The sequence below is a fragment of the Scatophagus argus genome, chromosome 4 (genome assembly GCF_020382885.2).
Source record: "Scatophagus argus isolate fScaArg1 chromosome 4, fScaArg1.pri, whole genome shotgun sequence".
Taxonomy (NCBI): domain Eukaryota; kingdom Metazoa; phylum Chordata; class Actinopteri; family Scatophagidae; genus Scatophagus; species Scatophagus argus.
The window spans coordinates 1,932,982-2,047,016 of NC_058496.1; the positions used below are offsets into that span (position 1 = coordinate 1,932,982).

Sequence of the window (114,035 nt, forward strand, 5' to 3'; positions counted from 1 at the left end):
CTTGCTTTATCATCTCAGTGTTCTTTTAAGAGATTTATTACGTTTATTCTGGAATTATATTCTGTTTTCATAATGCTACTGAACTGGAATATTGTTTTGCGGTTTTATTTGTGGCCATTAAAGTATATTAAATCCTGAACTGGGCTTGTCGTTTTCATTGTGTTGGTAACTTGTTTGTTCAGAGGTCTGTTGGTTGGTTAACACAGTGCTTCTTTTATTGTGTATATTTAATATTTCTTTCTTCCAACCAGCACTGCTTTGTCACAGGAGAGTTCAGCAGCCTACTTTTTATTCTATAAGTTTAATCCTGTATTCACAAATATTACTGATGCAAACAGATATGTGCAGCTCCAGAAAACATGAATAACTTGGAGTGATAACGCGCCCCCGTCCTGTGTTTGAAACTCAGACGACTGTTGTTTACATGTGAATCACAGATTTGGTCTTGAGAGCCTGCCAGGATGCTTTCATGGTTTAGGGTTATGCTTTGGTGACCTGAAGGGAAAGTGCTTAAATTATTTAGATTACCAAAAACACAACCTGAGGCAGGCTGTTTGGAAAAAGGTTGCAGGCACAGAGGTGTGCGTTCTCAATTTCACATTCGTTTCAGGAAGGCGGCATATTTCTTCTCAGTTTCATCAGACGCAGATTGATATCAACACGTCATCACAGATGAGTTTGGGTCCCCCCAGCCATGAGGCTCAGAGTGGGCCATTTCCTGTTCAATTTGGTCCGAGAGCCCGAATAGCTGTGACTGAGCAGACAGCTTGATGTTTGAAACCAACACAATGCCTCCGGGTCCTAATTCTAGTGTGGCGGCTTGTTTCTCATGTTGAGAGGAATTTCTGACACATCGAAGTGGTTATGGGGGCAGAACTGCACGGCAGTAACGCTGAGATAAATCGTTCTGGGGCTGGCTTTCCAATATTTTAAGTTAATTTATTGGTGGGGATTTAAGCAAACAGCAGCGGCTTGGTGAGAGCCCCTCCTGCATACACTCAGTCCTGCTCCTGTTCCGGGCTTTTCTGAGCTTGGTCTACCGGTTGGTAACTCACAGTAAGGTACAGGACTTTGTGAATGGTTACCAGGGGACAGATGAGGAGTAACCAATGAGCTAATGATCAGGAACGATTTGATAGTCCACGACTCGTTAATAAGAGCTTTCCTAAGGATCCCTAATAAAGGATGAGTTACTACAGAACAGATCGGGACATGTTAGTGAATCATTAAGGAATGATCAGTTCATCTGACTGACCCAATTACATCTAATGACAACCTTCATGAACCTTCATGAACCTCATAATCGTGTCGTGGTTATGATCAGAATCAGAATTCCTTTATTTATCCCCGAAGGGAAATTCTTTCCGATGGTCACATGTCAGTCTGAGTTTTGTCTCGTCCTCGTCTGCTTGTCGGGCACATGTGGCTGAGTCTTACCTGTGTAATGAGCAACCGGCAGATGCTCCAGAAGATGTTCCTCCAGTAATTGGAGGATTAGGAGGGATCATCACATGTTAATTAAGATAAGCTAATGCAGACACAATGTTTAAGAAAACAGCCAATGAGGCAAATCACCCACCTCTGAGTACTAATCATCCACATTTACATCGGCCTAATTATCTTATCTGAGCCGTCTTTGTTGGTTGGCATCCTGGAGCCTTTTCTGTAGGACATTGTTGGACAAGAGACAAGTTGTTTTACTCAGGATTGATCTGTTTCTAAGGCGCTGAGGACATGAGCTGAACAGAAGAAAACACGTGTGGAGCCTCTTGCAGTCTGTGCTTCTGTTCACGCTGGAGTTTAGACACATGATCTGTGAAATAAGAAACCATAAAACGCTTTAACAGCGTACATCCATCTGGATTTACAGCTACAACCTTTGTTATTATGTGCAGGGCCGGTGGTTTAGAGTGTCTTATTTGTACAGAATGACTCCCATAAAACAGTACAGGCATCGAGATAAATCTGCCCCGGCCTCGTTGAGGAATACGACTCCAGCCAGGTGTATCTCGGTAGCCTCCTGACCTTCCATTGTTTTCCGGCAGGCAGAAAAACGGCAGCCTGCCTCAGAGTGCTGGCTGATATGTCGCTCCTCTGTGCAGAGTCTCCTGCTGGGCTGGTACCTCTAAAGGACACGTTTGGTCGCTCGCCTCACGGCTGCTGATGCTGTTTATTGAGTCATTGCTAATGCGTTTTGTACTGCGTGTGGTCATACTGCTATGTGTGAGTTTATCAGCTGATTGTCTCCTGGTGTTGTCGGGACACGTCTCCATTCTGGGGACCAACAGGCTGATGTGTTTATGGTTCCGGTCAGGGGATAAGGCTGCTGGTGTTTCTCTTATTGTCAGCACATCTTATTACAAAAAAGACCTAAACTAACAATGAACTGATGTCTGATGCCTCTCATTCCTCTGTGCCATAGACCTCCAAGCTATTAAAGACATCATCAGTGACATTTTCCTTCATTGCTTACTTTACTGTCGCGCTGTAGTTTAAAACGAGTCAAAGCAGGCGTTTTCAGCTGGTGCTTCCACTGGCTCCCTTTGGCCTCAAGACTGCATGCAAATCAGGCTCGCATGTGTAAATAACGCTAAGGTACATACCTCCGAGCCATCCAAACTGAAATGATTACGTCTTTATGTTACGTTATACACCTCTGTGCTGTGATTGGCTGATGGCCCGCAGGAAAAGTCGCATTAGCTTACAGCAAGCTTCAAAATGTCTCCTTCAAAGAAAAAGAGATGTAAAGTCGCCTCTTTTTCATTGTTTACTGTTGCATTGTGGTACAATCTGATAAACTCATAGTCACTGGGGCACCAAATGTGTATTAATCCACAGCTTAGAAAAGTCCATTACCTCCTATTTATTTGCAACATTTCTCACAAAAAACCTACAGCGCTCAGCTGTTTTAAGACATTAATTGTGCAATGACCCAAGATTTACATCTTCAGATGGCCACTGGCAGGAAAGTAAGTAAAGTATTTAGAGATACACAAACACATTGCAGGTTTTGAAGTATTTGTGGGTTGTTTTGTTTGTTTGTTTTTTTTACAGTAAGAAAGCTGTGGAATAAGGAGGGTCAGGCTGAGGTTGAGACTGTGGTGGGGAGCTCAGCTAATGTAGTCAGTAAAGTGCTCTTAAAAGGCTGATGAGACGAGTTACTCCCTGTGTTTGAACGTTTGTGTGTGTGTGTGTGTGTGTGTGTTTTGTGTGTTCCCTCTGTGCCGTACTGGTCAGGTGGGAGATTGTGTTTACAAGACACAGATTTGGCACAAGGGTTTTGTTTATGAACAATGTTGTCTTTGGTTCCCCGCGGCTCCATCTGGAGGAATCGGTCAGACCGGAATGTCAAGCCGACCTTGTCAGCTGCTCCTTCGCTCCTCTGCGACGGCGCGTTTGTGTGTGTTTAGTTGCTGTAAAACTACTGCAAGCTGATTTAAAAACGAATTCAAAAGAAGCAACATAAATCAAGGAGCGAATAATCGTTTGGAAATTGCAAATTCAGACCCAGCACATTAGGACCACAGGGAGCACAGCCAACCATTAGTGAGAGTTTGTTGGTCTCACATCATCAATTTAATTAAAAATCCATTTAAGATGGAGGCCTGGGGAAGGTTTTTTCTTTTCCTTTCAGGGAAGTCAAGACTTCAAGGCCAACAAAAATGAGTCTTTAGTTACCCTACTCCAAGAGTGGAAGTGAATACAGCCATTAGATCTCCTGTGCCACATCCCAGCGCATGTGAACATATGTCTAAGACCAGAGCCCAGGGGGGCGGAGACGCTGGGTCGTTAATGGGCTGCGCTGTTCTGTTCCTACCTGAAGAGGCTGAAGCCACCGACGACGGTCACCAAGAGGGAGTTGCCGTGGTGTTTTAATTACACAGCACCCTCCATCAATCATGCCCCTGGTGGCTGACAGTCAAATCCCCCCCGGACCGATACGGGTTCTCCTCGCCCTTCACAGTCCACAGGCTGAGCACAGCAGCCCTGATCCAGCACACATGCTGCACATGGACTTTGCTTCAATCCCCTGTAGCCTCCAACACAGGAGACAGAAGATCGCAACACGTATTTCAGGACAGAGCGGAAACGGAGACAAAACGAGGGAGGAGGGAGAGTTTTTCCTCTCTTCGTGTGCGTGAGAGCCGCCGTTAAGCTGAAGTGGCCAAAGTGAAGACTTCAAAATGAAAAATGATGCCAAAGGATGGTACGTCATCATGTGCTCATCAAGCACAGAGAAATGAAGGTATGAGGTGAAGTGCTCTATTAGCATTGGCATCATCTTAAGGGTACTGGGATTGTGTTGTCATTTTTTAATTGATACCATTTTTAATTGATAGTTTGGCATTTTTGTGGTAAATATGAAGCTAGAAACAGGAGTCATTAACTTCCAACACTCAGTGATTCAGATGCCATATCTTCAGAGTGAATGCGCAGCTAAGCTAAGCTAAGCTAAGCTGAGTTAAGCTAACCACCTGCTGGTCGTGGCTTCCTATGTTCCCACACGACAACAGCGTTGATCTTCTAATTTGATTTCTCTTGGCGAGGAAGCAAAGTGCAAAAAATTCTGAACTTCTCCTTTAATTATCCTAATATCCATTTGTCAGGTTAAATGTTAATCCAGTGTCCTGCCTCAGCATGTGGTGGATCAATATCAGCACCACAGAGGAAGAAAAGAGAATCAGTCGCCAAGCTGCTTGAAGCCACTAAACTTTCACACGGCATCTGGTGAGGCTTCGTTCGGCGCTGACTGTTGACATAACTGAGCTAATCTAAATAGCATCCCTAATTACGCTCGAGGTAGTGCTGCCGTTTGCTGTGGTGTCTCACCTCCCCTCTTCAAAGCTAATGCCGTGAGCTTTGCTGATTAACAATCAGATCCACGCTGCAGCAACAGTTAACATAATGTGAGCATTTCTCTGCTCGATGGAAAATAATAACACAAAAAAAACACAATCAGCCAACACCACTGTGACGATAATAACGCTCGCTGAGCAAAATGCAATTTTTCAGCCGACTGCCTTTGTTTGGGAAGTTTTCAGAGATGATTATTATTTGTGCAATTATCTGGATAATAAAAGATCCATTTCCAAAAAGAAAACATTTCCCACCTTTCCTGTAATTATCTCTCTTTGCATCCACATGGAGGGCGCGTTTCCTCCCAGTTTGCCCATCAGTATGCTTTTCCTGGAGGCGATGGGACGAAGGTTAATGAGACCTTAATTGGCATTTTCTTCAAAGCTAACAAAACTTTAAACTGGTGGTGGGAGGTGGGGGGGTGGCTGTAGGAAATGTCACATTACCATGTTGTCCAGCCTTTTAATTTAAAAGCTCCCTTCATGCACTGGCCGTCACATCAGGGTTCTGGGTTCTAACAGACGAGATGAGAGTGTTAATGGCCGCTGCCTCCTCCGCTGGTCGGTTTTAAAGAGCTCCTGAACTCCTGATACAAAGAGGATTGGCTCCCCTCCCTCTCGAGAAAGGGCCTGGTGACGCTGCGATGAATAAAAGCTATTGCACGCTCTTGACATTGTTGTGTATTTCTTAAATGTTATGAAAATACAATATACAGAGCAACGATACAATGCTTTGGAGACTGTTCAGTACATACATGACAGGTCTTCTGCTGTGTTAAGGAGGATGAGAATGAACCAGAAAGTTGTGCCCTTTTTTTTTTTTCTTTTTTTTTTTCCCCAGCAACATGCAGAAATTTGTCTCGGCTTGCTTTGGCCTTTCCAGGACTCTTCCGACAGAATAAGGATCTGGCGTAGGAAATTAATATCCAAAGTGTTACAAAACTTCCAAAACCATTTAATGTGCACACACATCCGGAACATCTACCTAGTCGTGTTACTGTTTTTAAAATCTACATGTTGTCTTAATATCACAGGTCAGCGTTGCTGCCAATCAGTCCTCCAGTCTAACTAAACCCTGTAGTAATAAAACGAGATAAAAAGGTAATCATCTGATAAACAAATGAACAGAAGAACCACCTGACGTCCTCACTCACTGACACGTTTACTGTTAGTGATTCATCACCAGTCACTTGGGAAATCAAGACGATCCTCTTAAAATGTACCGACTGTTTGGCAGTTTGGGGTGATTCTGAAGTAAATTTCTTTCAGCCTCACCTGTGAGAGACCTGGTTTTTCTCCAGAGCCACTTTCCTCTGAAAGGCATAAGGGTGAGTTTGTTACCAGAGCACACAGTACATTATGCCACCTCGTTTAAAGCACTGTCATTTAACCTTTCCATGTAAGTGCGCAACTCCTTGGAGTCTCCCAGCTCCACGTCTTGGCACACCCACTTAATGTCCTGACTGTGGCTTCCAGTCAGTGTGTTAACAGTGGAGTAGCTATTGTCCGAGGGGATGGTGGTGAACGTGGTGAACTTGACTCGCTTCCTCTTGGTGGTGGGTGAGTCTCCTTTGCTGTCCTTGGCTGTGCAGCCTGTGTCTGCAGCCCGATGCACTTGGCCCTGCACGTTCTTCTGGACCGAGCCTCCGTTCAACAGGTGGCTGCCTTCCTCGAGTCCGCTGCTCGAGTCCATCATGGAGGTCTGCTCCTCCTGCTGAGGTGACAGGCTGATTTGGCTCTCCAGCAGCTCTGCTTCGTTCCCCAGCCACACCCAATCGTGGGCGTGGTTCATGTTCTCCTGGCCCTCAATCGAGAGCTCCTTGTGGCGGTATTTCAGGGTGTAGGAGATGCAGTTGATGAGAAAGACCAGGATGGCGAGGCAGAAGACCCCCAGCAGGGCGTACATGCCGATCTCCAGGTCTGTGAGCCCACGAGCCGTCTGAATGAGATCGTCATCCATGTTACGGCCACGAGGAAGGTCCACTTGTGCAGGGAAGTCAGCAAAATCAATCGGCATGTCTTGGCTACCATCATCTGAGAGTTTGTCCCCGCTGGGTCTGCGCATTATAGCACTTCTAGTGGTGGTGGCTCTCCTCAGCACCCCATCTTCCATGTCAGAGATGGAGCTGCCGTAGTAGTGGGTGTCAAGGCCGGTCCTGTCCTGGGAGGGGGAGAATCTGCCTCTGTTCTCCATATCATCTCCATCAGGGCCGTAGTCGCTGCTCCCTCCCCTTGAGCTGTCACTCTGACCAAACTTCACCTTGACGTTACAGTTCCCTGCTGCCAGGATGCTGCGGCGCTTGAACTTCTGGCAGACCTCACAAACAGTCATCTCCACCCTGACCAGCAGGCCTTGGCCCTCTGCCTCCGTCACAATGACAGGCCACTTCCAAGAGGGGTGCTGCTGCACTGTTACTACCTCCTCGTCCAGAGAGGTTGCTGTCAGGATGAAAAAGTCGGGGTTGTACAAGTCTAGAGGAGCCACAGAGCCGTCGCTGAACTGCAGCCAGGCGCTGATCACGGCCTCCTGTGGAAACACACACAACCATGTGCAGGCAGAGAGAGAAAATAAATAATCAACGGCAGTTATAGAAACAAAAAACACTGCAGCTAGTCTCATTTCCTGAGAACATTTGATTGTTTTCTGTGTAGCATCAACCCAATGCTGTCCAGGTACCCCGCTAATAACCCGATGCTTCTTCCACTAGCATTTACCCTCTGGCCTGTATAGTGAATTGTTAAAAAAGGTCACATCATTAATCCTTTTGTCAATACACCATACAGATGTACATTATACAGTATATATGGAGTTTTCTAATTATAGAAGACATTACAAGTAGAACACAAGCTCACGTAGTTGTGCTAACTCAGCGGCTATCCTCTGTAAGCTGGGGGGGGGGCAGATTAAAGGATAGGCGGAAAAGATCAAACACTTACATTAAATTAAACATTGTTCGGTGAATGAGGATTTGCCATACAAAGGCGTCTTAAGGCCTCCTGCTGCAGTTTCACCATTTGCCTTTTAATTTTGCAGAAAGACAAATCCCCAAAGGCGCACAAGTACATCCCCACAGTGGTCTGTCAATGCTCCGTAATTACTGGAACCAGAGGACTTAGAGTGCAGCTCTGCCTGCTTATCTTCACTTTTTGCGTGTGGAGATACAGCAGATAAATGGCCTTCCCATCCTCCCTTACTTGGAGGGAAGTAAAGGATCAGTTCAGAGAACATGTGAGAGGGCTTGATGGGCACATCAAAGAGGCCACAGCGAGAGTAGCCACAGCGAAGGGAAGCAGAACGTGATTTGGCCTCTGAGTCATATTTTGGTACAGAAGCAGTGGTGTTGCTTTTGCATGTTCTGAGATTAAGCTCCAGTTTCTATTAGCTGCCCAAGGAAACACATTCTGTCACACTCTGGCTTCCAAGCCTCGGAGTTAAGAGGGTTATGGATGGAGTGGAACAAACAAACAGACGCGTGTACATGAGCACATGCACACTCACAGCTTTCTTTATTTGTAAAATTGTTCATTTGAGGACGCTGATGGTGTGAAATGGAATCTGGAATACATCTTTTGTTTTGTACAAGCTGCAGGATGCACATTTTTGGCTGTAGCACATATGAAATTCTGTCTTTCATCAAACGGCTATCAAACCACTGAAGAAGAAGAACAATATAATATGCTAACAGATAATAATTACTTTTGTAAAACAAATTAACATCATTCTCTGCCTTAATCAGACCTGGCTAAATGGATTTGGAAATAATTACTGCTCTTTGTTTTAATCTGTTAGATTATTATCGCCATCGTTTTTGTAAAGGAGGTTTGGTGTGTGCTGCAAAGCAAAGCTCGGTTCTCTGTTAATTGTGTATTTCAGACTTTACTTCAGGTCTCTTATATAAAGGGCTGCAACTAACATTCATCTTAACAATCAATTAAAGTCCTGATTAGACTCTCAATGAAACAATTAATCTTTTTGTCCATAAAACCTCAGAAAATAGAGAAAAATGCTGACTGTAATTTCCTTCCTTCCAGGACCACCTTTACACACTTGTACAAAAACATGCATTTTGATTTCTTTACTGTACAGAAAGCTTAGCTTGAATTACTGCTAAACCCAGATAAAACACAATACTATTAAATCATCAGTTGGTAGTTCAGTATGCCGACCTGTTTGGGGCTCTGCAGAACCTCCTGTGTGGTCGTGGTAGCCAGGATGGCTCTGTTGCTTCCTGGACTGAGCTGCAGGCTCATAGAGAGGCCGGTCACCAGCTGAACCCCCAACTCCGTGATGGTCACTTTGTCATCCACCACTGTGATAGTCTTCTCTGCCAGGATGGAGTCTGATAAAGGAGACAGCACCTGGGAGGCGCACGACAACAGAAACACGAACACAAAAAGACAGACTTTACAGACTCCTGCTGCAGCAAGATGAACAACAGATTTTCTTTCACAATATTCCCCTGAAACACTCAAAACATGATCAATCACGTTGTGTTACTCTACAAACGGTGACCGAGCCGACTGTATGGCTTGTTCATGGGAGCCTTTTCATTTCCTGCTCTAAACACCGAGGGTCGCCGAGGTCTCTCCCAGGAGGAATCGGCAGCGGCAGCCAAGCGGTGAAACAGAGCGGCGCCTGTAGAAACTTCACCAACAGAACAGAAATAAGTCCCGCTCGTCACACCGCTTGATTGACAGCTGATTCCTGGCAGCAGCACATCAATAAGCATTTAGCAGTGAAGATGTCACCAACAAGAAATAAAGCGGATTACCACGAGTTATAGGTGATTTATGAAAGTATCTTTCCAAGTGTTTCATCTGAACATAAAAGCCTCACAAGCCCCTTTGCAATATGCAAAATGATACTCGGAACCTACTTTTTATTTTATCTCTTTTCTCAGGCTGTGTAGATCAAACAACACTCGACTTGGCTGCCATCCAACCCATACCTCCTGTAGGTAAGAATCCCTTTGATTAATACTGCTAATCCAGAAGAAAGGCGCATTTTAACCCCAAAACAGAAGCAGGAAGTCTGACAATGTTTCAGATAAACGCCGTGTGTAGTGTGTGTGACTTTGTATGCACACATAAACGTCTCCGCATCAGCCTGCGTGGCGTGGTGCGTTGCTCGGGCAGTCACGGTTTCCAGTCTGCTCGATTCCTGATGGCGTGGATGTTTTTGCCACACCGAGCAGGACGCCAAGGAGCAGGTCCCATTCACACGGATGTCATTAGCGAGCTGATACTCATCCAGTTAGCCTGAAGAGCCTGACAAAGCAGAGGGCCGAGGGGGAGGACGCGCTCACGGCAGCACCGGCTCCACCTGTCTGCACTCCACAAAAGGAGGTAGAAGTCACAGCCACTGCTGTGGCATCTGGTGTTGCTCCTGGAGCACATTCACATTGTGTACCACGCTGAAGCTGAGGAATGTCCACTGGTCAGAGTGCTTTTACAGTATATCTGGATACAGCTTCAGAAGCAAGGCCCCTGTCTGCTCTTATGAAAGCTGCTCAGTGGGCGCGTGAAGCTGAGAAAGTTTGCCCTCCCAGGTATAAAATTAGCCACCCATATTTTAGTCCTCTGCTAACTACAAAATGATTTAATCGTGCAGCTCTTCTATGCTTTTCAAATGTTATCATGAATGAATGTTAAATGAACCATTTTGCTGCAGGTGTGACGCTCAAATACATTCAGACGCTGTCTTACAGCTGCTTCTTGGAGAACGTAAACTTTGGAGGAAAAAGTCTTCTAGGACTCGTGTGTATCACATGATGAGAGCACAGCTTAATGTTGTTTTGTACAGACAGAAAAAAATACTTCCTTTACGGGTGCGTTGGCTCTATAAATAAAACCTCAGGATGACAAGAATTTCCTGTCACAAGTCGATCACATATGCAAAAAGCCTCAGCTTGCAGGGAGCCTCTGCAGACGGCTTTCACGTCCCCATGAAAATCTAACCCACGTCCTTCTTTGATTGTTTAATTGTTGTCCGCCTCCTGCGTCCTCAGCACAATAAGCTGACATCACAGGATTGGAGGAAGGTACTGATTTCCACACAGGTGTGACTAAAGCTCCAGGTCACAGACCGATACAACACATATGCACTGTGTCCAGTCCCTCCTCTTGCTGCTCGCAGAGCTTTGATGAGCAGAAGGATAAGATAAGATAATCCTTTATTAGTCCCATAACTGGGAAATTACAGAACGACAAGAGGCCAGAGGGTCAAATGTGACACGAGAAATATCAGAGTTCATTGGGGAACCACTGGCCCAAGTGAAATGTTAGAACTACGACACTTCTTAGCTCATGTATCAGCAACAACGTCTCTGTAATGAGGTTAAAGTTAAGCACTGCTGAGTGCAAGAGTAGTTCAGGTTTATTACAACTTTGGTTTTATTTTTACAGTGTTAGCCAGCATTTATGATCTCATTACACTCAGCGGAGTAATTACTGAGATGTGGAAACACGGCCACAGCGAGACAGGAAACACGAGCAGTCACAATCAGAGCGTTCAGCTGGATTATTGGTTTGGAGATGAAACTCAAAGTGTGTGCTGCTGCATGTCAACAGAAATCCCTCACTGGATGAGTAAATGTGACAGCAGCTGACGGTTTGGGTCATCTTAACACAGGCTCATTTCTCTCACTGACGTTTTGCCTTCTAAATATCTAAATGCTACGTTTGGAAAAACAAACCTCCTGAATCTCCACAATAGTTTTATGTTACGACTTTCTTCATTTGTTCAATATTTTTTGTCTTTGGTGAGAAGCATAAAGGGACCACAGCTATGACTTTGTTATTCAGTTTTGTCTTGTGATAACCAAGCTGAATGTTAAACCTCAAATGAAAGCAAACTCCTGGCCTACCTGGATAGTGGTCATCCCCATGTCCAGTCCCACCAGTACCCTCTTGTCCAGCAGCTGTGCAATCTGAGCGTCCTCCACCTTCAGGAAGTCCCACACCAGCTCGGTGATGTCCACCTGCCAGTCAGTGCCCAGCATGAAGCTGGTCTGGCCTCGGGGATCAGCTGACTCGGCTACGAAATGGGTCAGGACTCTGACCATGGCGTGCTGGTACTGCAGGGTGCAGCTTCGCCCTCGCCTGTCTTCATCATCCTCGTCCTCACTGTCTCGTGTGGACCTAGCCACGAAAAAGAAAACAACAATAGCTGATCTTTGACAGCCATGCTAGCAGTGCTGCCTCAGGTCAACCAGGTCAATATCCCAACCTAATACTTAACAGAAATTACTGGACGGATGGCAAAGAAATTTGGTACACAAATTCCTGTTTCTCTCATGATGAATTGGTCTTTGAACTTTAGTCGAAAAATTTCATTCATGTACTGCACAGAGTCTGGTTCCAAATGACATCACCAGAACAAGATGGCAGCTCTCACATCGGGGATATTTTAGCTTCACTTTTGTAAGGTAGGAGGAAGTGGAGACGTCCGGGGACTCTTTCATAAGTCGACATCTTTATTCATTACTGATGTCAACAATACATTTAAGAATATTTATGTTCAGAGTTTGATTACTCCCTAAACTCCAAAAATCCAGCATCAGTCAGGTTGTAATTTCATTGTAACAACTGTGGCAGCGTACACATACGCTTGATGGATGGGAAAACATCTGCAATGATATGTGGTTTGTGGTATTTTCAGCGCCGTTTTAATTAAACTGGTCTCTCTGTCAAACATCAGTGACGCAGAGGCCATCGTTCTTCCTTCTCAGCGTCTCTCCTTTCTGAAATGTGAATGCACATGCGTCTCCTTACTGCTTTGCTTAATGGCCTGCCTGATTGCTCTGTTGCAAGCAAATCTAATTTTATTACCTTACGCAACAAATCAGGCGACAGAGGCTCAGCTCTTTCTCGCCAGGAAAATTGCTTTGAGTATGACAAACTAGGTTTAAATGGTTACAGAACAGCTACAGTATCATTATATTTTGCCCATGAAGATTTTTTTTTCAAATTTTGCTTCAACAAACAACAAACAACAACAGATACAGCACCCTGAGATGTTGAGGAGGCAGCGTCTGAACAGTGGATCTGGGAGAATAAATGCAGTAAAAGCTCTTCGGTCCTGCATTGGGGCTCAGCTGGGACCCTTGCAAACAGAAAAGCGCTGATCATATGGCGAGCTGACTGACTTCCACCCGCCTTTCCATCCAGTCATCGACATTTGAACAAAGATGTCAGCCGCACGCTCCAGAGAGATTCGGAGTTAAGGCCTTGAAACCGGCTCACATGTGACCGAGTGACAGACACTGACAAAAGAAAAAAAAAAGTACTGTAGGATCACTAAAAAAACCCTTTGAATTCAGGATTCAGAAAGGTTCAAAAGCAACTGGTGACCCATCCAAGTGTCAAGTACTCTGTCTTTATTATGGTCTCTTGTAACCTTCAAGCCCTCATTGTCCCATTTTGAGTTTCAAAGATAGGAAAAAAATCATCTTTCTTCACAGGCTGGAGCAGCTGCAGTCTAACGGACAGTCTACGCCATCCTAACTCAGGATTCCTGAAACTCTGAGTTAAGCCTGAGTTAAGATGTCGGACTAACCAGGCCCCTCCTCTTTGGTCTTCACACGGCACTGCTGACACATCTCTGAATCCTATTTCCAAAGTTTCATTTTCAAAACTATTTTGGAAAGGCTTTTAACAGTAGATTAAAATAGCAGATCATCTGTGCCTCAGCAGGCCCTCCATGACACATTTAGTGCATATTCATGAATGTTAACTGCTCCACTTATGACTTTTATGTAATTTTACACACATATGTGGAACGCTGTGCCAAAATCCCTGGCAAGAATGAGGCTGTTTGAGTCCCTCTTCTTTTCAGCATTTCTAGTTTTATTAAATGCATGGAGCAGGAAGGTTACTTTGGCCCACAATGGCTAATTAAAGGCCAACCTTCAAATTCACACACAAGCAGAAGAACCATGAGCTGCACAAAATGGAGCACTTGCTCACTTTATTCCGACAAAAGCACAAGGTCAGATTCCTCAAACATCGACTTTTCTTATGAGCTTTTGTTCCCTTTACCTTATTGTTCTCTGCAGCCTCAACACTCTCTCTCTCCACTCATTTAAGATGCAGAGGAGACAAGCACCTGCTGACAATTTCAGTCACCATCTTCCAGTTTAATCCAGTGGCAGTAATTGAAAGTTTCCCATCAATGACTGCTGTGGTTAAATCCTTCTGAAATCATATTGTCAGTGTTTTGAGTCTAATTTGTTAGCTGACATTCACGGCTGATGACCTGACAAACGACACCGATGTTACAGGAGTACCAACATAGTGACTGAAACAGCATTTAAAATATGAAGATGTTTGCAGAGGCAGGTATTAGTCAGGTGTGACGGATTGGGCGGAAAACAAGCTGATAGCGAAGTCCATTTTAGCTCCAGCGTGAGTCTGATATGCCAGTGCTCATGCAGCCATCTCGAAATCTAATCTAAGGTTAATCTAATAAACAAATCACACTCGGCGCAGACAACAACCTGCTTTACAAAGCAATTCTTCTTTCTGCTTCGCTCACTTTCAAGCCCAGCTCAGACTTCAGAGGAGATGCTGCATATTAATGTGTGTGTGTCACGCTTATTTTTGCTGTGCCCCGTGGATCGTGGGCTGCGCTTGTTTTGGCATTTTTCTGCATTTCATTTTCTGCTACGATAACATGACGAAGGTCGCTTGGACAGAAATAGGCAGCGCTGCATCTATATATACAGACGCAGCTCTGCCTGATGACGCCTGATTGTTTTTTACTGTGTGAATCTGGCAGGAAATTAAAGTACAGCTGCTCGTTTTACAGTGGAAAGAGAACGCTCAGGACACACAGCTTAAGTATAAAAACAGTTCAGAAAAGAGCAGAAAAAAAAAAACAATTTAAAAAAGCGAGAAAGTAGGAATGTTAATAAACACATCTTGAAAGACGTGTTACAGGAGTGGTGCTACCCCCACACTCAGGTTTGCTGTCTGCTGAGGCTTATCTTGTCCCTGTTCTGGCAGGGCTTAGGGAGGGAAGAGGTGAGCCATACAGGCGGCGTCAGTCAACAGACTGAAACCATCCCAGCTACAGGCCTCATGTCTCTTTACTTTCTCCGTTTCCCTCTCTGCGTGCCAGCCTGGCTGGCGGAGGAATGTCCCGCCGCTTGTTCCTCGTGGGCTCATGGACAGTGGACCAATGCCCACTCTCACCAACAGGCGTAGTGCTACTGTGTAAGGTCACGCCTGTTATCCCATGATAAACAGAGACGGGCGGAAGACGGGGAGAAACAAAGCTGTGCGCAGTCCATCAGCAGTGTTGCTGGCGTCAACAATGACAACACAACCCGCCTGTCCCCGCTGATAAAGGCGCAGCAGCGGCAGCGAGAGCAGCGTCCGCGACAAGCCGCGGCATTAGTCGAACGCTGCACCTCTGTCACTCAAAATAAGAGGCGAGCAGGGATAATTAGAGTAGCCACACTGGTGCGTGGGACGACTCCAAGTCCAAGTCCAACCTCTGCGCTTTTCCAGACGTAATTACTGCAGGTAGGCTGATAGCTGCTCCGTCAACTGATGGATTTCAACAGTTGCAGAGCAGGTGTTGGTAGTGATGAGGCCCCGGGGGAGAGCGCTGACCTCCAGACAGCTCTAATAATGTTCTGTCCCACTGACGGCTAACAGCCGCGATTGCAGGTCACCTTAAGACAGTCGTAATGACAGGCCGTATCGCACAGGTCAGCCATTTTGTTATCAGCCAAAACTGTCAGTGGGACTGAAGTCAGGAGGAGACGGTGGAGTGGTGTTCAGTCATATGTCTCATCATTATCTTATCGAGTACATGACCTGGAGAAAAGGCTGTTCATTAAACCAAGCTAGATCTGCAGCAAAAAGAGGACAAAGAACTCTGAAAGGCTGCCATTTATGTGACGCCAGCAGGAGAATCTGCAAGAACAGCAACATTGTTAAAGGATGAAAAACTGCGATCACTCAAATCAAAACAGACCTTGATGCTGCTCCACTGGATAAGTGAGAAAATGAGTTGAATTGTAATGTGAAATCAAGCAAATGTAAAGTCAACTTCATATGCAATCCAATTCGGCCATCAATTAGCCTTTATTTATTTTCATCCTGACAAATCCAGAGAAATGGTGAATAAGCAGTGAGGCTGCAGTACTGTACCTCTGACCGGCGGCCATGACGGGGACCCTCCACCCTTTGATCTGGCTCAGCTCCGTGTCTGACACCTCAATCTGGAGGGGCAGTCGGGGGATCCACACGCTGAGCTCCAGCTGAGCGCTCAGGTACCCGTGGGTGAAGTTCACCATCATCCTCACCTTGCCCTTCATCTCCTTGCCATTCACGAAAACATAGTCACACCTGTCTGACACCTGCGTGGGAGGACAGCGAGGGATTAGGAGAGACACTGTTTAAGTGGAGCTCTTCTGACAGTTGCACTGGATGACTACACAGTGAATTACGCAGTGCAATATACTGTACAGCGAGCACACCGAGTTGATTATAAGGCTTTACACTCCTGAGCTCTCTGCTGATACAGAATTCCTGTAACTACTTTGAACAAGATGAAAGGTCCTCTATCTGCTCCACACTCAGGAGGAGAAGGAGGAGGGCAGGGAGGACATCTTTGAACCTGAGGGAAAACAGGTCGCGGCCCGCTCTGCTATTATAGCTCTGCCTACAGCCGAAACAAGAACCAACAGATTGAAACTAGTAAGAGGAGAGCAGTCGTCTCTTGATAAAATGACCAAATTCAAAGCCATCTGTTTCATAAATTGCTTTACAAATGGAATGAGCGGGCCAATTTTGTGCTGTCCAAAGACAGCTCTGTGTTGCTCGCTGCCTTTGAAGCGGCTGCTATGCTTCTTTCTTTACTCGGACCAGCGTTTGATTAATGTCCAGAATCCTCTCTGTGTCTCTTTAAAAAACCTTATGATATGGCCATGCGAGCATTACAAACGCAAACCATATGCAAACACACAAAATCTCAAGAGGGATATCCAGCAGACACGCACACACTCATAGAGGTAATTAATCAGTATGTCTTAAACAGAGATATCCTGCTTTTTTGGGCTCTTTGTCAGCCTTATTGATCCCATCATATAGCAGACTACCACGGCTGGAGCCAGATGGAGTTCGACGGTCTGGGGAAATGTCTTTTATTTTTTTTCTTCTTCCAAGTTATTTCTCCACAGCGAGATAAAACCACAAACAGCCATTCATCATGAAGCCGTGGCAGGATATCCTCTGTGACCAGAAAACTCTGTTGTGTGACAGATTCTATTGCTTTGTGCGAGCTCCCTCCACTCCACATCATCTCCAGAGTGGAGCCAGCAGTGGACTTTGTGGGGAAGAGAAATGTGGCTGGTTATGAATAAATAAAAGCAGATATATGGAGATTTGCTGCATTGACAACGTAGGCACTTCACGGAGAATCGATATGTGGTCGATTCCCTCTTTTGACGTCCATGTAGATCCACGTGTGCACCCTCGTCTGGTGTAAACTGTCACTAATAAACCACAATGGAAGTGCATGGCAATGGCTGCTACGTTGACGGCATGTAAATGAAGGTCTCACACCCAGTACAACAGCTTGTTTTTGAATCTTTTCACTTTGTGTAAGGAAATATATGCTGTGATGACACTACGACTGTTGTGCACATTTTTCCAATTTGCACGAGAACAAAGTCATATTTGGACATGTTTGTAGAGGCAGCATCTGCGCCCCGAGCCTCTCAGTGGGCGTTTTTCCCTTTGTTTCCCCTGCAGTTGACTGACGCCTGAGGGCCAGCGTTGCTTAGAAACGGCTCTTTCTTTTGCAACAAGCCCACATAGTGTTGGTAAGGCACAGTTAGTGATTCAGGACATTGTCCCTTCCAGTTCCAACATTTGTAGGATCTTACTGTTAGCAGGCTCGCAGGCTTGGCTAATTGCTCGCTCGGAAAGTGGAGTTCAGAGTGCAGTTTGCCTCGCCTGCGAGTGTCACTCCTGACTCCTATTTGTTTTCTCTTCACGGTATTTCGATATCTGCAGAGGCGTCGTCGGCCTGCGCTCACTCAGTGCTGTGTCTGTCCCACACAGGAGAAAGGCGGAGGTTTGGTAAATGTTTGCCGTTTCTCATCACGAGTCCAGCTGTGGAAATGACAATGAAAACTACAGGAATGATTGAGTACTGAGTCACACAGAAATGGTAGGAATCAAAGATGGGACTGAATGACTACAATGACTAACAACACCCGCCTCCAGGCTGGTGCACAGCTGCCTGTGTGGCTGCCGGGACTGAAGTGATACAATGAACAAGCATTAATGCCTTATTAGCGCACCAATTAGACATCATCACTTAGAAGCACAACTTCAGGCCACCCTGCAGAACACTGAAGTATCGCAGAAGACAAATTAGCCAAACTTAAGCATCTTCTTAGTGGAAATTCATGGATGCAGGATGTAAGGATGCTGAGGAAGCTGCAATATCCCCTAAAATGAGACATGAAATGATCAAAAAGTGTGACGCAGACTTGAAGCAGAGAGAGAGGGAGAAACTCAACTCCTGCTAATATCGACCACATGTAACTTATCCTGACCGTTCAAATCAATACAAAAACACACGAATGGTGCGCCATTCATTACGACTTCCTTCGGCCGTGGGGCGATTACAATTTTTGAACAAACAAGTAAACAAATAAAAGCAAACGCCTGAAGATGCTTCCGCTGACTTCTTAGCAAAAACGGATTTTAATCTCAGCTGAAGTTTGAAAGTATTTCTCTCAGCCGCGGCGCCAGTCTTAAAATTTTAGAAGAACTTCTCCCACCCAGCAGCTGTCTGTACGCTGGCCTCTTGAAGCTCCTGTGAGGGAGCTGAAAAGCCTGCTGCAGGGCATCCTTCAAGGCTACAGCCAACCCTCAACAAGCTGACATCCTGATGATGTTCTGTGTTCTCCAGTTGGTGTTTCCTCCATGTTCTCCACACAGCGTAGGTGCTGTGCCACACTGAGACGTAACTGTGAGCGAGGTGCTTAATGAAGCTTTTGAACATTTCGACAAGGGCGACGCTGCTCTCCCGGCTCCATCGGGGCTCCCACTGTGAGGGTGTGTTTGAACTGATAAAGATGTCAGGAGTCCCTGCTCCTTATCAGCCCCTCGTTGTTCGGCTCTCACTCTGCTGATACTGAAGTGCCTTTGACAACCCCTTCGTCTCCGACTTTTCTCACAAGTCGAGTCTCTGTGACCAGTCCCCACACACACACACACACACATTAGGCTGCAGGCCAGATAACACCTGACCAGACTCCAGGTGAGGCTCATTGACCAAATGAAAGAACAATAAAATGGATGTTGGTGAAGAGCCGCATTAGCAGGAAGCTGTATGAAGTCAGTTTACTCTTATATGTTGTTGGGGAAGTATGTGTAAACGAGTGTGGGAATTACTAACATGCAGCTCTGCCACATTACATGACAGGGAAATTAACGTCGTGCTGGGATTTCCATGATCTTTTCCCCAACAATCTAAGCTGAAACGATTATGGAAAACGTGCCACTGCCGTCCAGCCATCCCAACACGCTACGCGGACGTGCTTACGCCTTCCCGCCGTGCTGTGTTGTTGGCAGACGTAGCTCCAAATCAAAATTTTAGCGTGCAAAGACGTGCCCATTTAATCAGCGCTGCCTTTAACCCCTCACGCAGCCTCCCAGCAGGGTGCGTGTTGTGGCGGACCGGCGGTGGGACTGTCTCAGTGAATTACGCACCCTCCGTCATTCTGATTCACCAAGTATCATAAACGTCCAGGAGGATCCACTGCCACATTAATCAGACACATTAAGCAGCTAACGGGAGAATACTTACAGAGGACATTAAGGCTGTCTCTGGATCGAGCCCAGGAAATTAACAACCCACCAGACAGATACAATCCAAGGCAGATATGAGCGATGGGAGTGGGGAGCATGAAGGTGGGGTGAGCCTGTCTCTGGCTTGTACACAGAGTTGGCTTGACAGAAGCAATTAAGCTGCTCTGACTCGTCTGCCTGAGCTACACCACTCATTTCAAAGCAAGGGGAAGGTCTGGAAATATTCTCACAGCCGTGCTCAGTGGCTTCAGAGCCTGATCACGGCATGACCTCGTCAGGGGTGAATGCTAGCAAAGTACCTTTACTGGAGTACATTTTAGAGTATCTGTACTTTATTTGACTGTGATTTTTAAACGACAAGGGCTGTACTTGTGACAGCACTACTGTGAAGCGTAGCTTTGAAGTCAGCAGATGAATTTTCGATATGAGAAAACAATCACAGTGAAGTCCTCCTCACACATCTGTCAGTCAAGTTCAAAATCAACGCTGCATTTTTTGAACAGCTCATTTGCACTTGTCACGAGTCAAGTGGAGCATTTGGACAAAGACGCAGGAGACATCAAACACTAAACTGGGAGGACTTGTTGACTGAAGGCAAACAGAGCAGGTGCATCAAACCCGACTGAAATACAAGCCGAGCTGACGAGGGAACGAGGCGCAGGTGGAGAGATGGGTGGAGACACACAGGTGACGGGGAACGCAGTGAGGGAACAAGAGGAGCTGATTGGCTGAGGGAAACACTGAGCAGAGCATTCATGTCTGAGACAATTGAAATGTTTTAACTGTTGGCTCACAGCTGAGTGGTGAAAGACACTTAAATGCACCAAAGACCTGAGGAGAACTGACATTATTTTGTCACAATAATGTGCGAGTTCATCACTGCAAACAGACCCATTAATATATCTCCATGGACGGCTGCAACACCTCTGCAGTCCTACTCAGTGAACCGAGCCATAAGCACTGGCCCTAAAGCGAGCTGTCTGAGCTGTAAATCCAGAAGGAGCTCGTGTGCGTGCAAAATAACAAAGGCAGAGTCTTATTTCAACCTAAACATATCAGGCAACATTTGTGAGGAGCTTGGAAGAAGAAAACATGTGACCTGAGGTATTTCTTTCCAGTTCACTCTGATTATGAACCTACAAGTGAACAGAAGCATAACGTAATGTGCACAGTCATTCATTATGCAGGTCTGATGTCGCTCTGTGTTTATTCATCGCTTGTTCCCCAGGTCAAAATTAGATAAATTAGTCATGTTTACATACATGATGGCAGGCTATGATTAGAAAAGATCTTCCCGGAGAGAGCAGCAGCAGTGCAGAAACGAATGTTCTGACCTCCAGATCTCAGCTGGGAACCTTTTTTTTTTAGGTAGTTAATTTCCCTCCACATCTCATGGATCCCTGACTCACACTTCAGATATGATAAAGTGGATCAATGTGGCAAAATATCCTCCTCTACTTTTGGTTTTATTTCATTAATTCTCTTTAGTGTACATTACTTGGGTGTGATTTGCTGTATCCTGCTATCCGTTCTGATCTGGAGAAGCTCAAACAGGAACATGATCGACGTGTCAGGACGCTGACGCTGACATCTCAGACCACAGCGAGTCTTTCTACAGATCATTTTGCTTGAAAGCGACTTGTTTTGCTTGGAGAGCAAAGCCACTGATACCAGAGCTCAACGTTTTAACCGCGAGGGCCTTCTTGTTCTGTTGTGCCCTGTGCCCCGTGCAGGTATGAAAGGGGCTCTAAAAATAAAGGAAAACTTGAGCGAGCTGTCAGCAGTCACTGCATATCAAACACACGCTTTCATGTTGTTTGTTTTTCCTTTCTGGGGGATTTATATAGACGTGCTAAACATAGAAAATCTTCTCATCTATCCTTCACACAAGCCTTCATACAGTGTCTGTGAACCTGCATACTGTCAGTCATTCAATGCAGATATTTGGCTGGGCTGCAGGGGCCAACAGACAGAACACCAGTGGAGTGTTGGTGCTTCCTCACTGGCTGTTTTACACTCTCACATAATGGGAGGTACAACGGTCTATTATGGCCAATGTCGAATAATTAATTCTTAGGTGTTATTGATGGATATTTAATTAATATGTACAACATGGATTCTTCTTCTACTCTTCCTCGTCGCTCATGTAAAAACTCAATAGCAAAGTCGGTTTCTACAAAAGAAGTGATACGAGTCATATTTGAAATTTGCCCTCACTTTCTTAAATCTGAGCTAACATGCATTTCCATCCAGGCCTGTGACGGCACCGCCAGCTGTCCATAACGAGATGTAAAAGAGTCAAACCTCAAAGGTAACAGACATGATGTACATCTGACTTCACGTTTGTTTAATGTACTGATTTGAGGAAGATTACAGCCTCCTCATCGCTCCACAGATCTGTTCTCGTCAGTCACATGCTCCACGTACATCATGTTGTAAACTGGTTTCCTTTATATATATCATATATTTACATTTATAGAATATTTCACGAACCTTCTTAATATTTTCAGTATCTCCACTCAGTGTTATTTTATGTCCAAACTGAGGCTTCACATTCACACACTCTCTCACAACACACTCGTTTTTCTCTCAGCCGTTCACCTCACTGACCTTGACCACATCTTCATCTGTGGAGCGACACTCGACTGCCTCAGAGACATCAGTAACTGAGGCGTCCACTCCGACGGTCACCACCTTCACTGGGACAGCCACCGTCTTCCCCGTCAGCACGGCGGTGTTCAAAATCTCAGAGTCCTGGAGACAGAAAGAGACAGAGACGGTGAGACAGGGAGGCAGGAAGACATCAGCACAGTGGTGGACAGTCTGTAATCCGGCAGACAATCAGCAATTAGAAGCTCAGAAGGAAGACAAAAAGAAGAAGTGACAGGTAGTGCTGAAAATGAAGTAAGGAGGCTGTTTCAGGATGGTGTCTGTTTCTGTTCACATCTGACTGTGCTGCGTTTACTGTCCATCCAGTCTGAACTTCTCTTGGTGCACTTGGTCTCCTGGAAAGAATTCTTAAAGGCACAATGTGCAGCATTTCCTGTTGATGTTTGCATAGTTGTTTTTTGTGAGCTGAAATAAAACATGAAATTAACGACAGCTACGCAGGATTTGTTCTAATTATTGTGAAAATAATTGTTACAATGAATACAAAACAGTCCCCTCGTTGCCACATTCTTCAGACAGCTAATTAATGAAAGCAATTAGCTTAACAATTTGGTCGGCAAAATTACAGATAAGATTTTCTCTTGATTATTGACAAGAGAGAAATGAAATGCTGAATTATTATTGTAATTTAAATTATTCATGCGCTTTTCATTTGCATCCCTGCTCAGCAGTAATGAAACACGGAGTCACTGAGTGGACTGAGTGGATCCAGCTTTTATTCATGTAGTTCTGGATCCGCAGCCATTTGAAGATAGATGGATTGATAGATACTTTATTGATCCCGAGGGAAATTGAAGCGAAGGCTCGCTTTATGGTCTCTGTGGTGGTTTTGATTACCCTTTTCTTGTGCATGTGTAATTGTCAGGTGAGCGAACTGCCAGGAGACGTCTTCACACACTCGCTGAGTGTCATTTCCATCTTGGCCCCTTTTCTCACTTGGTTTCCTCAGCTATTCAGAGTTATGAATATATGATCACTGTTAAAGATAATAAAGCAATTCATTCATAAGGGACTTATGTGCAGAAAGTGCAGCACCTAATTGACAAAAATACAGCCAGTACCAGGAAAAATGTGGCAAAAATGCCAGAACAGTATAATAAGATGTACCAAGGAAATATATTAAAATAAACCCAGAGGGCCTCATAAAGTGAAACTGAGAAAGGTCCCAAAGGTTGCAATGCCACCATTTTACCTATTCAACAGTTCAACAGTATTCCAGTTGTGTTCTTTCATCTTTCTTGCCCATAAAATCATTTATTTATTATTTGAATAATTTACACAGGTGGTTCATTTAGATTAACAGATGCTAATTAGCTGCTAGCTGTCTGTTTGTCTACTGTTTGTATTTGCATTAATAGCAATGGGGGAAAAAACTGTTTTACTTTGACCAAATATGCAGTTACTGCATTTTGGCTGAATGTATTGCCTGTGGCCCTGCTCTGGACCAACAAAGGCTCTCCACACATCCTGGTCCAGGGCCAGTTTCTCCAGCTGTCCCCATGTAAAGCCGGTGATCTTCACGTCTGCCTTCAGGTCACAGTGCCAAGTGTTTCTGGTCTGATTCCTTTTGACTTGTGGACTCCAAACGAGGGCACATCTTGTGGTGCTTGTTGCAGGCTTGCGAAGTCTCTGTCTTCGGTCTCATTGGAGGATTCTCGACAGGTGCTGTTTATTGCCACAGCTCCTGCCCACTGATAACAGTCTGGCCGCCCAGATTTTGGTGATCAGATCTGAGGAATTTTCAGCTGAGGGAAAGTCACCCTTGCTTTAACAATCTGAAGTTTTCACCTCTGATTCGGTCCCACTCCACATACGCCTTCCAGTTCTTTACCTGAGGATTTGATCTTAACTTTGTGGATGTTGAGGTAAAGGAGAGCTAAGTTCACTGCAACCGTGTTGGTCCTGCATCTGTGCCTGGCTGAGCAAAAGAAATACAGTATATTGAATATATGGTGCATACACCATACAGACAAAAACACTGGGACAGGCTGTTTCTCGGGATTTGGGCTCGGCCCCTGACTTCCAGTGAAGGGAAATCTTAATGCTTCAGCACACCAAGACATTTTGGACAATGCTATGCTTCCAACTTTGTGGCAACAGTTTGTTGAAGGCCCTTTTCTATTCCAGCATGACTGTGCCCCAGTGCACAAAGCAAAGCTCCATAAAGACATGGTTGGATGAGTTTGGTGTGGAAGAACTTGACTGGCCCACACAGAGCCCTGACCTCAACCCCATCCAACACCTTTGGGATGAACTGGAACGGAGATTGTGAGCCAGGCCTTTTGGTCCAACATCAGTGTGTGACCTCACAAATGCTCTACTGCAGGAATGGGCACAAATTCCCACAGAAACACTCCAACATGTTGTGGAAAGCCTTCACAGGAGAGTCATTATTATCTTTATCTATATTATTATGGTGAGGTGTCCCAATTCTTTTGTCTACGTAGCGGATTGTTGGTGAGAGAGAGACTTTGCACATGGACAGCTGCAGACCTCACAGATGCATATCAGGGTCTACAAACACCCAGTCTACGCTTGCGCCTTCTGATAACTGATGCTGACTTTAGCTGGTGGACCCTCGCACACTCCGAAAGTATAACTTGAGCTTTAATCTGTCAGGACCCAGTCGGGTCCATGTGGGTAAGTTAGTACTTACTGGCCAGTCAGCTTTAATAGGCCCAGTGTAATAAGCCCAATTCTGCAATTTGGCCCTGAGCTGAATTAGAGGTCCTCTTAGTGAGTGACCTGACAGTCCTGGTTCTTTAAGTGCACTGGCACAGCTTCATCACTGTGAACATAAATCTTAACCTTTCATGACTCATACACACACCCTCACACACAGCATTGTCACATACCATAATTGGGGCCAATTAAGATGAGTTTGACTTAACTTTGCTCTCTGAAGTCACGCATTGGATTTCCTCGTCTGCTCATTCAGCCCAAAGAACTTCATGCACATCATTTACACTGATTGCTATGGAACCATCGAATAGCCACCACTGAGGTCAGAGTGTACTCATCAATACGTGTGCTATGCCACGATCATGGCCTTCTTGCTATCAGGGAAACCAAACTGACTTTAGCTAATTGCACAGCATGACAAAAGTCTCTGACTGTAAGCTGTTTTCCTTCCATTATTGGGATGGTCTCACACAGAAGCCCGGCTCAGACTTCCTCCATTTCAATGTGGAGGAACCCCGAGGCACTGAAGACATTTCACTGCTATTCCACTGAGGTAGCTACTATTATTTTTCTCTTAACAGAGGAACTCCAGAGTGATGCCTGTTGAATAAAATGTCACGTTTGTTTATAGTAATATTGCTAAAGCTGACAAGCGCAGACAGGACCAATCTACAGCGTCTGACTTCCTGTCAGCACATTCACATGTACGCCACGGTCACCAGGGAGGTACACAAGATTTGTACATTGTCCCGTTAACTCGGTTTCCAAAGACTTCCCCCTGTGTTTGTGAGCTCGTGATTCAGAGCCATTCAAAACCAGAGAAAAGGAGGATTAAGTTTGGTTGAAAGGAGCCCCAGTCGTCTTTTAGCATCAATTACTGAGACCATTCGGCTTTGGAGTGAAATGATTATTAGTTGAGCCAAGAGATACCAATGGATCACAATAAAAAACACTTAATCTTCAAATGGCTTTTCATTACAATTTTATAGACTGTGACAGTGTTATATAGCAATATAACCCCCCCTCATTCCTGCGCCGCAGACTTTGATGCAATTCTCCTTAAAATCGAGGGCTGCCGTAAATTAATTCTCCGTCTGCTGGGATTCCTCCAATTCCAGAGGGTCATCTATAATACATGATGGGGTAAATGGTTAGGACCCGGTGAAAGCGGAGCATAATGTTAGATTACAGCAGCTGGAGATGACCCAGCAGGTTGAGAGCGGCAGAGTGCAGGGCCTGGCAGTAATAAGCCACAGCGGGACGCCACAGTCATGCATCAATGGTCCACACACTCAGACACACACAGCGCAATTAAACACGGGATGGAGACCAGCGGTGCACATCAGCACTGCTGCTCAGTCGTCTTACAGGACTCTGACAGATTTGGGGCCTGTGAAACTGGAAAAAAAATGAACGGATGAGAGTTTCCATTGTGGTCAGATATTAACGAGTTTCTTACTCACTTAGAAATATGCACTTTCAGCTCAGATCTTTGTAGATTTTCACTTTACAATATCGAGAGGGTGCAACAGTTAATGTTTAATGAGTTGCTTGAAGGATATGAAGATGTTATCAACTTACTGTTCACATGTGTCCAATGTGTATTTATTTATGAGAATCAGAGCTCATAGTATTTCGTTGCAATGTAAAAATAATTTCCTTTTCCTGTCATAAGAAGAGCAGACAAAGAGGGGAACACACACACACACACGCACACACACACACACACACACACACACACACACACACACACACGCACACACGCACACACACACACACACACACACACACACACACACACACACACACACAGCCTAAATGATAAAGGACAGGGGACACCGAGAGAAACAAGTTTTATTTGTCTTTTCTTTCTGCACCTCCTCACTGACTCTGCTCTTTATCTTCTAAAAGATGCTAACATAATAATAATAATAATAATAACATGTGTATGGCACTTAACATAAAAAAATGTCCTTGTCATGATGTTTAGCGAAGCTTCTACAGAGCGTGCTTTACTGCTCATCTGATTCGCAGCTGTTGATACTGGTGTTTGTGCTTTACTGACAAGCCAATCTGCCCCCTCAAGTCTCACAGATAGGAGTCCTTTTGTTCAATAATCTGTGGCAGAACTGCCTGTCGGCTTTATCAAGGATCTCTCTGTTAGCATTCAGCGTGCCGCTGCGGCTGGTAATGTGCTCTGGGCCGTAATTTCTGCCTGTGTCGAGGTTGGATCTGAAAATAAGTGAGATTTATGGTGTCAGCCAGAGTGACACCGGCAGCATGAGAAGTAGCGAGGCCGCCCGTCCCGGTGTTGCGATTAGCTTCGGCTTCTACCCGGCGCCAACGCATCCACATTCTGACCCCGCCGCCCTGGCTACTGCAACAAATGAACAGGTCAAGCACAGTGTTGAGTTGGGGATTTTGGGGCCTGCATTATTCATGGCACAGCAGAGAGCAGAGACGGTGGAAAACACCTATTCATGTCCGCCCCTTGCTGTGGTGGCCGTCCAGATAAGCCCAAAAACACAAGGCGGGGCAGTAAAAAAAGCCAAATCTGGAGCTTTTACCACCATAATTGACGACTTGTGATTGGACATTTATGATCTTTCGTGTCATTTCAAGAGCAAATGCATTAAAAGAGGCCATGAAGTGTGCCAATAGTCAGCTAACCTATGGCAAATGAAATATTCATAGTTCTGATAAACATTCTCGTCCCTTGGCGATAAACTGTGCATACGTGTAAGGAAGCTGAAATGGGAGCAGAGGGATAGTGAATTATATGCTGTAGACATTAAACGCCACTCAGACGGTGTCCTGAAGCTATTAAGCAGACTAAGAGAGACATGTCCTTTCATCAGCTCCTCTCTCCACATTGTGCAGGGCTCAATGTGGCACTTCCTCGCTCCTATTCCAGTGGGCGTTTAATTGGCTAGAAGCAAGAAACATGGAGGAGAGTGGGAATAAAGGCCTTGGTAGCACCATGCAGAGCGATACATCACTGCATGACAGTGCATTGAAGTGGTGGGATGGTTGTGAAGCCAACACACTGCCTTTTAATGAGGGGTCTCTCTCCTGCTCCCTCCTCTTCCCACTCTTGCTCCTCCAACAATGAGCCGGATCCTCCCTTCTCTTCCCTCTTCCTCCTTTCTTCTCGGCGGACTGGATGGAGGCGGCTGTGGTATGTGGCACACAAAGAGCCATCTCCTGTGCCCCGTCTGAGGTACATGTCGCCCAGGTATTTGATGTGCTCATTACTGTTGGCCGTGTCTGGTAGGTAGGAGATCAACTCGATGGCTGCTTTGACAGCGTATGTGCTCCGGGTCAATTTAAAAGGAGAGGTAATGGGAGATCAGGGCGAGGATCACACGGACAGGATGAGCTGCTGCCTCGTCCAAGGCCACGTCGCTACTTTATTTAAGAATTATGAGTCATTAAAGAAAGGGCACTTCATTCTCCGTCAAAGAACACAGCATATGTCAACCACACAAAAGTGGACGCATGTGAATGAGCTGAACTGCTAATGCGGGTTACTTTTGAGTTCACCACAGCTGCCGATGATGATGCTCGTCACTTTGAAAGGCAAAAGACTGCAACTCCAGAAGGTCAGTTTGTCTTAAAAACAGCAAAGCATCACTTATTTTTTTGTATGCGTCACCAACGCTAAATTGGCTGCTTGCTTCACACAGAAAAACAATTAAAAGAGGTCAAAATCGCCACAAGCCTGACTGTGTTAACAGCTGCAGCTATGTGAGAGGAGGGTTACTGACGAGCCAGGCTAGCTGTCTCCCTCCTGTCCTCCTCCTGAACGCCAAGCTAAGCTGACTGTCTCCTGGTCATAGGTTATTATTTACCAAGCAGACAGGAAAATAGAAGAAATATATATATATATTCTACTCTTTCTTTAAAGTGGGATTCATTTCTTTATACGAGGTCCCTTAAAGAGCAGAAACTTTTCAGCTAAAATCTAAGTCTAAACTGTCTGCTTTGGACGTTCGAGTCCTTGACCTACTGTGTCTCTGACTGAAATAAAAGAATTTTACTTGTGAACGTCTGACCCGACTTTGACTTGTGACGACCAAGCGAGACAGTGAAAAGTGAAAGCGCTTGGCTGTGATTCTGCTCACAGTACCTGAATGTTCTGCATGAACTTGCACCTCCTGAGCCCATTGAGCCCAGTGGTGGAATGACCGATGTTATCGTCCTCGCAGACCTCAACCTAACGGCGTATGGAGACCTTCCTCGTCTTCATCTGAGCTGCTTGGTCAGCTTTGCAAGAAGATTCACATGACAGTTAATGGAGGGTATTGATGTTTTAGTCTCAACGGTAAATTATTTATGAGTGCACATGATTTATGAGTAAACTCTGACCCTGACCGTCACAGTGACACGCTGCTGACAGGACGAATATTACGTTACGAAGCGGCCGTGATTCCATAGTCAACATGGAGTTTTCATTTTCCACAATGCAAAGAGTCAGTCAAGTGTTTACTTTAAATCTTACCAAGCAGCATTGGGGAATCACATGCTGTCTGACACGGCATCACTTCTAAACATGCCTGTGCATAATGTGAGTACATTAACATTGAGATCTTAGTGTCTGTACTTCCAAAACAAATTCAGGACTTACTGAGGGCTGGTGCTGGAAAGATGGAGCCCAATTGCACCTCGTGCTGTGAAAAGCAGCTTGTGAATAAAACATTATTGGATGTAGAAGTACAATATTTTAAGTTTATAGGACAAATCCCCAGCAGTTCTCATGAATACGATACCTGAGGAACATCTAGACCGAAGGGTCAGGAGGGAGGAGCGGCTTGTCCCTGGTGAATTTCAACAACAGTCAGACGCGGCTCTGGAAGATCCAAGGTCAGGCACCAGGGACAAAACCGGCTCCCGGCTCACCTGCAGGGGCTCGGGGGAGGGAGCTGCTGGGTCCTTTGACTGATGCTAGCTCCGCTACAGCGATGTCTCACCGACCCGTGCCACAGCTGTTTGCCCACTGAGCCGGGGCCCCGCAGGCCAGAAGGCCGAGGAAACAACCCCGCCTGCGCCAGTCTGCTCAATTTCAGCCCGATATCTATCACACTCAGACGATCGATGAAGAGTTCTTCTCCAACAGCCAACCGTGCCTGTGGGAGATGACCTCCTGATCTCTGTCTGATTCCTTCACCCGGCTCTGATCGAGATCCATACTGCCAGCTTAGCTTGGCTTAGCAGCCCTCTGGACACAGACCTCCCTCCCCGGGCACAAAGGTCAGCTGCATTGTAGAGTCCATTACAGCTAAAAAAAAAAAAAAAAGAATTCACACATTCCTCTAAAACCTCAGCAGGCCAGGATTAAAGTCAGAATGAACGGAAGCGGGCCTGAATGTGAAGTAGGAAGGTAAGAGTTAAGGGGAGGTGGAAGATATGGACATTCACTCTGTCACTCTCAGATGGATGTGTCAGTCTCCATCCTGCCCTTCACTTCCCTCCTGTATTATTTTCCTAAACTACTTTCACCGTAACTGACAGGGTTGGGAGAAGAGAGAGGCTACGGCGGCGGGGATGAAGGTCCACAGCATTCAATTAGAGAAACAAGAACATAAGTGGCTCAGGAGGGTGAAGGTCTTCACAATTTTCTGTGGGCAAAGCAAAATAAACTTTACTCAAAGGCTCTTCTCAATGCACAAATCTCACAGTGCACTTTGGGTCATCTCCTGAGAGCAGCCATGGCACATCCATCCATCCATTTTCTATAGCGCTTATCCGTCAGGGTCACGGGGGTGAGAAGCGGGGTTCACCCTGGACTGGTCGCCAGTCACACACAAAGACAGACAACCACTCACGCACACACTCACACCTGGGGACAATGTAGCCAATTAACCTGATGTGCATGTTTTTGGGATTGTGGGAGGAAGCTGCAGAACCCAGAGAAAACCCACGCAGGCGCAGGGAGAACATGCAAACTCCACATAGAAGGGATTCAAACCTGGAACCCTCTTGCTGTGAGGCAAAGTAATTTGACCTCATCGCTGGAGGAGCTTATAGGAGCTTTGTGTAAAGGTTACTGCAGCTTTCCTAACGGTGATGGATAATTTTCTGATGTCACCGTAATGAGTGAGCAGCAACCGCTTCTGCAGCGCGGAAATGAATTCATCTAAAGCTCTAATCACAAGCAAAGGCTGCGCCAAAGTCTGAAAACGTAACGAATCCATCCCTCTCACTTTTGGCCCTTCAGTTACAAAGGCAGCACATAGTTGTCCTGAGCTGGGAGTGTTTGCATTTAAATCTACCATTTGGGTGTGTGTGTGTGTCTGTGTGTTTGTGTGTGTGTGTGTGTGCAGCAGTACCACAAAAAGATCGTTCACCCACTCACTTCCTCACTTGTTACTGTACAAAAATTGGAATCAGGCCGTTTAAACACCTTTAACATCCAGTGCCGGAGAAGTCGTATTGTGCCAAGGACTGCAATCGTGCTGTGGATTAGGTGACCATTTGTCACAGCCTGCTGTACTAATTAGCATTACATGTAGTGTACCACACGTGCATACTGCAGCAATTAGTGCTACCACTTCATCATCACACTCTGAGCTGTAGTGGATGCTAATGGATCACTCGCACTCAAGCAAAGTGTGTAATGCATCCCGTCTGATAAACAGCTTGCATGATATTACCTGCGCCCATTGCAGCATTTCTGCAGGATTAGCTGCCATGCGAGTGCTCATGTGTGCATGTCTAACTATGTGTTTGATAAATGGTCCTCCACATTTCACTTGCCCGGCAGAGAAGATGTGCATTGCAACAGAGGGGAATGGAATCGAAAACAGTAAAATGAAACATTCATTGGAGGATGTTGATAGATGACTTTATCATGTGAGAGCAGATGTGGCCAGAGAAGGCCAGGGTGATGATGTATTGTTTAACGATATATGGGAGCCGTACGTGAATGCAGGCGGCCGCTTTCATTTCACCTCATCTCTATGCCGGCGAATGCTGGTGTGTGTGAGCACAGTTTGGTGTCTCAGCTGGAACAGGAAGACCGATGAGTCCAGATATGATGTATGTGCTGTCCTCCCTGCTCCCTCTCCATCACCAGGCATCCACAGCATGGGTAATGATGATGAGGGCAGCCCGGACAGGAGCGTATTACTCCACCATGGTGAAAGATAATGGACCAGCCTCCTACTGTGCAGGAGAAACTGCTCAGGCATCCAATTACTGCCTTTAAGATCCATCTCAGCATGACCCACAAAAACACACAGCACTTTCGCACTTTAAGTGAAATTGAGGATGCCGACACGGGGAGGCGGAGGGTGACGAGGGAAGCAATTAATCTACATTGTTAATATATTGATGCATGTTTGTCTGGAGCAAGCGGCAAAACATATAAAGAGAGACAAGAGGTGGGGAAAAAGGAAGGGAAGATCTAAAACAGCAGGTGAAGGGAAGACAAGGCGGGACAGGCGAGCGGTTTTGCAGTCGACAGAAGGAAGGAGTTCTGAGGCCTTTCCTCGCTCTAAACTGACTAAAACTTTTGAGTCCTCCTTTCATTCTCTGCTTTTGAAATAATTGCTGCATTAGCAGAACGCACACGGTTTGAAGGTGGTGACAAAGTGGCGAGCGCCGCTCTGAGCCCTCCTGACGCAGGTGGGACTGTGACAACATGCACAGGAGGAGCCCTCTTCAAAGAGAGCACAGAAAAGAGAGCTCGTCTTTCAAAACGCCGCCGCCGCCGCTTTCCCAGAGGTGTCACCCGTGGCAGAGCGCATCGCTTGGCTGGGAAAACGCAATAAAAAGAGCTTTTTATAATAATCAATTCCAGCAAGGGCGCAGTAATTTAAAACACGGCGCAAACGGGCAAAGCAACGGATCTGAGGAGTCACTGAAGTAACAGGCCATAAATGTGATCAAATAAGCGTCCCAGTCCAAACAGTCATTAGCTTTATTACATTACAATCTTTGGATACATGGTTAGTTATGGACCCTCATTCAGTTTATGAGATTATTTCTGGTCAAAACACAATTACAGAGCGTTTCCATTATGACAAAATACAGTCAAGCTGATGAGACTAATTAGCTGTAATTGCAGCTGAAAGGCAAAGCCACAGAGCTGTTGTGTCAACAGATGCCTCCAGCGTGCTCTGAGAAGTCGCCCCTCTCAGCTTGATTAAAAAGACTGAAGAGTTTCTCCGTCTGTTTCCGTCCTTCTCTTATCACTGACAGCAGAGGAAAGTCTCAATGTCTGCTCTGCTCTTCCCTTCCTCCTGCTTTCGTCTGCAAACTTGTTCTACTGCCGACATCCCTTAACGAAGATAACAACACTGTGGTGTACACACCTCAGTCAGCTGTGGTCCACGCAGTATCACAAGTGATCCCTTTATGTGTTACGTAGCGCGAAGTACATGTACCACTTGCACTTTCAGGACTGTAGCTAACTACAAAGGCAGAATCATATTTATTTCGCGGCCCCGTTAATCAATATTTTTTGATATTAAAACTGACTGTGATGTAATATTGCTAATACACTCGATCCCAGAGGGGATCAGCACTGCAGTCTGCAGCTCCCGCTTTCGGCCACGTTCGGCTCATTACTTTCAGAGACACACATTGTTTTTTTCTCAGGAGTTTGGGGGATGAAACAAGAGGCAAAAACAGGAATATCGGCCTTGCCTTCGACCGGCGGTGGGAACCTGGAGCCTGACGGGATGTCAATGCTGCTCCCTTTCCGCTGGGTGAGTAAGCAATGTTTAAAGCTTGCCAACAGGGATCAATTGCTGAATACCTCCTAACCACAGTCTTAGTCATTTCCACAGAATTTCAACATCACCTCCACGACAATCTGCACCAAGGGCGTAATTTCCACATGTCACATCTTTAGCCTGTTTAAGATTTTAAAGCTGCACGGCCGCCTTGTAACTTACAAACCCGGCCAACATGTAAAGATGCCTTTTCCCTGTGCGAGGCTTTGCGATCTGGACCTCAGCGTAGTGGAAAGCTGCGTTACGGTCAGTCGGTTCGTACTCTGGTCTCCCTGCTGTGCATCTGGAGGCTGAAACAGTGAAAAACCATGATGTTGTATCTGTTCTGTTGTGGGCAGTCATCTTTGAGTTATTATGTCCAACCGCCGCTCTGCGTGGTTCCCTTATGATATTACCATACTGCACGATTAGAGTGCCCCCTTAGAGTAGCTCAACATTTGTTTCATTGAATATTCCATCCAGACTCTCCGACGTCTCCATCTTCACCACCCGACCTGTTTTCCACTGGAATCACTGAGTTTGTTTTCGTCTCGGTGGAGGTAATGTGGATGTGGCTACGGGGGGCAGGGGCTGATGTATGCATGTAAGGGAGGGGGTTGGTGGTGCTGCTCCTACATTACCTTACTTCCTCTCCTTCCCGCCAGCGTAGCAGGGGGAAGGAGAGGAACTTATCTGTGGGCCTTTCATGCCACGGTGATCCCAAGCAATCTAATTCAGCCTCCCTCTTTCTCGCTTGTGTGCTTCCCTCATATTGGCGCATGCAGATTGCAAAAACTCTGTGTGCGTGTGTGTGTGTGTGTGTGTGCGTAAGAGAGCAGGGAGAGAAAAGGGGACAGACAGAGTTAATGAGATCTGAATGTGTCTGCATGCATAAGTATTCGTGCGGTGTGTTAAGTGGCGCCGAGTGGCTGGAGACGCCGGGCACCTCGGAGGAAGTCGTCTGTGAGAGGGAGAAGCACTCTGAACGCAAAGCGAGGGGCCAATGAAATAAAGTCAAACGAAGTCAAATCGTCCCGCTTTTCGATGAAAGCCAGATGATGAAAAGGTTTGAAATGTTTGTATCAAAGGTGCGCGCCGATCGGTGAACTTTTCAATGCACTGCACTCCTGACACGACGGCGGCTGCTTGGCTGGCTCGCTGACAGGCCCTCCGAACAGAATGTCAAATCAAGGCACAGAAAAGGGAAAATCAGGCCTTCGTCGGTTTCAACGCACGTGAAACACCATCACGTCGTCTCCTGAGACGCTCCTGTCTGAATTATCCTGTCCCTAACTGATTTAGCCAAGTTTAGTAAAATAATGTAATATCAGGTTAATTGTGATGGATGTCTGAAAAAGCTTCACGCTGTAAAAACAAACCTTTAGAATCGACCTGATACAGTTTGTTAGAGTAAAGACTACGCGTAAAGACATTAGGTAAAGTGTGTCCAACATTTCTAACATTTTTCTTGATTATTAGAATGCCATCATCCATCTGCTTAATGATTATTAGAGTAATTAATCACCGTTTAACCAAGTATAAACTTCAAGAGGACACAAGAGGCGATGCTGATCACGTCAATTAATTTCCAATCAAACAAATGTTCGACATGAACAAAGATGGTACAGAAAGGAACCTCCTCACTCTGCATATTCATGGAGACTTTTTTGTTTCTGAAAAACAAACAAAGCTCTGCCTTCGTGTTCCTGCCCTCAGCTTCAAAAGCAGCCCAAAGTTTCTGGATCGCAAACCGTGTAGTTAAGATGTAGTTAAAAATGATCAAATAAAAATAATGAAATAACAACAGCAGAGTTCAATTCAAAGTTCCTATTTGCAATCAGCAATGTTTTTATGCTGCGTCTGACATGCTTCAATGAGGTACTTTTTAAAGTTAACAGAAAATCAAACACTGCTCAGCTGGTTCGCTGTTCCTGACCAGACATCAGTTTACCATTAGGACCAACAGAAAGATCACTTCCTTCAGAGAAATCATTATCAAAGGCCCTCCATCCGCTTTCTGTTCATCGATTTGTGCTAGCGAGCCGTAAAACCCCTTCCAGAATATTCCAGCCTGTTCTCACCCCCAGCGCGGCAGCTACAGCAGTCAGCTCAGTGGTCCTACCAGCACAAAAGTCATAATATGTTCAAAAATGTTTATGAGCAAGCGGTTAGTAAAGCACCAAAGTCTGAAGCTGAGAGCCGCTGATCAAGCCGCTCAGAAGGAGAACATGTTGGATATCCAGACTGAACCAGTTGAATAGTTTTCACACAGTTTTTACAAAAGCCACAGTGGAAGGATTTCCTCTGGTATGGTCCTGTGCGCCGGCCGACTCAAACCAATCAAATCAGTATTTAAAAACTGTTTTTCATTCACCGGGTAATGGAAAATTCTTTTCTACGAGCAGATACAATCAAACACCAGCTTTGTGGTTTTTGTCAGTGGAAGATGTGGCAGGAAATGGCACGTTCTTCGAGCGAGGCGAGCAGGCTGTCGGCACATCAGTGACGCCATGTGAGAGAAGGAGCTCGAACAATACTGCAGCATTAAACACACAGCTTCAATTATCCCGAGAGCGGATCAGTGGGTGAGGATGTGCCGCGCTCCTCTGAATCCAGGAGCAGCCACCCACGCACATCTATCATCTCCACAGCTACGGGCGAAACCCACAGAACAACCCCGACACAACAGGCAGGTATGGATCACGCAGATCAGAAGCACCGAAATAGAAACAAATGCAGTTTTTGTTTTAGTAATCAGCGCTGACACGAAAGCATCTCTTTAGGTGACACTCATTTTTTCACCTAAATGTCCTTGTTTGTGATTTATTTATCTTATTTACATCATAACAACATAAGTGGTAGCTGAATGTTCTCGATCTGAACCGGGATCAGATCAGACAAACACACTGGAGGACCTGCGACTGACGGCTGCAGGCTTCCCCTCAGGCCACAGACTGACTCTGGACCCGGTCTGACGCCTGCTGGGAGCTGCAGACGCTCTCTTCCTGCCCTGCTCACAAACACACTGTGCAGCTGTGGACCTACACCACAGCTCCACCCTCTCCGTCAAAGCAGCGCCGGTGCGTCGAGAGGAAGACCAAAAGTTTGGACACTTTGGGAAGTTTTGTTTTGCTTTACTTTAAAAATACCTGCCTTTTCGGGATGGACTGAGCTAAATAAGTCAGACTCGAACCAACTGAGGAAGGAAGGAAATGTTACAGAGCTGAAGAAGAAGTCTGGACCAAGCGGCAGCTGCACCACCAACGCTCCAACTCCTGGTGGCCCTGAGATGTTCTGCCACGTTTCCACAGCGTGGATGGAGACCTGCTAGTCCTACACAGCCTCCACTGTTCAGTTTTCCTCAGAGGAGGAGAAATTAGAGCTTCGTCTGTCAGCCATCATGAGTAGGAGGATAACTAAAGAGCTGCTGAAAGTTTCCTTCCCTCTTTAAGGCTTATCAAGCCACTCTGTTTAATTTCAGGTTTCATCAGTAAACTGAATTTGTTTGTTTTTAGTGTGCAGCAGAGATTTGCTTAATTTTAAATCTGGGTTTATTTATTTTTTACTCAATTCTGATTCGGTGCAGTCCATTCATTCTGCTGAAAGGCTCCTTTCAGAGTGTTGCTATATGACTGTATTATCATCACCCTGTAGGCACCATATTGTGATATTCAAACATACTTAGTTACTTTCCACCACTGCTAAGCAGCCTCTGACAGCAGTATATTGTTCATGTGAATGATGGCAGTGTTATTGTTGAATCTAAACATGTGACTGGATCATGAATATGAATCTTCCTCCTTCAGGCTGCTGCCAGTCAGGATTAAAAGTGCGGTGAATCTCTGCTATTTCAAATGCAAAGTATTTCGCTCATGTGTTGAAACAAAATATATGCAAATGTTGATTCAAAGATTCAGGGTGTAAGATTGAAAGAATATGGTGTCTCACACCGTCAGGATGCTCAGTTCCACATCCTGAGTGTGCAGTCGTCTCTCTGGGTGTGGAAGTGGAATGACTCACCATGGCCAGCGGCACGATGCCCACCAGGTCCTCCTGCGCCAGACGGATCTCCGTGTCAGCCTCTTGTGTGGCGGCCCGACTGGCCGGGTACTCCACCTGCCAGGCCATCCAGCGGCTGCCCAGCGGCTCTGGAAAGCTTTCCATTTTCAGATCCACCTGGAGCACCCTCTGAACCCCCATCTCAGACCTGTCAGAGTACAGGAAAAAACCCCACAGTGTCGGTGAATGGTGAGGCAGATGGCTGGCGAGAGTTTGACAGAAGATTGTGTGTGGATGAGTCTGCTCTAATGATGAAACAGTAAAGATTGTTTCTGTGGCTCAAGTCAGTCTTGACATTTTTCAGAACGTCAAGTCGTCTTGTGTCTGGTCAACCCTGAGCTTCATAATCGCCCTCTTTTTCTTTATTTCTCTCACGCTTCTCCACAGGTGCTGTGCACTGTAAACAGAACCAACAATCTCATGGCTGCTCGCTGGAGCAGCTCGAGGGAACGTTCCACCAGACGAGGCCACCCCGCCCGCTGCCGCCGCCACCGCCAGAGCGTTGACGGTCGGGTTTGCCCTTGTTTGCTGTAGCAGAGTGTAAATATACAGCATGCTTTGGCACGATCTACAGCAGGCCTGAATTAAGTCAGACAAGTGGAGAGCATTGATAATAAAATTTACCATGGTGCCATAATTCTCAGAGCCCAGAGTTTAAATATAGCCCCAAGGCAGGAAAGGTCAGCTTTACACGGGAGCCAGAGGAGAAGGGAAATGGCACAAGATCTGTTAGCCACGTCTTGCGTGTCAAACGGCGGGACTCGGCGCCAATAAATTTCTTGCATGGCCTCTGTGGCACAAAACAGCATCTCGTAATTTGAACATGGGGAGAGGAAGAGGGGAGATGCATAAATCCACATGGTGCTCTGTTTGCAGAGGAGGAAGGTAATGTAAAGCAGGAGGCAGGGAAAAGAGAAAACTTTTAAAGCCAAATTCAATAAAGGTTTTGTGCAGAGCGATGTGGTGCGTCTTGGAAAGTCAGAGCAAATGTACAGTATAACATCTTGAATTATGAATACGGGACTAAAAACAGTAAAACGATATAAATAATGGAAAATGTTTCACGTTCGCAGAGCTCTGACACCACATCCTTCTCTTATTATTCAGGTTTATTCTGAGAGAATGAAAGATTTGTTGCGCAGCGGAGCACAACAACCCAATTTTCACATCCAACAGAGGTGTGTATAAATAATTAAGGTGACAACCAAATAACTTGTGTCACATTTCATAACAGAGTACCAATCAGAGCAGCGAGCCACTGAAGGCGTAGCGCGACATCACCGACTTACATAACCGTCCCACAATGCCGTGTGGAGGAAGACAGATGCTAATCGCTGCTCGCAGACCGGCGGAGGTTTATTTTTCAGGCAAAGTCAACAGATGACGCACCAAACGTCCAGAAATAAAGCGAGCGTCGCACAGGACCCCGTGTCAGACATCAGCCCAAGTGGCCTACTTTCCCCAGCACAGACTCGTGCTGCAGGAAGGCTCTGGGAGACAGCACAGCCTGGGTGGTTTGATCATACTGAACACATGGACTAAAATCCCACCTTCACAAAGTTAAAGGGCCTCCAGAAAAGACAGAAAAGCTGACTGTTATTAGCTTTTGTTCTCCCTTCAGAGATGTCAATTATTTCCCTCCTCGCATGATCCAGTTGGCGGAGTTTAATAGCAGCTGTGATCGCTCTGAATTTTATGAGGGTTTTATATTTCTTTCTACAATAAAAAGGCAAATGTTATAAAAATACAGTGTAAGAAAAGGCCCTTCTGCTTCATTTAGCATGCAGACGTGCTGCTAATTTAGCACTTTAGTGACAGAAATTTCAGAGGAAGGCCCGACAAGGTGACAGAAATATAAAAACGAGGAAGACGGAGACGAGAAAAAGATCAGGTACAAGATTTTTGGCATGGAATAAAGTAACACACAAAAAATTACCTCATTTTAATTTTTTAATTTTATATTTTGATGTGTTTTTGATGGATCATTTTCTTCATGTCATGTTGTGCTCAGTGACAGTTTTCAGTTTCAAATTCCTGTCACAATTAATTCACATGATGAGTGTTAAATGAAACGTTCATCCAATCATAGCAAACAACTTGATATCAAAAAAGTAGAATACAGACCCTGGAGTACATTATCATTAATCATTAATCATAATGAAAAGCCAAGTCAAACAACAAATGCATCAAAATAAAATGAAGTCTGAATTATTCTTGTTGCTTGTCTGTGAGGTTCAGCAGAACTTTGTGATTTCTGTGACCAACAATCAGTAAGGTGCTCCGTGCACAAAGCTGTGACTGTAATAAATACAAATAAGTAACAAATGCTCTTGGAGAAAACGGTTTATTTATGGCGTTTTTATGATGACTCTTAAAACCCAAAGCTGTTCCTGGTTGGCTGGCTGGCTGGCCTGTAAAGCAGATGGCACGTAGAGGGAACAATAACAAGATATTTTGGTCTCTTTTGCCCGGCAGCAGTCGGTTTTCGACTCACCGCCGTACTTGACCCCCATTGAAACATGTCATAAAATGAAACCTGACGGAAACATGGGTGTCAGGGTGAATGTGACTCAGACCTTGAGTCACAGGCATCAGCATGCCATCCTGAGCCGACCTCCCCGCTCCAAGTCTGCTAATCACATGGCTCGCCGGGGGAAAACTGTTCATTTCTCTGTCACTTCCAGCATGGGGTCTAATTCAATTAGTAACAAAGAGCCCGTGGATGCGTGCCACACATCTGGCCTCAGCCTGATAATTATCCGTAAAGTAGCTGTGGTTTGCCTAAATCTGAGGCCAGACAGACGGCCGGAGGGCAGCCAAAGGCAATAGAGAGGGGCTCAGTAGATAACAGGCCCTAAAGTTGGAAGCAGCTGGCCATGTGGCTTTGGAGACGGGACTGCAGAGCAGATCAGAGTTGACAAGGTGCTGCCCGAGACGGCAGACAGCTGACTCGCTGAGAATAGCAGGGAGACGGCTGAGGGGCTGCTGTTTGGGCGCTTTGAGGATGCCCATTAATCACAGTGACACCAGCAGATCTGACACAATGAAACTTAAGTGAATAGCTTAGCAACATAACGCATGTGTTTAAGATGCTGCGTGTAGCACTTTTTATACATCAAAATGACAACGAGAAGCCGAAGAGGCGAAACGGACGTTTGGCGACAGCAGCGTCTCGTCCCACCTGTGCTGTCATGACAACCTATACTCACCTATACTATGACTACCCATACTACATTATGACTACCTATATTCATCTATGCCCACCTCAACAGCAGCTGTAGTGAGGTCTCATAGTCTGCTTATTACTGCTTATGAATCCCTTATGAAGCAGCACAGATTCCTTTACGCTTTACTGACAACCATGAACGTTATGAAGGAGCTGCAGTGCCAAAGATGCATCAACATGCGTGAACTGTTATACCGCGCTGTGAGTCCATTCAAAACACTTTAAACTTGTATTGTTCAACTTCTGGCCTGACTAATTACAGCAGTCGAAAAAGCTCTTTGCAGAGGTGATTGAACTAAATCTTATCTCGATGCAGCACGTTAGAGAGATATTGAACTGAGGCAGCTAGAAGGTTAAAGAAAGATAGATTTAAATGTCAAAATGAATAAACACACAAAGTTATTGGAGGAATTTTCCTCTTTAGCAGATTTCTCCAGAGAAAGAGCTGTAATTGAAAGAGCTTCTATTGTTCCATTATCAAACTCACTGTGTCATTGTGACACTCTTTGTTTAATCTCTCCCTGATGTGATAGGATCCGTGTGTCCACTGCTTCACCCAGAGGAGATTAGAGAAAAGGGGGAGACAGGGAGACAGCGAGGCTTTGTGGGATAAATAAAGTGACATTTTCAGGTCCAATTTCATCATTTCTGCAGCTCCAGTATTCCTCAACATCTCTTGGTATTATTGTAACTTTGGAACAACACAAAGATGTCTGGCAGGACGTTTGAAGCTCCGGCCAGACTTTTTTCCTCTGAGGAATGTTTTATGTATAAGATACATACAGTGAGATGCAGAGTACACACCCTGAAGGGCCCTGACAAACCTCAGCAGAGCAGCACGTAACTGCTGCTGATTCACTGTAACAAGAGAGGCTGAGTGGAAGCACAGAGGCTCAAGAAGATGCATAATGCAGGCGGGTGAACGAGGAGTCCACGCCGTGTGGGTGGGTGTGTGTGTGTGGGGGGGGTGCGGGCGTGTGTGGGGGTGTGTGTGTGTGGGGGGGGGGGGGGGTGTCTTGTGCGGGGGTGTGTGTGTGGGGGGGTGCGTGTGTGTGTGTGTGTGGGTGAGGGGGGGTGCGCATGTGTGTGTGGGGGGTGCGTGGGTGTGTGTGTGGGGGGCGGTGGTGTGCGTTGTGTGTGTCGGTTGCTGTGTGTGTGTGTGTGTGCATGTGTGTGGGTGGGGATGTGTGGGTGCGGTGGTGGGTGTGTGTGTGTGTGTGTTGTGGGTGTGCATGTATGTGTGTGTGTGTGTGTGTGTGTGTGTGCATGTGTGTGTGTGAGTGCATGTGTGTGTGTGTGTGTGTGTGTGTGTGTGGGTGTGTGTGTGGGTCTCATGCAAACTGTAAACTACTTGTGGAAGAAAAAAAATAATCAAATTTGTGGCTTCAGTGGTGCATGAAAACAGCACCCTGAAACTCCACTGTTCTCCTGGTCCACCACCTGGAACAGCAATAAACCAGTCAGCAAGATGAAGCCAGGACACACACACACACACACACACACACACACACACACACACACACAAATAGCCACGTGTGAGTCCATGCCTGCACACAGTCTGATCACTTGTGTTTTTCTGATCTAATGCAAACATGGATGTGCAGCAGACTGGGCTGAACATGACAGCAGCTCCAAGTGTTAACATGCTGTCAAACCCACAGCGCAGCACATCAGTTTGCACCACTCGGTCGCCCGAATTAAATGTGTGAACTGTTCCTGGATATGTTACATGTTTTCACAACAGCATTTCTACAACACACGTAAAATCACATTCTGATTACATGCACGCGAGCTGAACTTCCCATCAGGAAGTGGAGGGGCTGGCTACCAAGACCACTTCAACCAACCACCAAACTGGCTCATTTTAGCCACCGCTGGGACTCTTTGTGGCAGACTTTGTGGCACCGATGGCGGATAATTTAAAGGACACTTTGGGAGATTTTCCAGGCTTGTTTGTGGAGACAAAAACACGTATTTAAAGGTAAAAACCTGATCTTTTCCTAACCTCGTCCAAGCGTTTTTAGAGACGAAACCAACAGCGCAGTGGCAGCACAACATAAAACTGAAACTCATAACGGAAAGAAAGTTGCAACGTAAATCCGTGACTTGCTGAGAGACAGCTGAGTACCAGCTTTGATTCTGGTGACTGGGTTGGTTTGCAAAACTCAAATCTTGTAATTGTGAAAACACACATACACCAAAAAACCCTCAACAGCAAACAGAAGTGGAGTCGAAAGTAAATATTTCATAGACCGTACACGCAATTGTGAAACATTTGGTCGCATGGATGCATACAGAGATGCAAATATATGCATATACACATGAACAGATTTGAGCATCAGAATGATCAGCTTGTGAAGTCCATCTCTGTGGCAGCATCCTGGTTCACAGCCTGAGAGAAGCTCAAAGAGAAGCGAATTACTTCAGACGAGCATCAACCTCAGAGGTCAGAGCTTCTTTTGGAGTCTGATTTCTGAGCACGGACCACAATGGTCACAGCATGAAGCTCAATCCCTCTGCTCAGGGAGCCCTGACCAGAAACCACAGTCCTTGAGTCACATTTTCATGGCCCTCTGATTAGCTACTCTGCAATCAAAGCAAATCACTCAGAGGCTGAATGTACGACAGCCACGAATACATTCAACAGCCCAAATGTCAATGCAGACAAAAGTGAAAAGTATTCAGCAAAGAAACACTGCATATGGACGGGGTTTCCATGGATACCTATTATTGTAATATTCATTATTAGGCTAATTTCACAGAGGAGTTTGAGCGTGGAGTCAGAGACCTGTACAGTTCCTCGAGTCAGGTAAAAGAAACTCGAGTGCGAAGCCAGAGCCAGGTATGGTAGGTCCATAACAGTGTCTTTATATTCCAAAGAAAACCTTTCCAGTACGTTTCTGCAAAAGTCCACGAAGGGCGAGAAGGAGAAAAGTGAAAGGGTGGGAGGTGGTGGTGGTGGTGGTGCTGGGGTGGGGGGTCACAGAGTTTGGAGAGAGAGGGGAGAAGTACCCTCAGACGCCCATACCCAGAGGACCTTTTCAATTCAGCCTTGTCCCGAGCAGACAGACAGAGAGGGGGGAGAGAGGGAGAGGGCGAGGGAGAGATAGTGACGGGAGGAGAAAAAGGTGTAAACTCCCCCCTGAAACGCTGTCAGATAAAGAGGAGACAGGAATAAGAATTATAGTGATAAATGTCAGCACGGTGTAGCTGCCTCTGTGCCTTTGGAGGTTCATGGTTATGCAGAGATATATTGTATGTAGTGGCCACAGGAGAGTTGGAGCCAGAGAGAAGAAAGAGGAAGCCGACGGGGATACTGACGCTTTCAGAGAGCAGGAGAGCAGATTCATGTGATGATATGAAAACATGTGCAAGGACAGAAGACCAGGAAAAGATAACACTTCTTCTTCTTCTTCTTCTTCTTCCCCTCCTTTCGCTCGGTGTGCTCATTTTGAAGTCGAGATCGGGGATGCGAGCCATTAGCAGTCGATTAAACGTCGCCACCAAAGCCAGTCAGAATTACGGTTAAACCAATGCAAACATTCCATATTGATGATGTGCACTGAAATCAGGTCTTCGCAGTGAACAACTTTTTTGGTCAATGTTGTTACCTTTCATTTAGCAAGTTGTCATCATGTTTTGTGGGATACTGTGCCTGTTCACGACCCACAAAGTGCCACACATTTCATTCACAATATGACTGGCTTGTTGAAGAATGAGATTTCAAACAGCTCTCATAATCTATGCAATACTGGAGGTTGACTGATGAGGCTTATAATGCATTATGACTGCCTGTACTAACCTGGAGGACTCATATCGTATGCTGTCACAGTCCATGCAGAATCATAAGCTTGTTAGGTAAAGTGAAGTACACATTGATGCAGTCATCATTTAAAAGGTGGTGATGAAACGTCAGGGAACGAAGGAACGTCTCTATGAACACCTCTGGTAAACATCTGAAGTGTTGTGGTAGATGAGAGAGGAGAAAAAAGCTCGTCTATTGTGTTCTGCTGGCTCTCCATCACTGGTGGGAAAGTGCAAAAGCACACAAACTGACATCTTTACAGTCAGCCAGTGGTTTTTTTTTGGTTCTTTTTTCAAACTCACGAACTCCATTAGAAGGTTTCTAACAGATGTCAAGTGTTCCTTGGTTAAAAAAGTGGCAATATAAAATTTCACTCTAGGTTAGACACAAAGTGAGAGGATAAAAACCTTTTTTCTCCTTTCACCTGACAGCAACAACACATTCCTGCAGCTGGTGAGTGCTGTCATCTCCATCCTCTCCAGGATCCAGCTGTGGATCCAGCACAAAGCGCCTGCTGACCCCACAGCCCCCAGCGCACAACATTAACTTGTCAGGATGACATGCAAAACAATGCTAATTTCACATTTGATTACACTTTAATACCAAGCTGCCTCTGTATGTATGGCACAGTGTTGGCCGTGTGTGTGTGTGTGTGGTGTGTGTGTGTGTGTGTGTGTGCATGCGTGCAGCATTTTAAACATGTCCATGTGTTTCCACTGGTGATACAATCAAGTGAGCAGGAGCATCCTTCATGTTGCCATCATTTCCTCCAAGAAACCAAACCAATACCTTTGATTTATGGTGCGTCAGCTAGCATTCATTTACACACACCTCTCAACTGGCAGGACAAAAGTGGAGGAAACGCTAAACTGGGCAGTTAAAAGCAGCTCTCAGTTTTAAAGGCTGTGTTGGGGATGTGGGACTGTGACGGGAAAAAAAACCTTTATGACAGGAAGCATAAATCCTGTAACACATCTCTTTCTTGGCACATAACTTCTTGAGTACATTCCATACTGTCATGCTATAAAATAATCAGATGTTGAACAGTCTGGAGTATTTCAAGAAGGAAGCATTAGGGTAAAATATTTGATTGAGCTGTAAGTATCTGGTAATCATTTTCATCCTGGAAGTTAACCCCGAGGTGAAAACAACTAATGATATAAATCCTCACCAATCAAACTGTTTAGCGTTGCACTTCTGCAACACTGTCACTGAACAGGATCAAAATTAATGCCTTTTGGTCAATTCCACAAATCCTTCTTACTCGTCAGAACTCGGTGCCTACATTACCCACAATGCAACATGTCCGCTGACAGTTCAGTCCTTTGTTATGTAAAAGTGACCGGCGCATCTAAACTTCCTCCCAGTGTATAAAAGTTAAGCCAAAGTATCCCAGATACGAGTGCTGCCATCTTGTTCTGGTGACCTCATTTGGAGCCTGATGGAGCCGTGGCATCGAGTTCCCGCCCCATACCCGTCTGAGCCAATCAGGAGCAGTGCTCAGCTGTCAATCATAATGTTTCAGCCCCTTTTTTATGACATCAAATAACTAATTAAACCTTCAAATCAGCATCAGTTCTTCTGGGTACACTTGCACACAGTTTCTGAAGGAACTCAGCTGGTAGGTTGTCCCAAACATCTTGGAGAACCAACCACAGATCTTCTGTGGATGTAGGCTTCCTCAAATCCTTCTGTCTCTTCATGCAGTCCCAGACAGACTTGATGATGTTGAGACCAGGGCTCTGTGGGGGCCGTTTCATCACTTCCAGGACTACTTCTTCTTCTTGACGCTGAAGATGGTTCTTAATAGCGTTGGCTGTATGTCTGGGGTTGTTGTCTTGTTGCAGAATAAATTTGGTGTCAGTCATACGCCTCCCTGATGGTATTACATGATGGTTAAGTATCTGCCTGTATGTCTCTGCATTGAGGACAACATTAATCCTGACCAAATCTCCAACTCAGAAATGCAGTCCCAAACTTGCAAGGGACCTCCAGCATGCTTCACTGTTGCCTCCAGACACTCACTATTGTACCGCTCTCCAGCCCTTCGGTGAACAAACTGCCTTCTGCAACAGCCAAATATTTCAAATTTTGACTCATCAGTCCGGAGCACCTGCTGCCATTTTTCTGCAGCCCACTTCCTGTGTTTTCATGCATAGTTGAGTAGCTTGGCCTCGTTTCCATGTCGGAGGTCTGGCTTTTTGGCTGCAACTCTTCCATGGAGACCACTTCTGCCCAGACTTCTCCGGACAGTAGATGGGCGTGGGTCTCACTGGTCTCTGCCAGTTCTGAGCTGATGACACTGCTGGACATCTTCCAGTTTGATGTGTTTTTCATTTGCCGCTCTAAGTTTCCTTGGCCGACCACCGCGTCCGCGATCCTCAAGGTCGCCCGTTTCTTTGTGCTTCCTCAAAAGAACTTGAACAGCACATCTTGAAAGCCCAGTCTGCCTTGAAATCCTTATCTGGGAGAAACCTTGCTGATGCAGTATGACTACCTTGTGTCCTGTTGCCACCGTATACAACCTGTGCCATGAAACTGTGGTCCACAGCCTCCCCTTGGTAGCAGAGTTTGGCTGTTCCTCGCCCAGTTTTAAGCCACCTACACAGCTGTTTCTGTTTCAGTTAATGACTGTGTTTCAACCTACCTGTGAAACTGATGATCATTAGCACCTGTTTTAGTATAATTGACTATAATCCTCCAAAATCCCTGAATTGGTGCAAGTGTACCTATAAGAATTGGTGCTGGTTTGCAGGAAAAGGGTAGTAACACCAAATACTGATTTGATTTAGATTTTTCTTTTGTTCGCTCACCTTGCATTTTGTAAATTGATAAGAATAAACAATTATTATTTCTATTTTTGACAGCATTCTTAGTTTACAGCATTTTTTCACACCTGCCTAAAGCCTTTGGACAGTACTGTGTATACTGATATGACACTCACACAGGCCATGTTTTTACCACCTTTTACTGGAAATTCAATCCAATCCAATCCAATAAACCCAGTAAAACCCAGTATGTTTGTTTTACAGGCTTATTGTCTAATAATTATTAAGCAAGAGTTTAAAAAGTGTTCTCTGGCACTTCCTGATGTCCGACGGATAAACTATGAACCTCAGTGCTCCTGACCACTGCTGCTTTTGGATCCCCCTCCTCTCTGCGCCTGTCATCTCCAATGGAGACGTAAGGTTCCTAAATGGAATAATAAAAATAATTTTATGATCAGAAACATTGTACTGCTTTGTTGCTCTCAATAGGCCAGAGACATATTGTGGAAACGCAAAGAAAAAAGAAATCTGGTCGTTACATTTCAAATAACCTACAGCGCCTGAATTAAAACTCACTTTTAATAAGCATCAGATCCCCTTTAATTCAATCACTTATTCTTTACCCTTTTCTATCGCACACACAGAGAAAAGGGCTGAGTGCTATTAATTATACGATTATAATGAACCACGGGTGGAAACCGAGGGCTTGTGCGCATCAAAACCACTAAGGGGATCAAATTTCCGATTAGCTTAACAGTGTTCTGCAGCATTCATCAGCTAAAATATTCAACTCCCCTACACGCACACACACACGCACACACACACTCGCTCCCTCCCTCCCTCCCTAAGTCATGCAAACTGTCACACACTCGATTAAATGTACGTAGATTGAATGCCTCTCTAGACACTTTCTGCTAAACGTGGTGTTGAATTGGACACAGAAGAGTTTTTGTGATTGATGTGAATTCATCATCACTCAGATTATTTACTAAATGTTTAGCTGGCAGGTTGGTAAGCTTCAAAGCAAAGGCTAAAAGACAATAATTAATCAAGTGGAGACATTAAAGAGGACACTGGATGTAAAAGAAGAGCGTCAGGAGTGGAATATTTTCATTATTGCCTTTGTTTCTTAACTTGCTCTCGACTGCCTCGAGGCGAACAGGCCACAGACTCAAACGGTGGCATGTGAATCTCCCAGACAATGAAATCTCATCTTGGAGTTAATGAAATGCACCATGCCAGCAACTGCCTAATCAAAACTAAACGCTTTTCTGCAGTGCAACATCATTAGAGTCCATCAGCTGAAGTAGGCTCCACGGTGTAATGGACCCCTAATGACGGCAGTTATCATCACGGCTGACCTCAGACCCCTGTGCATCAGACATCACTTCCCAGTCAGCTGCACTCTGTATCTGTCTCATTCATAGCAAAGCTTTCTAAAGAGCAGTATAATAAATTGCTACTTGTCCTGACAGTTACTCTCAATTTTTCCCACATCAAAGCACTCATCTCAAGGCTGGATGACAGGCGTTTAACCACCACCGAGCAGCTGATAACTCATGCACTCGCACACTAGGGGGCAGCAGACACTGAGCCCTGGGGCGCTCATGCAAATGTTTGTGCAGATATCAACTGATCCCTCCCCCGTCCTCCCTCCCTGCCTGCAGATACCCCCTCCGGATGATCTGCGGGTGACATCATGTGACCGTCTGGGCCTGCCCTTCCACCTGCAGGTGCTCTGACACTGGCAGCGCCTGTCCTCCTCGCTAAACACCCGCACAACCTGGGTCCTTTCAGCACTGTTGGCATGGTAACAGAACCAGGAGAACACACAGGAGGCATTGAGCGGAGGGGCCCAGAGCATCAGATCAATGGTACTCTATTGCAACCTGGGCTTTAGACCCCCTTTGCTTGAAGGATGTGCAAGGTTACGAATCAACCCTGAGAGACCCAAGAAAGGCTGAAGGAGTCATGGAAAGGATCAGCTCAGCATTAGAGCGTGTGCTTTGCAAACGGGTCAGCGGGGCGTACGGACAGCAGAGACAGATGTTGAATTTGCTGCGACAGCAGAGCGAGATCCGTGCCAGCATCTTGTGAAAAAGTAGTGCACAGGTCTAATTGTGGATGTTTACCGTGACGTAGCCACGGCAGAGCCCTTCTGAAATCTGACATGTAGCCCAGATTCACACATGTACAGGTTCATAAGCACACAAGTCTCACGCGTGCTCCTCCACGTAAACACATGAGTGAACAGGAGAGCTTTGTTTGTGATGATTACAGTGTGTGGGCATGATGGCTACAGTCCTAACGCAGCATCCTATGGATCATACAGGCAGCGAGGGGAGTCACCTCCTGCCCACCTCCCACCGTCCCACGAGTCCTTAAGACATCCGCTGTAACCGAAGCGTACGACACCCACACCCTTCACCTCCACGCATCCCTCAGCGCTCGGCAGCCGCAGCAGCCGTTAAAGCAGTTCTTACGCTGAACTTTTCAATTGGAATTATTTTAATCTTTAGCTTTTTAGAGTGATGACAAAGAATTTAAATTTTAATTGCAGTTTTTTTTGTTTGTTTTTTTTTATTTTATTTTATTATTTTCTTTCAGTGTCATCTTTGGTTAATTTATTAAATTTCATCGATGTTGTTTTGCTTTTGCTGCGTGAAGCACTTTGGGCTGTGCAGGTATGTTTGAACAGGTGCCACCCAAAACAAAGTCTGAGTTAACTGCTGATTTGTCACTGATTACGCAATGGACTGATTGGTTAATTTGCATCCACTTTGATTTAATGAGGATTCAACTGCTCATTAACTGTGAAAACAGAGTAATTACACTGATTCTTTGATTACTCATTGGATTAATTTCCAATTAAAAATTACTGTTGATTTATATGGTCTGTAGATTGTGAGAAAGTGTAGAACCTCGAATGTTCTCTGTTTTGAAGCGACGGCTCTCAGAACCATCAAGAACAGAATTTCCAACACCGAGAGCTCAAAGTGAGGAGGATGTGGAAACCAAAGGGGACAGCAGGAGACTTTACTTCCTGCAATCTGCTGACTTCTAAAGACTGAAAATAACAAAACAATAATAAATGTTATGAATTTTGAATTTTATGTGAAATACATTCATTCATTCATTTCATTTTTAATTCTCAGAATAATTCACATTTCCTTAAACACGTTACGTTTAAGAACTGGGAATCCTTCTCTCCACACGATGAAATATTTTTAACCGTAACTGTGTGGCCGCTGGCCAGTGGAAGTCACTCTTTGACATCATGTGCATGGCAGGAATCATCACGAGGTGAAGCTGTGTTGCTGTCAGGGTGGAAACAGTCGACACGCTGCAGAGCCACAAACTGATTCTGATAACGGAAAGGAACAAAAGGTGCGAGCATTGTGGGGGAATTGTGACCCCACGAGGAAACCAAGTCTCAAGTGTGCTCGAGAAACAATCTGTATGAGAAGGAAAGTTAAAAAATAAAGACATTTTCAAGTGTTGAAATCCCACCGTACCTGAGCCTCAGTGCTGCATGTGAACACAAGCCAATTAATGGTAAGAGCAGCATTTTAGTCTCAAAGCGCTACATCAGCACCTCCTCCCAGTGTGCCCCCAACTCCGCATCAGGAGTGCATTTAAGTATTAAAGAGAATTCAGCCACCTCTTAATGAGCTCAGCGCTAAATTACTACCAGAGCAATTACACACACATCAGCCCTGATGTACCGCAACCACTGCACACACATCAGCATCATCCCATCAGTCAAACTGCAGATTGGTTGAAATCTGAGCGCGTTTATTTATAAAAAGGTCTTTGCAATGCACATAATGCACATATCAGTAAGCTTACACAGCAGAGTTTGTCATTGATCAGCACTTAGAGTGTGATGTGACGTCCGTCTTGGCAGACCAGAAAATATAAAACGTTTTGTAACAGAAAAACTGCCTCCACACACTCAGAAATGAGACATTGATCCATAATTGGAAGCGCTCAGTCATGAAACCTAAAGACTAATTAAAGAAAGAGAGCTTTAATGGCCTCCATTTACATATTCAGGACTGTGATTCAGCGCCGCTCGCTGACTTACGGCCTGTGAGAGACGGGAGGGCTGATCTGTGGGCTGCAGAGAGCTGAGTTAGATCGCAAAATGATAGACTGACGACAAGTGTGTGAAATGTCAGGCTGCATCAGCGCCAGCCGCTCGCACAACATGACGGAGATGCTGTTGCGGCTTCGCCGTCACTGACGGTCACCTCGGCTATGAAAAACGAGCAGATATGCATCTCTCAGTGACGGTTAATCAGGAATATGGTCTTGGCACAAAAGGCAGCGAAGGCGGTGGATTCACTGAAAACTTCTGTCTTTTCAGTGAGAGCTCCCGAGGCTTCACTCTCACCTGCTTCACTGTCACTCATGAATGTGTGCTAACATGTGAAGCTTCAAGGTGGACCAGGTGACACGTACAGAGTGTGGCATCTCATCTGGAGGCACGAACACGTCCGCTGGTCCTGCTGCGTTGAGGGTCCAGCTTCTGACGCCCCCGCGACACGCTCAGGTGTACACGCGGCCTGATTACACGTCAGGGCTGGTAAGCCCTGCTAAACGGGCTGCAGGAGAGGAGGAGGCATCCCACTCATGTGCATGCAGGGCCTCAGGTGGACAGAGTCGCGGGGATGATAACACTGGACGGCATAAGATTGCTTGTCAGCGTCGGCACGCACAAGTGCAGGAGTGCAGATGAGAGGATGAGACTGGTAGCTTCTTCTGTTTGTCTTCTGTTTGATTGAATCTGCCTGACTGAAAGCAAAGCTGCCCGGCTGTGTTACATGTGCCGGGTTCTTCAACATCCCTTCCTTTGTGCATGTGTATTTTTTTTCTCTCCAAATCCAGTTTCTATACATTTCTCAACAGCCCAGGGCCTGTTTTAATAGGCTCATTTAAACGTTTCTCTGGTGCAGGTTAGAGAAATGAGACAGCGCTGGTGCCAGAGCAGGCATTTCTTTAACTGGAATAGACTTTGGTATAAAAGCCAATCATCTTGAAGGCCAAGCTAAACTGAGGTTAATTGGAGCCAACTGCAGGCCAAGGTTTCTTTTGCCTATTAAGTTAGATAAATCTGTGGGGAAGGAGCTTTTGAAAGAAATTTGAATGGCGATATTAAAGACAAGTGGAGCTTATTCTCAGAAGAGAAAGCTGAACGAAGGAAACCTCATTGTAATGCAATCCAAACCGAGTTCAATAAATGTAATTAGGAGAGAAACAAGCAGTATGTTTGCCACAATGCCTGTAGACAATTGCATGTTTACATCTCAAGCCACTTTGCCTCCCTGACTGAGTGCTGCCTGCTGCGAGCACAGCAACAATTTTGATGTAAGAACAGGTCCAAACTGCGTGTGTTCGCTCGGAAAACATAAGGAAATTTCTGCAGACGGTAAGGTCATGCATTTATTTATGGGCGGAGAGCAGGGGAAAGAAATCAATGCTGTGCTTACTCAGAGTGTTTTTGTTCACACTGAAACATTTCAAAATAAAACAGAAACATCCGGATCCTTTGCAGAGCTGGAGGGAGGATGTAAACGAAGGAGACGAGTTGGTCTCTTCCATGCAGCTGTGCTGTTAGCTTGAACGCTCTTTAATAATGTGTAATTTGTTCAATTTACGCTTTAAATAAAATCACAGACGCAGATGAGGGAATCAGACCCTGTTAGTATTTCATGGACAAAAGAGTGCAGTTACACTTTTGTCTGAAGACGCAAGCATGTCAAGGTGTTACCATATCAGTAGAACAGAATCAGGGTCAGTGTGGCTGCTAGTTTTAACCTTCCGTGCAAGAAACATACAGCATAAGGACAAACGTATCCAGACACTCCTCTCTATGGGGCTGTTCCTCAGGGTTTGGGCTCGGCCCCTGACTTCCAGTGAAGGGAAATCTTAATGCTTCAGCATACCAAGACATTTTGGACAATGCTATGCTTCCAACTTTGTGGCAACAGTTTGTTGAAGGCCCTTTTCTATTCCAGCATGACTGTGCCCCAGTGCACAAAGCAAAGCTCCATAAAGACATGGTTGGATGAGTTTGGTGTGGAAGAACTTGACTGGCCCACACAGAGCCCTGACCTCAACCCCATCCAACACCTTTGGGATGAACTGGAACGGAGATTGTGAGCCAGGCCTTTTGGTCCAACATCAGTGTGTGACCTCACAAATGCTCTACTGCATGAATGGGCACAAATTCCCACAGAAACACTCCAACATGTTGTGGAAAGCCTTCACAGAAGAGTGGAAGCTGTTAGAGCTGCAAAGCTGTCTGTGTGTTTACAATACAATGTCATTAAAGTCTGTGTTGGTGTAATGGTCAGATGTCCCAAAACTTTTGTCCGGGCAGTGTATATCAGAGTTGAATTTGCTGCTTGTTTTGCTGCTGTAACATTATTTTGTCTCTCTCTCTCTCTGTGTGTGTTTGTCCATATAATGTACTTTACAAATACAACCGCATTGCCTGCTTGTACTGACCCATAAACTACTGCTTTTACTTGTTGCAGTTTTACTGTAAGTAACTGCTAAAAAAAGAAAAATAAGTCTGGTAATGCAACACTCCAAACACTGTTGGCCACCATTTAATCCTCCAGGGGATTAACCTCTAAGAGCAGGATATTCACTTGTAAACCTTCATAAATCTGAAACACATGAACTCTCCGGGACACATGCAAACCTCATCTGTCTCTGCTCTGTACATGCAATGACAAACAAACAGCAGCCGCCGCAGCATGAACTGAGTGAATCTGAGCTGCTGCATCGCTGACATGCTGTAAGAAGCCAACGTGGCGTATGAATGAAGCTTTAAGCTTGCGCACTGGTCACCTCTGCAGCCTCACGGTCACTTGATTTATGCAGTACAGATCACATCTTCCCCATTGAGTGCTATTACTGTCTGGACTGAACTGGGAAAAAGTGCAGCGAGGCACACTGGGTCATTATTTGCCCATATTGTTTCCTTGGCGATGGAACAGAGGAGCAGCCTGAACAGTCAGATGTAATCTGGCCTGACTGCTGTAATCAGCCGGATGTCCTGGGGAGACACAGAATACGCCACATCTCCGCTGTGCTCCTGATAAAGGAAGCCAAGCCACATCTCATTCTATTAAGCACAATTTGAATGTTCCTTTCTCCTCAGCCTTGCAATATGGCACCTAGTGACACCCCCAGTGTTCACCCGTGCCCCGATAAGAAAAGAGTGCAGAGGTGTGACACGTGTGGGTCGTGACACACGAGCACCGACCACATGTCATTTCAGTTAGTGACAGAGCGGCGAAGACAGCCGTGTGTTGGCGAGGCCGCCGGCGAGGCTCCACTGAGCGTTTACAGTCAGTGGAGGCCAGTGGGAATGGCATTGATTCATTATTAAGGCTGTTAACATTAAGACTGTCAACTTAACACTCCTGTTTGCCCCTAATGTAATTGGGCCTTTTCGTTTCAGCCTTGATTAATGCAGCATTACGAGGCATGAAAGCCCACAGCGGAGGGTTTAGCACCTCGTTTCAGATCAGCACTGACCTGCTCAGGTACTGCGCTTCATTTCTCCTGGTCATCTTTAGGTCATTGTTAAAGGATCAGTTCAGACCATCATCAGATCATTATTATTATTATTATTTTATTTTAACTTTGATGCCATTGGAAGTGTTTTTTGGTTGTGACAACAAATCTCCAGTATCTTCACGTATTTTAGTAGAATGCTGCGACGCTGTGACAAAACTTCACTTTTGGCCGAACTGTTCCTTTACCACCACTAGACTTTTTCCCATCTCGGGAGCGTTGGCACTAATGCCTCCCTAAGATGTCGGAGAAAGAATGATGCATTTTTTTCAGGGGCCTCGAGGACTGAAAAAGCCATCCTGGGTCCTTTGTTTCATTGCAGTTTTGCAGTAAATGTCACAAACTATAAATAATAATGTTCTTAAAAGTTCTCTCGACTTTGAAATTGAGATAAATTGCGAGGTTGCTGCCAGATCTCACCCGTTATTACAGAGCTGTGTGATTTCTTTCCCTCAGGGATCCTAACCATCCACACTGATAAGATTTACAAACCGACCTTAGAAGAAAAATCATCCTTATAGCAAAATTTATATATGTGGAGTTTAATTACATTAATGTGAACTCTGTGCAGATTGGGTGTAAAACAGGCCACGATGAGGCTGTTTGAAATTGGGATAATTAAAAAGGATGTTTAAATATATATGTCCTCCCTCTCACTTGGGCCGACGTTCTCTCGTCGAGTGGCTGTAATGAGTGGACGGCATGCTGTCCCCCTGCTGGGCGTGCTGAGGGAGGATTAATGAAGCGGCGGTTCACAGGAGAGCAGTCTTAATGAACTACACGAGACACGGCACTTTCACTCAGCCCCACCGCTTATGGCTTATGACATGCTGAGGAGGCAGGACGGCTTTTGTTTTGAACGGTGACAAAGTGAACTTTTCAATCTACCAAAGTGCACCAGCGTCACAAAGCAGTTCTGACCCCTTCAACAGGGGTTCATTCTGATGTCTTGGACGTACTTTAGCACCATCAGTGAAATCCTCGACCAGTCAAAGGAGCAGTGCCACCTTCCCTTTAAAATATGGTTAAAGGTTAAAAAATCTGCATCTGTATGTGGCTGTAAATGTTCAACATTATAATGTCTAAAGCTGACAAAAGTTTTGGGACAGATGATCATTACACCAACAGGGACTTTAGTGACGTCTCATTGTAAACACACACTTTGCAGCTCTAACAGCTTCCACTCTTCTGTGAAGGCTTTCCACAACATGTTGGAGTGTTTCTGTGGGAATTTGAGCCCATTCATGCAGTAGAGCATTTGTGAGGTCACACACTGATGTTGGACCAAAAGGCCTGGCTCACAATCTCCGTTCCAGTTCATCCCAAAGGTGTTGGATGGGGTTGAGGTCAGGGCTCTGTGTGGGCCAGTCAAGTTCTTCCACACCAAACTCATCCAACCATGTCTTTATGGAGCTTTGCTTTGTGCACTGGGGCACAGTCATGCTGGAATAGAAAAGGGCCTTCAACAAACTGTTGCCACAAAGTTGGAAGCATAGCATTGTCCAAAATGTCTTGGTGTGCTGAAGCATTAAGATTTCCCTTCACTGGAAGTCAGGGGCCGAGCCCAAACCCTGAGGAACAGGTCCATGAAGAGGGTCTGGATACTTTTGTCTATATAGTGTATTTTTGTTGAGTTGTGTACTTACTTCATCCCCATTGTTTTCAACAAAGTGCAACCCCAGAGAAATGTGCGATTTATTCAGACTAAAGGTGTGTTTGGACACAGTTTCAGCGTGTGTAAAAATCCAAAAGCCTGAGGGGCTGCTGTGCTTCGTTACGGGTGCTGAGCTGTGATTGGACGATTGTTGTTCAAGAGTGTGTGTTGAGAAGAGCCAATTAATTTCAAATAATAACTTCCACTTCATTAATGCATATGTACAAAAGGCATCAGTAATCCATCAATTAGTTTCAAACAATAACAAGCCACATCATCCCACATCATGAATTAGATGATGAGGTGTAATTTCCAGTTTTTATGGTCAAGTGTTGTGCTCAAAAGCTTTGGTTATTCAGTCGGATTTGGCCATAAAAGACTGCAGCTTTAAGGTAACACGTGTGTGTGTGTGTGTGTGTGTGTGTGTGTGCAGTAAAACTGGAGCAGCTTTTCATTAAAACATCTCGTGACAAAGTCCTGGACAGCTCTTTATTGCACACTCAACAGATTTCTTTCAGTAATTTGAAAAGAACTGACATCAGCTGTTTGGTTTGGTTTCCTTTAGGCTGAATTCACTTGTGTTATTCTCAGTCAAAAGCCCGGCCTGTCGTGTACTCAGCCGCACCCCTCGATGAAAAACTGTCACCTCAGTATTGCTTTTATTAAGCTGGATGCCGCCGGTCAGGGAAAGTGAGCAGGTTTGCATTACCGGGGGGAACATTCAATGTCTGCAGGGCTGAGAAACAGACTTAAGGTGCGACATTCCTCTGAAAAGAGGACGTTTTTAAAAACTCATGTTGTTAGATGAACACTGACAAAAACGTGTATTATGTTTAGCCATAAAGCAGATGCTCTATGCTTTAGATGTCGGTTTGAAGGTTGCCCGGGAAGACGGCAGAAAGTTGGCAAAGAGTTGGCAAGTGCAAAAAAACGGTCTGTTCTTTCTCTTCTGGATGATCGGCGACAGTCAGTCGGGTGTGGCCGGAGCATCAGCTGCCAGAGGGAAGAAAGAAGCGGCTCAGCTGGTCACAGCGAGCAGCTTCCAGTGACTGAGTGAACCTGCACAGAGAGCACACCTGACCCATCAGCAACACTGTGCTCTAATGTCTGCAGGGGGGGGGCACACACACACACACACACGCATACACACACATGCACACACACACATACACACACACGCACACATACACACACACACACACACACACACATACACACATACACACACACTCACACACACACACACGCATACACACACACACACACACACACACACACACACACACACACACACACACACACTTAAATTAGCAGTCCCACAGACACCAAAGTCCAGTTCACAATTCAAGGTCCAGTCACAGTGCCAGCGATCCATCTGCCAGTCAGAGCTCAGAGGGTGTGTGTGTGTGTGTGTGTGTGTGTGTGTGAGTCACTTGGACCATGACAGCGGTTAGTGCCGACCTACACGGCGTGTGTGCTGGCGTCTCAGCTCTTCTCTGTGGGCTCAGCCTCCATGTGCAGACTGTGGCTGAGCCTGGTACACTCATGTTAGCTACCACTTCTCACAACTGTGAGAAATGTGGTCACATTAAACACAGAACCTCAACTTTATCAAAAATACAACTACAAGGAGAAGCAGCTTCACATTTGCCAAACGGGAACCACTAGATGTGTTTCACTGAAATAAACGAGTAATTTTCTGTGAATTGAAGACATTGAAGCTCTCGAAATGTTTCGGATGCCAAAGTGTTCATTTGTAAAGCCACTAAAACTGTTCCTTCTTACCCTCTAAGCTCTGTTTGAACCTTTAGTCTGTGTGATGTGATCTCTTTTGGATCACTAATGCAGTAACGTGCTCGCCGTGATGGTTTGGAGTTGATCTCGTTTGTCAGCTCGTCTGTTTCCTCTTCCTCTTCCATTTTGTGTTTCTCCCTGACTTCCTGCTTTTCTTTGGTTACCTTCTGGATTCATTTTTGGTAGCTTTTGGATCTCTTACATTTGGATTATTCTTCATTTGGCCTGTTTCAAACCTGGACTTTCAGCTGTTTTTAGTCCTCTGTGTTGCTCTGCCTGCTTCAGATCCCTCAAAGTTAAGTTTGTTAAATCTTCCTTTTGTTCCTGATGCCCCCCTTTGCGTTCTGCGTCTGCGTTTTGGGTCCTTCTTTTGAAGTGGGTGTCACATTTGGAAACCGTTTGGATCCACTCGGGGGAGGCCCACTTTGACAAACTCTGCTGGAGGAAAACACCACAAAGTTGCTCACAATCTGCAATTCACCCTTTTAACAAAATGCGTTTTGTTTAGTTTCACAAAACCTTCAGGCATCAAGTTTCCTTGGCTGCACTCCGAGTGTCTGTGGCCGGATGTGACTGGACACGTCTTGAGCAAGGCACTTAACCCCCAATATGCTGCCCGGGTGCTTGATGCTGCCCACTGCTCCTGTGTGTGTTTCACTGCATGTAATTTGCCGGGTGTTGCATGTGTGTGTTAAACTAAGGATGGGTCAAATGCAGAAGACGAATTCAGAGTGTGCATGTAAAAATATATATACTGTCAATAAAGCTGATTCTTCTTCTTCTTCTTCTTCAATGATCCCGCTGCTTGAGCAGGGTAATGCAGTCATTAAAGCGCGTCTTTACTTCTCAGAGGTTTTTGAGCACCTTTTCAAGAGGACTGGAGGTGAGCTTTTAGTCAGGCGATCTGCTGGATCATAACTGCACCCTCCACACCTCAAAGTTGTGCACAAAGTTTCTTAAACTGTACTTTGGGGAAGAGGGGCTCTTGATGGCGGTCTGGGTGCTCCCGCAGAACCGGCTCACATGTGCAGGAATGGATTGTCGCTCATCCCGTTTGAAAAGACGAAATTTAAGATGCAGGCAGGATCCGCGTTTGTTTGACCCACAGCGTTCACACGCCTCATCATCATCATCCTCCTCCTCCTCCTCCTCATCCTTCTCTCAACCAAGGAGCCGGGAGGAAGAAAGCTGGCTGAATGACAGCTCAACAGATGAGATAGCTACGTCTAATCCCCCTCGAAAAGAGCTTCATTGAAATGCCTCCGAGCGGGGAGGACAAGACGAAAGAAAAATTGGAGCATTGTGTATTGTATAGCCATCACGGGGCGTCTTTGGTCTTCGCTGTGAAGAGACTTTGACGGCTCTGGGGATTAGGGAGCAGTCCGTCGTACATGGCCCAAACAGTAGGGATTAGACTAAATATGCTCACTCCTGTCCCTGGCTCCTTCACTTAATAAATCAATAAAACATGTTTTTACAGTAGCAGAGCACGTGTGTGTGTGTGTGTGTGTGCGTGTGGGAGAGAAGGTGAGGTCGTGAGACAGGCAAAGCAGAGAGAAAAATACCTGCATGAAAAGGAGAAAACGGCTCCAGAGGGAAGGAGGAGCCAGCTGCCAAGTGTTGCTGTTCACTGCTGCAGTTTGCTGAAAGCTCCTTTTTATGCTGCTGGAGCTGCTGCAGCTCCGCTCGCAGCCACGCACTGGAATAATATATAACATCCACGGGAGCGTCACTGTTAAAGGCCAAGAATTCAGCTCAGACCGACTCGCTCGGCCCCTCACACTTATTCAGTTTGGCAGGTGGTGTTTTGGGATTTTAAACTAAGTTTTATTCCACAAAAAACACAACAACACCTTTTAAAGTGTTTGTGCTTAACTGCATTTCCATCTACAGAGGAAAATTTGGTGACACCAGCTGCCATAAAGAACCAAAAGGGTTCTCAACAAAGCAACTGTGATGTCATCCAGCGTTGTGGACTGTAAAGCAACAACAAGTCATCTTCATCTTCCTAATGTGCTCTCAGAGCCAGTCATGATCACAAACTACAGCAGCTGGACTAAAGTCACTGGAAAAAGAATGGATAAAGACAAACAAAATGATTAGCACATTTTATATCCCTGTAAAACCTTTCTATTTATGAGACTGGGCTGTCAAAACTTATCACACCAGTGAAAGGAAGGTCTGATCGAAGTTTTCAGTGCGGAGGCGACTTGCAGCTCACGTTTGAAATCGACTGCCAGTTAAAGTTAAATAACCTTGTTCTTGTACTTGCGCTGAGAGGTGAAACCTTTTCCACTGGTCTGAATGAGGCTCTGAGGGACACGTCTGTTAAAGGAACCGTTCACCCAAAAACAAAGATTTGGTTGGAGATATTTGATTTGTGGGCGGCACGGTGGTGCAGTGGTTAGCACTGTCGCCTCATAGCAAGAGGGTTCCAGGTTCGAATCCCGGTCTGGGCCCTTCTATGTGGAGTTTGCATGTTCTCCCTGTGCCTGCGTGGGTTTTCTCCGGGTTCTCCGGCTTCCTCCCACAATACCAAAAACATGCACATTAGGTTAATTGGCTACTCTACATTGCCCCTAGGTGTGAGTGTGAGAGTGTGTGGTTGTTTGTCTTTGTGTGTTGGCCCTGCGATTGACTGGCGACCAGTCCAGGGTGAACCCCGCCTCTCGCCCGTAGTCAGCTGGGATAGGCTCCAGCTCCCCCGCGACCCTGACGGATAAGCGGTATAGAAAATGGATGGATATTTGATTTGTCTCTCCCACAACGAGCTGGAGGTTCCACCGAGAACCAAAGTCCATAGTTGCCTTCAGGTAGGACATCATTCCCTGATCAGGACGCTAAGTGAGAGTCCTCGAGCCCGTAATGAGGCTGAACTGTTCCTTTAGACAAAATGATTTCAAAGCTGTGGATGCTCGAAGGCAGTTATCTTTGTGGCTTTGTGATTGCACCATAATCACCACTCATAGGGCTGCACTAAAAGCAGCATGTCTGAACAAATTCAAATTACACATGTTTCACACGCTGCTCTACACTTTAATAACCCCTACACAACTTTGATTAGAAAGTTGCGCTCGTGATGTCAAGAGTCCTGTTTTCTTAAGGGAATAGTTTTGCTAAGTGGAACGGAAGCTAAAGAGCAAATAAGTGGAGCTTTCACCAACCCTAAATCTGCCGCTAATCCATAAAATTACACCTGTCACTAGAAAGTTAGATCTATTAAAACTACTTCCTGATCCGAGAAGGAAAAAACCATTAAAATACACAAAGGTCTTCAATCTGCACTTAATTAACACAGCAACCTTTTCCCCCAGTGCTGGCAATCACTTCCCTATCTGAAAGATTAGCTTACGGATGCAAACACAGATTGGAAATGACCAAAACAACCCCGAGGCTGTGGCAGCGGAGAAGATAAATATGCAAATACATTTTAAAGAAAAAGAGAGGAAGGGAGGAAAGAGGGGATACTGCAATATTCTGTTAACTTGAAGTCATCACTTAGATAAGCAGTCACAATGTGAGCCATCATTGCAGTTTCCGTCATCTAAAAGCAAAATTCTCCTAAGATGGGCGACATGATCTCATCAAATGGGGTCAAATTTGGACCAGTTTAGGCAACACGTTCATCCCAATGCTGACGCTTCGTCACACGCTCGGACGTCTACCCTGTTTGACGCCACGAAGGCCGAACATGAAACACAACTTTGGTTAAGTTTGGCCACAGAAACTGCCTGGTTAGGTGTGAGCAAAGGTCGGTGACGCTCTTCGGACGTCGTTGGTTGGGTTGCACGGTTGCTCATGATGCTATTCGATGCCCTGGGAATAAGACGCAGCTCGTTTAGGGGTCCCTGGAGCAGCTTTTAAAACGCAAGATCAACAAAGCCTGCAGCATCGTAATTAAATACTCCTGCTGGGTTGAGTGAATGTGAAGACAGTGGCCTGTAGGAGGCTTTTTCCCAACTTAAAATCAGTAAAGAACAGAAATACACAAATTAAAAATGAAACAATTCATATTTTTGTATTTAACACTGAGAAAATGAAAGCGTCATGTAAAACGGGTCACCAGGGTTCTCATCAGTCACTTTCAGCAGCTGACAGGAAAGGAAGATGAGCATCTGTTAACGTTGCGTTCACAGCTTGTTGCTCTGTCGTGAAGTGACCACAAATCAACTGCTTTAACTTTAACACATCGGTTTGTTTGTGCTGGAGACGGAAGGGAAGTTCATGCAGCTGCACCTTGCAAACAAACAAACAGGAAACACAGTGTGGAAACACTTTCACCTCCTCCATCTCATCACTCTACTCGTCAAAACCCTTCCCCTAAAAGGGAAGCATCTGCTGACCTTTGCTGGTCGTAGCCGGGCTCCTTCCTGCGGCAGTGGAGAGTCACCACGCGGTGGCCTTCAGTCCTCACGTCCTGGCTGACGATCCACTGGGTGGGGTTGCTGGGACGAGCCCCGAGAAACGTCACCCCTTCTTTGAGCTTCACCCTGCAGAAGGAGAGAAGACGTCAGACACGAGGCTGCAGGTTTCTCCTCTGCTATTGTGTGCATCCAGCTGATCCGTGCACAGCAGCTGCGCCCAGACACACAGCAATACGTTATCCAGATGGCTCGCCGCGCCGTCTTCAAACGATGTCCCAGCTGCTATCTTTGCCTCTGTTTCCCAGGAGGAAATGTGTTCCACCTGTCAATCAGACAATCAAAACACTGCAAAAACCTGCGATCTGGATGTGCAGTTTGTACATACTAAAGTCGCGCCTGACACGTGTCGCTGCTCATCTTTGCGTAAATCTTATTCATTTCGAGCCCAAATAAGAGTGCATCAAAATAAATTAATCAAAATAATAAGTCTCCATTCGGTGAATGGTGAACACGGTGAATGTGCTGCTCGTCATATAATGAGGGTTCTGTGTAAGCGGGATGTGACCATCCCATTAGGCCACTCCTCTCCTCGGTAATAGATGCACTCTGTTGAAAAGGGCATTATGAAAAGGTTTCTTTGACTGCAGTAAAATTACAGCATCAATGTCCTTGGCTCAGTGGACTACAAAGGAGGAAAATGACCACAGAGGAAAAACACTGTAAAGCAAAATCTCCCTCAGAAGTAACCCATGTTGTAGCGTATATCCACCGCACAGCAGGAAGTCTGAGGGGGCCAAGCGCTGACAGGAAATAGACTGAGGTTCCTTAACATAATGTGGAAGATGAGTGATTTTGTCTGAGGGTGACAGCAAAGTCCCAGGATTGAAGAGAGGACTAAATTATAGAAGAAGGCCAAATCACTTTCCCCGTCCAATCCATAGCAGGTTGGCAGATGGGACCAAAGATAGGACTTTGCTTTCATCTTGAATTTGTTGCCGCACTTTAACATGCGCTATGCGATTGCCTGTCTGTACGCCAATGAATGAATCTGCCCTCTCCTGTCGAGCGTCTTTCTTTGATGTGATGTCTTATCATGCCGTGAAGGGGGGTTATAGGTGAAGTGAAAATGGGTAATATGACAGACGCTATGTTCCCCGTCTGCATAGGGTGAAGACAAACACGCCGCTGACTCTGTGTGTGTGTGTGTGTGTGCGTGCTGCAGTCTCTCCATAGTGATTTGATGTCTTTTTGCCAGATGCTTCCCCCTCTGCTGTGAATGAAAGCCTACACACACACACACACACACACACGCACACACATCACACGTTCGGCCTGACGCTGAGATCAGACCACACACTCTGAGATGAGCTCTGTGGCAGTCCAGGCAGCCATGACTCGAGCGGCCGACATGACAAAGACCCTGACCAGTCGTAGCTCGCCGTGTTTTGCAACGCCAAGAATACCATTCGACACGCCAAAGCCCGCAAATATCGGTGTCCTGAATGAGAGCCCTAACCTTGAGCCATTCATCATCGGAAAGAGAATAAATGTGTGGGTTTGCTGTGATGGAAACATCGATCCTCTCGGGTTTGTGGTCGCGCTCCAAACGGAGCTCATATGGCTGAACATAATGGAAGCTGTGGAGGTCGAAACTGAACCTTACATGCGTCATGTATTGTTCACATGCAAACCGGTTCGCAAGTTCCCTTAAGGGAACAAGGACTCGAGACCACATCCGTCTTTATCTGAGTTTTTCCTGTTATTATCATGATCAAGTTTTTTTGTTCATCCTGTGTGTTTTTATATGAAGCACTTGGTGCAGGTAAAGCACTTTGAGGTGCTATACAAATAAAGTTTATTTTTAATAATAATTAGTTTTGTCATTATGCTGCATGCCCACTGCTTTTTATAACTATAAAAATAAAAATGTAAAACAAATCAAATCTAGCTAAACAAATTAATAAAATAAAATCAATATTTACTGTGCTGACCTTTTTAACTGTTGTATTTTTTTAATTATTTTTACTATACTTTATTAGTTCTCTGAATAACTGGCCAAATGCCCAACAGCCACGAAACATATGTCTTTTCAAAATCCTCAATGTTCACCTTCTGGGCAGTTAGGTAGGTTATATTTATATTCCTACTCCTTAACTGAAGCTGACAAGAACCTGCTTGCTGGAAATCACTTTAACTTTTCTGCTTGTCGACTACATGTTTATAAATTGGGCGTATGGAGGGCTAACATCTACTGGAGTCAAATTCCTTGTATATCTGAGTGTACTTGGCCAATAAACCTGATTCTGATTTAGTGGAGACAACAAAAAGTAAATTACAGCCTTTCATCTTAACCTGCCGCAAATGCTGAATGTCACAAAATAAAATCTTCCACGGAAGGATTTTTTTTTCCCACTAAATGGAAGCTCCACTGTCCAAGCCAGCGTTAAAGGAAGTGCTGAGGAGGAACTTCCTGTAACACAAAGAGCTCAGGCACAGTCCTCTTCGGGTCCCGGCGGGGGCCCTGGTCTGGTATCTGGCTTCTTTACACCTCAGTGGTCAGGATGTCTATGAGCGGCTTCCAGTGAGGCTTCAGGGATGTTTTGAACACGCTCGAGTCTCAGTAGAGAAGCAGTCATTACACCACAGAGCGTAACCGAGCTCAGCGAGCACGTGTTGGAGTGGGGCTGAAGTGCCTTTTACCGACCTGATGGTCAGTGTGGTTCTGTAACCAGCAGCCAGCGTAGGAGTGTGCTGCAGGTTAAGCAGCAGTCATCCGATACCAGTATTAAATTCACCTCAAATACAGCAGCTGCTAAAAATATATCCAACTAAGAAATCCTTGTTTCCATCAAAACTAATGCTGTCTTCGATGGAATTCAACATGTTCATGTGCTCAAGTACTGTAGTACATCACGCTATTTTCTGCACGTTTATCACAACTAAATGGTATCAATCTGATTGGTGGCAAAGCAAGTCAAGGTCAAGCCTGACAACAACTGGCCAGAGCTGTCCTCAAAGACGCCAAGCCGACACTCCGGGAGGGGGGGAGTTCATATGAATGCACCTGGGCGTCGCTCAGACTCTGAATAGGTCTCATGTGAAGCAGTGGAGCTACAATCGAGAGCGACTCCTCGGAATACCAACTAGAGGGGAAGTAAAGAGACGACGGCCCGCGGAGGGAAGAAGGGATTCAATGCAAAAAGGCAACAGCTGACAGCAGCTTCTCAAAACTGTCAGCAATCAGGAGAACCTGACGAGTCTTGGCGTGCTCTGCAGTAAGCCGGAGCCGAACGAGGAGATGGGGATGCTGGTCGTTCAGAGGCAATCAGAGAGCACAGAGGGCTCCATTCCAGATTCTCATGCCATTTCATGCCATCACCGACCTTTCCTGGATAACAAGTGCAGAAAATCATGCTGCAACTGGTGTATATTCCATCCTATCATTCTCTCTCTCTCTCTCTCTCCTTTCTCCTCCCTCAGACCTGATGCTATGCTCGGACTCCTCAGGGGCTCCCTTAATAAATAGTGATGAGATAAGTAGGAGAGCTACCTCTCAGCGGGGGCAGTGAAAGAAATAAACATTTCCAGGGGAAATCCAATAACGTCAAGGCTGGACGATAATGGGAGTCCCCAGCCAGTGGTTTTGTGTCCCACATCCAGGGCTGCACTACAGTTACCTCTGTGGCCAGCTTCCATCTGGCTCTGATGGGTTGCTGCTGGCTCACGGACGTCACAGGGTTTGGTGACCTATTCAGACCATTTCCCCCTGAGGACCATATGCATCCATAATCTGCAGCTCCCCGAGGAAGCTTTTGCTGTTTTATTGTGCCATCCCGCCAACATGAACTGTGTGCAGGGAACGCAACGGCTCAACAGGAAGCAGGGGGAAAAGAGGGAAGCTGCAGTGTGGGGGAATGGCTGAGAGACAGCAGGAGGACAGCACTTTGTGATGGTTTGTGGTTGATGGCTAATGGAACAGTGTAAAACGCTGTGCTCATCTACGAGTCTGATGCTTCGTAGACCATAACAAACACACACACACACACACACACACACACACACAGTGGCAAGCAGAAAATAAATCAGGCCAAACGCCTACACTCCAATTCCGAAGTGACATATCAAAACTCAAGACTTATTTTACTTCTCCAGTGTACAATGAGATGTGGAAACTTTTGCAAAGTCTTAAAAGATTCAAAAGAAGGATTTTTAATGCTTTTTACTGGTGTGCTTGTGCGTGTATGAGATGTGTGTGTATGAGATCAGTTGATGGGTTTACCGCACCAACCCTCCCTCTCAGCTATAAGACAGTGCTGAGGAGGAGGAGGAGTGTGTGCCGAGTGCTGAGTTAGGTTCCTTTCTCGCTATCCATTTTAGCATCTCGGGATGACAATGTCAACCCGTCGGTCCATCACTTCAGATTGAAGGACTGCCATGAAATCCCGAGTGGACTGATGTCCGCCACAGGAAGGTCAAAGTTTTCATCTCAGCCACATGAACTGGAACAAAGGTTTCATGGTCGGACAATGTGATGGTGACCCCCGACCCTGTGAAGGTGACCCCTGACCCTGCCCCCCCCCCCCCCGAAGTTCATGAAGGACTTCACTAGCAACATGATTAGCATGGACAGGGGACAAAAAAGAGACAGTATCCAATTCCAGAACAATGTCAAGTCTATACTAAAGTGCAGCTCTGTATGGAAACCAGAGGTGATACGAGAAGGATCGAGACATCCGACAATGGATGTCCGAGAGGCTGCGCGGCTTATCTGGAATTAAACAAAAAAAATCAAAAGCAAGAACCATAGCAATGAAATATGGCTGCAAACCAAGGCCTATATCATATCAGTATCAAACTGCTAGTCCCACCCACTTCCTGTTTAGCCCCACCAATTACGAGTACAGATATGGTTGGCTGAACAGATACAGATAAGGCTGTACGCGCTTATCCCTACTGGTTAGCATCCACATGCGAACATTGATGTTGTGAGCATGTTAGCACGCTGATGTTAGCATTTAGTTGAAAGCACTGCTGTGATTAAGTACAGCTCACTGCGCCACAACACTCTTTGTCTGCTTTCTTTTTTATTTTAGGGCAAGGCAGGAGATCATAATATTGTATGTAAGGTCATGTGTGAGTGGGAGTTAAGGTAGACGGGCAGACAGTGAGACAGGCAGGTTATGGAGGAGGATGAGTGACTGAGTGTGTGTGTCAGCACCGAGTGTTTTGTGCTGCTCGTCTTGCAGTCATGCAACAGGGAAGGAAATCTGATGCGTCAATACCAGGCAAGATACCAAAATAACTGCTGATTGTAAAGGTACACACTTAAAATAATATAATATATGTAACAGGTACAGGTAAACAGGTAAACTAAAGATCCTCACTAAAATAACTGATTGGCCACTGATCATTATTGGCTGTTATTCGTTATAAATTGAGGTCTCTATAAAAGCCAATCAGATGCACAGGCAAGACAGTTTCTCTGAGCGCTGCAGTAGAGCATTTGTGAGGTCACACACTGATGTTGGATCAAAAGGCCTGGCTCACAATCTCCGTTCCAGTTCATCCCAAAGGTGTTGGATGGGGTTGAGGTCAGGGCTCTGTGTGGGCCAGTCAAGTTCTTCCACACCAAACTCATCCAACCATGTCTTTATGGAGCTTTGCTTTGTGCACTGGGGCACAGTCATGCTGGAATAGAAAAGGGCCTTCAACAAACTGTTGCCACAAAGTTGGAAGCATAGCATTGTCCAAAATGTCTTGGTATGCTGAAGCATTAAGATTTCCCTTCACTGGAAGTCAGGGGCCGAGCCCAAACCCTGAGAAACATCCTCGTAAAGAGGACTGTCTGGATACGTTTGTCCTTATAGTGTATGTGAAATATCTCCGGGCAGAACCTCACCATCAGGAGGCAAGCTAGTTAGCTGTTAGCAGGATCCCCCACCCGTATCCATGTAAATACTAGCATCCATTTCAGCATATAGACAGCCATCTTTTAGCTTTTTATTGGTGTAACAGGGCTGTCGGTGGAAGTGCCAGAAGTGACTCTAAAATAAGAGTCTGAAACAATGCAGTACATGAGACAATTACCTGCCGTTTGCTCGTGTGCTATGGAGCCAGTAAGTGCTGGTAGGCTTCTCTACCTTCAGTAGTAGCTCTTTTTACCCCCACCCGCCAGGAGACACATTTAATTGGCTTTTCATTTTGGAATCACACTGCAGAGATTACAGAAGTACCCTTTGTTGTGCTGAGTGGCCACAAAAGAGAGAGAGGAAAACATTTTGTACGGAGATCTGTTTGCCAATTACTCCATCTTTAGTGTAGGCTCAGCGTGAAAGAAGAGCATCGAAAATCCCATTTGAAGAATTCACATGATTGCCATCGTGGAGCACGTTCTTACGGCGTTCTCGCAGAATGTGTCCACCTAATTGGATTTTCACGACAGTCAAGAGCACAGCGAGAGGGGGAAAAGCAACACAGAGAAACAGAAACAGACGATAACACTCCACTGTGAGATATTTTAAGACTTATAAAATATTAGCACAGCTTTTCCTCTCCCGTTTCATCAGATGAAAGGCTTTTTCAGACAAACCAGACTCAAATTTAGCTCAACAAATTCTCCATCAATGCAACACGACTGAGTGCAGTTAGTCTGTCTGAGGGGTTTGTGTTCGTCAAGCCTCGTGCACCGCAGTATCATCCCTTGTTGGAGGATATTAAAGTGTATTTGAGAGGAGCTGATTTAGAGTGAGCAGCAGGTAGTGGGGCTCAACAAAGGCTGCTGCACAAGTGTGTGCATCTCCTGCATGGGGGCAGGTGGGCAGGAGCTGCAGGCTAATCTGCAGTGTGTGGAGGTTAACACGAAGCCTTTCATTCTGAGCTCGACAGCAAACGCTTCCAACACTCAAACAGGGCAGGACACACACACACAAACGTACACATGCAGTATGAACTCATGTATGAATGTATGCTTTGCACATGTATGTACACACGCCCTCAAACAAACAAACGCATATTCAAGGGAGAAGGCGTCTGTTAATCTGTGATGAAAAGATGATGCCACAATGACGCCTTTGGCAAGAGAGATTAACCTGCACACTTGTTTTCAACCTTTTCTTGTTTTCATTTCATTTCATTTCCACTTTTGAGAAGATGGGGGGGTAAATAGTCGTGTGGCGTGTTGCTCAAAGGGTGAAACATCAGCAGGTCACCTCAGCTGAACCACAGGGTTTGTAGTGGGTTTCGATGGTACAGTCCCTGTAGAGAGCATGAAACACATCGGCCAAAATGCAGTCCATCAGGTGGCATCTGGCTTTTTAAAATGTATCTCCATTCATGTGCACATGTCTGCGGGGATTAGCCGAAGTACCATCTCACCAACGCCATCCTCCAACACCGGAAGCTTTGAAACACGGGCTGTTGTTCCGAGATTTTTGAATTCAGTAAGACGAATGAGAATCTTTGCGGTTACTTGAAATATTCTGGCAAACAAGGAATAAAATGAGCAGGAATTTCACGTAACCATTAAGGGAAACATTTATTCCATCCTCACAGTCACAGATAGAAAAGTCTGTGAAAAGTTGCAGTGGGTCACACTTTACATTCACGGTGCTTTAAAATGTCTCCCACCTTTGGTCTTCCACCTGTCGTTTAACGCAACACGTGTCCATCAGCAGCGCGGATGGCGGTCATAGAGTCGGAGATGGTGACTGACAAACGGAGACCTGAATGCTCTGACACAGTGATGTGACGACTGCCATCGCGGCACAGGGATCTGTCGGGCTGGAGAGGACAGGGTGGCAGCACGGGATCCTTCGGGGATCACACTCGGGATTCAGCATGATGTTGGCTTCTTAAACTTCCCCCAGAGCCCAGGGGGTATTTACACCGGCTTCCTGTCGTCTTTCACACATCCCCTCATCCCTCGCCCTGCCCCGATGTCTCCCCTTCCCGAGGGGGTATGGCAGTTGGTAAAAGATAAGCTTTGTGTCACGGCAGAGGCAACTGACACCGCTTCAACAACATGAGGATCGAGACTGCAAACAGAGAGCTAATGCGAGTCTCCGATACACACCCACACCCATCTGCTCATGTATACCTACACATGAATGGAAGGTCTAATGTAGTGCAGACACATTTGCAGGGTTAAATAAGCATAACAGAAGCACCCAGGAGGTCACACACACACACACACACACACACACACACACACAGAGTGAGGTAATGAACAGCCTGCTGCAGTAAATGGCTCCCGGCATGGCTTATTCTAATGCTCACAAAATTGCTTTTAATTGGTGGAGGAGAATAAATCAATGCAAACCATGTTTAGAATACTGCCAAAGGGGAAGAGGGCAAAAAATGAACAGAGAGGAATAAAAGCTGGCACGTGCAGATCATCAGACGAGTCCGCAGCAGAAACGAAAAATGTTAACGACGCTGCGATGTTGACGATTTTGTTTTGCTGCTCGTTTAAACTGGTGACACAAGTGAGTCAACACAACCGTTCAAGGCATGGCTAGACCTAGACCTGGAGCCGGGGTCTGCTCCGAGGGTTCTGCCTTCCTCTCCACTGTCGCCAAGTGCTTGCTCAAGGGGGAATGCTGGGTTCTCTATATTACAATTTAATTCAAGAGTTTGGTCTTGACCTGCTCTAATTGGAAAGTGTCATGAGATGACTTCACCATAACCAGCTGTTGTGAATTGGCACTTTATAAACAAACTGAATTGAAGTGAAGTGAAACTCTTGCAGGGTCGTATCTCCACACGGCGAGCCAGTGAGTGATCAGTGATGGAGGATCCTCAGAGACGCAGGAGGCCTCATGTCCCCCCACCCCGCCATCCACAGCTGCTTTGATGGGAATTAACTGACAGTCTCTGGCTCTCGTCTGATCGACACAACTCCATCGGCAGCTCGGTGACCTTTACCGAGAGAGCGGGAGAAAGGACGGCCACCCACCTCGAGATCAACGCGTCGGAAGATAAAACAACACCAACGTCAGAGGCTCAATGAGATGACACAGCAAAGAGTTTGACTCCTCTCAGAAAGACGAGGCTGCAGCCTGAGGTGTACAACGGGCTGCAGTGATGTGTACGTTGTGCGAGTGTAAGAGAGTCTTTGCTCCAGTTATGAAAAAGCTGTGGTTAAGAATATCAAATGGCTTGAGGGAGATAAAAGCCCAAACCACAGGCAAGAGGGACCAGGCTTCACCGAGGACGAATCCAAGAAATAGATTATAATCTCCTGCATGTCACCGTCTCGTTACCGAAAGCTCACAAAATGAAAATTGCACCTTTTTCTGTTCAGTTCCTCCCAAGGAGTTGATATGCGTTAAAATATTCAATTTGCAGGCTCACCAGGTAAAATCCATTAAAGCCAGCCAGTAATGTCAATTGAATTAGAGCTGCCTCGTATAAAGCATAGATTCCCTGTTCCTTCAGCTGAGTGGCTCTGCTGGCACCTTGTTTGTAACCACAAGGCAAATGGGATTAGAAGGAGACACTGGCCGCTAATGTAATGGCACAACTTTTCAAATCATGCAAAACCACAGAGAGCCACTAACGACCTGATACAGCACAGAGAGAAAGCATCGCAGGCTGTTAAAGGCTCAATTCGTATATGCAAAATTGGCACCTAAATTGCTGAGAGTCTGTCATCCAACTGGTGCTTGTTTGTGAAGTGAATTAGGTGGGTTGGGGACACTCTCTTCACCTCAATATTAACTGTGTGAACACAGACTGTGGACACTGTGCATAACACTACGCAGCAGCGTTAATTTCCTTAAAGAAAACGATGATATCTAACATGAGATGTCACGACTGCTTATAAAGCTGCTGCCATCCACAGTTAAGCTGGAAGCCAGTCTGGATACTACATAGTGGGCCAACACATTTGACTTCCAAATTGTGTCCTTAGTTGGCAGTTTTATATATTTTTCTGCATCTCAAAACACAAGACGACCTTTCCTAAAAAGAGATGATGGAGCCTCGAGGACCCGCGGCCTGCAGTCCAGTCGCTTTAATCACGCTGCTCCTTATGGAGGACGACTCTGTCCTAATTCAGCAATTACAGAAGGGTGTGCTGACCCCTAAAGGTCTTCGGCAGAGTTAATGATCACCACAGCTGACACCTGACCTTGGCCTGTGCACTTCACAATACATTACGAAGCTGTGATTGACAGGTGATGACAGGCCAGGTGACCCTGCATCAAAGTGGACAGCAGACGTGACGTGTCCTCGTCCTGTATGGGTGCTCAGAGAGCTGTGGACAGCTGACAGACCAGCAGTTCCACAGCTCTAAAGCACACGGCTCGTCCTCATCTGACCGGGGACAGGTGTCTCTCAGGTGTCTCACTGACACACACACACACGCACACACAGGACAGGAGAGCTCTCTGTAAACCGCTCGTCTCACCTGCATGTGAATAAAAATCTGCTTTTTACATCTAAATCAGCACTGCAGACGCGCAGCCACACTTGATTTGTTTGAAGTGACGAAGTGTGACAACACAGGCTTCAAACACACACAGACAAAGGTAATTACCACTCTGAATGTCTTTAAAAAGAAACCTCCGCCCTCAAGCATCTTAAATCTTACAAATTTTGGATAAAAATGTGGCGGAATCAAAGAGTGGCTCTTTGGAGGCCCAGACACAGAGACTGAAAGAAGAAGAAACAAACCAGCCTCTCACTGTTCAGGAAGGCACACGAGCTTCTCTGAGCACTAAATGACATCCTGATGCAGAACAGGTCGCAGCCCTGACTGCTTTTACTGTGTTTACATTTCTGTTCTCATCCTCAGCCTGCCTTTCCCTCCAAAGTCATAATCCAACCATCATGGACTGCTGCCCCCCCCACAGCCAAACTTTAATCTCATTTGTAAACACACAAACAAAGTGCTTCATGAATAATTCAGCGCCTTTACTGACGCAACACCGAAGACAGGATCTGTGCGATGAGACAGAGGACAGAGAGAGGAGGACCTGTCCACACGCGACTCGTCCCCGTCCCCCTCGTCCTGCCGCGCTGTATGTAGCAGCAGCAGTCAACACGCGTGGCGTTCGGTCTGTTAGTGAGAGGATGTCATGTTCTGTATGCATTAAGGACGCGCATTAACTGATGCTTATTTCATGGCTGGTTATTTCATTGACAGGAGTGTGTTAATAAAGAGGCTGATTTATGGCCGTCTGTCTCCGTCACGACGGGACTGAGGAGTCAGAGAGGAAAGAAAAGGAAAGAAACCTGCTGCCTTTTGTTGGTTTCTTTGCTCATCCCCACCTCTTTCTCTTCTACACGAAGTCGTCATTTCTCATGGCTCATGTCTCTAAGCAGCCTTTATTCAATCCATTGTAGGTACTGTACACACACACACACACACACACACTTTCCACTCTCTGCTAAGTGCACATTATATGCAGTATGCTTCATTTCACCTCAGCTCAGGCTGTTTACTCAGCACACACTGCGAGTTAATGACACTGTGACAATTAGTAATACCACTTGTTTACAAAGCGCGAATGTTGTCGCTGCTGAAAAGTCTGATGGAATTCTTTACAGCGAGCAAAGGACGAAAGCTATTTTTGGAGCTCGTCTGCCCTTCAGTTCTACAGGTGCAGATGTGTGCGGATCAAACACCTGACCACAGGTGAAGGCCACAGAGGAGACTGTTCTCCTGGGAACCTTGTGATTCCATCAGTGTATTTACCAAGAGCAAACACCTCCCTGTGTGCCTCTCGGCTGACAGATGCAGTAGATTCACATTACAAACTTTATAGCTGTAAGACAGCAGCCTGCCCTTCTTGTATGATATCTGAAGGCGGAGAGTGTGACATGAATACGCTAGCAGCTGCCTGCCTTTTGGAGACTTGATTTGTTTGAGTGTAAAATGGCTTGAATTCACCTCTTCAACATGTTTACTGAACGCAATCTCTGCTGTCTGTCTGCCGCGAGGAAACAGCACAGCTCAAGGTCTTCCCGTCAGCTTGAAACTCGCACAACAGACGTGCAAACAATGTCAGGGCCTCGAACATTAGACGCCCGAGAGCGAGCTGCTTGTAACCTCGTTGGGCGAGAGGAATGCTGCAGTTTGTGCAAAAAGATATGGTGGCATTTCACCAAGGCTCATGAGGATGCATGGAGCTGACACTCACGTCTGCCGCTCGGCAGCAAAGAGACGGAGACGTTCCACAGTAAATTGCAGACAGAACAGGAAAGCTGAATCCTGTGAAATTTGCATTTTAACAGCTACAGTACACAAAAGTGTCAAGAGCCACTGCCATGCAAGATGATATGCCGAAACTAGGAAGAGGTGAGGGAGAGAAATATGAGACAGGAGCCTGACTCTGGTAAAAACCGGTTAGCAGCAGAAATCACACGAGGAAATGTATCCCACAAGTTTTTACTGTGTACGTTGGCAGTTTTGCACCCACTGAGCCAAATTGTTCCCTCTTCAATTAACTGTGGTGACAGAAAAATCACAGCACGACCACAGATGTTTACACGCATAGGACTGGGAAATAACATCATATCTTTTAGACTTTAAGTGGACTAAGGTTCTTTTGCAAATTTAGCAGTTCTGATCTGGTTTCCTAAATCATTCTTGCTTGTGCATTAAGCTAAGTGCTTGGCACGCCGACGGCTCGTCCAAGGCCTCCTCTCTAAGATTACAAAAGGCAAAATGTTGCATTGTCCACATTTAATCGGGACTCCGTTCAAACTTTCAGCCGATGATTTACAGATCAGAATTCAGGTCATTCCTGGCGTCAAAGGTGAGACAACCTGGGAGTCCAGTCGCAGTGCGAACTCGCTGTTGACTCGTTCACACCAGCTGTGGAATGTGAGAAATGCTCTTCTGACTGGATCAACAAGCAGTTGGAGACAGGTGTGATTACAGACCAAGGATGATCACTAAGCATATGTTACATTTTCAGGAGATAAAAATATCCAGACACCATCCTGAGCCAACAGGAGGAGGTAGACATGACAGTGTGACTCACACTCACTAAAGGTGTATAATCCTTGGACAGGAATGTGAAATAGAGGACCTGTACTGTAGTTTTCTAATTTCCTGATTTTAGTTTTTCCCACCATCCTTAGGACAACAAAGCTCCGCTCGAGCTCTGTGCAGCACTGGTGGACTGCAAGTCCACAGACACACATTTATCACAGCAGTAGGGCACACAATCATCCACCAGCAGACAAAGAAACAATTGAATCTGTGTGCCCGATAAGAGATTTATTCTGAAACATACTGATATTCTGTTGGTGACAAAGACACAAACAGAAACAGAATCAAACTGAGAAATGATCCAATTCTCTCCAGCAATTAAAATGTGGATGATATGCTTTCAGTTCAGGCCCACTTGGCAGCTAGTTTATGCTGTCAACTACTCTCTTAAAGGGATGGTTCAGGTTTTTGGGGGTTTTAGCTCTCGTCAGTGTGTTACGAGCGGCAGCTGGTGGTCAGCATGCCCAAGTCTGGAGCGACAACAAGAGTACAGGAAGCTAAGCAACATGCTGCTGCGTAGATTCAGAATATTTTCACAGCTTTACTTTGCCTTTCTGATGGGAAACAGAAGCTGTTATATCGCTCTCTCAGAAGCCACCAGACTTGCAGAAGATGAGAGTTTGTGGTCTGCTGCTGCCTCGAACGGTCACTTTATTTGTGTTATTGTGTAACTTTAGTGACAGACGCTTTAAAACACCAAAGTAAAACAGCTTCGGTTCCCTGCTTCTCAGACAGCAGAGACTTTGAGTTTCCCTTCCATCGAGTCCACATTAGTGCTTTTCAAATTTGGTGCTGATCTGGGTTTTAAATTATCTCTTCATTTTTTTCTTCTTTATACTACTTATTCAGTGTACGCCAATATTCAAGGCATACATCTCTTTAATTACTGTCGTTCAATCCAAGGACCATTTGCCTGGAGAGTTTTGAAGCTCAGCCACAGTAAAGGACACCTAGTGGGGAGGTGATCAAAAAAAAAATCCATAATCTCTTTTCTTTGCCCTCAAGGTGACATCTTTTTTAAAAGAACTCTAATCTGAGCTGATATAAAAGCACTTTCAAAAGCCATTTCACTCGCTTTTGTTGTGTGTGTGTGTGTGTGTGTGTGTGTGAGAGAGAGAGAGAGAGAGAGAGAGAGAGAGAGAGAGCTTCTCCTGGTGTCCTTTGAAAAAGCAGAGCCAATGTGAAAAGGTTCCTCAGCACTGGAGGAAAAACAGCTGAACTCTCAGTCTGTTGCCATGTGTTTCATACGGAAAACGGGACAAAATGCTCTGATTTGCTTATGTAAGCTTCAGTGCTAATTATGATGGTCACTTAGCCCTTCTTTTTACTGTCTCCGGTCCTGTCAGTCATCCCTTCTGGGGCCACCTGATAAAATACAACCGCCTCATTACTTTGTTGATTAGCTCAAATGATGCACTTTGAACACCAGCTGGTGCGGGCGGAAGTTTCGATGATGCGGCTTCACTGTGCAAAAGTGAGGCCAAAGAATCCTGGACACGAGTCTGCTTTCTGCCACAAAGAAGGCTGCAAACTGTCCCGGCGGTCACTGAAGTTAACCTGTTTTGTCAGCTTTAATCTCAACAAAATATCACGTGCTGTAGAAATGTTAAATGCTGAGGAATGTGACCGGACTGGGACTGATTGTAGACTTGGTCTTGTCAGAGCACTTTTATTCGGTATCATCCTGACCCAAGCAGACCGGCTCCAGCCTCCATTTGAGGATGAGAATGGCTGTTAAGCACTGACTGCTGCTATAGCCACGTCCTTGTCCCTGTCTCCAGCCGGCTGCCTGCCCCCCTCCTGCTCCTGTCTGTTCCCTTGTGTCCCCCCCTCCCACCAATGTGGGACAAGCTATCTCCCAGTATCAGCTGGAAATGTGATGGATGACAGGTGGAGGGAGAAAGAACAGGGCTCCTCAGAAGCCGTCAGGCTCGCTCCCGCTACCCATTAGTCTTCCATTTAGCCCAGCGCTGGGCCAGCCACCCTGATCACACACACACTTGAATTTTCTGGTCAATGATGAATCCCTAACCTTCCTGCTGCAGGATGGACCCACAGGCTCCTTCACCGGAGAGGAAGAAGCCACCACGGTTCATCTCTCGCAGTCTTTAACCACTCACACCAACCACTTTGTGCTGCCTTTCCCCTCCCCACTGTCATATAGTGCCTACAGGAGGAGCTGACATATTCTCATTGTCTGTCACTGGTGCTGCAGAGGACAGATCCGCTCTCTGCAGGAAAAGCACACTCTGTAGAGTCCATTGTAAAAACTGCAGCAAGGCAGTGAGAAACTTTTGGTCAGCTGTTTTAGTGTGGTGCCTTATGTCTTTCTTTCTTTCTTTCTTGCGTCGGCTCGGGTGGCCTTGTCAGAGAATCCTTGCTGTGCACGGGTACATCTCTTCACAGACCTGTTATAGATGTAATTCTGCAGCCTGTCGAGTAAACCACAGGGTCATGCATTAGGCCTGTGAGATCAAAGGAGTGGCAGGAAGAAAAGATCACAGAGAGCCCGCTGAGAATTGATCGCCGCTGCCGATCAACCCCCCAGAACGAGGCTCAGACCTCTGACATCTGCCCCCGGAAAAACTCGTGCTGAACACACAAACATTGACATCGAAGACACCAAATGAACAAGTAAAGGTTGTGACCTTTGGAAATGCCAGACAGTTGAATAACATCACCAGATTTGGAAGCGCATGTAAAATGCCAGAGTTCGGCATCTGAGTGGTCCAATCCCAAGTGTTGGGGTGAGAGTCAAACAAGCTGCAAAACACGAGAAGAATGACGTTGATGGTTTGTAGCCAGAGCGCGTGTTAGCATTATCGAGACACGAGTCAATCCAGGTGAGACAACAACTCCATCAAATCAGCCAGTGAAACAAGAAACCCGAGCGACATACTGTCACTGCAAGCCAAACATTACATCATCCGACTGCAACACCCAGTATAAAATCTAATCTTTATGTCATTTCACATTCTATTTCCATATTCTTTTTTACGAGAACAGGGTCTCCTTGGGTTAATAACAGTTTCTTCCAAAGATTATTACAGGAAGACGAAGCTGAAATGTAAATAAGAGAGCTGCACTTTGATAATGCACAACTCTGCTCCATCGCCATAGTAACTCTGGAAATGGTTTGCCAGTATAGTACCTGGATATCGGACGCTCTACAAAAGAGAAACAGACACGTAACACGCATAAATTTCCCTGAAATGAGTTTCTGTGACATCAACAAACGTACGAAAAGCTGTGACAGATTCGATACGCAGTGCAGGATCCACCAGGACGTCCCTCGATCGGCTGTCAGTACCACGAAATATCCAGACGTGGTCCCGGGAACATCTGGACTCAACACAAAGAACAAAGAGCCACATGGAGTGTGTGTGAACTGCCATACGCTGAGAACTAAATCCACACGGAACATTTAGCCTGAGACACACAGGTGTGCATACGAATGGTATGATAAAGTGCTGACTGAAGTACAGTCTGATGCGTCGATCAGTAATGTCAGAACTCCTCAATCTGACGTTTCCAGCTTAAATCAGTTGCTATTAGTCACAACGCCGTCTGTGCACGCTGGCACAGCACAGCTGATCTGAGGAGGAAACGACCTTTTGTTTTCTCGCAATAATGGGCTGATCGTGTCGTTATCGAGCTCGTTTTCCCCAGATAACAGGATAAATTAATCTGTTAGAATGAGAAAATGAGCTTTGTTATCTCAAGATAAAGCAGTAATGAACTTGTGATCTCAACTCAGCAGCATTAAAAAAAATAACTGCAACTCTGGCCGCTCTGGGCTTCCGTACTGGGGAGATCACAGGGTGCCCCCTTATGGGCCTACCAAAACCCGAGGCAGATTCCCTGCAGCTGTAGATGGTCAGCAATCAAGCTGGGAAAGTAAACGTTTGTCATATTAATCGCTGCACGATGGCTCTTCTTCCTTGACGACATTATTATTTCTCGGGTTCCAGCTGTTCTCCTGCAGAGCCGCCGCCGTTCTGAGGAGGGAAAACACATTTTGTAGATTTGCTTTGGGCCTATCAGCAGCAGCTCTGCCACGTTTCAACACAGAAGCAAACACAATACAGCGTACAGACCCCGAGACGAGTAAAACATCACAGGCGACGCACAGCCCAGCGGAGAGGAGGACTGCATCGGTACGGCAGGACGGGGCTGGTGTGTAATAATGAGTAATGTAAATCCATACTGTGTTGGCTCTGAGATAAAATCCGGAAAATAAATCGCACCAATAAAAGCTGCACACGGTGCGCTGAAGCCCGGCCATTCGTCATCTTATGCCCGTCTCCCACACGCCTGTCATTAGATTAACTCTCTGAATGAAGGAGCTTCTTTCTGAGGCTCGTTGAATTATTTTTTCCTCTCTTAATGCTTTTAATGTCCTTCATAGCAGCTGCTTGAAGTTTCAGGCACTGCGCACCCACTCACGATGAGAGCAGCAAAGTTTATCGATTAGCCTTCAAGCATTTAATTAATCGCCTATTTTGATTGATTTATTGGTCTCATTTATTAAGGAAAGAAACTAAAACTTCTCTAATTCTGGCTTCTTAAATGTGAATACTTTCTGGTTTCTTTACTCCTTTATGATTACAAACTGATGTTCTTTGGGTTGTGGACAAAACAAGACATTTAAGGACAACATCCTGGGCTTTGGGAGACGCTGATTGACATCTTACAGACCAAATGACTCATCAGTTAATTAATAAGAGTAGTCGTTAGTTTCAGCTCTTCATAAAGTCATGAAGAGGAACAGATACGGTTCTTCTCTAAATGCCAAAGTCCAGTCAGAACCAGTTACCAACAAACATCCCAGGAACTGGAGACACCCCAAGGCCTCCTAATCTTTAGGTCGTCTGATCTCTCACAGCAAAGGTTGCGGTGTCCGTCCCAACTCATTCAATAGGTGACTGAACAGTGATTCAGCAGGGTGGGACACATCCACAGGTGGGAATGCATTAGCATGGTGTCGTTATTATAAACTGTGCATATTCATGGCCTCAGAAAACGTATGCAACATGTCCTGCAGGCAGCAGGTGATACGCTAACGTACACACGCCATAAATAAACCCACAACGACACAAACGTCTTTCTTCCCATCCAACACAGCACACTTAATCTCTGTCCCGAACTTAACTCAGGATAAGTGTTGCCGTCTTTCTTGTGCTTAACGTAGGATTATCCCTCACTGATCTGGTTTGCGGGTCAAAGAGCAGTTTAATTTTCATTGTCGACACATGATCAGCGGCTGAGTGGTCCCGTGGAGCCGATCGCAGGGTTTCTGAGCCCTTCCTGTGAGTTTCACCGCCCTGATCCCAGCACGCAGCCAATCAGACGCACACTAGCTGACACACAGGGTGGGGATGAACGCAGCAAATCCCGCATTTGAACTGGATCCCAGCACGGAGGTGGACACAGGTCATCAGAATCACGACAGGCCACTGGATTCAAGCCAAAACCACAACCAAGCGGTTTTAATGCCTAAACATAACCAGACCGTCAGCACAGCACACGTAAAACGGTCACATAAAGTTGAAACATATCAGTGCAGATCCCCCACCCCCCTTTAACCATCATCATCCTGAACTGCTGACTACTTTTTTTTTTTTATTTACTTCCCATAACAGCAAAAACACAACTTACGGAAATAATTAGCTGCCGTCATGGACTGGCTACTAGAGTCACAGAAGATAAAACACAACCGGTTACAGCGCCAATTACAGAGTCATAAGGGCACATTAAAGTCCATGAAAACGAATAGGGAACCCATTCAATTTAGTCTTATTGTGTTCCCTCAGAGAAAAAGCATTAAATCATATCTCTGTGCTTCCTGACTGCTAATAAGCCGAGCATCATTCAAGGTCTAATGGACGATCCAATCAAACCGAGCCAAAGAGTCGAGGTGACACACTGTATTACCGAGTCCAGCAGGAGAGGGAAGGAGGGCGATCACCATCCGTCTTGTTAGCACAATGCATCGCATCACTAACGCGCTAACGAAGGGCACTGCAGACCTGTAACCTGTCATGGAGAATCATACGGTCTTTATGCAGCGTTTCCTTTCCTCACCCAGCGTCTTTACAAAACCAATGGACCAGGAGCCTCACACAACATGCTTTGTAGATTATCTCATACGACATACAGGTGAGTTAAGCTCACAGGGCAGCGGGTCAAAGAAAAGTCATTTCACATGGAGCGTGAGCAGAACGAGCCACACCTGCATCAGCTCCTCCTGATTGGTCCAGGAGGGCTGGATGTGTCACTTCTCTCCTCCTTGTCAGCAGGGATTTGTTCTTTTTTGTTTGTTTGTTTCATTTAGATGCGAGTTACACTTTGCATTTTGGTTGCAGTGAGATTATTCCACCTTTAACGCCGCTGGTTTACATGTTTCACTGTGTCTTTGCATGTAGTCACATGAAGTGATTTTACTTCAACCCACAGCGTGAAGCACACGGACTCAAATCTGACCTGAGAGCACAGAAGTATTTTACATGGCACTGAATCGTGTTTGTTTAGATTAACAAAGATTAACAAATCACTTCCTGATGCTTGTTTTAGAACATTTTTAAAAATACAATTACACTCTCTTCACCTGCATCGTCTGAGGTTGCTGTATAACATTCAGTGCATATGACTCTATTAAACTAAATCCAAAACTTTATTTATTTATTTAAGAATGTTCATCTGTAACAATAAAGAGGCATTAATTTTAAACGACAGCTGTATATCTACACTTAAATCTGGGCTTTATTATGAGTCTGGAAGAATCCATAAAACACTGACCCTAAATTAAACATGAAACTACAAGCGAATGAGGTCTTGCTTCAAGACGGCAATTAATTATAAGAAAAACGCTTTGATCATGTTTATGCTCAGAAGGGAAAAAGAGTTGGGGGGGAGGAGCAAAATGAAGCGTAAGTAAAAGACTGAGGATTCAATAAGCTGACCCTTTAATTAGCACTGAATAACAGACAGAATTATTGTAATTTAATTCAGTCACTGTACAAAGAAATAATTACGGCTGCATGTATAATGCAGAGAGCGGGAACCGCGTTGTGATCTCTGAGGCTCTGTTCTTGGCCTCTATTAGCCTTCCAGCAGGGCGTCTGATCATGACGTTCAGTGCATTCATTTAGCGAGCCGATCATCCTACCTGATCATAATATGTGGATCAAATAGAAAGATAAATAATCTTTAAGTAACTTCTGAATGCTGCTGAAATCCAGCAGAGATTATTCCTCTATGTCTTTACCACGGAGTCTCTGGGGTATTTCTGCAGCAGGCGACGTAACATTTCGATCATTTTTGCAAGCACATGCGTTATATTTTGCACAGAAATCACTATTATTACAAAAAGCATAGAGGACAGGTTAGTGAGAGTGAGTGAGGGAGGTTATTATTGTGCATTTATGTGCAGAACAGATCTGTGTTTCCTCCAGTTCAATTCATCTCCTCATAGTAACTCCGCTGCAGAGTTTAAGTTATATGCATGTGAAAGTTGTGCTCACTCAGCTCGGCAGACGACCAAACTGACTGACCCCAACCCAACCGCTGCTCCTCCACCAGCCAAACACAAGCACATGTGTTCAAAGACCAGGAGAATGAGGAAGCAAGAAGAAATCAACACGCATGTTGTGCAACACTCACCACATGTGGTGCGATGGCTCGATTCAAATGATTCGTCCGTTGCCGCTACCATCCAGACTTTTTCTTCTGGTATTGATTTTATCAGGTTTGTCCACAGAGCCCCCCCCCCCCCCCCCCCTCCCACCAGAGGAGATGGCGAGCAGGTCTCTGAGGGAAGCATACTGAGAGCTTCGCAGTGTTCAGATATGCTGCTTTTCTGCAAAATAATGTCCCCTAAATAAACCAACCCATACATTTTCTGTCTTTATATTGTACCATACTTCTACACACCAAAAAACAAGTGGATTTTCTGTGCTAAAAACATTTCAGAATTCAAATATACATTCACAGCGTGGAGCTGCAGAGGGAAAACATCCTCCTATGGAACAAGAGAGCCAACGGTTTATCTGAGTTGCTGTCTGATTATATATGAATGCTATTCCTGGGTGCACCGTGCCGTATAGGACCCCCCGTGGAGCTGGGTGGGGACGATGCACCACCCTGCTCAGCACGGCCACCTGTCACCTGCGTCTGCTCGCAGGACCTCGGCCAGCCGCTGGCAAGGCCACACACCCCTCACACAGTTTCACACAAAGTGACAAACATGATGGGGACAAACCGAAGTTGGCAGGCTCATTGACGTTTGACACGCTGATGAGAACGTGAGGTGACTCCTCACTACATAACAGCTTTCAAACAATCACGGTGCTGCGCGTCCTTTGGCTTATTTTTGTCTTTGAAGGTGCGTGTTCGCCTTCAGAAAGTCTTCTACCACCGAAATGCACACGTGAGCCGCTGCAGGTTACCAAATCACAGTGTAGCCTCTCGTCGCCTAAATATAAACAGACTGAAAAGATATGATTCATAATGACTGGGAGACATCTGACGAGATTTATTTAATGTGTATTTGAAGCGGCCCTCTCAGATAGTCTTAATCGTCTGTATCTGGTCCCCGGAGTGCTTCTTTCTCCCACTTTCAGATGGAGAAGCTGTTTTAGGAAAACGGCTAATGGCTTCGCTGCCTGCCAATAAATGACAAGGCGTTTTCTTAGTCTTTCATCACACATTCTGCCCTCCGCAGACGCACCCGGCAGCTGCTGATTCAGGGCCTGTTTATAGCCAGCGATGATGGCTTTCAAATGAGATTGCACTTTAATGAATAGGATCTGAGACGATCTGTGTGTTGTGGTCTTTTGTTGACCCGAGCAGTTATTCATTTGTTTCTATGAGGTATTAGTTTTACTGGGACTTTTGTCTCAAGCCATTAGCGGTCAGCAGCTACAAGCCTGTCAGCCTGACTGGAATCCAAATAAACAAAGAAAAATATCAAAGTGATGAAGGACAGTACGGGTATTTTAAACCATCCCTTAACTGAATTCACAGAACAACTGCTGTATTGTGATGTATCAACCTGATATAGAATTACATACCGTGTTTTGTCCGATTTGTTCTATCGTGGAATCAAATCACAGCGAGATCTGATGATCACAGAAACCAAAAACCTGTTTCGTTTCCCTGTTTGCCAATCGTTTAATCCTTTGATAATGAGAAAAATCATCAGTGTCAGCTGTAATTCTCTTCAAAGCGGGTGATGTGCATGTATATATCAACAGCTGCCTGTAAAATCAGGCCAAGGAAGCAAAAATCCTTCATACTCATGCAGTGTTTTGAAGTGCACAAGGTGCTGCAGGATGATTTGCATCTCAGGTAAGAAGGTTTTTAATCCTTTTCAGACGACTCATTCTCTTCCATCCCGCCCTGCTGATGTTTTACGCCGCTGCTCCTCGCATATATTAGTCACTGTTGTCCATCTGCACGCATAATGAAGCGTAATGGCAGATCATTTGTTCATTGAGGCACTGGCTTTTAACGACGGAGCAAACTGATTCCATCACAGTCGCTCACACGGTACTTTAGATACTGACAGCGTGAGCATAGCATGGAGCTCCGACGAGTCACCAACCCTTCTGCACACACACACACACACACACACACACACGCATGCACAATGTGTTTGAAGGCTGACAGTTTTGTTGAAATCTGTTTCCGAACAAACGTTTTTGACAGAAGGCTCTCGGCGGGAGGCAAACGATTAAACGAACTGCATGCAGAAGAAAGACCAGCAGCGTTCATCAGGTGGTAAACACACCTGCATCTGCCACACATCTGCATCACACACAAACACACACATAAATAACAGTTATTATCTCCACGCCCATGACAACACAGAATTTTGTGTCATTGCAACCGATTTTATTCCAATCTTTCCCATTTCAACACCTTTTAAAGGCACGACAAATGACACCCGGAGGAGCAACGTGAAGACATTGTCAAGTCGGAGCACTTTGAAGCAGCTGAGGCAAAATTAATCTGTTGATTACACGTGGACGCGAGAGGCGGGAGTGCTGAGGAGTCTGCAACTCCTCCTAAAATCTGGAATGATAAAAACCATCAGTTCATAAAAGAACTTAGACTTCTAAGACTTTCTCCTTTTCCCCCCAGGGACTTAGAGATGTACTACACAGGTATTCACGACTGCTGTAAATGTGACACTTCTTTAATCTGTACAAAAGCCTACGATGTGCAATTTTGTAGCTCGCTTTTGTTCCTAAACGTAACGAGTGCAGCAGTGAAATGTTTCATGTGACGCACATGTTAGAAGGCACACAGGTGATTGTGCAGGTAGCTCTGACGAGCTCGGCTGAGACCCAACCTGCCAGTGTGTGTGTGTGTGTGTGTGTGTGTGTGTGTGTTGGGGGGGGGGGGGGGGGGGGGGGGGGTCCTGCCACTTCACCACAGCAGGAAACTTTCTGTCCGGTCTGTAGTCTACATATTCACACAAATACAGTATGTCTGCTCTCACGGCATGTTGTGCTCCTTCAGTCAACTAATCTATTGTTAAACTGACGGCTGAGCACAGCCAGCGAGGACAAAGCACATGTAATGACCCTCACCGTCCAGTGATTCATGCTGCACGGCAGCACTGCACCAAGGCAGGGAAAAGAGCAATTTCCTTTTGTGCTTTGGGTTTTTTCTTTTCAGCCGGAGACCGCAGGAGGAAAATCTGCTTTAAAATATTTCCTTCACTGCATTTCATTTGCATATGAACCATGTAATACACGGAGGGGGGGGTGATTAATTATCTATGACATATAACAATCCAAGTCGCTTGCACGGTCATATCAGTAAACATATTAAGATAATGAGTCCAAATTATACATTATTTCTGTGTTAAATCTAATGGCCTTAAAGTGCCTTTTCAGTTTCTACTCCTTCGTGTGGAGCACAATCTGCTGGTGTGCAGAAACGTCTTTATTCTTTGAAGCCATTACAAGGAGCGAATCCTGCCCGTGATGAAACGGCCCTGCAGTCGTCGACGGTGTGATACCGTTTCTCATCCCGCACAACAAAGCAGCGAAATATCAAAGAAGGAAACAGCAAAGGAATTCACTGCGATCAAAGAGTTAATCTCGCCTAATCCTGCTTTGTTCACTATAATTCATATTTTTGCTGATGTCCTTTGACTTTGGCAAGACATTTTAAAACCATCGTAAGATTTTATTTAATTACCAGGATGTTGAGCTAATCACCAATGCTAATGAAAAAACCACTGCAGGATGTGTAAACTTGACTTGATGTCGTGAAACGTCTTGTTGTTCCAGTATTTGGCTGTGAAAGCAGATTGGCTTTGAGAACAGATGGCCTGAAGGGATGTGGTTTTAAAATCGAACGCAAAAAGAAAGAAGAAAAACGAGTTGCTCTGTTGGCTAATTCAAAAACCAAAAATTTCAGACTTGAACATCAGGGATCGACTTCCGTCCTATCAGGTTATGCTCTGTCAGTCACATGATCCAATCATCCAATCAAAAGAAAGAATTTGAAATATGGTGTCTTTCTTTAACAAATGATTTGTTAAAGAAAGACACACGTTTCTCACCAAAAAATTTTAATGTTTGACACTTTAATTTGAACTTGAAGAATAAAACAAAATTTGATCATTTGAAATGATAAACTGTGGGGGGAGCAAATCAAAATGAGCTACGCGAGTTTCAAAATAAAATATTTCACTGCTGTAAACTCCTTTAAAATGTTCTACACTACACTCAGTGGTCTTTAAATTTCACTGTTTAGTTACTATCATTTGCCTCCATGCTGCATTGGTCACCATCATCACTACATCATCACTCAAACATGTTGCATTCCCTTTGAAGAGATAATCACCAATAATCTAACCCATTTTTATGGATATTTTGCTTTGCTGTTGCACGCTTGTGCTCGTTAATGAAAACAGCGGTTAGTGATGTCTACACTTCATAGAAACGCTGTGTTGTATGCAAATAAAACGCTCTCTCTGCAGGGAGCTGCCGAAAACAAAAGTCAAGCGGACGGAGGTTTTAAGTGTATTGTTATGTGTTGTTTTCTGAAGCGTCGGTTCTTCATTTAGTGGGCAATCACACGTCAAGGTGACGGGATAATGTGATTTCAGCACAATCAGAATAAGACGAGAGATTGTTTCATCAAATTCAAATAAAGCTCTGATGTGGACTGTATCTTAAGTTATCAGGGCATATTTTGAACCCATCTTCAAAAGTGTAAAACATAAACACGGCATGACCTTCTTTTTATATAATCACTCAGACAGTTCCGCCTTTCAGTCCACATCTAAGTCGTTTTTCTCCTGTGGACGATCGATGGCTGAGCAGACGGGAAATACAAACGTCCACATGACTCATAACTAAAATAACATAACTAAAAGCAGCAGCTATGAACAGAACAAAATCACTTTGACTCCTTTCTGAGTGACACAGTCAATTAACACAGGGGAGGTCAAATCAAATCAGGGTCCATCAAATTAAAAGTAGCATGTCAAAAGGGAAATATACCCCATGAAGGCACACCATGCTGGGCATCCACAAAGCAATAAATTGGTTGGATGATTGGCTTTTAAAAGTATGCGAAATTAGCTTTCATTGGGTAATGTCTATCACAGCGTGAGCCATTCAGCATAATAGGTGTCGCGATGGTAAAATGAGAATTGGAGAATAACTGAAGGGCTCAGTGGCCCTGGTTTTAATTTCAGTTATTTCAAGTTCGCACAGTATCAGAGAAAGAAAATGAGCATTTTGATACAGAGATGCTGTTCAGTCGTGCCTCATGAACGACCAATAAAACTAAGAAACGGAAGGACTTGGCCTCAGATTTAGTTGTTAAACATGCAGACGTCAGGATCTAATGAGCATTTAAAAGTACAGTAGCGGAAAGTGTGACAGACCTCACAGGATCACGAGCTCATCCTGCACTCGGGCCAACGCGGCCAACAATGGCCGACGCAGAAGAGTGTAGTACACAGATGATAATGATGTTGTGAGCACAGAGATCAAAGTCTTCTCGCTCTGCTGATTAAGCGTCCTCACACAATCGCATGTATGAGGACAGCCTTATCACCCAGGACCACACCGAGGCCTTTCCATATCTGTCGCTCTCACATGGCCAAACCTGCGCCTGCCATGCGCCGCGCTGCCAAATAAAAACGCCGCAGGCATCGCCTCTGTGGCCAGCCTGGCCTGCTCATTTGACTGATGAAAGAAATCTTTGTCAATTTATAGAAAACTAAAGTTTTCAGCGCCTTATCTCTTCAGGACAACTATTCGGTAATTAAATGAAACACAGTGAGTCTGGAGAATTTGTTTGGCTTGTTAAAACGACACAGCTACACAGCCTCAGCTCCAATTTTGAGCCTGAAGCACACTGTGTACATCTTAGTCGCTGTGAAAATGTTTTTCATTAGTAAACAAGTGGCAAAAGAAGAGTAGAGTGGAACAGCTTTATATAAACATGACTAAGTTTCATTTTTAAATTGCCTCTGTGCCTTCACCTTGTCTAAGCCGATAAAACTCAGCTGTTCAGCAAACAGTTTGTTTTGCATCACACGGGCTGACCCCTCGCTGCGGCGGCTCCCAAGGTTTCTAAATGTTCTAAACCAGCGTGGTTAAGATTGGCTTTAGTCATTACACTAATGGACATGCATTTTAATTAATGACATCCTCATTTGAATTGCGCGTTGATTATCCAAATCATTTTGCCTCATCTGTTCACTGCAATTAGTGCCGCTCAACAGCTTCAAGCTCTTTCTGAGAGATAACCCTGCTCTGTGATGTTTCGTGTGTCAAAATAAAATCAGCAAAATCAGTTTACAGTCTAGTTCAGGGATGCCCCCTTTAGGGTGTGTTCTCGTCCTTTGTGTGTATGTGTGTGCGCTTGTTGTCATTCGTCACATGAAATGCATGATGAAGGTCACTTGGCTGAGTGATTGAATTAATTCCCCGTAAGTGTCAACATTGTGAGGGAGCTGATTTGAGTTACCTTGACTCATCTCTCATCCTCCTCCACACACGCATGAACACAGTGAAGATCGCTTTTCTACAGCAGTCTGCACACATGCACACTTGAGCTACAGCTAAGCAGACAACTTTCCTCTAACTCTTTCCAGTACAGCCAATCACAGAGCTGCTGTTCTCAACCTGTGTTCCGTTTATGTTGTCAGACAAGCTAACGATCAATGCTGATTTGATCTGTGGACTCAGAGCGTGTCGTTCAGCTGTTTGACTCCAGAAAATGAAAATAAATGTCATGAGAACAACTAAATTGTGCGATGAGCGATCATGTAGAGGAAGTTTAACCTGCTGACACCAAGCACGGCAACCAATATGTAAATTTAAGAGTTTTCTAATAGAAAGAGGAGGAGAGGAAGCTATTTAGCCATGTTTCAGTTAACGTGGATACTGCCTAAATATCTGAGGAAGAATAAAAGTGTGGCTGAAGAATTCAACAGTCTGACAGAGAAAGTCTGCAGCCACAAGCTTCACATAAGAACAAAGGAAAAGTATTCCTACCTGAGAGTAAACATTTCCACAGGAGAGTAGGCTGACACCGTGATAAAAGCTGAGACGGTTTCCCTCTGTCTCATGGGTGTGGACGGCACCAGGACCATGAAGTTATTATCCAGCCTGTGTTCAGCAAGGGGTGGTGGAGCGGGGTTCTGGTGCAGCCTCACCCCACCAATTCTCCTCAGGGGTGTGGAGGTGTAGGAACCAAACAGCCCCTCCTGGCTCGAGCGGATGAAGTTGTCCTTCTTGGCCTCCTCTGAGTGGCACTCCCCTACCTCTGTGGACTGCAGCATGTAGTAGAGCTCCACTGGCGTACCCTCAGACACTTCGAGGTTCCTCTGGCGCCCTGGCACTACACTGGGTGGGCTGAACCAGCTGGCCAGGGGCTCCAGCTCAGCCACACACAGCCCCAGCTCCCCCTTCAGCTGGCAAGTGCCACGCACCTCCTGGGTCTCGTGGAAAGCAAACATGTGCACGCAGGGCAATTTGTCGATGGCACTGTAATCATCCCAGTCTCTACCCACTATATAAAACAACACCTGGACTCTGGGTTTGGCCAAATTAATCCTGGTGTTCATAATAAATGTCTGCACCTTCCAGTTGAAGGTAAAAACGGAGGAGGTGGGAAACGTTCCCGGGCTCTGTAGGAGCTCTAAAGGGACAGGCTGCTCCAAAGAGAGAGGCCCATAGCTAGCGTTCACTGAGGGCAAACTTCTGGCCTGGTAGATGAAGAAGGGCTCAGTCCGCGACATCAGGCTAGAGTTCCTCATGAATTCCTGGTTGGCTTCCTTCAGGAAGAAGGCCAGGTCTGTGTTGAGCAGCTGGTAATTGACGGGCAGGTATGTGGATATGGAGGAATACCTCTGCAATCCCTCCAAGACTCGACAGTCGGCTACTAAAAGACAGAAGAGAAGACTGAGTCAGGGCGAGTTCAGCACAACATAACTTTCTATAACCTTCTTTTAGAAGAAACTAAAGGCTAGTAGGGAGTGACAGCAGTCTGAATCTGGAAAGAAAATGACCCATTTTCTCTTTATGCTCACCTCTGATGGGTTAATTACAATTACAACAACAATTTTCTCAATCAGTTAAGTGTACTCAGTGGTTACAGCTTGTCACCTGCTGCTATATCACTCATGGCTGGATTCACCTGTTTCACCAGGGGTGAAAGTTCGCTATTGGGACCCCTTTTGAGAAAATCAACGGGAATACAATAAATGTTAAAGAACAAGTTCACAGACTCCTTCTTTGTCACCTGTGGCCCCACTGGTTGAGGACCAGCACAGTCCACATAAGAGAATATTTTAATCACAATACGACAGGGCTTTGACCTTCTTCTCAAGAGCAATCTGCTGTGTGATTATGCTCCCTCAGCACCTTCCCATCGTCATGCTAGCTGCCAGATGATTTCTCCCAGCGCTCTAAATCAATGTCCCTACAGTTTACAAATTAGACAGGGATTTCTGATTCATGGTGCCCCTCTTGACCTCAGCGCTGCTGCCCTGTTGTGCGACACAAGGATGCAGGCAGGCTCCAAACCACAACCACAATGTACAGCACCTCTGTAAAGCATCACTTAGCTGCTTCTGAGTAAACACTCCGGACCTTGTCTTTACAGACTTCTGAGAGGCAGAGTAGCACACAGCGATTTATATTTTTCCTGAACAAGCAGGAGCTTTCTGTTGTTTGTTGGCGAGAGGTATTGTTGAGGTATACGCTGCTGACAAATGAAAAGCTTGATAGTCCGGGCAGACAGATCAGTCAGGAACAAAGTCATCCTGCGGTCCCCGATACTCACGTCTGAGCTCGAACGTCCCAAGTGAAGTGAAAGCAAAACGCTCTCTGCACAGGACTGCACACATTACTCCCCGTGTTGAAATGTGATTTATTGTCTTCACAGCTCACACAAGGGATTAAAAGAAGCTCACACATGAGCTTATGTGCACGAGATGAAACATATAAGATTGCATCATAACAAAATCACACCCACCATTGTTATATTAACATAATGATGCTGTGCAGCAACAAAGGCAAAATTATATATTATTATGTATTAGTCCAAAAAATCTTTAATTTTATTGGACCAAAAGATCCATTATTCAGAATGTGTTCCAAACATGACAAACATATTAAATCCTAACAGGTTGGATGGCTTGTTTAATCTCTGCATGGCTGCTCTGATGATAGCTGATACCAACCAAAAAACCAAGAAACAAACAAACTGAGTGAGTTTCAAGCACAAAAGCAAGTAGAAGAGCTTCTGAATAACACCGTGTGAAGAAAGGCCTTGTTCAACAAAGACATACACAGTTTTATCAAATTACCACATGTACCTCTAAGTGCTGATTTGAATTCTATTTAAAGCAAAGCAGTGAGGCACATCTTGCGTACAAATAAAACCTAAAAGTGCAGTCATCTCTTAATAAAATGAGTAGCTATTCTAGTGGAAAGGAGGAAATGGAACAGAAAATGGAAAATCCAACACAGATCTTGGTATGCCTGCACCAGACTATTATTGTGACAGAACATACAGTTCGTATAATAATTGCTTATGGACACAAGGTTTAAATTGAGGTTGATTTGGCTCAGATGTAGTGTAAATTTAATCTTTAAAATGTCTTGAATTCATGCTTTGTTTTTAATTAAGACAGTCAATCTGGGAGCTTTAATCCTGCCTATATACAGGCAGCCTTTTCAGTTTATTTCAGTGTGTGCAGCAGCGGTGAGCCAGTTCACCTGGCATCAGCATAAGCATGCAAACCTTGTTTAGGACCAGTGCCTGAAAACTGACACTGAATTTATTAACTGCAAAATAATCCTATCTCTAGTCAAATAAAGCCTGGAAATCTCCAAAACCCAGATCCAACATAATCAGAATCAGCAGGCCTGTGTTATGGATTGGAATTAATAAATCATACAAAGCTATTTCAAGATGAATCACTCCCCCCCTTTGTTCTGGGGAGGGGAAATTGAAAAACAGAGTACAAAACCTACTTTTCAAACTCCAGTAGTTCTCTGTTTTTCTTTACAGCAGTAGTGTTGCTCAGATATCTGGATCCCCCGAGAGAATATTGCTTGAAGCATGCCTGTTTAATAACATCATTCTTCTGGGATCTGTGTAGGCCCTTTCCAACTGTGGCCCCCAAGACTGTCGCCAACTTTCAACCTCAGAAACCAGACATGTTGCAAACAGATATTTGAGTGATGCTGTCACAACTTTTCAGGTATAGCTACATATATGAAGCTTCAGGTACATGAGACTACAGCCAGCAGACCGTTAGCTTAGTGTAGCATAAAGAATGGGAAAAAAATTAACCTGGCTTCGCCAAAGTTAACAAGGGGGACCTACTCATACAACTCTACAACCTAAGAACACTAATTAACATGTTATATAAACCATTTGTATTAAATAACATTAAGGGTAAAAATGTTTGCCAGCTGTAGAGCTTTACATATGCCAGTTAAGTAAGTAATTATGCCTCTTCTCCCCCCCCTTCACCCGGCCGACTATCAGCAGGATGGTTCTCCCTTGCAAGCCGGGTCCTGCTCAGGGTTTCTTCCTGTTAAAAGGGAGTTTTCCTTGCCACTGTCTGCTTGCTCGGGGGTTCAGGCTCTGGGTCTCTGGAAATCTAGAGACAATTTTGATTGTATAAAGTGCTATATAAATAAATTGAAATTGAAATTATAGTAGGTTTACTTTAATGCTTTTTCACTTTGACAATTTCAGGGTCTGAGTTTGTTTTGTACTGGAAGTTTCAGGGATGGCAGACATCAGATTTGTCTCTCTGCATTCAGTTGACATGTTAGCTTGGCACAGGAAGCAGAGATGGAGGGAAGCGGCCAGCCTCTACCAAAATAAATAGAATTCAACACTCAGGAATCACCTGGTTTTGTTCAGACAGTAAAGAATGGACTGATTTAGTACTGCATGAAGTCACTAAGCTAAGCTAGCTGTCGATGATGAATAAAAACCTCCAAACTGTGGCTACGGGTTAAATACAGAGTATGACTACAGAGTGACCTTACGCAGTGAGTAATGTGTAATGAGTAATTAACTGGTCACTTTTTTCAACTGATTACCCAATTGACAGCCACCCATAAAAAAGAATTTAGCACAAGTGTTGCCACACTATAGCAGATCTATAAACAACCTTTGTTATTACAAATAACCATTTCTGTATAAGACATGATAGAAATCAAGCAGTCTTTTGAGATAATTGTCTTAACAACAGTAGATAAGTAGCTCTAAACTGCGGTTGTAATTTTAATGGTTGGTATGGACACACACACACACACACACACACACACACACACACACACACACACACACACAACTTGGACTTGGCAGAGAAATACAAAGGCATAAGAAAAATAATGATAATTCAGCTGAGAAAAATGTCGATTTCAGCATACACTTTATGATCCACATCATGTATAATTAAAATTCCCCATTGTGTGACATTAAATTGTAAGAGCACAGACAGCATTCTGCTGAGCCAGATAAATTCAAATGTTTGAATCTCTTTCTTTATTCCCAATTTTTAATAAAGAGGGATTTTTCTCCTCCCTGTTCTCTATAAAGACACTGTTGATCCTGTGTTTTCCTTATGGACCGACTGTCTCGCTGATGACACCTCAGTGATGACAGGATCATCCAGGATGGTAGCATCAAATGTTACTGGTGACTGTGTATTGTGAAAGCACCGTGCATCTGCGCATCATTAGTTACTGTCATTTTTAGACAGACTATAGTGGCGCAGCTCTAATGGATGGCAATGTTGGCCGATCAGTCCATCACTTTGGCCCAGGCTGAAATAACTCTACAGCTATTAGATGGATTGCATGAAATTTTGCACAGACATTCACAGTTTGGTGACAGACTTCTCAGTGACGCTGACGTCAGTGGGGTTGAGGGAAATGCCTCAACAATTATTTGATGTATTGTCATGGGACATTTGTGTCCCCCTCAGGACGAATTCTAAAAACTTCAACAGTTCATCAGCACCATCATCAGGTTTTTAGAAGTATTTTAATTATTTTTAAAATACTTAGTTTATGACAAAATTCCCATAAAACTAATTTTCCACTCCCATCAGGCTCAGCTGTACTTTGCACTTAGCTTAGTTAGCTTGCTAACATGCGTCACTAAAATGAACAAGGTGAATATATATGCTAAATGCTAGCAGAACACATTAGCATGCTGACATTAGCATTTCAGACCGCGTTGTGAGTATTTTCATGTAGGCACTACTTTCTTTCAGTATCACCACGCAGGAGGAAACGTGAAGCTACTCATGGACAAGAGGCTTGTGCTCGGTCTAAACACTGAGAGCGCCCTCCTCTGTATGAAAAAAAATAATGTAGTATATATAAAATATGTAGTTTTGATTGTGGGGTGAACTGTGCTTCTCATAGAAGAGTTCTCATAGAAGAAATTGATTCTCTGTTAGTGTTGGTCTATCTTTGTTGCAGTCTAGTTTTTAAGGCAGTATACATGCAAGCACATTTACTGTAGCAGCCTCAAAAAAGTTTAACTTCCAGTTAGTGTGGTTGTCACTTGTCAGGCATTTTTCCCAGTGAAGCGTTTTTATGTCAGACATGGCTGTGCAGAGGTGTGCTGGGGAGAAAGGCTGGTCCCACATGAGTCTTAACTAGCCAAGCAGCACCCCTCCTATAGCCAGCCTCATACAGGATCACTCATCCTATCACCGAGTCTCCACGCTAGGATATGTAGAGTTGGAAAAGGACTGGCGGAGCGAAGAGCAGCCTTCACACTTGCAGAGGCTCAGTAAATGAACAGCCACAATAGAGGACACCTGGGAAGGAGAGGCCACGCTCCTGCTGCCCACTCCTGGCTGTAATGATATGGGTGGACGCTGAAGTGAATGGCTGCCTGGGTGAATGGGTGGCTGGTCGTCTTTCTGCATCGTCACACACGTCCAGACAGACAAGAAATAAGGAACAAGGACAGAAAGTTTAATACGAGAAAAGCAAGAGTAGATGGTAAGCAGCGATGAACGAAGCGCTGGAGAAAAGGTAGATGTCACTGCGATACCTGTTTCCCCTTCAGAGATTCAGGTTTTATTAATCTCTCCACCAGGAGGTGGTTTTCTAAGAACAGAGAACATCTAATCATATTGCAGAGCTGACAGAGAAGCGTTCTTTGTCAAGGTTTAAAATTACACTCCCTTTGACCCTCATCCTGACCCGGAATCCTTCTGAGCTTTTCCATGAATGCCAAACAGAACCGTCTTAAGCATGAGGGATGAGAGCAGGCTCTCTAGTCTCATTGAATTACCCACATCATATTTCTCACCATGTTCAATTAATAAGGGCTATTGAATTTGTGACCATGCGTCAAGAATAATAATTACAATATTTCCTTCAAGGATCATTTGCGGATGATTTATGCTTTTGAGCCACCAAGAAATTCAAGAAAGAGGGACTGGGAAAAGAATCAATACATGACACAGTATGGTATTACTTCATGCCAGCCTCTATAGAGAAGAAATCATTCAGGCAGATAGAGGTCTGTGGACTCTGCCTAGCTGATAAGTAAGACTCATGGGGGAGGGAGGGAGGGAGGAAGGGCCACAGCACAAACTTTGGAAACTTCTTCAAAGGAAACATGCTACACAGGTGACTCTTTATCTTTCAGATGAGCTGAATTCAATGCACAATAATTGTTCTTGATTAAGGGTCACTTTAAATTAGTGTATGTGTGTGTGCCTGCAGGCTACTGAGGGACCTGCAGGGGATGTTTGTTCCCTCGCCTCTAATGGATGGCCACATTTAAGACGCTAAGAGCTAATAAAGAGTAATGGGCCCGTGGCTTCAATGAGGAGGAGGAAGAGCTATTTTGAGTTCACGAGAGAAAGCATCATCTCGGGGATTAAAGAGTATCGACCGATGAAGAGTAAACACTGCAATGCCGTGCTGCCAGCCTATTTGGTAAAGCTGCTTGGAAAACCCAAACTGGCGTCGCTGTTAGCAGCTGGGAGGGTCAGTGGGGATGTCATTAAGGGATGCTGAGAAGGGCGTCCAGGTGCTGCGAGGAGGCCCGATATGTCTGGAGCGGTGTTGTCACAGCAGGGGACTGCAGCGTGAGTGGCGAGCACCCTGGGCATCCTGCGAGCCGGGAACAACAGCTCCTTTGTGCCATCCAGTGCACATGGCTTGAGGGGAAAGGGGATGAGAGCTTTTGGCTTTGGCTGGGTGGATGAGACAAGCACATATCTGTGTGCCAATCAGTATTCCCGTGGCCCCTCCGGACTTCTCTAAAACATAAACTGAGCTCCTTAATGAATCTCTTCCCCTCACGCTGGCCTTTACTGCAAAACGATATCGTAAATCAGGCTAAATACGAAGGCATTCGCAGGGCAGAGTCAGCCGGCCTCTTTGTGAGCGCAGAGGGGTATTTAACAGCGGGTGAGCTCCGTTAGGACAGAGGACCCAAGCGGACGCAACCCCAACCAGGACCTATTGTCTACCTCCTGACGAGAGCTCAGTCAGGTTGGAAATCATCGCCACACAGCAACAAGGATTACGGGGAAGGATTACATTCATATCTGTTAATGTAATTTGTTTCTTCTTCAGCTCCATCACAGTTCTCTCCCTTTCAAGTGTCACCACAAAGAAATCTTATTAACACAGCACACGGCACCGAAGCAAATCTAATGAGAGAATATTCAACACAAGCAAAGCGGATTGATTATGGACGGTGACGCCCGTCTGTGATTTTGCAGCTTGAAAATGAAGTAGTGCGCCTCTCTGACGAGTGCGAGGAACAAGTGGCAGCCTCTGATAATGAAAGCAGGTCTGAATCAAGCCCTAACATGTTTTTCCTCTCTTAAAGTCAAGACGCATCAATAAAAACTTTTCCAAACTGAGCGACTCTAACTCCAGAGCTCAACCACGCTCAGCTCACAAAAGTCTCACAATGAACTGTTGTTACCTCCAATTTGTTAAAGCCAAAATTGCAAGGCTGTAGAGGGTGTGCTGAGGGACCAGGCATGATAGCCGTAAAATCTGTAAAAGTTAATTAAATCAGGTTGTGTAGTCAGTACAGAAACAAGAGTCCCCACCCCCCAAATCCCTTTATTTATAGCAAAGTGTGAAAAACAGAGATTGTAAATGAAAGAGTTCTGTAGCACAGTGTCTCTGCATGCTTAAGTGCCTCCTTATCCAACCCTGCTCCCTCCCCAAATCTGCTGGTAAACCTCTTCCCCAAGGTCACCCACATATAGGATGATAAATTCTGCCTGGAGCTCTCCTGACAAGGCTGAATCCCTATGAAAGCAGCCACGCTGCGAGTTTCCACTACGCAGTGTTTAGGAATCAAGTGTTGGCTTCGTTTCTAAGCCTTTTCTTCCATGTTCGACTGCAGCAGACCTTAGGTTCATTGCTAATGAATGGACGATAATTTTGCTGATAACTGACCTTGATTGGATAATATCTTGCGGCAATATCAGACTATAAATACTTACTGAGGATGTCTTCGTTTCGAACTGAATGGTGCATTCAGACAAATTGCAGAGCAAAATTTGGAGGCGGTACAGATGCATTCAACGTCAATAAAAAAGATGTGAATGGTGGGAAACAGGTGTGGATTCGCTCCAGACGCTGGCGAAGATTTGTGTGCCGAAAATGAATGTTTTAACTTTCAAATGTTCGTTTGCAGAAAGAAGGCAGCAGACAGTAAAAGGGGACGGCGGGAAATTAGTGAAGTTCTGAAATGAGGCTGCCTCAGCTGTCAGTCAGGTGCATTTGGTGCATCATGCTAAAGAAAAACAGCTGTTGGGTGTTTGTGGCTAAAAAACAAGAACTGCAAAAACAGTGTGGACTTAAATCCATGCACACATGGGTCCAACATGAACCAGCTGTAGTCTCGGTAACGTTCAAGTGCTTGTCCATCATGTGAGATTTGACAGCTAGCAGGCAGGTGATAGAAGCTGTGTCCCACTCTTAGAGTACACTCTACTTCTGAATATCTGAGCTACCCGAAGTCACACGTCAGTTTGCACACTAAATTTGTCTGATTTGTTACTGTGATTTTGTGGATGGCGTCGTCCCGCTCCTGCTTCCTCTTTCTTAAGTGGAAAATTGGTACCTGATATTTCAGTTGCGCGCCATTCGACGGGCGGCTCGTGGGCCGGACGCGGCCCTTTAACAACCTTTAAGCTAACCAGTCCATTCATTAGTTAGATCTGTTATTAAAGGGGCAGTTCAATGCAAATACTGAAAAAACATATTTTAATATCCAATACTTACAAAAAACCTGTAAAAATACTGCAGTGTTTACATCATTTTCTTCATCAGAGAGGGCTTCAGGCCCAGTGGTTATTCTGAGACTTTGTGTTTGTCTTGTATTGAATGCAGCCAGCTGAAGAACCATTGCTGTCAAAGGAATGTGAGAGGTGGAAAAAATAACGTCCTTACGCCTACAGTAATGATTAATAATGATAATAATAATGTTTTTGTCTCAGGATACAGTTTGAGAGTATCTTGTCATGCCAAAAGACTAAAAAAAACTTAATTATTATGTTTTTGGACACTTAGAATAAGCACTTTATCCATTGCAGCCTGTTAGTAAGATGATGATGATGATGATGATGATGATGATGATGCTCTGTGGTGTGTCTGTACATGAAGACAAACCACAGGGTCAGTAAGACAGACGTGAAATGTTTTAATCCGTTGGCTTTATGAAGTGGCCATTCACCCCACGTGGCCTCGTTCCCTTGTGAAAAGAGCTTTCACTGTGGCTCCAGATGGACTGGCTTTAAATCTTCAATTTAACCTAAAACCTGTCAGAGTGGGAACAAACTCCATGAACAAGTAGATCTATTTTGGGCCAGGAAAAAAAAACAGACTATTAAAGCAAAAGGAGAGAAATGTTTCTATTTCAGACCAGATTAGAGGGAAAGCCAGCACGCTTTCGCACTGACAAAATCTTTTAATTTTGAAGAAATATTTCCAACTAGCAATGCAGCAAGGCACATGTTGTTTTTCACAGCCTTTCTGTCCGGCTGCTAAGCTGAATTCTCTTTCAGTGATTGACAGCAACTCACTCCACACTGCAGAAAACCAGTAGGAATCCATGAAGACTTAACGATTCCTCTCGAGCCAGCTATTCAGACACGGGGCTTTATAAAGTGGTGGAATAACAGGTAAAAAACAGGAACTAATTACAATTTTTGTTCTACAAACACTTCCTGGACGCTGAGCTGCTCTGCAGGCAGAAACAAAACACAATCACTGTTGGAGTTAATCCTCAACAGGCCAAGCTAAAGCACACCACTTTTTCCTTCCTCACTACTGAAACACAGGGAGGGGAGGAGGCCGTCAGTGTTATGAAGCCTTGTGCTCCCGCCGAGAAAAAGGAAAGGAAAAGCAAGGTGGTCTTAGCATATTTACAGTTCCACTGAAACAAAAAATACCCTTTTAACCCTTTTAGGTGTACACATACAGAATATCCATTTCTGTGCATTCGTGTATCAAAATATGATCATGTTTGCTTCCTGTCAAACAAAATATGACTTGTGCCTGCGTAAGCTTCAGTCAATATTGTCATGACATCCAGCCATCGATCACAGAACTCACATGTCAGATTAGTACAAAAACAGCTTTAGAAGTTCATTCACTGCCTGAACTCAATTCAATTCAATTTTATTTATATAGCACCCTATACAATCAAAATTGTCTCTAGATGCTTTACAGAGACCCAGAGCCTGAACCCCCGAGCAAGCAGACAGTGGCAAGAAAAGACTCCCTTTTAACAGGAAGAAACCCTGAGCAGGACCCGACTCACAAGGGAGAACCATCCTGCTGATAGTCGGCCGGGTGAAGGAGGAGAAGAAGAGGTAGACAGGACAGAGAGGATGACAGAGAGAGAGAGAGAGAGAGAGAGAGAGAGAGAAACATACATGCAGTAGACATCATACATTACAAAGGACAAACATGACAGACTATGTGTTGTATGTATTTGTCTTTAGTTGATATGCTGTTCAAGTTAGTTATAATAGTTAGTTATAATAGATCTGTGACTTTGTGGTTTCCTAACAAACAGATGGCTTCATTGTTGCTCAAGTAACAAATAAATTCCAACTGGAATATAAAAACATGTGAAACAACACTACAAAACCCACAGCCAGTGTGGTCCATAAAACTACTGCACAGCCTGCAGTAAATACGCTAGAAAACTTCCAAAATAAGTAATATGAGGTGCAGCCGTGTTAGTGGTGACAGTATCACGATCTCTGGTCTTCTGGGACGTGTCCACATGTCATCCACGAGTAAATGACATTACAGTAAAGACCAACCTGACACTGATCCAGTGGAGCCGTTCAGCCTTTAGGTGTAAAATATCACTAATTGTTTAAGTCTGAAGCCACTTCTTCTCTTCATAAATCACTTGCTGCGCTGAAAAATGTTAACAGTGTTGCCAAAACTGGCTCCCAGACAGAGACATCTTATTATGAGCATTACTAAGAGAGAAGCAGAAGATCCAACGATCTGAGCTCCAGCTCCAAGGACATCCCCTCATTACATGTTACAGACTTGTGGGCTGTTAGCAAGACTGTAATTTGGTTTCCACTCTCCACACCAAAGAATTCAGCACAGTTCAGTTCATTGTGGGTTCACACAGCCTCATCCATAATCAAACCAAGCATGAAATCACACGGACCAACAGGTCACTCGCTCTTTGAGTGTTTCTGGTGATTCGTCTTCCTCTGTCAGCAGAGTTACAAACTGTAACTGTGTGTGAGGGAAACAAAACAAACCTCATTCACACGACTGACAGCTCATCCTGCCGTACTGTGTGAGAAGTATGAGTGGGCAAGTCTGGCCAAAAAATAATAATAACACGACTTACCTATGACAATCACAATCCATGATCTAAACTCTCTGTTTGCACCATTAAAACACAATATTGTATTAAAGATCATTCTTTTTTTGCACAAGCTCCTCATCGATAACTTACAGTGCATTATTTACATCGCTCAAGGAAGAGCCATCTGAAATACACTATATAGACAAAAGTATCCAGACAGGGCTGTTTCTCAGGGTTTGGGCTCGGCCCCTGACTTCCAGTGAAGGGAAATCTTAATGCTTCAGCGTGAGCCAGGCCTCTTGGTCCAACATCAGTGTGTGACCTCACAAATGCTCTACTGCATGAATGGGCACAAATTCCCACAGAAACACTCCAACATGTTGTGGAAAGCCTTCACAGAAGAGTGGAAGCTGTTAGAGCTGCAAAGCTGTCTGTGTGTTTACAATGAGACGCCATTAAAGTCCCTGTTGGTGTAAAAGTCAGATGTCCCAATACTTTTGTCTATATAGTGTAATTCATCCAGTCAGCAGAGCCGGTTAGTCTGGGTATGTGCACACAGAGTGGCCCAGCATGTTGCATGAGTGTTGCACGACATGGATCAGGTGAATTTGTCTGGATTAGCTTTCAAAGATATGACACACATTCATATCAGATATCAGTAAATTCTGTCATTGGCTCATGGTGCTCAAATCACACCACGGTTTGACTGAAAATAGATCAAGCCCCTCGTTTGTCGGTGGTTTCAGTCCCCGGAGTTCAAATTAGCAGTTTTGAGATAAACCAGATTAAACAGACTCCAGGTTAGGATGGTGTTGTTTTTGATTTGTGAGGCTTTTATTCAGTCATTTGAAGTGGTCTTTCAAAGGAGACACGTGGGGCGGATCTCTGAGCAGAGTGTGTGAAAACATGGCAGGTTAACGTTAATATGATTAAACCCTTCTTCAACATGGAGCTCCCGCTGCTCCCCCGTCGTTACAGCGCAGCTTTATTTCTTATAACACAAAAATAAATCACAAGTTCACTTCCCAGCTCTCTCTCTCTGCAATTGTGTGCGACTTCAGATCCCTTATCAAATAATTGATAGAATTCTTCTATGCAGTATCCTGTGCTTTCAGGCTCTATGTGCTCTGTATGCTCTTGTGTCAGAGCATCGCTACTTTTTTGTTTCTTAGCGTTAGCAACAGAGAGCTTCTCATCTGTCTTCATTCGCTGCCGTCTGGCAGATCAGCCCACGTCTCGCTGCTGGTCAGCTCACCATGCGTCTCCACACGGATTTCTCATTCGGACAAGAGCGGCCACGTCCACATGCAGGTCACATCCTGATTATGTATTTGGATGAACCCGTCCCGTCTCTGAAAACGCCAGATAAGTCGTAAGTCCTTTGCTCTTATCACGCTGCACTGTTTCTCGCAGCTTTTCCCTGTTTTCTCAGCATGGATATTGTTAAAGCGCTCATGCTCACGTCGGGGATGCAGGTTAGCCCTGTTCGTATGATAGCATTTACACGCTCTGTCTAGGCAATGTGTTAGTTCTAGACGGGCTATAAAAAATCCACCCTGAGAAATGGCACACATGGACTGACTGGCAGTAACCGGCTTCCTCACTCTTCTGGGCTAAATCATCCATCCTACACTTGGCATGTGCAATTAAGGATGAAGCACGGATTACTTTAGCGGTTGCCATAGTCCCATAACATCTAATTACAGGCCTTCACACAGCAGAAACTCTGAGAGGTTCTCTGAGAATGCAGCAAAACAGCATGAAACAGGGCAGCAGTGGTAATCAAATGCAGCCCGGCAGGCCAAAGAACCACATCTTGCCAGATGCTTGTTTTGCACTTATTTCAGGCCTCGGAGCGAATCGTAGCGAGGCCTCAGTCTTACCTCGGTGTATCACGCTGTCACCTCGATTTCAGAGTCAAAAAGCATCAAATCTTAACGGTGTTTTCAACATGTGGCACCTAAAGGATATAAACTGCCGTCCGACTTCTGTGCTGACTGACAGAATGCATTCAGATCCATACTTCTTCACTGTCTGCATACTGCTGTAGGAAAGAAGTGCTGCTGGGCTTTTAATGAAAACAAAAACAACAAGAACCGTTCCAGCCTCCTTCCTGCCGCCTGCCAACGAATTTCAGCTCAGTTCGAAGCTTTTACTCATCACCTTCAACACAGTCAATTATCTGCCCGCAGCCTACGTGTCTGCCCTTTCAGCGCATTACACGCCCGCGTGCCTGTCCGTAAATAAACCAAGCTACTGCTGGTTTATAACTTCATTCAATTCTCTTTTTATAAAATTCTTACAATTTTTGTCCTGTATTGTGTGTTTCCTGTGACATAAGAGCAGTGCCAAAGAACACGTCTGAGTCCAGCAGCTGAGTGAGGCTTTGCTTTGAGCTGAACGCTACGCGCTAACATGCACACAACCACAGCACTGACCGTGTTCACCGTGCAGCGTGTGAACATCTCCTAATTATCACTAAACATAAAGTACCGCTGAGGCTGATGGGAATGTGATTAGATTTGAGGTAATTAATTACAATTTTGACTTGATGACGGAGGCTGCATGAAGACTGAGTGCGATTCGTCGTGAAGGGAAGCCTCCGTGCACTTCATGTCCAGTTCATATCCAACACATTCCACTGAGAGGGATCGTATGAGTCGTTTGGGATCATCCTGTGGGGACCAGGATTAGATACTTCAGTCTGGGACAAAGGTGGTGGACCGACTGGGACACAGGCCAAACAATGTTGTTATCTTGTCACGGTCTTAGCATGGCTAATAAAAATTATTAAGATATAACTAATCCAAATTCCAATTGCAAGCAGGTGGGAAAGGCTGCGCTCAGCGTCACATTAACATCCGCATCCAATTTTATTCCCAATTTGGAGGAAACTGCAGTATTTTTAGGCCAACCCTTCATTATCACTGGGGTCATTCTGTCTCAGCTTGCTGGTGTCTCTTTCCAATGCGCGTGAAATTGAGGGCCTCTGGGTTAAGAGGGGACTCTGCAGGAGCAGATAGCGGTTCAGAGCGAGCTGTGGCAGGATGTGCTCGCTGCCAGCGCTGCCCCTCCTGGCCCGGGCGACGTAGCTGAGCACCACGAGGGCCAGCGACTCACTACTGCCACACTGCCTGTGTTGTGACTGGACAAATCCAACCCGCCCTTGTCATCAGCTCAGCGGGGCCGACTCGAGGGGAGCAAAGCAACACGAACACTCCGGGCTGCCGAAAAACCCGAACAGCGACGGCCAGATGAAAACGTGTCACTGCTACACATGCAGCTGAAGATCAGGATAAATCCATCGTCTGCACGGCGTGTTTTACACCCACAAAGGCAATGCACACGGAGGACGTTTGCCTGTGAATGCAGTCGCACTGACTCAGTCAGGTCACTCGAGGGAGTTCATTAAGTTAGAGCCTCTCCTGCCAGGCTAACTTGTACCATGATTGTACTCTGAGGTGGTCATTACTCTCACACTGATTAGGAACCAGTGATTGTGTCAAGACTGATTGGGGACGCACGCATACGGTGGCACTCCAATTACGCCGGGAACCCTCCAGCCAACGGGCCGAGTGCTCTTCAGGCCATTTATATTTAACTGAGTTGGAGCAAATGAACAAATGATTATTATTCTGTAAAATCAAGGCAGAAAGAGAAACATGTCGCATCCCATAATCAGTTGATTTTAACTGTCTTTCGTCTCAGGTGGTCTGATCAGAATGGATACTGTTTTCTAACAGAAATATGAATCACTGAACCCTGTGGTATGCTTTATATGGCACATTGCAGCCTGTAACTGGATATGTCAATATTCATTTCCTTTTTACATAAACGCTGAGCAAACATCCTGGATTACTTAAAGGGACAGCCGACCCCAAAATCAAAAATACATGTTTTAAATTTGGTTATTTTTATCCTGCACTAATCCACATAAAAATGGATCATTTCTCACTCTTTGTGACGAACGCAACTGATGCAACCATTTAGTGTCTTTTAGCTCAGTGTTTTGGATCTTCACATCCAGATGTTTTCCCTCCCACAACTTTACAGGAACGACTCTAATGTTGCTCCACGCCTGCTGGATGTGATTTGCCGTATTAACTTAATTGGGTGCTAATATTTATGTTTACAGCTTGCTGCGCTGCCTCCAGTCGATTAATGCAGATTTAAAGAATTACGAGCCAGAGACGTACTGAGTGGCACATTTTTACAGCAGCAAAATAAACTTGCCACTGCAAGCTCACGAGACTTTATAATTTCAGTAGCCATTTATAACTTTTTAGGCCTACGCTGACACCATGAAATCTTTAATATTAGCCAGAGTGACTGCCCAGACAAGCTATCGCTCAGGTTTTAATGAAGATTACTGCAGCAGGACATGAAAATCACACACAAGTCATAAGTTCTCTCATCGTTAATTTAACTCTAAAGAACATCTTCACATTTATTTGTTTCTAATGAAACAGCTACATTAGTTGATGTTATCTGCTTATATGACAGCTCTCGTTCTCGTATTTTTATAATTATAGCGCTGTGTTCCCGTAAAGCAATATTATAACAGAAATATTGAAGATATTACTGGAGTAACTGTAAGCCAAGAGTGCTGACAGTGAAAACCAGAAGTAGTTCAGTAATTCAGAATAAAAAGGTCGTTATTTTGCACAGAAACAGTCACACTGAAACGGACGTAAAGGCCAGAGCCGCGTCACTGGCAGTAAATACGTTGATTTAAAACAGTGATTTCCTTCTGTATCCAAAGCACTTCTGCATTAGGCCGATGCTCTCTGATTCACATTAGAAAATGTGCTGCGTCAGAGGCACCTTTCAGTCTGCCATAATTCATTCTCCATGGACTCGTGCATTGGTTTGCTGTCACAGATGAGAGGATTCAACAAACTCTGCGGTGTCGTCCCAGCCGCAGCAGACGGCGGCGATCGCTCACAAACAGACCGGACTGCTTCAGGGATCAAACTCATATATTATAAAATTAAAATTCAGCAGTAGTTTAAAGGCTGCTGTTCCGATTTCTACTGCGTGAGCGCACCACTCTGAATCACAAAGAGGCACACGACTCCCATCTGAACATAATCTCAACAATCAATCAGCCACACCACAAAGAAGTCAATGGGCCTTGACAATATGTACCTGCCAGATCATTGCCTCTAAAGCATTAAGCTCTGATGCCTCTGATAGACAGCGACAGCTCAGCACACAACCACGAGCTCCACTCCCTCTCAGACGTAGCGACGGCCTTTTGTCCGGCCACCTGCCTGTGGTTACTCAAATCAAGAATGCACAACCAGCAGGAGTTATGGAGGCAAAGAGGAACAGCAAATAAAAAGCTATGCCATAACCAGGAGCAAAAAGAGAAAATAAACCTGTAACACAAAGTAATTCTCTGCAGACTGTGTGGTTTTTACTATGAAGTTTGGCACAAATGCTGATGTTATTTTTTTCTTCTCCAATTTACATCTGAGGCTGCACAGAAGAGCCAGTTCAGGAAATAAAGTTCTCGGGCACATTCACATTGTTTAAGCCTTTAATGCAGGATATATTACATAAATATCTAATATTGTGGGATGCTGTCTTAGCAGGATTTTGCTTCCAGAGAAAGCTCCCAGGCTAATTTCATTAATGTATTGAAGAAATAAAAGCACAATCCACTTCTCAGTCTGGTGAGGGTTTTTTTATCCCATGATTCAATAGCTTCTACACTGCAGCACGAGCACTGTGAATCTGTTTCGCTTCATCTTTCACTCAGAATGAAGACGTTCAGCAGCGACAAATTACAGTAAACAAAGAAATAAACCCTCTGTGTTGCCACCCACTGGCTTGTGGAGTAAAGTTTTGCATTTCAGCCGCCCTGCCCAGCCAATGAGAGCGATGAAGCCCCGCCCCGCTGTGATGCGACGGAGTTTACATCAAACAGCCCCTGCTGCACTCAGACACTGGGCACTCGTTTATTCAAAGTCTGTCTCGTTCAGAGGACCCAGAGGATGAACCCTGTCATTTTGGTGGCCCTCAGAGGAATCCAAATGGCTTTTATGAGCTTCTGAATGTTCATGTAACGACACCAGCAAGTCAGAGTTTTTCCTTATCCTGTCAAATACTTCAACATCCAGCTGCTAGACTGGCACAAAATATTCCACAGAGATCCGTGGTCCCCAGAGGATGAGCCCTAATAACTTTTGTGACGGTGACTTTTAGTCCAACATTGACGTTGTGATTTTGAGCGAAACCTCTCAGCGACTAATGGATGGACTGACATTCAACTGCACCGTTCAGCGCCACCATTAGGTCAAAAACTAATGTTAATGAAAGCTATTAGCATGTGAGCATTATCACTGTTAGCATGCTAGCATGCCAGCGCTTAGCTCAAAGCACCGCTGGGCCTCAGTCTCACAGAACAGCTGAGACGTCTGCGGACTCTTCCACCATCTATAACCAGCTATGAGTTTTAAATCTGACACCTGACAAATACAAGTGCAGCTTCACGATCAGCAACTCATTCGTTTCTTCACACCGAGTTACGAGTTTGAGTTTGTTGCTGGCGTTTTCTCCGTTGCACCACACCTCATGGATGCAGCCTGACTGGAGCACGCCGTCCCCGACAGATTTATGGGGAGGAAGTCCTCTGTTCAGACACAATAACCCCCGACGAGAGAACGCACAGACACTGCATCAGCATGTTTGTCGAGTTTTACGAAGATCCCCCCCACCCCCCGACACACACACACACACACACACACAACCCCTCCCTTTAAGGCTTTTACACAGATTTTATTCACCTTCCCTAATCATGAAATTTGATTAAATTGAATGTGAGATCATGGCAGTTATAAAGAGCCAATTAACATGGGGCAGATGTGCTTTGTGGAAATATTATAGAACATTAATCCTGCGATATATGAATTTATGGGAGCAAAAAGCAGCTTTTGACTCACTGATTGGAAAGCTGCAACGTATGCCTCCCACACACACACACACACACACTCTGAGCAGTACGAAGGAGTCCACCCACTCAGTGTGTTTCATAAAACGATCATTAACCAAACAAAAGTGCACAGTTTGACAAACAAACCTATGGCGTAAAGCATTTGTGATGGCTGGTAATTACAGAGAGGTTCAGGCCCTGCAGTGGTTTTCTTTTCCGCTCTCCTTCTGCGGAGACGAACGGCAGAAGACACCTAAGACGCGCCAAACCAGATTTGAGAGAAGGGAATAATCTGCCTCTTGTTATCAGTGTCCTCCGTCACAAATCCCACAAGTGCAGCACAGTGCGTGTGCTCAGAGCGCAGCTGTAAGATGGCCTTGATAAAAATACCACCAAGCCAGGGATTTCTTCTGTTCTTTTCATGTTCTCTGATCCGCAAATAAACACCATAACCAAGTCAACACCAGCAAACCTGCAAAATGACTTTACGGGTTTTTATCCAACGCAGAGACTCCTGATGCAAGCACAGCTGATAAGCTGTTGAAGACCTGAAACAGAGCTCAGGATTAGAAAACGCTCAGAGAGGTTTTCTGGACTTGGATTTAAAATCTTTCAGCGCAACAACAAGAATTAAAGTTAAATTAAAATGTCTGCTGCAATGTTGATGAAATCAGGCCTCTGGTTAACTGATGAGCGTCTTCAATTCTCACAACAACAACAACAACAAAAAGTCCAGCTAACAGTTTAATTTCTCTTTGAGATGTTAAAACCGAAGCGACAAGCGGAGGCTCCCACAGCCCTTTCAGAAGCAGCTGTGGACTGTCTTTCAGTGATGTGAGTTTTCCAAACAGGCCGTTTTCTGCACAGTGTGTCTCTCCTCTCTCTCCATCCCCCTCTCATTTCTTGCTCCTTGCTCGCTCAAGGACGTGATTCACAAGGCTTAAAGGACTGCCAGGGGCAGCAGAGGGGGATCTGGATGTGTGCCACGGCCCACTGGGGTGCGGGACCACAGCACTGGATCCTTCTGAAGACAATTACAGATAAAAACTCTCCGCGGAGGAAGAGCCCAAGAAGCTCTGCGAGCTTAATAAAACGCCAGCATTTTGTCCTACAGGACAAGCCGACACGGGGATGGAGACGCATGAGGACAGACACGCCGCGGAGACAGGAGACAGCGTGGGTTATGTGCTTAGTACTTAAAGATGTAGACTGAAGGCTATCCTTGCCTGATCCCCTTTTGGATCTTGCTAAGCTCAAGGATAAGATGAAGGAAGGGAAGATTGGATATTTCTCCCAGGGATCCCGGCGAGGTGTCTCACTGGAACACACCTCGCGGCTTCAATTAATGGAGAGGACAGAGTTTTTTTTAAATAAAAGGAATAAGGTCAGCTCTCTGAAAACAGAAGAAGGGACTTTAGTCTCAGGTTTCAGGCAGCATTCTGGGCCTAGAAACGCTCCGTCCTGAAAATATTCCTGCTTTTCCGAACAAAGCGTGGAGTCACAGTCACACCAGCATAGCAGAAGATTTCCCTCCCTAATTATGACTTCATTTTGCTGCGCAGGCATTTTTCTAGCTTGGATCTGATCCTCTCATTTCCTGCAGCGTGTTATCAATTTCCATCACTATTCACGGTGTGAAGCTGCGTCCTGCAGCTTTATGACACACAATGCTCAATTAGTATCACACTGACTACGGTGACTGAGAAGGGCCTGGCATATGGCAAACATCGTTACAGTGCACTTCAAGCCAGTGAGTCAGCACTCATAACGGAGGGGCTGTCGAGTGAGTCGTCCTCGGATGTCTGAGGAACAATCACCACCATCAAGGTGCAGTCGTGAGATGCAGTTTGAGAGTGTTTAGCACTGACTTTGGAGAAACGCATGACCTTTAATCCTGCGGGGAATCGGTGCACGTGTTTCTTCTGTTTCATTATGACTGACTCGTGATTGGTCGTACACATTAACACAATCAGGTGATGATGCTGCAGAGTCTCAGTGGGAGGAAAAAAAAGGCAAACAAGTCACAATCACTGAATGAGAAAGACGTTTCTCAACGTGGATGGATCTCAAAGTTCCATCTGTTTGGTAAGAAACAAAGCCGCTAAATCCAGAGACAATATTCACAAAGCGGACAGGATGTGTTTTCCAAACAGAACGTGAGGTTAAGCTTTTCCCCCCACATTAGAGCACCTCAGACCTGAGCACCAGGGCTGCTGAGTGACTGACGCAGAGAAAATCAACATTATTATTGTTTAAGCAAGAACAGACAGAAAGTCCTGCCCAGAAGACGACCACAGAACAGAGGACTGCTGGCCACATGCAGAGGTGTCACCGTCCTGAGCTCCCACCGCAGCTCCCTCTAACTTTTCACATAATTACGGGCTCTGAGATGCATTTTGATGCAATAACGTGACAAGCCGAGAGATAATAAAGCCCCCAGAGCTTCTGCTGCCTGATTCTCTGACACACTGAAATATTCATGAAATAGATGTTAGTTAAGGCCAGAGCTGCTCTGCGTCGTACAGGTGCGCCAGCTGAACACACATGAACTCACGCTTAACTTAATGAGAACCCAGTCAAGCTGACACCGTATGTCACACACACATTCAGGTGCGTTTCTCAGGTAGGAGTGTGCGCGGATCAGCCGTGACCTCCTCCCGTGTGTTGGCTACAGCTTCTGTATGTTCGGCTGCGTTTTTCTCTGGAGGGAAAACGCGTCTCCTCACCTGAAACGGCAGACCAGAAGACACACAAGGCAAACGGGCTGAAATTGTGCTTACCTCCAAAAAGTAACACCACCGAGTGAAGCGCAAGGATATGCAACATGTTTCTCAGAGCCTTCAGCGGGGGAAAAACCTCAAAATCTTATGGAAGCCGGAATGACTTAATTCAAAGAAAGAAATCCTCCTGACGGCATCGTTAGTAAAATATGAGAAAGCGTCTTCTCTGGTAGAAATGTCACGCCTCATCCAGTCATTTATGATGCTTCAAAAAATCCCAGCGCGCGTGGAAAACAGTTTAGAGAGCCTTTGGTGTCTCGTCTACTTGTTTTGCTGTGGAGAATTCAGCAGCCGGGGAGAGGGAACTTGCGCGCAGCTCTGCATCATTATTTGAAGCCTGGAAAAACGCTTAAAGCCAGCACCGAGTCCACTGTGAAAAACCATCACAATGCTTCTCTCAGCGAGCTCCAAAACAATCTGCTCCAAAAAACAAACGCTTTCACCCCCTTGTGCCTTGTTGGTCAGTTTGTCTGCTCTGCGTCCTCCGCAGCAGCAGGCTCCTGAAGTTGGCCGCCGAGCAGTGGGCACAGTGCGACAGCTGGGGACGGCAGGCAGCGCTTCCAGCCCGGCATCATGTGTGCCAAACAAATGAACGTAAAGAAGTTGAAATGATAACACGTCCACACACGGGCAACCTGAACGTGCCGTGAAGTCCTGAGTGTAACTCCGGAAGCAGCCACCGCACAGCGCGCACGGACAAATGTTCAGCCTCTAATTAGCAGACTTTGGCACCAAGTGGCTGAAATATTCTGCGGAATCAAGCCTTCATCTTTCCTTGTTGGTGAACACAAGGTTGTGGGCTACAGTTTCGGCGCAGCTTGCGCTTTGTCGGCGGTCCAGTGCGCGTCGAGAGGAGCCGAGGAGAAGAAAGCCTACAGCAGTGACAGTAACTGGCGCTGGCGCACGTCGGCAGGCGTGCGGCGCTCCAGCAGCAGCTTCACAGGTAGTGTGGCAATCAACATTTTACAGCACACAGTTCAGCCCCGCGGAACTCACAGTCAGCCACGTCCCCCTGAAGCACCGCTCAGGTCCGCACTGACGCGTCCCCGTGTGCCAAACGCAAACATCTAAACGACCCAATGCCAGCGCTGCCCCCGGAGGACTGAAAGAATGACTTTAGAAGTTATTGTCAGACGTGTCCAATTGATTGCATGAGTGGGCCACTTGGCAGGCACTAGTGACCCCTTGTGGCATGTGAACTGAACTGAACGGAGCCGCTCAGGAGGTGGAGGCAGCAGACAATTAGCACCGTGGACGCCATGAAGATGAAATTAGAAGCCGGAGATTTGAGGGACTGACATTTAATGAAAGCTTGTCGGCCACGTGTCGGCCACGTGTCCTGAGAGGGATGCAGTCAGCCAACAGTGTGTGTCGTCACGGCTCAGATGGGAGTTTGGTCAGACATTTTAATCATGGCTCAGGATCAGGAAGCAGGCCTCAAATGGGAAACAGAACTTCTTTAGGTACACATCAGTCCACAAAGTGGATCTGATCGGACCTTCTTAACGGTTAAGGATCAGAAAACGATAAGTTAATACATTTAAAAACAAATTGAAATGAATGAAGTTGACCTCTCGTGTGTCTAACATCGTGCAGCTAAAAAAGAGGAGTTTCATATGAATCTGCAGAGTCCCTTATGGCGCCGAGATCAGTTTTAGAGGCATCCAGTGTCAGCATAGTCCAACACTTTAACTGTATGTTCACTGTGTGTTCCAGACTTCCTGTCCAGGTCTCATCGGGGACCTTTTCTCTGTCCCAGCCTTCTTATGCACTGGGATTGCAGTTTTATGGTTTTAAATCATTTGTCGGGACTCCACAACATTGATGAATTTGTCATTAAAAAAACCCTGAAATAGTTCAGCTCAGGCTAATGAAACGAAATACAGTTTGTTACAGTAATGCAGTAATGTTGTAATTGATTACACTGTGAG

At 45.3% G+C, this 114,035-nt stretch overlaps 1 protein-coding gene across 3 annotated transcripts; it reads right to left on the reverse strand.

Moving 5' to 3' along the window:
- Positions 1 to 5,521: 5,521 nt before the first annotated feature.
- On the reverse strand, positions 5,522 to 113,278 carry si:dkeyp-14d3.1 (transmembrane protein 132C). Of its 3 annotated transcripts, XR_006843192.1 has the most exons (10): positions 112,105 to 113,278; positions 90,561 to 91,449; positions 63,006 to 63,152; positions 37,784 to 37,970; positions 22,305 to 22,448; positions 16,017 to 16,225; positions 11,723 to 11,996; positions 9,024 to 9,215; positions 6,132 to 7,383; positions 5,522 to 5,762 (listed from the first exon to the last, which is right to left on the reverse strand). XR_006843192.1 is itself a non-coding variant. In XM_046386766.1 (9 exons), the coding sequence occupies exons 1-9, from the start codon at positions 112,148 to 112,150 to the stop codon at positions 6,214 to 6,216; spliced, it is 3,258 nt and encodes a 1,085-aa protein (XP_046242722.1). In that variant the 5' UTR covers positions 112,151 to 113,278; the 3' UTR covers positions 5,522 to 6,213. The 3 variants fall into 3 exon arrangements, 2 of the variants coding, with proteins under 2 accessions (XP_046242722.1, XP_046242723.1); XM_046386766.1 differs by having other exon boundaries at positions 5,522 to 7,383; XM_046386767.1 differs by lacking the exons at positions 22,305 to 22,448; positions 37,784 to 37,970; positions 63,006 to 63,152; positions 90,561 to 91,449; positions 112,105 to 113,278 and adding an exon at positions 19,693 to 20,758 and having other exon boundaries at positions 5,522 to 7,383.
- Between the last annotated feature and the right edge of the window lie 757 nt (positions 113,279 to 114,035).

Excerpts from the sequence above, each read along its gene's own strand:
- si:dkeyp-14d3.1 (XM_046386766.1), bottom strand. The coding sequence starts at position 112,150 with ATGTTGCATATCCTTGCGCTTCACTCGGTGGTGTTACTTTTTGGAG. Across the intron at positions 91,450-112,104 it reads GGTGGTGTTACTTTTTGGAG|TAGCCGACTGTCGAGTCTTG; the intron begins GTAAGCACAATT and ends TCTGTCTTTTAG. Across the intron at positions 11,997-16,016 it reads GTCATGGCCGCCGGTCAGAG|GTCCACACGAGACAGTGAGG; the intron begins GTACAGTACTGC and ends TTTCGTGGCTAG.